Raw genomic sequence first — 144179 nt, 5'->3', positions numbered from 1 at the left:
TGGAATTATAGCTAAACTCACTAAACTAGATATAAATCCCTATGTTACAAGATGGGTTGCCAACTGGCTCACTGACAGAACCCACACTTTAAAAGTTGCAGACTCCAAATCTGACCTCAGAGCAGTGACAAGTGGAGTACCACAGGGTTCTGTCCTGGGACCGCTCCTGTTTGGTATCTACTTCTCTGAAGTACAGGCTAACACAGAAGATCTCTGGCTAACGAAGTTCGCAGATGACTGCAAACTAGGATCCATAGTCAACCCCAAATGATGTGGACATTCTACAGAAGGGTCTCGCTGAGGCAGATACCTGGTGTCAGAGCCATGGCCTCAAGCTCAATACCAAAAAGTGCAGTGTCATCTCATTTGGTAAAAACTCTGTACTTATAAACTACCACATAGGCAGCAATCTACTTAACACTGAATGTGTGATAAAAGAGCTTGGAACCCAAGTGGACAGTAGTCTCTCCTTTGATAATCACATCGCCACAGTAGTCAGGAAGTCCTTCTACATGGCACACCTCATCATAAAAGGGTTTTCAGCCAGGAAAAAAGAGGTCATTGTTCCTCTCTACTCGACACTCATTAGACCCATTATAGAGTACAATGCCCCTTTTGGAATGTACCTCACAAGACATCTGCAGCAGCTGGAAAGGCCACAGAAGTACCTCACAAAGAAGATTACTGGCCTCAAACAAATGCCCTACACTGACCATCTCAAAAAACTCCAGCTTTACTCCGTAGCATATCGCCTACTCCGAGGTGATCTCTGCCTAACATATAAAGCTATGTCAAACCCAGAGCTGTTGGACATGCTACACCTAAAGAAATCCCTATCCCTCCGAGCTACACGCTCTAGGGACCTAAACCTTGTCACCACAATAAACAGGACATGCTGGAGGGATAGATTCCTATCCCAGAGACTTCCCATACTCTGGAACAGGCTACCCATCTATGTCAAGCAAAGTTCCTCATTAGCACTCTTCAAGAAAAATCTTGATGAGTGGATGGGAAATAGGAAATACACCCCGGGGATCACTTCTGTGTCTCTGCTTGACAGTGGCACAGGAAAATAACTTTCTTGGGTGGTGTAAGCCAGGGAACCTTGTTGGCTAGGCTTACGTAGGCCCTTGGGCCGATAGCCTAGTACCTACCTATGAACCTATGAACACTGAAAATGCATGCTAAGCATGATATTCCAATAGTATCCACTGACGTCAGTATTTCTGGCCAAGCTAAAAAAATACTTGAAAGTGTAGAAAAATGGGTAGTGAAAGTATGTACTGCAGAGGTGCTGCAAGGCCCAATATGCACAAGATACCACAAGGCTGGAGGCAGGGAGCCTATCCTGCAACAGTGACTCTACTGTTTGTGTACCTAAGGTAATGGAGAGGTAGTACACAGCTCCACTATATACATTAAGAGGAGTATTTGAGCATCTGAGGTAATGTGAGGTACTACACAGCTGCATTATATACTATTTGTTTATCTAACATAATGGTGGGTAATCAGATAAGCACTTTCATCCACATTTGTGAACTTCATCAGATAAAAGATCAAGGTTAACAGCACACTTTTAAATACAACAACATTAATCATGATTGGATGAAAAGAGCAAAACTCACTTTCCACTTCCATCTTAAAGCTACATACAGCTTTACATAAAATGGTAAATGTAACGAAAATTTTATGATTTCACTGAGTGCTACTTATGCAATGAATACATTATCACTTTCATCGGTGGCATAGCACTGGTTGCTGCTAAATGTTAGGAATGGCCATGCAGACTGGATTGCACAGTCAGCTAGAAAGGCTTACTGGTGCATAAGAAATATATACCCCTGTATGATTTTATGTCCAGTAATGTTCATATCTATAGTTCACACCTTTCTTCCCAGGACTGTATATAGTAAAGCCAACTGTCTAGAGTCCCCTGTCCTACATCCATTACTGTTTAAAGTGCTTCTTATTTCATAATGACCTCTATTCATCTTCCATGATGTTTAAAGAAGTGTCTTTGTCCAGTAGCCCTCCCCTTTCAGCTCCCCTAACATTGCTGATGATTACATCCCAGGATAGCTGCCTCCCATTATGCAAATGATGCCACTTCACTGACATTCACTGGCACCCTAGACCTGCATCTAATGGAGTACAGTGATTCTTGAATGTTAGCACACAATCTGAATGTCACTGAGTCTTCATGAAGCCACAGATCTGGTGTAAAAGGAAAGTATGGAAGCATGCCAGGATGCTCTTCAGCAAGGATATGGGACTATATAGAGAGCAGGAAACTTCCTTTTCTAGAGTCCTAAACACCAGATGTGTATTCAAATGTCATGGCTATGAGAATAAGTGCCACTGATGTGCTTGGACCACTGCACCTGACTCTTCACCAGTGACATGCAGCCAGCCCCAGTGCTGTGCTCCTTGAACGCATAAATTAGTGACTGAGTTTATGGTTTTCTGATTTTCATTCTAGCATTCTATATTTTGTTTTACAGAGAAAATTAGACTAAATTCTTTATGAAGCTATTAAAGAGTATTGTCTGTGTTATACTTATGAGTCATAGTGTTCTACTACCAATACTGTTTTATAGCAGAAATCCAATTTCCACTATAAAATAACTCTTTATGAATACCACCCAATATTAAATACTTGCAAAACACTTTTCCAGCACATCCTACATCTCATCACAGACTACAGATACATAACTCCTTTTACTACTGACAGCACAGACTTTGGAAAACTGTGCACTACTACATTCATGAACAAGTACCATTTGCACTTATATTGTAGCAGTCAGCTTGCATGGCATCACACAGTACACATTTGGATTATCATGGCTGATGAAAGCTAAGCCTCCTGTTCATGAGAGATTTTATTTGAGGATACTGCATCAGGGAATGTGTCAGCTGTTCTAACACTAATACTCAGATTCCCAGTACTATGAGCACATTGTACTGAAAAACACTTTCAGCACATCTGAGTTTTTTTTTTTAACAATAATAAGCTAAGGAGGTGTGGGGGGTCTCCACCCACATGGTTAGTGCAAAACTGTGGGAACCATGCTGTTTGGCAAATGACACTGGACCTAAAACTGTGGGAGCCATGCTGTTTGGCAAATGACACTGGGTCTGAAACTATGCTGTTGGGCAAATGACACTGGGTCTGAAACTGTGGGAGCCATGCTGTTTGGCAAATTACACTGGGTCTGAAACTATGCTGTTGGGCAAATGACACTGGGCCTAAAACTGTGGGAGCCATGCTGTTTGGTAAATGACATTGGGTCTGAAACTATGCTGTTGGGCAAATGGCACTGGGTCTGAAATCGTGGGAGCCATGCTCCATTGTGAAAATCCATTCTTGCTGCTGGTTGTCTCTGTCATATCTATTGTGGTTTAAGTTAAGACAGATTTACCAATCCCTGAAGACTGTTGAGGGTTGACGTATCACTGACAAGAATGGGAATAGTGCAGATCTGTTTGAACTCCAATCCATTTCATGCTTCTCTTTCACCATTTTATTTTTTATAATTGTTGATAAGGTTCTAGGCATTTCTGATTGCTGCTAGTAAGCTGCTTGGTTTAGAGGCAGAAGAAAAAGAAGCAAAGCTGACTCAAAGAACCCACCAATAAAATGATTTATTAATACAAGTTTTAGCTCTTACAGTGGTGCCCTATTTGAGTGAAAACTTGATGCATAAATAAAAATCAATTATTTTCTTGAGCCTAATTTTGCTATTTTTGACTAGTCTTGTGTTGCTTAGACTCAAAATGTACCACTGAGTTGCCACTGGGCTGTTTTACAGGGAAATGACCCAGCACTCCTTCCACTGGGCTGTTTTACAGGGAAATGACCCAGCACTCCTTCCACTCTAATTTCAATTTCACAAGGCATGTGTGAAAAAAAAGCCTCTGATGGCTCAGTTTGAATTTACTCATTCAGATGTTTAGACCTGTTAGAATTATCCAGGTTCAAGAAACAAGTAATCTCCATGGTATCCATTAAGTCTCAAACAGCCCCCTGTACATGTATAGTGGGTCCAAAACAGTGTAAGAACTTCTCTGTGTGGAAGTTTTTCATTTCCTGTAGGTCTAGTTAATCACTATACATTAAAAAGAGACACACAAAAAAAAGGAAATGGGAGTAGAAGCAGCGAACTTAAAAATGTCCTAAATTAAAAAATAAAAACTTATTTTGAAATATTATTAATATTATACAGAATTATTAACTCTATTAGGTATTCAGAAGTTATCCAAGCAGAGCAGACAGTCTTGTTTCCAGTCAAAAATCATTTATTAAGTCTAGGTGCTTAATAAAGGATTTTTGACTGGAAATAGACTGTCTACACTTCTTGGAATACTTTTGAATACTTAATAGAGTTAATAATTGCATATAATATTAATAATATTTCAAAATAACTTTTTATTTTTTGATTTAGGGTCTTTTTAAGTTTGCAACTTCCACTACCATTTTCTGATTTTTTTCTGCCTTTTAATATACACTGATTAACTAGACATACAGAAACTGAAAATCTTACACACAGAGAAGTTTCTTACAGTTTTTTTGTAAGTTATCCAGGCTCAAATACAGTAAAGTCTGCTGCGGCAAGCAACTGGATGGGACATGGAAGGACATTTCCCATGGCTGTAACGTCCATTTAAGAACATAGTCATATAGTGTCCCATGAGCAGTTCCTTAATTAATTCCAATAAATGCCTGTGTAACTAAACATGAGGTAACAGTGAAGTAAATTTAAAAGCAGGCACATAGGAGCATTACTATCTGCAACATACAAAAATGGTCATGCCAGATCTTACCTATAATATTGGATGCATTATACAAGCATAGTTTCCTTTCCACCACTGCCCACAGACACCAACACTTTTCTGGGGACACATTCAAAAGTAATCATAAGTATGTATGTATGTGTAGTTCAAATATCAATGAGTTCATACAGACTAAGGGAAAGCAAGGTTCAGAGTTGTAATAGGTTAAGTAGGTCTTATAAGTGTCCAGACTAACATTGTGGTTTTCCATTACAAACACGGACACTGAGTGATTGCAATTATGGACTCTGACATAACTCTCAACCATTCTTCACCAAATTGTGGAACACTACATCTCACAATGTGGAATAAACAGGCAAAATATGGAACATTTAACAGCACTTTATAAACAACTGCAACTAGGAAATGTATAGGATGATTAAAATGTATTACTTATACTAAGAAGTTCTTTTGATGAATTAATAGGATTCAATATTATTTACCATGGATATTGGTTATCAGTTAAAAATATTTTAACACTGAATGTGTGACTGCTGGCCTAATGGATAAGGTGTTTACCTTTCAGACACAAAGCACAGGGTTTGATTCTCACTGTTAGAAAGCATGGCTAGGCATAAAAATGCCCTCTAGGGTCATTCGCTTAGTAATCACCTATGTTGAATAATATTTGCTGAACTGTACATTGCCAGCTTTAAGGGAGGGAGGCTGGCATAATGGTTAAGGTGTTTACTATACAGACACAAGGTGCAGGGTTTGATTCTGACATGGGGTGATGAGCTAGGCTTAAAATGACCCACAAGAGCAATTAACCTAGTACTAATGTATGACCCTATGAGCATAGTCCTTTTAAGGACTCAAAATGAGGAATGTCCTTCACAATGCGAGAGTATAACTCTGACCCATGTAAAGCAGTCAGGATTATAGGTTGCATCCCAACACAGCTTTCCACCAAGCAGAATACTTAATGACACATGGTTAAAAAAGAAAGAAATAATCCAGTCACAGCATCATGTTTAGCATTAAGTCAAACTGTCATCTCGTGCAGTACCTTTACCTGTCATCAAGAATGGAAAGAGTATATGCAACAAACTCACACATAGCCTTCATGAGCCCTCTCCAACAACCACCACACAGAATGTGACAGTACTACCTCACTGGCCTTCAAAAGTATGAAGATAATCTGCACCTGGAGGGTCTGACTCCTTGACATAAATGCTGCTGATTTGTGATTGGCATAAAAACTGCAATCACAGAAGTACAAGTTTAGAGACTCCAAAGCATAAAAATAGTTTTGTAGGGGGCCTTTATGCCTTGCACATGCAATCTAGGAGACTATGTTTCCCCAGTCCACTGCTACTTACAGATACAGAGATCACTGTACCTCAGAGTAAGGAGAATTCTATTTGCGGCCCCATTCTCAGTCTTGTATACCAACTGGACTACTCTCGGTTTTGTGGTTATATTTTGAGTGTTGATCACTAACGAGCTGCATTTCTGCTTGGCATGCAGAGGTTCCTGTTACAGTGACGGAATACCTTAACACCTTCCAATGTGGAGTACATTCACCTAGTTTGCCCTTTAGTCTGATTTCTGTCAGTACAAGATTTAAAGGGAAAGCAGTACTTAATAATCTCAGTATATGGTCAAAGAAACACGGGCTGGAAAAAATGGGATTGCAATTAAATCAGACAGTAGAATATAACACAAAATGCAAGTAAATTCCACAGAAACAAAACTGTAACAACTTAAAGATTTTAGAGGTAGAATACACTGAAATGAGTTAGAAAGTCCACAGAATTATCGTAGTCCTTTCAAAAGTCTGTTCATAGGTCATTTATTTCATGAGGAGTCTTGGTTCCAGGAAATTCATTCATTCTGATTTTGATTACCAACTCAGATTTAGGATCATGAGGAAGCCAGATCATATCCTGATAACATAATCACAGGAATGTACACACACAGACACACACACTTGCCTAGAGGTACTTTGAAAGACTGCTGATTCCCCTATATCTTTGATATACGAGAGGAAACTGAATGCCCAGGTGAAAACTCATGCTGGCATAGGGAGACTGTGCAATCTCAGCACTGAAGGATGAGAACCAAAATGGAGCATCAAATGCTATGAGGTAGTAATGCTAACTAACCGCTGTGTCAACCAGCTGCCAAGTGAATAAATGAATGTACAATCTGTCGGGCTGCAATTTTTAAAAGCCCAAAAGGCAATCACTGTAAATTTCACAGTCAGTCAAAACTTTTTTGTAACCTCAGGAATACCCTTTTCTGTGCAGTATTTCTGCAGTTCTTAATGAGATGGTTTGGCTAAGCATTCTCTTCTCTGGATTAATCTCTTATGTCTTAACAGTCTGTTATTTTCTTTGGGGCATTCATCCTCTTACTTTCTACATCAGTTCATTGCTTTTGCTTTGTAATGTTCTGCATTGGCCTTTTTTGGTAAAACTGATTTTTCTGATCTGCCACTAAGGTTTAACTTGGGATTCCTCTTCTCTGGCCTGCTTAATGCTGATGGATTAGAGAGATGGCTTTAGAAATGACTTCTTAAGAGGTGCACATCTTGCTGGTGCAACCTCTCTACTGAGATGAACTGACCTGTTTGTTGAGCAGACAACTGCTTCACTTTTTTGTGTCTCATTCCATGTGATGCTGGAAGATTAGATGATTGTAGAGGTCTATTCTCACCACAGAGAGTTCATCTGTATGACTTACTGATCAGGTTGGTGTAAAAACTCTCAAGGCACTTAATGAAAAGAGTGGAGAAACGTATGTATTTTGACCAGATTAGTTTTACTAGGCCAATTGCCTATTTTCAGGGGAGACCTGAGATGATATTCATTTTGACTAGGTAAAATTTGGCCATGGCACTTGGGAACTTCCCCCACTCTTCGGCATAGGGGGATGAAATTGAAGGTGGTGCATCCTGTTTATGTCTCTGTTCTAGGTGTGAAGGTGGCCCTGACAGACAGCAGTGCCATGGAAAATGTAGTCCAGTGTGCTGATAGCGCAAATGTTGGTGAAAGTATGAAAAAGGATATGGAGTTGGCAGAATTGCTGCCAAATGTAGAAACATATGAGGTGAATCAGAGTGAGTCCCTATTGGGGGAGAAAAACAAGAAAGGAACAGATCGATGTACAGGAGGAGATGTGGCCTAATTGGAGGGGCTTTTTCAACAGAGGTTGTTCATGGGTGAGATGGAGCAGCAGGATCAATCTATTATTACAACCCTTCTGTCCTGGAGGGTTGCGAGATGATTATTTGGAACAGTTGGTGAATCAAAGTGAGCTAGAAAACAGTGCAGCAGCATCATGAAGCAATATAATGGAGAGAATAGAAGAAGAAGGGAAAAGAGCCGAATCCAGTGAGAAAACTATGCAGATACAGTTAAAGAATGGGAAAGAAGAAAGGTAGAAAATAAAATGAAGAGAAGGTACACTCTCAGAATAAGCAGTAAAAAGGAAAAAGGGCTAGACAGGTATGAAGTGTGGGACACCTTAATTGCACCATTAGGTGTAACATCAAATGAGGTAAGAGCATTTATTCTAATTAATAATGGGACATTTTGTGATTTAATATTTGAGAATAGACAATACATGGAAAATTTTATAGGAAAATGTGAACAGAAAAGGAATGTGTATCCTGGACAGAATATATTATGCATTCATTTTTTAGACAAACAAATAAGAATAATAGTTCAGTTTAGAACTTAAGTTGAACCCACAGACCTAAAAATGACTTTATTAGCTATTCATAAGAAAGTATTGGATACTACGAAAGTTTATGATGAAAGAGGACTTTGGACTGGGGGACGGGAATGTGGATTTATATTAAAAATGGAAAATGACAATGTGTTATATATACCAAGTATTATTAATGTTCATGGTAATAGAGGTTTTGTGAGATACAGAGGGCAACCAAAGTCTTGTTATTTTTGTGGTAAATATGATCACTTATTTAATGAATGTGATAAGATAAAAATATTACTTGTGTGGTAATACAGGGCATAATGCAAAAAATGTGATTTAAAATGCAAGAGATGTGGTAATACAGGACATTCATGGCTAGAATGTGACCTATATATACAAGAAAATGAAAATATAAGTATACAGGATGAAGAGATGGAATAAATGCTTATACAAAAACAAGTACAACAAAAGGAAATTAAAGGAACACTCCACCCTCTCATACAGTTTAACTCAATTGTTAGGTTTCTTTTCTCCCTACAATATGGTTCCAGCATTGTGTATGCACCAGAAACCTGCTTGTAGTTTTTAAAACTTTTATTTCCTTGCATTGTCAAAGTAAGGAAAAGCCCACCTACTTTTTTTTAAACTCATCTACTCACATACTTTGCAGAGAAATTCATCTCCACCTGCATGACATATCATAGACACAGTTAAATCTGTAGTTTACTCTGTCAGGTACCGCTGTCAAACTTAGATGGGTAATTAATCATGCTAACATAAGGAACACAGTATAAATAAATATGAAATAGAAAAAAGAAGGGGGAACATGACAGAAATAATTGAAGAACTAGTAAAGCACATTTTACGTCTGCATCATTCATGAGAGAGAAAAATCCTCCCACTGAAGGCATTGGGGAGTAGCAGACAGACTAAGTTTAGAGGCCTACTAGTTGTCAGAGGTCATGCATAAAGCTAAAGAAAAAGAAACAGACTTAACCAGTGAAGAAGAATCGGAATGGTATAAAAGAAAATGTAAAAGGAATTCTATAGTGAAAAGAGTTTGGGAAAGGAAAAGAAAAGTTAAAAACATGATGTTTAGAGAAAATAAAAAAAGTAAAGGATAACAACTTTACTATAACTGTTTGCTAAAAGCTGAGAATATTATCTTTAAATGTAAACAGTTTGAAAAACATTAAGAGGAGAATTTGTATATTACAATGGCGTGCTAGAATAGAGGCTGAAGTGATAATATTAGAGGATATAAGATTATTAACAAAAGAAGAAAGAGCACAAACAGAAAAACTTTGGAATGGGAATGTTATCTGGAACACAGGTAAAGAAACATGTTTGGGAATATGTGTGTAATGTCAAAAAGACATTAACATATTACATGTTACAATAGCTGAACTGGGTAGAATAACAATATTAGACTTAAGATGGAAAAGTATGTATATCATGGGAGGTTACTAGGCTATTGGCCCTGAGGCCGTTATAAGCCTAGCCAAGAGTTTAGCCCATGTTTAGACAAATCAGCACCCAATGTCCCTGTCCAGCGGGGACATGGTTGGAATCCCAGGGGTATATTTTCTGTTTCCCATCCAGTTATCCAGGTTGTGCTTTCAAAAGGGGTAAAGATGTACTCTGCTTGATGTAGCGAGGGAGTCTACTCCATAGATGAGGGAGTCTCTGGGACACAAATCTATCTCGCCAACAAGTCTTATTGATGTCACAGACCAGATTGAGGCTGTGCATGTGAGTTACTCGAGTGGAGCTTGACTTGTGGATATGCAGCAGTCCCATCAAGGTGGGATCCATGATCACCTTGTATGCCAGACAGAGGTCACCTCTGAGGAGTCTGTATGAAACTGAGTAGAGGGATAGAGCTTTTAGCCTCTCTGTGTATGGTAGACGTTTGAGACCCTGGATTCTCCTGGTGAGGAACCTCTGTGGTCTCTCCAGCTGCAGCATGTGCTTTGTTAGGTACATGGTGAAAGGTGTGTTGTACTCAATAATGGGCCTTATAAGGGAAGAATACAGGGGTGTTATGACCTCCTTGTCCTGGATGAGATACCCTTATGTATGAGATGGGCCCTGTAGAAGGCTTTCTGTATCATGGAAGCAACATGGTGGTCAAACTTCAGATTGCTGTCAACCTGGTGCCCAAATCCATTATGACTGGTTGAGAGCTTAGGATGTTGTTATTATTGTGATAATTTGTGGGGACTTCACTCTCCCCAAAGGGGATGATGATATATTTTTTGGTATTCAGTTTGAGGTCATGTTTCTGGCACCAGTCATTTATCTGAATGAGACCCTCTTGGAGGATGTCCACATCACTAGGGGAATTGATGACAGTACCCAGCTTACAGTCATCTGCAAACTTGGTCAGCCATAGCCCACTGGTTTTGTCCTGCACTTCAGAAAAGTATATCCCAAATAACAGAGGCCCCAAGACCGAACCCTGGAGTATGCCGCTTGTTATGGGTCTACTGCTTGAGGTGGTTTCCCCTATTTTGACTATGTTGGTTGTATCAGTGAGCCAGTTTGCTACCCATCTGGTAATATATGGATTGATGCCTAGTTGAGAGAGTTTATCTATTATACCTGAGTGGGGAATAGTGTCAAAGGCTTTGGCCAGGCCAAGGTAGGTAGTGTGCACAATCTTCCCCTCGTCCATGGTTTTGGTGAATATCTCAAAGAAGTCAACCAAACTTAGCAGACATGACCTCCCCTTGATGAAGCCAAACTGTGTGGGATCAAGTGTTTGGAGGTTGCCAATGCCCTTGTTAATGAGGTCCATGATAATCCGTTCCATGGCCTTGCAGATCATGCTAGTTAGGCTGATGGGCCTATAATTTCCCAGATCAGTGGACGCTCCACCTTTATGTAAAGGGATAACAATGGCTGTCCTCCACTCAGTTGGGATGAAGCCAGTACTCAGGCTATGGTTGAATAGGGTGCCTAATGGTGCAGCAAGTTCCTGCCTGAGTTCATGTAGGATGCAGCCTGTGATGTTATCGGGTCCCATGGCGGCTGTATTTTTTGTCTTTGAGAGAGCAGTGATGACCTGTTCCCTAGATATAAAGGGAAGGGGGCAGGTACTGGAGATGTCTTGATTTACTGATTGAGGGGACAGAGGGGTAAAGTTTTTGCTGAATCTGTCAGCCAGCAAGTTTGCTATATCTACGGCATTTGTATAGGTGGTGTCCTTGACCACCATTTCTGAATAGATCTGGGTGCTCCCTTTGAGGTTGCAGACAAATGTGAAGAAGGCCTTATAATTGTCTCTAGAAGATGTGGCCAATTTGGACTCGAAGTTTGCTTTGGAGGATTTCACTAGTGCTCTTATTTACTTGTTCAGGCTCAAGAGGCATTGCTTCCAATTAAGCACCTGCTCCTTCTTGGTCTTGGACAGCAATTTTTCCCTTTTGTTATAGAGTTTATTTATTGCAGATGTCCACCAGACAGGTTTACTCTTCCTTGCTGAGGATGACTTAGTCCTGCCGGGTATTCCTGATTCCATGCATCTATATAAATGCTCGTATAGTGCTTTGGTGTAGTTTTGGATATTGGTGCCAGTTCCTACAGAGGGGGAGGGGGCTGTGAAGCTGTTTATACCATCCCTCAGGAGGCTGTAATCAGCTTTGGAGATATTTTTATTTCTGATCCTAGCTAGAGGGGAGTTGGGGGAGATGGTGATTTCGAAAGTGACTGCTTTGTGGTTGTATCTTACCAGAGAGGATGATACTATAAGGATGCTGCAGTGGTTACTCATGTTGGTTAATACCAAGTCCATAATATTATCACCCCTTGTGGGGGTATCGATTAGCTGTTCCAAGGCATTTGCATTGACAAAATCAAGGAATCTCTAGAAATTTGTGTTCTGGCATGAGTACTTCTTCCAGTCTATGTTTGGGAAGTTAAAGTCAACCAGGATCAGGGTAAAGGGTTGAGTCTTGATAGATTTGAACAGGTCCAAGTAGATGGATTGGGCATCTTGAGTCAGATTTGGGGGCCGGTAGCTAGCTATGATTTCAATAGGTGTATCCTGTGTGTCATCCTGTCTGACCAGCCTGGAGGTGTGTATGTCTTTGATGTATATTGGAACTCCACCTCCTTTGGCTTTACTGCCCACAATTTGGGGTCTGAATGTATGATAGGATGAGTAACCAGGTAAGGCTGGGGTGCTCTCGACAGCTTTGAGCCAGGTTTCTGTGACTGCACAGATGTCAGCATTTTCCAGGGTTAGGAATGCTTGCAATGAGTGCAGTTTCATGTTTAGACTCCTAGTGTTTAGCAGCATAACTTTTAATTTGTGTTTTGTTGAAATTTTTATGTTGGTAGTTTTAACCTCATCACTTTTCCTAAAAAGGGCATTATAGGGGAGGCAAGAGCCTTTGCCAGAAGCCTGAAGCCCAGGTGAGACAGAAGCAGGCCATCTCTGGCAAAGCATCATGGTCTGTCGATCATATCTTCTCAGCTTGTCAGGTACTGGATCCCCCTGGAATGACACCAGAAACTAAGCCAGTTGTTAAAGGCAATCATTTTCTGTTTGCATTGGGGAATCATTCTGGGTGACGGCAGAATGCTGCTTAAAGCTAGGGACATACCTGCCTGGGACACATAATAAGTGAGCTCAATCAAGTCTCTCTTCATGTAGTCCAGAGAGGTACATCTCAAGTCATTCATGCCAACATGGACTATGACAGAGTCATAACAGTACCTGTTATTGAGAGACTTGAGTGCGTGTGTGATATGTTATGATTATAGATATAGTGTTATATATAGAATCATAGCTTTATATCCATACATTACAAAAAAAGAAAGGGAAAACATTCAAAAGTATACTTAACTTAACTATGTATGTATAAATAAGAATATAATAATAGCAGGTGATTTTAATTATAACATAAAAAAGAATAATTGTGATGTTAAAATAGTTATGGAAATTATGAGGAGTGGTAAGTTAAAGTTTTGGGAAAATAAACATTGGACTTATGGAAAATGATATAAAAACTGAGATAGACTATTTTTTGTTGTCAGAAAGTTTAAAAGTTAAACAAAAAGGAATTAAGTATAATGGATTTTCTGTTCATATACTGATTTGGATAAAAATACAAGAAAATTAAGAATATATTAAGATAGGAAAAGGAATACAAAGAATGAATGAAAAGGAATTGGATTCAGTCGAAAGAAATAAACTGATTAGATTCTGGAAACAACATATAGACATGTAAGACTTTTATGAAAATTCGATGGTATGGTGGATATATTTTAAAGAAAAATATATAAAGTGTTCTTAGACCGTATAGATAAGGAAGGAAAAGAAATAAAATATAAGATGCTAAGTCAAGAGATATTTAAGCTGTATTAAGGAAAGAGAAAAAAATACAAAAAGGAAAAAGAATTGTATAAAATGAATCAGAATGAGGTCCATGATATGCTATACAAACAAAAATATTTATTACAAGGAAAAAAAGAAGAGGTAGTACCTTATTTGAGTAAAATAATGAAAGAAGGAAAGATAATAAAATTAAAGAATAAAGAAAGCAAATTAATTAAAGACCAAAAAGGAATATATGAAGTAATTAGAGGGCATGCATTAAATGTATTTAAGAAAGAGGTGAAGACAGACAACAGCTATGATGAGAAGAACAAAGAAAATAATGAATATAAAGAAAAAAGAATAAATATAATCAAATTAAATGACATTCTGAAAGATATTAATATAAATTCTGCAACAAGAATAGATTGAATTGAGTATAAGATGTATAAAGAAATGGAAGACTGGCAAAAAGGAATGTTTATCGAAGTAATGAATGAATGGTTAGAAACTGGAATTAAATATAAAGAAATAAGTACTGGAGTAATAAAATTTATATTAAAAAAGGGAACAAAGATGACATAAAAATTGGAAACCGATAACTTTAAATAACAGACCATAAAATATTTATGAGAATAGTTGTTAAAAGATTACAATGAATCTTTCGGCTTTTCCTGGTTAGGGGTCGCCACAGCGGAACTCCGGTCCACTAATGATTGGCAGTAGATTTTTACATGCTGGCTTGCCGGGCCTAACGCACAACCTTCAACGAAGGAATGCCCATTCACGCATGTTGCCACACAGAAGACGCTCTGAGAATCGAACGGGCAACGTCTAACTGTGAGGTGACAAGTATTTGATTAAAATATGTTTGGGAGAAAAGGAAAGGGTAGTCAATAATTACTATGGCTAATAAGAGAGGTAATTGATGACATTATCAATAAAAAAGTGGAGACAAAAGTCATAATAGGGGATATAAAAAAAACTTAAATAACATATAGCATGAATCATTATGGGTGATTTTGAAAACATACAATATAGGTGAGAAAATTGTAAGTATAATTAAATCTGTGTGAAAAAAGTTATGTGAAACTAAATGTGAACAGATCGATAGGAGAAGAAATAAAAATAGAATGTGGAATAAGACAGGGGTGTCCAGCTAGTAGTATAATGTTTTCATTGGTTATGAATATAATAGTGATTGAAATTAACAAAATGTCAAGAAATAGAGGGCACAGAATGATTAAAGAAATACAACTGCCAATAATGCACACTTACACAGATGATATAGTAATAATTATAAAGAATACACAATCGAGGGAAAGAATAAATGTTAAATTAGGTGTAATGCTGGGAAGAATCGGATTAGATATAAACGAGGAAAAAAGTAATGGATTTGGTTTTAAAGGTGAAATAGGAGGTATTGAATTTAATGATAGATATATGGATGTGCTAGGAATAAAATTTGGAAAAATTAATATATACAGGAACAATGGGACACAGTGATGAAAGAAATAAAATACATGTTTTTGTTCTGGAAAACATATAGGTTTTCATACAAAAGGAATGCATATTTAATAAATAGTATGGTATTAGGCAAAATAGTGTATGTAGCAAATGTTTATATGATACTGGCAAAATATATAGGTTTTGATACAAAAGGAATGCATATTTAATAAATAGTATGGTATTAGGCAAAATAGTGTATGTAGCAAATGTTTATATGATACTGGCAAAATATATAGGTTTTGATACAAAAGGAATGCATATTTAATAAATAGTACGGTATTAGGCAAAATAGTGTATGTAGCAAATGTTTATATGATACTGGCAAAATATGAAAGAGAAATGATGATGTCAATATTTTAATTCATCTGGGATTCTAGGCTGAACATGGTTAAAAGAAGAACATTATATATGAAAGAAGACTAGGGAGGTTTAGGTCTAATTAATCTCATTGTACACACAGTATCTTTAAGTTTATACAAAGTATTAAGAAGTAATATGAAGGAAGAAAATATAAAGATGTATGGGAAGGAATGCAAGTAAGGAAGAGAGGTAAAAGTATTAACAATGAAGAAATAAAAACATATCAGAATAAAATTGTGTTATGGAAACTAAAAAAGAATGTTACAGGAAGAAAATAGAAAGGAATGGTATATTAATATAATGGAAAACATATTTTGTTGATCCATGGAAAGAATTAGAAATGAATAAGAAAAAGCCTTATTAAGTAAATAAGAAAGCTATAAAAAGATAAAGGAATGCAATGATTTTTTATGGAGATTATCCATAAATAAATTGCCTGTAAAAGTGAATATGCAGTATAAGAGAAAACAAGATAGAAACTGTAATGTGTGGCAAATTAGAAACTGCCGAACATGTGTTTCTGAAATGTGACAGAATTAAGAATTTATGGAGAGAAAAATGTAAACATGATATGATTAAAAAGTATTTTAAATTTGGTACTTACGTATTAACGCAACCAGATTTTTAACCCCATGTAGTTCCTGATATTCTCGCAAAACAACTGTTTACTAAACTAAAAAGAGGTGTGTGAAGTCCAATTCACTTTTTGTAGCACTTTGGTTATGACAGAGGAACTGGACTAATGGCCAAAGCCCTCTTCCTTGGTAGCATCCTCCTTTACCCCACTAACTTCATGGAAAATAAGAAGAAGCAGCAGGGCAGAATAAAATTATGGCAGATTCCAAAGACGACAAGCGGGTCATTTGCAATAGCAGCATATCACCTTCTTCTTCTTCTTTTCTGGATGTCTTGTACGAGGCACAGCTTGTAAGCTATGGTTCTTACACAAAAAGAAGTAAGTATTCAGAAAACCGATAAAATCTAACATCAGTGGCTTGACTGGAGAAACTAGCTGCAGTGTTTTGAACATCTGATAGGAAGCAAAGACAATCAAGAGGATTTTCTAGTAGAAAAAATGGCAGTACTGCAAAATCATTTCGACATTCTTCATTTGAGTTTTTCTTTTTTTGATTACCCTCTCTATTTCATTGATCCCCAAAGTGAGACTAGCATTGGGGGAATGAAAGAAAGTTAGCAGATGCAAAACATTTTGCAGTACTGTCATTGTTTCTACTTGAAAATCTCCTCGATTGTCTTTTGCTTCCTATCAGATGTTTTGATGTATGTAAAAGGGCACAGACACTGGAGCTAGTTTCTCCAGTCAAGCCACCAGAGTCGGTGAAGAAGCCGCAGCAGAAGAAAATGGTGACTGCTTTCCCAAGCCCTCTGTTTACAACCCAGCCTTCCATTAAAACTTAAAAATGTCTGACCTTACTTGTAAAACACAAACAAGACAGACCTTACAGGGCAAACCCAAACATCCATTCTTCAATTTTATGTCAGTTATAGCAGCATGAAAATCTGGTTGCGATAATACGTAAGTACCTAAAATTTGAGCAGTTAAACATGGACATGATAGAATATGGTTACTATGGAATGTGAAGACAAGAAGAAGTAAAGAAAATGGACAGAATTATTTTTTTATGTTGCATGGACAATATGGAATGAGAGAGTCAATGAAATTAAATATAATGGGAAATGGACTTTCGCAATCATATTGGAAAAATATGGTTTTGGTTGTAGGTAAAAGAGCGGGGGCTGGATAAAAAGTGAAGTAAATACATGAAATATGTAAATATTTGTAAATAATGTAAATATGTAAATAGTAATTAATGTATGTGTGTGTATATATATATATATATATATATATATATATATATATATATATATATGTGTGTGTGTGTGTGTGTGTGTGTGTTAAACAGGAAAACCCTACTCATCATTGTCACTATTGGAACCATTTTTGCAGGATCACTTTCTGTTTCTGCAGAGGTAGCCTGGGGAAACAGGGAGGCAGACAGAGAGAGAAGGAGATGATGGAGTGGTGAGAGAAATGGAAGAGAAAGCAAATATTGAGACCAGAGAATGTGTGCTGGATTCTGAGGCGATGTTGGAAAGAAATCTGTTTGGTGGAGATGAGTCAGGAAATTACGGATGTGTAATTACAATACTCCGGTTGGGAGAGTTGAAGGATGATTTACTTAAAGAAACAGTGATGCAGAGTGAGCCAGAAAATGAAGGACATGTTTCCTGGGGGGCACTGTAGAGAGAGTACAAAAGGAGGATGCAAAGACAATCCTGAAGAATAGCAGTGAGATGGAAAAGAAAACATGTGCAGGGAAAGTACAAGAAGGCAAAAGCGGAGTAGCAGAAAAGAAGGCAGAAGAAAATGAAAAACAAAAGTGCATGGTAAGAATTCAACGTAAAGAAGACAAAAAAGTGGACAGGTACAAAGTGTGGGTTAATTTAATAGCTCCTTTGGGAGTAAGAGCACATGAGGTAAGTGTATTTACAAAGACACACTTTGTTACATTATATATGAGACTGTTTTTTCACTGGAAAATGTTCTTGGAGAATATGAAAAAAGAAAGACTGTAACCCATGGAATCTTTATGTGATAAAAGCATTTAATGGGGGGGGGGGGGCATTCATGGACAATTTCAAACACAGGTAGAAAGAGAGAGACTTTGAAAGGACATTTGAAAACTTTATGTGTATATATATATATATATATATATATATATATATATATATATATATATATATATATATATGCACACACACACCTTATATATATATATATATATATATATATATATATATATATATTTATATATATATATATATATATATATATATATATATATATATATATATATATATATATATATTTTATATATATATATATATATATATATATATATATATATATATATATATATATTTATATATATTTATATATATATATATATATATACACACACACACACACACACACACACACACACACACACACACACACACACATATGTGTTTATATATTTATATTTATGGATGGGAAATAGAAAATTCACCTCGGGGATCACTCCAGTGACTCTACTCGACTCTACTCAACAGAGGAACTGGGAACTAAGGTTGGGTGGCACAATGCCAGGGTAATCCAATAGCTTAGCTTTTAAAGGCTCCAAGGCCATTAGCCTAGTACTCACCTATGAACCTATGTAAAGAAATACTGGATACTGCAAAATATTATGACAAAAGTGGCTTATAGACTGGTGACTGGGTATATAATATTGTGTTAAAAATAGAAAGAGAAAAATTATACATATATCAAGCATGATGAATGTGGAGAGGAATAGGGTTTTTGTAAAATATTGGGGCAACCCAAACATATTTTTGTGTGGAAAAGGACATGTAATAAGTAACTGTGACAAAAGAACTGCCACATTTGTGGGGAAATTAGACATGATGCAAAAATATGTGAATTGAAATTTTATAAATCTAACAAAATTGGACATTTATAGATGAATTTTAAAAATGAAAATTAGAGTAAGGAAAAAAAAGAAATAGAAGAAAATAAAGAGAAAAAACATTAGAAGAAATAGAAGAAACATTGGATGAGATAAAAATAATACAGAGGACACAGAAGAATGTTCTGAAATAAGTGATGAAGAAGAAATTGGGAGGCATTAAAAAAGAAAAACAATTCTGTTGATAAAAGGGTAAAAAACACAAAAAGAAAATTTAAAGTGATAAGTAGAAAAGAAGAAAAGAAAGGAAATTGATGAAAAAGAATATATACTACTAATGCTTGGGAGTTGGTATAATGATTAAGGTGCTTGACTTACAGACACAAGGTGCAGTGTTTGATTTTCACCTTTGGAAAGGAAATTGACTAAGCTGCTTAAAATGGCCTATTATGAAAGCTAGCCCAGTAAAAAAAAATTGAATATTTTTTTGTAAATGTGAATAGTATTAAGAATATAGTAAGAAAAATAGGGAGTTTGGAGTGGTGTAATATATGTAATATAGCTGTAATTACATTAGAGGACAATATTTTAATGAAGAAAGATTACAGATAAACTATGGGGAGGAAATATAATCTAGAATTTGGGAAATTAGAGATGTTCTGGAATATTTTGTAGAAATACAATAAAGATATTAAATGTTACTATCAAAAATGGGAAGATTATTGTAGATTTAAAATGGAAAGAACAAGTAAATAGAAATATAACATTACAGGCTTATACTAATTGTAAAGCAAGGGAAAGGTTATTTCATCAGATTTTAGACTATGTAGTAATAAATATGAATATTATAAAAACAGGAGACTTTAATTGTGATTTAAGAGGCAAGCGTAAAAAGAAGGGAAATAATATAAGAACAATGTTAGAAGTTATAAGATGTGGTAAGTTAAATCTTTGGGACAAAAGTTCATGGACTTACAAAAGGGACAATTACATATAGAATTGAAATGGATTACTTTATATTATCAGAGGGTTTAGTTATTGGGGAAGGGGAAGTAGTTGAAACAGGATTTCTGATCATCGTGCAATATGGCTAGAGATAAAGGAAAACAAGGAATATATAAAAATAGACAAAGGAGTATAAAGGATAAATGAGAAACCATGGAATAAAGAAGGAAAGAGATTAATACTACTGTTACTTAAAGTTCATATTACTGTGAGAACATTTAATAAAATTTGATTTGAATGGTGGATGATAGGTCACAGTGGTGCAGTAGTTAGCATTGTCGCCTCACTAGCAAGAGGTTCTCTGGTTCGATTCTTGGCTGCAGGGCCTTCTGTATGGAGTCTGTATGTCCTCCCTGTGGTCGAGTGAGTTTTAAAGACATGCACGTATGTGCTTGCGTGCATGTGCCTTCTATGAAGGTTGGGCACCGGGCTGGCAACTCAACACTATAAAAACTCCACTGCCTATCTATCTGTGGACCGGCAATACACTGTTGTGATCCCTAACTGGGAAAAGCCAAAAGACATTGCTTTTTTTTTGGTCTGAATGGTGGATGATATTAAAGGGAAATTATAAAAATCTAACAAAAAAAAGTATATGATAGTGTGCAGGTAAATTGGGCCTTCAAAAGTAGAATCAATCCAGAGAAAAATAAAAGAAGGCACCAAACCACAGCTGATAAAAATCATACATATTTATTATAAAACGAACAGGTGAGTGCTTTCACAGCCAAAGTAACTCTTACATTCATTTCTATTTAAATACATTCCATCCAATCATTTCTCTAGCTCAATTAACCATATAATATTCCAATTAAAACTTAAAGCAACAATTTAAAGTACTGTAAAGGGAGATACATAGTCATCTGGTAAGGGGTCTATTAGCCAATATGGGTATAATGGACATTTTATCATTCAGTATTTTACCCAGAGTAGCACACATTCTAATAATCCACTCTAATTCTTTTGTTTCCACCTTATTTTTCACTGAACCCCCTCTAGTTCCCAGCCATACTTGCTCATAATCATGAACCTGCAGCTATGTGATGTATCTGTTTCCATTACATGCTTTGCTAGCACACCGGTCTCTGCTTTCCTTTGGATATCATATGCATGTTCTTTTATTCGATCACGTAATCTACGTGTAGTCATTCCTATATAGAATGATTTGCACGAAACACAGTAAGCTAAATATATTAAATTTGTAGCATTACAATTAGCTACCAACTTAAAAGACAGAGTTTTACCAGTGTCCGGGTGTAAAAACATCCCACTGTTATCTAATGAATGACAATAGTTACATTTTTTGCATGGGAATGTGCCATAATTAACATCTAATACCTCTTTATAAGATGTACTTTGGTGCCTGAGGCCACATAGTAACCTCTTCATGGATTTCTTGTTCTTATAAGCGTATCTAGGTTTACCTCCCACTATGTTCTTAACTCGATCATCAGCACATAAGATGTTCCAATTTCTATCAAATATTCCTTGTAAAAGTTTCACATTACTAGAATAGGTCATGGGGATTCTCATACTTCTATTAATGTGGACCTCTTGTTCCTGACTGTTATTATGGGGCTCAGAGAAGTAAGGCTTACCTTCTTTTTCTCTGGACAAAAGTACTGTGTGAGTTGTTGGCTGATTCTCCTTTTCAGTATATCCTCTCTCCAAAAATTCCCCTTCAAGATTTTGGATCTCATCATAAAATGTTTCACGATTAGCTCTTAATCTAGATCTTCTGAGTGCCTGCCCCTTGACAACATTTTTAAAAGTGTGCTGCGGGTGCATACTATGGCTATGTACATAGGTATTTCTCGAACATTATTTTCTATATATTTCTGTAGTCAGATCTCCTGTTTCCTTCTTGGAGATTTTAACATCCAGAAAATCTGTAGAGTTAGGGGAGCTCTTTACAGTAAATTTCAAAAAACTAGTGCTTTGACTGATTTTGTCCAAGAAAAGATTTAACTCCGTTTCTCCTCCTTCCCACAGCATAAAGAGGTCATCCACAAATCTGCAGTAAAAGTGTATATGTCCATGCATATATTGTGGTATTCCCAGGTAGCCATCACTAGGTTGGTGTAGCTATTGGCACATGGCATTGATTATTGATGAGGATTATTAGAATGCGTGCTACTATGGGTAAAGGACTGAATGATAAAATGTCCATCAAACCCATATTAGGTAACAGACCCCTTACCAGATGACTATGTATCTGCCTTGACAGTACTTTAAATTGCTGATTTAAGCTTTACTTGGAATGTTATATGGTTAACTCAGTGGAGAAATTATTGGATGGAATGGATTTTAATAGAAATGAATGTAACAGTTATTTGTCTGATGAAGCAGCTTTTGTTGCGAAAGTGCTCACCTGCTTGTTTTATAATAAATCTGTATGATTTTATCAGCTGTGGTTTGGTGCCTTCTTTTATTTTTCTCTGGAAAATTATAAAAATGTTTTTTACAGTGGCAATATGATGTGAGAAAAGTAGAGAAAGAAAAAATATAAAAGAATATATAACGATGCATTGGACATTTAGAACATGATAGAAAGTACTTTGATAAGGAAAAAGAACTATAGAAAAGAAATCAAGAGAATTGCTATGTAAGCAAAGATACATTTTACAAGGAAAAGAGTACCGAGTTACTTAAGCAGATTAGTAAAAGTTAGTAGAGTAATGACAGAAATAAAAAAGGTAGAAGAAATGAAAATTACTCAGGAAAGGACTATGAATAGTGTAGTACAAGAAATGTTTAAAGAGAAAGAAAAAAATAAGGTAGTGACAAATATATGGAAATTAAAAAAGTGAACAGAAAAAGAGAATAGTGTTGGAAAAGGAGATTTCTTTAAATGAGCTGAAGTATTAGGACAAGTAACTAAGGAAGTAAATATAGATTTGGCTGCAGGGCTAGCTACATTAGGGTATGAGATGTCCAAAATGTACACTATGCACACTAACATGCATCCCTCACAATACGCATGCACTTCTTATAAACAAGAAATGTTCTGAGATATATTCAAACGTATACCTTTAGGGTTCAGGTATATAGAAAATACTGCACGTGCTGTCTCTCACATGGACTGCAGCCCTGCGTCATGCTTCAACTGCAGAGGCTGCTGGTAGAAACTAATATACATTTCTGGAAGGCCTGTGTGGCATTCCCTACTTGTTATGTAACTAATGCATGCATATGCATAGTCTCATTTTCCATGGAAGGCACTGTTAAAGTGCAAGAGTGAGTAACTTGTTCAAAGAGGCACAGCAATGTTATGTGGTTGTGGTGAAGTTTGAACATCTGCTTCTCCTGTTCTTCACTCGTTGCTTAAACAACTAGATCACCATGCTGACAAGACATTTGTAAAGGATCAGTTTCAGAAAAGAGCCACATCAGCGTTATTAGAAATGACAGTGCTGGTGTCTGGCTCTAGGTAACATACTGACTTCTTTTGTCAGTGATCACAATTCTCAGTCTGGTTCTGCTGAAGATATTATGACTGTAACACGGCCTGTCAGAATGAATAACTCCTGCACTGTAGTAGAGTAGAACATACTTTTCCTGTCACTCTAAGCATGCTAATAATTAATTTCATTTTCACTACATTGCATTTCTATTCTTTATTTTTTCCTTTCTTCCTTGCTCTTGTCGATATTCCAGTACCAGTACCCCCACAACCATGTCATCCTGTGCCTTGCAGAAGCATTTTTTAAAGGCTTTCATTGTTCTCCTGATAAGGATGTCATTTTGTTTGGCTTCCTAAAACCAAATCTGTTTATGGTTCTGAGATGCATTCACTTCGGAAAAGAATGGATGGTACAGGAACATACACTACTGTTGCAGGGGCAGGATGACCTTCTGTAATTCGACATGAGTTCAGTGACGAACTTAGGGAGCAGAATGACTGAACCAACATGCCTGCCTTTAGTTAATCAACAATCCTGCAGCTGACTGACAGGTACCCCCCCAAGTGTATGTGGGATACTGCTGAAGTAGTAGGAGTGTTTGGGCTACAGCAGACCTACTGATAAGGACGGGCATAAAGTAACAAAGGCAATTATTGAAAGATTATTCCGCAGCCTCTTTTACGAATGTTTTATTTTGCATTGTTTTCACATTGATTCTTACTTTGATTTTGGATTGTACTGTAACTGCATACAGCTGAAGAGGCTATTGTAATCAAGTCCATATACCTGCTCAGATACAATAAATGAATATCTAAAGTCAAGAAATGCAACAATTTCAGGAACTTAAAGGCCAGTGCACACTTGGGCTCAAACAAGAACCTATGAGCGTATCCTAGTAATAAGCAAGAAGGATTACAGGAGCGCCTTGTTTAAACACTCTCTGTCCTGTCAGGATTAAAAAAAATATATATATATATTTTATCCTGGAAAAGATGAGAGAGGTGGTTTATGGCAGTCTAGGTTGGAGGCAATGGATTTATTTTTGTAAATTAAATTGAATGCTACTGTTATGCCAGGGTTTAATGATAAACTTTCTATTAACAGTATTTTGACTTTAAAAGCTAGTCGGTTATGTTTCCTGTTTTTATGGATTTAGGCATTTTTAAATGTATTAATGTATTTTAATTTTATTGTTTCATATATTTTTTAATGTTATAGTTTATTTTATGAATGGGTAAGTACTTTTTAATAATTGTTTGTTAGGGGAATGTTTTTATGTATCATTAATTTATGTTTGGAGATGACTGGTTGATGAGTTGTGATAACTCTGGTCTTTTTTAATAAAATCAGATTCTGATGAAGTTCTCTTAGGAATGAAAGTGCTTAATCTGGAATAAAGTGTTGTGTATGACCGATTTGGAACAAAGTTTTTGTATGATCTGATACCTGGGTGCGAGAACAGCATATTGTGCTTTTTTAAGTTCTAAATTATTTAATTATACTTTCTTAAGTGCTGAAATGTTTATTTGGGGATATCCTAAATATGGCCTGTAATTTAACTACTTTTATAAGGGGGAATAATATACTGCATGCCACTGTACGCAGAAATGGCACTACTCTGTAGTAAAACAATGTAGTCGGAGCATCCCTTCAAAAGGGAGGTATTATTTCTGGATATCAGATAATACATTTGGTGCCATAGCTGACCGGAGACAGCAGGGCAGCTGTAGCCCCAGTAAGTGAAAGAAATGAACTGTTACAAAGACCATTTTCATGTAAAGACCATTCCAAATTGTCAGTATCAAAGAAAGAAAGAATGGACGACTAAAGGCTTATCATATACTAATAAGGCTTAAATAAATAATTTATAGAAATCTTCTGAAGCACTTTGCTTCCTGGAACTAGACAGATTAATGACAGATACTCTACAAAACTGATAAAACACAACAACACAGTGAGGAAGACTGGAACCCCAAGAGCAATAAGAGGAAGGTCTTCAACAAGCAAACATGTTTGGGTATTCAAGCTTAAAGAGGCAGCTGGACAGCAATAGATGCACCTCTAATGTTGGATTGTTAAATCTGTCTTCTGGCTTTAAGAAAGGCAAGTCACCACATGTTCTGAACAAATAGCGTGCTCTACACTCTCACTGAGGCCAACACAGTCCACCTTGCACAAACCCTTTGTGTCATGCATGAGTGAAATGGGATCCTCTTCTGGGGCAGAATTAAAGAGCTTGTACCACTATACTGCTCCTGCACTACCCCCAGAGTTCAGACTAGTGGAGTTTAGAAAGATTAATTCTCTCTCTTTGGAGTATGGATCTAATGAGTCTGTGCAAGAACCATATCCTGGATGGGGATGATTAGGAGGTGGAGGACTAAGGTGACTTATTTTCTCCAATAAGTAACCTATTATTTGGGGAAGTGCTTTGACTAATTCAAGAATGGAACTAACTACTGGTAGCTGATATGTTCACCTCACAGAAATGCATTCAGGAGCTTTCTAGGGATCTAGACCTGGCATGCTTCCTTACTTATAGACATGTACAAGGGGAAGTATGAATACATGTTGATAGTTGACACCAGTCTTAGGTAAGATGGACAGGGTCTCTTAGTCACCTATGTACTTTGCCATGAAATTACATTCCCACAAGTCAGGCATCATCATAATGGTGGCAGTTCTGAAGTACAACCTTGACCTTTCAATTTCACCAGGAAGGAATTTACAGTTGGTAGGAAGCAAAGCTGTGTCGTATTGGTAAGGAACAAGTCCAAGATTTGGTCCAGAGTGTTTCTATTGATGAAGTCCAGAAATTTCTGGGCACACATGTTTCAGAACATATAAATCTCCCAGCTGAGGACTGTTGTCATTGGTCTTGAACCAAGTCTCTCTGATGATGTATAGATTTATGCTTTCTAGGGTAAGGAATGTTTGTAGGGAGTGCAGCTTTTTTTTGTTATGGCTCCTCCCATGAGCAGCAAGGCCTTTATGTTATCTTGAGTTGGTTTTCTTATGTTGGAAGCCTTAGGAGGCTGACAGTGGCTAAAAGAGTAATATGAAGGTGGACAAGAATTTAGCCAAGATACAAAAGCCTTGGAGGATAGATTTCATTTCTGGCAAAGCAGTTTGTCTGTCTACCGTCTCCTCTCAGGCTTATATATATATATATATATATATATATATATATATATATATATATATATATATATATATATATATATATGATTGTACCCCCCCTTGAATGACAGCAGAAGGTAAGCCATTGTTGAAGTCAATAACTTCTTATTTGTATTGCATCATCATTCTTGGTGATGGTAGAATGCTATTGAAGGCTAGGTTCATACCTGCCATGGACATATATTCTGATAGTTCCATTATATGCCTTTTCATATAGTCCAGGGAGTTACATCTCAAGTCATTTACACCCACATGTACCGTTACTATAACTAGCCCTTTACAAAAATATAATCCTACAGAACCCCTAAGATGGTTGATGCCTAGCATTCATCAATATCTGTCAGCCTTTTGTTTTCCAGCTTGATACCTCCACTGGGATGAGCAGTTCCTCCCATGAACTTTAGTTTTGCTTTTGAAAGAATTCACTCCAAGCTGTTGAAGCTGTTGCACTCCATTTATTTGCCCTATATGACAGGTCCAGTCAGTTCATCAACCTTATTTCAGCTTCTGCAAGGACAAGTTACTTTGCATAAGACCCCCCCCCCTTTATTCTGAAAGTGACCTTTGCCAAAAATGTTATTTCTGCCTCAGTCTAACTCAGGTAAATGAATCCTAACATATCAAGGTTACAGTCAGTCAACTCTGTTATTACACCGCATGAACAGTGGTATTACTTAACAGCTGGAAATTTTTTGGTTCCTTTGCCATGAGAAGAGAGGAAAAGAAATAATCTAATTGCACCTGCCTGTGTGGCTAACTATACAGCATTGTTTTATGATGAGTACTGGAAATCTCCTGGGTTACTCCCTATAGCCTAGTAAACTGGGATAGCATCAGTTTCATAACCTTCTTTAAGAAAGTTTCAACATATTCCACTCAGCATACTTTTAAGAAATACTAAACACTGGAAGACTCAGAACTTACCTTTTTGCCATTAAGTCTATGAACACTATATACTATATACTGCATAAGCTATCACGTAGTATGTCACTCTGAAGAACTGCTTAAGGCTCTGTCCTTTGGGTATTGCTGCTGCCAGAGTACATCAAAATCATATTCAGTTGTTAAGTGAGGCACTCAATATAACCTTTGATCTCTAAGTGATAGTCTGCCACAGAAAGGTTTTCTTTCCATTTACTTAGTTACTTAGATCCAGTGGTGTAGCTGGGGGAGGGGGGGATCCACCCTCGGTGACACTTTTGGGACTGTCAACTTTAATACTTTTAATTTAAAAAAAACTGTTCAAGGGCGTTCTTCTTTAAGAATGGTCCTGTAGCATCATGTCTGTGCGAGCATTGTTCTTCCTGTCCGCCCGCAATTTTAAAATACAAGAGAGCTTTTTTAATTGCTGCTTACATTTGTTTTGCTTATTCCTGCCTGAGTGTTGTTTGTGTAATGCCTGAAGCTGTGTGTGTGTGTGTGTGTGTGTGTGTGTGTGTGTGTGTGTGTGTGTGTGTGTGTGTGTGTGTGTGTGTAAAATGTCAAAATGCCCCAGTTAGGTATACCTGGTGGTTAGTGTTACTCAGGCTCAAACCCTGTACCTTAGGTTCAAGGAACAAGAGCTTGAATTGTCTATCCATGCCACCACTTGTGATTCAAGCTCTCAACTGTCCAGATTTTCACAGAATCTCTGGAATGTTTGGTTCATACTTTTGGTCTGTTCCTCTTAAAATAAGGCTTTTTCCAACTTTCTTTTGCTGCAAAGTTGAGAGATTTTGTTGGGTGTCAAATGGATTTTACAAGGAGCTGAGAGTTTCAGGGGAAGAGAAGTTTAGTGCTGCATATGCTAAGTCTGTTTGCATTGTTAGTAACACAACAGATGGTATATTTGCTTCTGATGCAGAAGGCTATAGGTTCTACTCCCGTGGTATGTAGATGGATTACTGATACTGCATTGTGTTGTACTTTAAAGGGAGTGGATGCTGCAGTCCTGTGAATGTCCTCTTTGGAGGAGATACCTAGTAATCATGAACCTGTTATTAGTTTGCCATCCATTCCCTTTTGCAATATTACTAGCTTATCATTTTTAATGCAACATAGGCATTCTATTCTTCAAGGGCAACAGGCAGTGTTTTTGTAGATGAAACAATGAAATACAAAGTTGTTTGCTAGCAGCAACCTCTTCATTATTTACAGATCTCTTTAATGTGGAATTATTTAGATGACTTTTACTTCTGCAGAGATTGTGCATATTTACGGATATTGGTGGATTTTAATGACTGAAGTTTGAGTAGATGTTTATGATGGAAATGTTCTCAACAGGGCAGTTTTGTCATTATTGGTGCATACATTTTGTTCCATTGTTTAATGGAAAATGTTCAAAACTATGAAGTTAAAACACGCTGTAACAGGTGTGCTGTACTATACAAGCAATATAATTTAACACAATCAATAAGGTGAATCAAAGAACACGTGTGTTTGCATGGTTGTAAATATGTGTCCAAGGGGCCTATCATATGAAAACAGCCCAGAGATACACTTTATCCTCCACTGGCCAGATGCATTTTCTTTGAAGGTGGGTTTCAATGAATGTGAGTTTCAAGGGTAGAGAAGTTTTAATGCTAAGTCTGTTTTCATTGTGAGACTGTATTGATTTGTTTAGCAGATATATGTGTCTGTGCTATAAAATTTAAAATGAAAGTTTTAAATGAAATCCAAATAATCATTGCAGAAGTAAAGCATAAAGCAATATGCACATTACAGTCTTTATGGTAAATGGGGAGAAATAGCCAAGTGACGGGAAACTGGAAAACCTACAATGTGGGGGGGGGGGCATTTGACGATGATTTTGTGAGGGGGGAGGGGAGTCAAACTCAAAGACATCCCCAGGTGGTACAAACTCTAGCTACATTATTGCTTAGATCTTTATAAAATGTATGGTTTCTCCACATTTCACTTAGATAAATGTATCTTGGTGGAGATCTCATGATGACTGTTTACTGCCATATTTCAGGACAGTTATTCTGTTACTAGTGTCTGAGGACAAGCAAGAAATGCAGAAGTCAGAGAGGACATCTCAGATCAGGTGGCTAAAGATGCAGAAAATGGGAAGTTAAAGGACATCTGGAAGGAGGATTCCACGGGAGCAGCTTATGCAGCATAGGGATATAGTACCAGAGTATTCCTGTGGCCAAAATGCTGTTTCCCAGATAAAACATTGTGGTGACTATCACATATAACAACACTATTTGCGAGCCAGGTACATGTAAACCACTGCTGCAATGTCTTATAATACAAAAAGTGATCAGTTTTCTTTAACTCTTACCAAGGCAACTAACAACATCTGCCATAATGCATTTCTTTTGGCTCTGACATACTTATAATCAACATATGAATGTAGGAGGATGGGGACAACAAGCAGGCCACCTTTACGGATACAGATGATTTTTTTCTATTATTCTGACCTTCTCTTAACAGGGGGGAAATCCCAGACCATGACAGCAGAGGTGGGGAAAGGAAGCGGATAAAGATGAGGTCTAGGCCAAGCATAAAGTTATATAACATCCATAAAAAGTCTGTCTGTAAACAATAGATATCCAGTAAAAATAAAGGTTGTTTCCTGAGCTGTAGCTGGCTCATTTGTGCCCGGTGCAGTGTCTCTGGTCTAGCATTCTTGAATGCGAGGTTAGGGAGCAAACAAATATGGTGCTCCTGAGAAAGTCCTAACTCCTAACACCCCACCCTCTCATTCCCCTATCCTCTGCATAAGAGCAAAAAAAGTCATTTCTTGAACTTGGCACTTTTTTCCTTCTCTTCTAAGGAGGAGTGCCCAGTCTCTACTGCCCTCAAGCTCTGTATACACACAAAAAAGTATGGTCTCTGATCTTCCAGTTGTGACTGAGACACCTTGCACTCAGGATGGCTGCCTCCTTTGCCTCATACTAGCTACACTACTGTTTTTTTCTCTCTCCCTCTGTAATACAATTCAGTCAAATCTTTGTAGCACTTACCTTGAAAATATTAAATATTCAATTAGAAGCACATATGTGCATGTGCGCGTACACACACACACACACACACACACAAAATACATATAGTATAGGTTTGTGTTCAGAAGGCTTAGGACGATGGAGAGGCCTTAGCTCAGATAAGCAAAGATGCACATGCAAATTGTATACACACACACACACACACACACACACACACACACACACACACACACACACACACACACACACACACACACACACACACACACACACACACATCTATATAGCTATCATCAGTCTCCGTAGTGCAACATATAACATACTTTCCTTTGGTGCTCAAACATCAGAAAGCTGTGGGTTCTATTTCCACAACAGGTAGTTGGATTAATTTTCCAATACTGACACTGCAGTCCAGCATAAGGGGGGAGGGCAGCACTCCACAGTGCACCATCCTTCTAATGAGATGATAAACTGAGGCCTCATCTGCCTGAGATGGCAATAGCTCAGGTGGATGTAAGAGATCCCATGGCACTCATCAAAAAGAGTTGGGAAGTTCCCCACTGCCCTAGCCAAATTTCCCCTAGTCTGTATGAATATCATCTAGGACTCACAGAAAGAGGTCCTTGGTCTTTTGGTACTACCCTAGTCAACAAAATTTAAATAAAATAAATATGTATATGGTCGCCCTCCCATGCCCACCTTACTAATGCATGCTAACCTTAAATGCAACCCTACACCTTACCTTAGAAAAACCCTTTTGGTAACATGACCACTACACAAAGCATTGAGACACACACCACAAACATCAGTAGGCATGCACAACATAACATCTATCCCCTTACTTAGCCCTTACTCAAACCCTAACCTGCAAATATACACACATACATACACAAACACACACATATATACATCTCTCTCTCTCTCTCTATATATATATATATATATATATATATATATATATATATATACGTATATATAAATACACACACATAAACTCACATAGATGACTCCGTTATAGGCTACCTCTGCTGAGTTCTCCAAATCCTCTCTGCAAATATCAAGTCCATTTAAAAGAAATCCTTTCTTGAGGAGGTGTCAGTTGCCATGCTGCAAGATTTGACTCTGTAATGAGTTGAAGAATACAGACCACCGCTCCCTAGAAAGGCATTGCTATTTATTTATTTATTTGCATTTGTTTACTGAGAGGGTCCGAATGGGTCTTCAAAATAACTCCTTTTTGGAGAAGGCCCGAGGAGAAAAGCTCCTTACAACAATATGAAATACACAGGCATAGATAAACGGTGTCTACAAAATACAGAGTTTAAAAAATATTAACAAATTTCCAACACACACAAAATGCAAGCAGATTTATATACAAAATAACAGCAGGGTAGATTTTATGAATAATGTCAGAGACATTTATACACAACAGATTACGATCTTTCAGAAATTCTGACATATTTATATACAGTGCAGATTCAGAAAACATCTCATCAGGGTGGAATGAAGAGATATTTCAAAAGGTATAAGATCGTTTAGTTAATATTGTTGAGTATTTTGTACAACTGAAAGAGATTCAGGTAGACATGTGTATAATAGTGGATTACTGTATGAAAATAGACAGCAAGCTGATATGGAGAAAAAGCGAGTGAATACAGGGTGGGCAGGTCCTGCAAAGTGGTAAATGGCAATGCAGCTTATTTCCAACAAGAGTACAAGTGAGAGTAGGAGAATGGAAAAAGACTTACAGTAGATTTGGTCAGTGTAAGTTTTACCAAGTGTGGAACAGCAGCAAAGCCAAGACTCCAGAAGGTATTGCTTGAGCTGGAATTTGTAGGAAAAGGATTAATGAAGACTGCTTTATTGATGCTTGTGTGAGCTGACATAGAGGTAGAAGTGTAGGCCTGGGGGGTTTGTTAGTAGAGAAGTAACCGGACTGTATGAAATATGAACAGACGTGGGTGGTTATACTATATACTTGTCCTATGGAGGGGGTTGTTTGGGTAATATGGCTAGGGTGCAGGAGGTGGTTAATTAAGGACCAAAGGAGTTTAGAGTTGCTTTGAGTAACTATGGAGGTCTGTGCAGCATGTTTTCTTGTCCTGTTTAATTTTGAATTTAGCTTGGCTTCTGAACTGCTTAAAGATTTGGAGGTTAGAATCAGTTTTTTTTTAACCTTTGTCTCTCTGCATCATGAGCACTTTAGTTTGCTTGGATAGTCAAGGAGCTCACCTGCTTTTGGTTTGTTTAGCTTTGACAGGGATATGCAAGTTCAGGGCATTTAGGAAAGTTGTATTACATAAGGCTACTGCTTCATCCAGTGGGATGGTGTACAATGACTTCCAGTTGAATAGTTTTAGGTTACAGATAACAGTATCTGTTAAAATTAGATTGATTTCTTACTGATTATAATGATGATGTTTATGTATGCTAGAATGATCACTGATAAGACCGGTATGTGTGTGGCTGCTTAAGAGAGGAAGGTGGGAGCACTTAAAGTAATAGTACTAAGGGAGTTAGTCAGAATCCCGTCTACACTGGAATTATGTTTTGTATTGTATTTGGATTGTATCTGGTAGGATTAGAAATGAGCTGCATGAGGCTGAATAGCAGTATCATTGTTTAAAGTTTGCTAGCCAATGCTAAAATCATCAGGTATGATAGTTTCTTGTTAGATCATAGATGAGACTCAGGTAAGAACTCTTCGGCAGCTGAGATATTGTTACTTGGGGTTAATAAATACCTAATATACACATGTTTTTGTGGTTAACAGCCTGAGTGTGGACAACAGGATTTTATCATTAGAGATTGGGGGAAAGCTGGTGGGATGGTAAGAGAGAGCGAGCTCCAATGTGGTTTGATAGGCTATGACTACTCTGTTCCCTTTTCTCTTTTTCCTGTGCAGTCTGGTGGTAGAATTTCATCATTCTTTACATCTTTGTTTTATCTAAGATTCAGGTACTTCTACAATATCTGGGGTATGGTGGTAATGCAAGCATCAAATTCAGGTATAGAGGTGAAGAACAGTTGGTTTTGTTTGGTTTGGGAGCTTACTTGAGAAAAGGTTATTGGAGGTTGTCAGAGAGTTTTGTGTTTAGTATGGTGGGCTAGAGTTTGGATAGATCTTAATTTGCACTAAGGATGAAATTAAGAAAATGAACATTTATTTTTAGTTTTATGATTTAGAGTTGTTTATGGAGCATGGAGTTTATATCAAGTTGAGCTCTCTTGAATAACAGAATGAAGGTAGTATTGAATAGGTTTGTAGCTACAGGGAAATGGAAGTGAGTGATGATACAGCAATCTGATAGTGTGCCAGGGATGGTGGGTGTGTGATATAAAGGTATGTTGTAGAGATGCGGGGTGTGCTAATAGACACAGGGGTATAGGTATGAGAAAGTGAAAGCTGAGTATTGATTATAGAGAGACATGACCAAGCACTACACAAATAAGAGAGAAGAAAAGAGGCAGATGTACTGGAGTTAGTACAGGTTTGTAGAGAAGATGTAGTCAGTGGAGTATTAGTGCCAAGAAGGAAAAGGAGGAATAAATATGTATGTGGATATTATAGAATAGAGCAGATCTGCATTTGGCTATGAGACTATAGTGTAGAGAAAGGTATTAGGATACGAAAATTTGAAAACTCAACTCATCAAATATCCTTGCAGGCAGTCAGTATCTGGCTACATGCAGATCTCTTCAGCACTAACCTGGATGGACAACCTGAGCAAGGTGAAGCTGCTGAGCTTCATCATACTCCTATTCTGTTTTTTGAATGCCTAGGTGCACTCGGCTAAATTGGTGTGTACATTTACACATTTTGTGCATCATTCAGCATAGATCTTGCACAGAACTGACATCTATGAATCACTATACTATAGAAGAATCTTTTTAGAGCAGTGCACCAGGATACTTGAAGACTGATTTAGCATAGGTCATGCCCAAGAATTACTGCATTCACACACAGCTCTGAAAATCCTCCTTGTTCAGCTCATTAGAGATGTGCAACTGAGTAACAAGATGTCCATGAATTGGGTACTCCTTATATAGTACATAATATCAGTTGTGCAGCTTCGGGTACTAAACAAGGTGTCTATGAATCAAGTACCTCTTACATACTACATAATACCACTTGTGCACCTTTGGGTACTGCACAAGCTGTCTATGAATCGGGTACTACTTAAGTGGTAAATATACCACTTGTGCAGTTTTGGGTACTACATAAGTTGTCTGTGAATTGGATAATCCTTACATGGTACATAATACTCCTTGTGTAGCTTTGGGCACTACAAAAGCTGTCTGTGAATCAGGTAGTCCTTACATAATACCACTTGTACAGCTTTGGATACTACACAAGCTGTCATTGAATCAGGTACTCCTAACATAGTACATAATTCCACTTGTGCTACTTTAGGTATTACACAAGCTGTATGAATCAGGTACTCCTTATGTAGTACATAATACCACTTACGCAACTTTGAGTACTACACAAGCTGTATGCATCAGGTACTTCTTACATAGTACATAATACCACTTTTGTAGCTTTTGGTATTACACAATCTGTCTATGAGTGAGGTACACCTTACATTGTATATAATACTACTTCACAGTTTTGGGTACTACACAAGCTGTCTATGAATCAGATACTCCTTACATAGTACATAATACCACTTGTGCAACTTTGGGTACTACAGAAACTCTCTATGAGTCAAGTACTTCTTATGTAGTATACAATACCACTTGTGCAGCTTTGGGTACTACACAAGCTGTCTATGAATCAGGTACTTCTTACGTAATATATAATACCACTTGTATAAATAGGGTAATACTCAACCTGTCTATGAATCTGGTACTGCTTACGTGGTACATAATACCACTTGTGTAGCTTTGGTTACTACACATGCAGTCTGTGAGTCAGGTACTCCTTATCTAGTACATAATACTACTTGTGCAGCATTGGATACTACACAAGTAGTGTGTGAATCAGGTACTCCTTACAATGTACATAATACCACTTTGGGTACTATATAAGGTGTCAGTGAATCAGGTACTCCTTTTGCTACAAAAGGTGTCTGTGAATCAGATACTCCTTATGTAGTACAAAATGCCACTTCTGCAACTTTGGGTATTATACAAGCCATCTGTGAATCAGGTACTTCTTGCATAGTGCACTTGTGCAGCTATGGGTACTACAGAATTTCTCTATGAGACAAGTGCTCCTTATGTCTTATGTAGTACATACCACCACTACTTGTGCAAGCTGTCTATGATTCAGGTACTCCTTATGTAGTACATAATACCACTTGTATAGGTAGGGTACTACACAACCTGTCTATGAATCTGGTACCCCTTACATGGTACATAATACTACTTGTGCAGCTTTGGTTACTACACATGCAGTCTGTGAATCAGGTACTCCATATGCAGTACATAATACCACTTATGCAGCATTGGGTACTACAAAATCAGTCTGTGAATCAGGTACTCGTTATATAGTACATAATATCACTTATGCAGCTTTGGGTACTACACAATGTGTTGCTGAATCAAGTATGCCTTATGTAGTAAATAGTACCTCTTGTGCAGCTTTGGGTATTACAAAAGGTGACTGTGAGTCAGGTACTCCTTATGTAGTACAAAATACCACTTGTGCAGCTTTGGGTATTACACAAGCCATCTGTGAATCAGGTACTCCTTACCTAGTACAAAATAGCACTTGTGCAGCCTTGGGTACTACATAAGCTGTCTGTGAATCACGTACTTCTTATGTAATACAAAAATGCCACTTGTGCAGCTCTGAGTACTGCTCAACTTGTCATTGAATTAGGCACTCCTTACATAGTACATAATACCACTTGTGCAGCTTTGGGTATGACACAAGTTGTCTGTGAATCAGGTACTCCTTACATAATACCACTTGTATAAGTAGGGTACTACACAACCTGTCTATAAATCTGGTACCCCTTACATGGTACATAACACCACTTCTGCAGTTTTGGGTACTACCAATGCAGTCTGTGAGTCAGATACTCCTTATGTAGTACAAAATACCACTTGTGCAGCTTTTGGTATTACACAAGCCATCTGTAATCAGGTACTCCTTGTCTACTACATAACAGCACTTGTGCAGCTTTAGGTGCTACATAATCTGTCTGTGAATCACGTACTTCTTACATAATACAAAAATACTACTCGTGCAGCTTTGAGTAGTACTCAACTTGTCATGGAATTAGGTACTCCTTACATAGTACATACTACCACTTGTGCAGCTTTGGGTACTACACAAGTTGTCTATGAATCAGGTACTCCTTACATAATACCACTTGTATATGTAGGGTACTACACAACCTGTCTATAAATCTGGTACCCCTTACATGGTACAAAATACCACTTGTGCAGATTTGGGTACTACACATGCAGTCTGTGAATCAGGTATTCCTTATGTAGTACATAATACCACTTGTGCAGGTTTGGGTACTATACAATGAGTCAGTGAATCAGGTACTCCTTTTACTACAAAAGGTGTCAGTAAATCAGGTACTCCTTATGTAGAACAAAATACCACTTCTGCAGCTTTGGGTATTACACAAGCCATCTGTGAATCAGGTACATCTTGCATAGTACATAATACCACTTGTGCAGCTTTGGGTACTACAGAATCACTCTCTGAGCCAAGTGCTCCTTATGTAGTACATAATACCACTTATATAGGTAGGGTACTACAAAACCTGTCTATGAATCTTGTACCCCTTACATGGTACATAATACCACTTGTGCAGCTTTGGTTACTACACATGTAGTCTGTGAATCAGGTACTCCTTATGTAGTACATAATACTACCTGTGCAGCATTGGGTACTACATAAGTAGTTTGTGAATCAGGTACTCCTTACGTAGTACATAATGCCACTTGTGCAGCTTTGGATACTACAAAAGGTGACTGTGAGTCAGGTACTCCTTATGTAGTACAAACTACCACTTGTGCAGCTTTGGGTATTACACAAGCCATCTGTGAATCGGGTACTCCTTGCATACTACATAATAGCACTTGTGCAGATTTGGGTGCTGCACAAGCTGTCTGTGAATCACTTACTCCTTATGTAATACAAAAATACCACTTGTACATCTTTGGGTACAAGTGGTATTGCTGTCTGTGAATCACTTACTACTTATGTAATACAACATTACCATTTGTACATCTTTGGGTATTACTCAACTTGTCATTGAATCAGGTACTTCTTACATAATACATAATACCACTTGTGCAGCTTTGGGTACTACACAAGCAGTCTATGAATCAGATACTTCTTATGTAGTACATAATACAACTTGCATATCTTTGGGTACTACACAAGGTGTCTGTGAATTAGGTACTCCTTAACTAGTACAAAATAACACTTTTGCAGCTTTGGGTACTGCACAAGGTGTCTGTGAATCCGGCACTCCTTACGTAGTACATAATACCACTTGTGCATCTTTTCGTATTACATAAGCTGTCTGTGAATTGGGTACTACTTATGTAGTACATAACACCACTTGTGCATCTTTGGGTACTAATCAAGCTGTCTAAGAATCAGGTATCTCTTACATAGCACATAATACCACTACTGCAGCTTTGGGTACTACAGAAGTTGTCTGTGAATCGGGTACTCCTTACATAGTACATAATAACCTTGTGCAGGTTTGACTTCTACACAACCTGTCTGTGACTCTGGTTCTCCTTATGTAGTACATAATACCACTTCTATATTAAAAAGTCGACCGCTTACTTCATCGAATACCTAAACGTCGACCCGTCGTCATCAAACTGCATAAACACCGAATGCTCTAAACCGTGAAATTGAAAAAGTCGAACTCTTATACTTGTCCCACCCCACCACCCGCTACATACTACTGATGCAAACAAACTAAATAAACCACATACATACACTAACCAAAACCATACACTAAATCTTACATATACCACCATGTATGTACTTAACTTAACCTGCACCCTATCCCTAAGGTCCGTAACTACCACACACTTACCTTAAAAAGCTAAACACAAACAAACTAAATAATCCACACACATACACTTAACAAAACCCTACACTAAATCTAACATACATTACCATCTATGCACTTACCTTAACCCGCACCCAAACCCTAAGGTCCGTAACTATCACACACTTATCTTATGAAGCTATACCGCAGAAGGCCAACCATGACGATTCGATGTTTCCGCTTTCGCTCTTCTGGATGATTGATGTTTTTGCGGTTCAATGAAGACGGGTTGACGTTTAGGAGTTTGGGTAAGTAAGCGGTCGACTTTCTAATATAGACCCCATAATACCACCTTTGCAGCTTTGGGTACTACACAAGCTGTCTGTGACTCAGGTAGTCCTTACATAGTACATAATAGAACATGCAGCTTTCTGATAGTATGTCAAGGATGGTGGGGTGTGTGATATAAAGGTATGTTGTAGAGATGTGGGGTGTGCTAGTAGACACAGGAGTATAGGTATAAGAAAGTGAAAGCTGAGTATTGATAATAGAAAGACATATCCAAGAACTAGTTAAATAAGAGAGAAGAAAAGAGGCAGAGGTACTGGAGTTAGTACAAATTTATAGAGAAGATGTAGTCAGTGGAGTATTAGTGCCAAGTAGGCAAAGGAGGAATAAATATGTATGTGGGTATTATAGAATAGAGCAGATCTGCATTTGGCTATGAGACTATAGTGTAGAGAAAGGTATTAGAATATGAAAATTTGAAAACTCGACTCATCAAATATCCTTGCAGGCAGTCAGTATCTGACTACATGCAGATCTCTTCAGCACTAACCTGGATGGACAACCTGAGCAAGGTGAAGCTGGTGAGCTTCATCATACTCCTATTCTGTGTTTTGAATGCCTAGGTGCACTTGGCTAAATTGCTGTGTACATTTACACATTTTGTGCACCATTCAGCATAGATCTTGCACAGAACTGACATCTATGAATCACTATACTACAGAAGAATCTTTTTAGAGCAATGCACCAGGATACTTGAAGAATGATTTAGCATAGGTCATGCCCAAGAATTACTGCATTTACACGCAGTTCTGAAAATCCTTCCTGTTCAGCTCATTAGAGATGTGCAACTGAGTAACAAGATGTCCATGAATTGGGTACTCCTTATATAGTACATAATACCACTTCTGCAGCTTCAGGTATTAAACAAGGTGTCTATGAATCAAGTACCCCTTATGTGCTACATAGTACCACTTGTGCACCTTTGGGTACTGCACAAGCTGTCTATGAATTGGGTACTACTTAAGTAGTAAATATACCACTTGTGCAGTTTTGGGTACGACATAAGTTGTCTATGAAGTGGATACTCCTTACATGGTACATAATACTCCTTGTGTAGTTTTGGGCACTACAAAAGCTGTCTGTGAATCAAGTACTCCCACTTGTACAGCTTTGGGTACTACACAAGCTGTCATTGAATCAGGTACTCCTTGCATAGTACATGATACCACTTGTGCCACTTTAGGTATTACACAAGCTGTACGAGTCAGGTACTCCCTATGTAGTACATAATACCACTTGTGTATCTTTGGGTACTACACAAGGTGTCTGTGAATTAGGCACTCCTTAACTAGTACACAAGAACACTTCTGCAGCTTTGGGTACTGCACAAGGTGTCTGTGAATCAGGTACTCCTTATGTAGTACATAATACCACTTGTGCAATGTTGAGTACTACACAAGGACTGTGTGAATCAGGTACTCCTTGCATAGTACATAATACCACTTTTGCAGCTTTGGGTACTACACAAGGTGTCGGTGAATCAGGTACTCCTTTTACTACAAAAGGTGTCTGTGAATCAGGTACTCCTTATGTAGTACAAAATGCCACTTCTACAGCTTTGGGTATTACACAAGCCACCTGTGAATCAGGTACTTTTTGCATAGTACATAATACCACTTGTGCAGCTTTGGGTACTGCAGAATTGGGTCTGATGAAGTTAACACTTATTTAATGAAAGTGCTCACATTTTGTTTTTCTTGTGGATTTTTATCATTAAATACACCTTTGGTTTATCATCACCTGAGTGATTTGTGCCTGTGAAACTCTGCCTGCCAGCATTTTTATTTATTTAGTTTGTTTTCCTGCTTCTGTTTTTTTATAGTACATAATGCCACTTGTGCAACTTTAGGTATTACACAAGCTGTATGAGTCAGGTACTCCTTATGTAGTACATAATACCACTTGCACAACTTTGGGTACTACAGAAGCTGTATGAATCAGGTACTTCTTACACAGTACATAATACCACTTTTACAGCTTTTGGTACTACACATTCTGTCTATGAGTGAGGTACACCTTACATTGTATATAATACTACTTCACAGCTTTGCGTACTACACAAGCTCTCTATGAATCAGATAATCCTTACGTAGTACATAATGCCATTTCTGCAGCTTTGGGTACTACAGAAACTCTTTATGAGACAAGTACTTCTTATGTAGTATATAATACTAGTTGTGCAGTTTTGGGTACTACACAAGCTGTCTACGAATCAGGTACTCCTTATGTAATACATAATACCACTTTTATAAGTTGGGTACTACTCAATCTGTCTATGAATCTGGTACCCCTTAATTGGTACATAATACCACTTGTGTAGCTTTGGGTACTACACAAGCCATCTGTGAATCAGGTACTTCTTGCATAGTACATAATACCACTTGTGCAGCTTTGGGTACTACACATGCAGTCTGTGAATCAGGTAATCATTATGCACTGCAAAATGCCACTTCTGCAGCTTTCGGTATTACACAAGCCATATGTGAATCAGGTACTTCTTGCATAGTACACAATACCACTTCTGCAGCTTTGGGTAGTACAGAATCTCTATATGAGTCAAGTGCTCCTTATGTAGTACATAATATCACTTGTGCAGCTTTGGGTACTACACAAGCTGTCTATGAGTCAGGTACTCCTTATGTAGTACATAATACCACTTGTATAGGTAGGGTACTACACAACCTGTCTTTGAATCTGGTACCCCTTACATGTACATAACAACACTTGTGCAGCTTTGGTTACTACACATGCACTTTGTAAATCAGGTACTCCTTATGTAGTACATAATATCACTTGTACAGCTAGGGTACTACACAACCTGTCTATGAATCTGGTACCCCTTACATGGTACATAATAGCACTTGTGCAGCACTGGGTACTACACAAGCAGTCTGTGAATCAGGTATTACTTACATAGTACATATCACTTGTGCAGATTTGGGTAATACGCTGAATGAGGTACTCCTTACATAGTACATAATACCACTTGTGCAGCTTTGGGTACTACAAAAGGTGACTGTGAGTCAGGTACTCTTTATGCAGTACAAAATAGCACTTGTGCAGATTTTGGTATCACACAAGCCATCTGTGAATCAGGTACTCCTTGCCTAGTACATAATAGCAGTTGTGCAGCTTTGGGTACTACATAACCTACCTGTGAATCATGTACTTCTTATGTAATAGAAAAATACCACTTGTGCAGCTTTGAGTACTACTCAACTTGTCATTGAATTAGGTACTCCTTACATAGTACATAATACTACTTGTGCAGCTTTGGGTATTATATAAGCCATCTGTGAATCAGGTACTCCTTGCCTAGTACATAATACCACTTGTGCAGCTTTTGGTACTACACAAGTTGTCTATGAATCAGATACTCCTTACATAATACCACTTGTATAAGTAGGGTACTACACAACCTGTCTATGAATATGGTGCCCCTTACATGGTACATAATACCACTTGTGCAGTTTTGTGTACTACACATACAGTCTGTGAGTCAGGTACTCCTTATGTAGTTCATATGACCACATGTTCAGTGTTGAGTACTACACAAACATTGCATGAACCGGGTACTCCTTGCTTAGTACAAAATACCACTTGTGCAGGTTTGGGTACTACACAAGGTGTCGGTGAATCAGGTACTGTTTTTGCTACAAAAGGTGTCTGTGAATGAGGTATTCCTTATGTAGTACAGAATGCCACTTCTGCAGCTTTGGGTATTACACAAGCCATCTGTGAATCAGGTACTTCTTGCATAGTACATAATACCACTTGTGCAGCTTTGGGTACTACACAAGCTGTCTATGAATCCGGTACTCCTTATGTAGTACATAATACTACTTGTATAAGTAGGGTACTACAGAACCTGTCTATGGATATTGTACCCATTACATGGTACATAATACCACTTGTGCAGCTTTGGTTACTACACATGCAGTCTGTGATTCAGGTACTCCTGACGTAGTACATAATACCACTTGCGCAGCTTTGGGTACTACAAAAGGTGATTGTGAGTCAGTTACTCCTTATGAAGTACAAAATACCACTTGTGCAGCTTTGGGTATTACACAAGACATTGTGAATCAAGTAATCCTTGCATAGTACATAATAGCACTTCTGCAAGTTTGGGTTCTACACAAGCTTTTCTGTGAATCATCACGTAACACATAAATACCACTTGCGCATCTTTGGGTACTATACAAGGTATCTGTAAATTAGGTACTCCTTAACTAGTACAAAATAACACTTCTGCAGCTTTGGGTGCTGCACAAGGTGTCTGTGAATCCAGTACTCCTTACGTAGTACATAATATCACTTGTCCATCTTTTGGTATTACATAAGCTGTCTGTGAATTGGGTGCTACTTATGTAGTACATAACACCACTTGTGCAGCTTTGGGTACTAAACAAGCTGTCTATGAATCAGGTATCTCTTACATAGCACATAATACTACTACTGCAGCTTTGGGTATTACACAAGTTGTCTGCAAATTGGGCACTCCTTACATAGTACATAATGCCCTTGTGCAGGTTTGACTTCTACACAACCTGTATGTGACTCTGGTTCTCCTTATGTAGTACATAATACCACTTGTGCAGCTTTGGGTACTACACAAGCTGTCTGTGACTCAGGTAGTCCTTGCATAGTACATAACAGGACATGCTGCTTTCTGATAGTATGCCAGGGATGCTGGTTTTGTGATATAAAGGTATGTTGTAGAGATGCGTGGTGTGCTAATAGACACTGGGGTATAGGTATGAGAAAGTGAAAGCTGAGCATTGATAATAGAGAGACGTATTCAAGCACTAGTCAAATAAGAGAGAAGAAAAGAGGCAGAGGTACTGGAGTTAGTACAGGTGTGTAGAGAAGATGTAGTCAGTGGAGTATTAGTGCCAAGTAGGAAAAGGAGGAATAAATATGTATGTGGGTATTACAGAATAGAGCAGATCTGCATTTGGTTATGAGACTATAGTGTAGAGAAAGGTATTAGGATATGAAAATTTGAAAACTTGACTCATCAAATATCATTGCAAGCAGTCAGTATCTGGCTACATGCAGATCTCTTCAGCACTAACCTGGATGGACAACCTGAGCAAGGTGAAGCTGGTGAGCTTCATCATACTCCTATTCTGTTTTTTGAATGCCTAGGTGCACTCGGCTAAATTGCTGTGTACATTTACACATTTTGTGCACCATTCAGCATAGAACTTGCACAGAACTGACATCTATGAATCACTATACTACAGAAGAATCTTTTTAGAGCAGTGCACCAGGATATCTGAAGAACGATTTAGCATAGGTCATGCCCAAGAATTACTGCATTTACATGCAGCTCTGAAAATCCTTCCTGTTCAGCTCATTAGAGATGTGCAACTGAGTAGCAAGATGTCCATGAACTGGGTACTTCTTATATAGTACATAATACCACTTGTGCAGCTTTGGGTACTAAACAAGGTGTCTATGAATCAAGTACCTTTTATGTACTACATAATACCACTTGTGCACCTTTGGGTACTGCACAAGCTGTCTATGAATCGGGTACTACTTAAGTAGTAAATATACCACGTGTGCAGTTTTGGGTACTACATAAGTTGTCTGTGAATTGGATACTCCTTACATGGTACATACTACTCCTTGTGTAGCTTTGGACACTACAAAAGCTGTCTGTGAATCAGGTACTCCTTACATAATACTATTTGTACAGCTTTGGATACTACACAAGTTGTCATTGAATCAGGTCCTCCTTGTATAGTACGTAATATCACTTGTGCAACTTTGGGTACTACACAAGCTGTATGAATCAGGTACTTCTTACATAGTACATAATACCACTTTTGCAGCTTTTGGTACTACACAATCTGTCTATGAGTGAGGTACACCTTACATTGTATATAATACTACTTCGCAGCTTTGGGTACTACGCAGGCTTTCAGTACTACACAAGGTGTCGGTGAATCAGGTACTCCTTTTACTACAAACTATGTCTGTGAATCACATACTCCTTATGTAGTACAAAATGCCACTTCTGCAGCTTTGGGTATTACACAAATGTACACAGGTACTTCTTGCATAGTACAAAATACCACTTGTGCAGCTTTGGGTACAACAGAATCGCTCATTGAGTCAAGTACTCCTTATGAAGTACATAATACCACTTGTGCAGCTTTGGGTACTACACAAGCTCTCTATGAATCAGGTACTCCTTATGTTGCACATAATACCACTTGTATAAGCAGGGTACTACAGATCCTGTCTATGAATCTTGTACCCCTTATATGGTACATAATACCATTTGCGCAGCTTTGGTTACTACACATGCAGTCTGTGAATCAGGTACTCCTTATGTAGTACATAATATCACCTTTGTAGCATTGGGTACTGCACAAGTAGTCTATGAATTAGGTACTCCTTACGCAGTACATAATACCCTTGTGCAGCTCACAATCTGGCTGTGACTCTGGTTATCCTTATGTAGTACATAATACCACTTGTGTAGCTTTGGATACTACACAAGCTGTGACTGAGGTAGTCCTTACATATTACATAATAGGACATGCAACTTTGGGTACTACACAAGCTCCCAGTGAATCAGGCACTCCTTACTTAGTACATAATACCACTTGTGCAGCTTTTGGTACTACAGGAGCTATCTGTGAATTGGGTACTCCTTACAAAATACATAATTCCACTTGTGCAACTCTGGGTAATAAACAAGCTGTCTATGAATCAGCTACCTCTTACATAGTACATAGTACCACTAGTACTGCTTTGGGTACTTCACAAACTGTCAGTGAATTGGGTACTACTCACACATTACATAATGCCAGTAGTGCAGCTTTGGGTACTACACAAGCTGTCTATTAGTGAGGTACTCCTTAAATAGTATGTAATAACACTTGTGCAGCTTTGGGCACTACACAAGCTGTCTGTGACTCAGATACTTCTTATGTAGTACATAATGCAATGTACAGCTTTGGGTGCTACAGACGTTGCCTGTGAATGAGGTACTCATTATGTGGTACATAAAACCACTTGTGCAGGCTTAGGTAGTACACAAGCTGTCTATGAATCAGGTACACCTTACATTGTACATAATACCACTTGTGCAGCTTTGGGTACTACACAACGTGTCTGTGAATCAGCTACTCCTTACATAGTACCTAATACCACCTGTGCAGCTTTGGGTATTACAAAAGCCATCTATGACCCAGGTACTCCTTATGTAATACATAATACCACTTGTGCAGCTTTGGGTTCTACACAAGCTGTCAGTGTATCAGGTATTCCTTATGTAGTATAGAATACCACTTGTGCATCTTTGGTTACTACAGAACCTATCTATGAGTCAGGTGTTCCTTACATAGAACATAATAGCACTTGCTCAGGTTTGGGTGCTACACACACAGTCTGTGAATTAGGTACTCCTTGTGCAGAACATAATACCACTTGTGGAGCTTTAGGTACTACAAAAGATGCATGCAAATGAGCTAATCCTTACGTAGAACAGAATACCACTTGTGCAGCTTTGGGTTCTACACAACCTGTCTGTGACTCAGGTACACCTAAGTAGTACATAATACAATGTGCAGTTTTGGGTACTACACAAGCTGTCAGTGAAACAGATGCTCCTTATATAGTACAACTTACCAGCTGTGCAGCTTTGGGCACTACACAAGCTATGAATCAGATACTCTTTACATAGTATATACCACCACTTTTGCAGATTTTGGTACTGCACAATCTGTCTATGAGTGAGGTACACTTTACATTGCAGCTATCTGTCAATCGATATACTACCTACGCAATATGTAATACCACTTGTGCAGCTTTGGGTACTACACAAGCCATCGCTGAATCAGGTACTCTTTACATAGCACATATCACCACTTGTGCAGGTTTGGGCACTACACAAGCTGTCTATGAATCAGATACTCCATGCATAGTACTTATTTATTTTATTTATTTATTTTATTTTACATTTGTTTACTGGGCTAGTCCAACTGGATACATGTCCATTTTCAGTAGAGGCCCGGGGAGTTAAGCTCCAAGTTAGGACAATTAAATTAACACAATACCATCAAGGATACATGAGCTAGATAAAAACTATTAACAGTATGTATAACAGATTATCACAGTAAAATGTACAGTACAGAATACAGGCATAACAAAGGATGCAAGTACAATCTAAATTTACAGTGCAGAATACAGGCATAATAAAGGAATGTAAATACAATCAAGGTAGTCAAGAGATAATTAGTAACATAGTTTAAAAAGGAAGGAGTTGCTTTTAATGAGTAGACAGGTTAGGAAGAGTAGAGTATATAGAGACACTTAGACTAGTCAGGTTTAGAGCATGGGCATAACCAGTGTGTATTGAGGAATACTTTCAATTTGTTTTTGAAACAGGATAGTGAGGGAAGTGTGGAGAGTTCATTTGGAAGGAGGTTCCAGGCTTTTCCAACTATATTAGAAAAAAGGGAGTCACCAGCTTTATTGTTTGTTTTAGTAGTATGTACTAGAAGTTTCTGAGAAGACCTTAAGGATTCCAGGTTTTTATAGGGAGGGATTAGTGTGGAGAGAATAGGTGTTTTGGAAGGTTTGTGAAGAGTGTTGTGGGTTATGGTTAGCTGATGGAATTTAATTAGATTTTGTAGTTTGAGCCATCCTAGCTGCTTTAAATTGAGGCAGTGATGGGTTTTAAATGGGTTTCCTGTTGCAAATCTGGCAATATTATTGTAGGACATTTCCAATTTGTTAAGATTATTTTTAGATAGGTTAGTAAAAATAGATGAGGCATAAAGAAGAGAAGAGATTAGATGAGTGTGTGCTATTGTGGTTTGAGCTGAAGGTAGGAGAAATGATTTTATCCTATAGAGAGAGCCTAGCTTTTTGTTGAAAGTTTTTATAGTATTGTTAATATGGATGTCAAAGTTCGGATTATTGTCAATGGTGACTCCTAATAGTTTGGTGGGTGGTTCAGGGGATATAATGGTTTTATTGGTAGAGTTAACTGAGAAATCCAATGGAGGGGATTTCTTAGTAGGAGAGAAAAGGAGGAGTTTAGTCTTTTGGGGGTTTAGGAGAAGGCATCTATGTGTGAACCATTGCTCAACTGTGTTAAATACTTGCTGGGTAAGATAGAGAAGTTCAGAAGGGGAGAGGGCTGAGCATATCAGTGTAGAGTTATCCGCATATTGTATGCATGTAGCTTGTGGGATGGCAAGGTGAAGGTCATTGATGAATATGGAAAAAAGTAGAGGTCCAAGGATGGACCCTTGAGGGACTCCGAGATTGACGGGTAGGTGAGTAGAGAGAGATTTGTGCCATAGTACGGCCTGTTGTCTTTTATCCAGGTAGGACTGGAACCACTTTATGGAGGATGTATCAAGTGAAAGGGATTTCAGTATAGTGATGAGAATTTGGTGATTTACCATGTCAAAAGCTTTAGACAGGTCAATCAATAGAGCAGAAGAGAGTTTGTTAAGGTTGCAGTTGTTGTTGATACAATCTGTGAAGGAAAGAAGGGCAGTAGTAGTGCTATGTGAGGGTCAAAAACCATGTTGACAGTTGGCTAGTAGGTTATTATGTATTAGATGGTCAAGTAATTGTCTGTGAATGCATTTTTCCATGATCTTTGCCAGAGGTGAGAGGAGGGCAATGGGGTGGTAATTGGAGAGTTCAGTGGATTGACCTCCTTTGTGGAGGGGGATAATATGGGATATTTTCCATAGACTGGGGATATAACTTTCAGTAATAGTTCTATTAAACAGGATAGAAATGGGATAGGCAATAGCTTTGGTGGATTGTTGTAGGAATTCAGCAGGTAGTTGGTCTGCTGAGGGGGAGCATGGTTTCAGTTTCTGTAGAAGGGTTTGAATATATGATGTTGGGATGGGTTGAAAATGAAAAGTAGGGGGTAAGGTTGATTCTTTGGAAGGTAGAGTGAAATTGTTAGGTGATAGTTGACTAGCTAATGTTTGTATAGCATCAGTAAAAAAGGTGTTAAAAGCATTAGCTATATTCATTGGTGTTTTGTGTTCAGTATTTTGAGGGTTTGGAATAGTGGATTGCCCTGGGTGGAGTAGTTGGTTGATACTAGACCAAAATTTCTGTGGTTTGTTTTGATTGGCTTGTTGGGGTTGGAGGTAGTAGTTTTTTTTGGTCAGATATTATAGCTTTCTTAGTTTCATTTCTTAATTGTCTAAATGTTTGTTGGTCTATAGGTTTTTTTGTTTTCCTCCATTTTGCCCAATGTTTGCTTCAAACATTGATTTTATGTTTGGTTTCCTTAGAAAGCCAGGGAGCATGTTTGGTTTTAGTTCTAACTAGTCTGGTTGGGGCATGGTGGTTGAGGATGGCAAGGAAGTTGGAGTTAAACTAACTAATGGCTTCATCTAAAGGTAGGTTTTGTAGGGGTGACCAGTTGCATGCTCTTAGTTCCATCTGGAAAGTTCAGGGTTAAAGTACTTTTAAGACCTGATGTTTTTAATGGATGTTAGGGAGGGAAAGTTAATTTTATGTCTGATGATATAGGTAAGAGAGTGGTCACTTAAATCATCAGGGAGGGTTCCTGAGTCATAGATTTGAGGATGATGGTTAATGAGGATCCAGTCTAGTAAGGTTGATTTCTTGTTAGTTTTATTTGTCCTGGTAGGGGAGGTAATGGTTTGGGAATACCCATATAGGTTAATGTGGTTTGAGGGGAGGCTGCTGCAGAAGCAGGTCCAGTCAATATTTGTGTCACCTAGGATAATGTTTTCTTGAGGCAGGTTTTGGGAAAGCCAGCACAGTATATTTTCCATGGTTGCTATGTTATTACCAGGAGGTAGATATATACAGATGACATAGATGGATTTGGAATTGTTAAGAAGAAGTTTGGAGATCAGAATTTCTGCATTGGTGTCAATAGGTGGTTTGCAGTTATGAGTAGTTAATTGTAAGCTAGGTTTATATAGGATAGCAATCCTTCCACCTTTCTTAGATGTTCGGTCTAGTCTTAGGATATTATATCCAGGTTGGATGATTTCATTGTCTTTGGTTGAAGGTTTTAGCCAAGTTTCTGTTAAGCAGAGAATATCAAAGGAATAGATTTCAGTTAGAGCTTGGAGTTGAGTTATTTTATTATTTATACTGCGTATGTTAAGATGAGCAATTAAGAGGGAGTTAGATGGTCTAGAAAGGGCTTGGGTAGGTGGTTCTTTGAGGTTGAGGAGAGAGATGGGAGTTGTTGGGGGGCCTGGGTTAGGGTGGATGTCACTATCCTTTATAGAGAGTAACAGGCTTAGATAGTATGGGTTTTTGAATCTGCTGTATAGAGATAGATATTTTTGGGGGGTTAGATTGTTGTACTTTGTGTGTAGAGTTCTATGATACTTAGGAAGTGTGTAATTAGATGTGGATGTTATATTAGCATGAATAAAAAGTAAAGGTGAGTATGGAGAGTTGGTTTCTTTTTTGGGATAGTTTAGGTTTGGGTCTAGTGGGTTCTCAAATGAGGTGAAAAGATGAGTAAGGATTAAAGGAGGTAATAGTGAGAGTGTGAATAAGAATGTGACACAGGATGGGATGGATTGAGTATTCATTATTTGGATAGATATTGGTTCTTTGTAGGTAGAAGATAGAAAAATATTGGGTGGAGATGAGAGAGTGAGTTGGGTATGGTGAGATAGGAGGAGAGTAGTGAGAGGGTAATATTTGTGGAGTTAGGTAATAGGAGAGTTTGTAGGGAGAAAGGATAGAGGGAAGAGTGATTGAGAAGAGGAAATAATGTGATCACGAGGTATTATTAGAGAGTACAAGTGACAGGAAGAGGTGTGGTTAGGAGGTTATGGAAAGAGGAAGGGGTGTGGTTGGAGATTGACAGGAACAGGAAGAGGTGTTAGTACTTAATACCACATGTGCAGCTTTGGGTAGTACACAGCCTGTCTATGAATCAGGTACTTCTTCCTTAATACATAATACCACTTGAGCAACTTTGGGTACTTCACATGCTGTCTGTGAATGAGGTATTCCTTACATAGTACAGAATACCACTTGTGCAGCTTTGGGTACTACAGAACCTGTATATGAGTCAGGTACCCCTTACATAGGACATAATGCCACTTGTGCAGGTTTGGGTAGTACACAAGCAGTCTGCGAATGAGGTATTCCTTACATAGTACAGAATACCACTTGTACAGCTTTAGGTACTACACAAGCTGTCTGTGACTCAGGTAACCCTCACATAGTACATAATACAATGTGCAGTTTTGGGTACTGCACAAGCTGTCAATGAATCAGGTACTCCATATGTAGTACAACTTACCACATGTGCAGCTTTGGGTACCACAAAGCTGCTTGTGAATCAATGTACTCCCTATGTAATAATGTAATACCACTTGTGCAGCTGTGGGTACTACACAAGCTGTCTGTGAATTGAGCACTCCTTACATAGCACATAATACTACTTGTGCAGCTTTGAGTACTACAAAAGCTGTCCTTGACTTGGGTACTGCTTACGTAATACATAATACCACTTGAGCAGCTCTGTTTTTTACACAAGCTGTCTATGAATCAGATACTCTATAAGTAGTATTTAATACCACTTGTGCAGCTTTGGGTTGTACGCAGGCTGTCGATGAAGCAGGTACTCAGTACTTAATACATAATACCATTTGTGCAACTTTGGGTACTACACAAGCTGTCTGTGAGTCAGGTACTCCTTATGTAGTACATAATACCACATGTGCAGCTTTGGGTACTGCATAAGCTGTGTGAATCAGGTACTGCTTATGCAGTACATAATACCACTTGTGCAGCTCTGGGTACTACACAAGCTGTCTGTGATTCAGGTACTCTTTACTTAGTGCATAATATGATTTGTGCAATTTTGGGTACTACACAAGCTCTCTATGAATCAGGTACTCCATAAAAAGTACATAATACCACTTGTGCGGCTTTGGGTACTACAGAACATGTTTATGAGTCAGGCACCCCTTACATAGAACATACTACTACTTGTGCAGCACTGGGTACTACACATGCAGGGTGTGAATACCACTTGTGCAGCCTTGGGTACTGTTAAATAAAATCAAGAGATCAATACACAGGAGGTTCAAGTTCAAAAGTTTACTAGTGTACACCAGGAGGCAAAAAACGTACAAGTACAGAATTTTGTCTGACATGAAACAGGATGTACACAATTTTATAGTCTTTACATTCAAGCTGTGCCCACCTTACTGACGTGGTATGTCACAGGGCATCTACATCACTTTAGCTTACAATGTTCTATTCATTGATTAATGCTGATTCTGTATATTTTAAAAAAGTTTTCCTCTGGTAACAATACGGCCTTGCTATCTACCTGGTCAGACATAATGTCTTTCTGTAAAGTTACTTCTTCAAGGTTTCACATCAGTTCGAATACAATAGCAGATTCAGTCTTTTAATACACTTTTTTGTACCCTGTAACACTTTCCCAACAGCTGCATGTTATCTTAGTAACACATACACAAGGCCAAATCATCCCAGCAGGAAAGAGCAGAAAATTTCATTATTTCACATATTTAATTTCCTGACCCAGCAGATAATCACCTGTGAAAAGCATAAACATTAAGACTTGCTAAGCTAGCAACTGCCAGTGTCAGAGGTCAACTTGCTACAAGCCACACTGCAGTTTCAAAACTACTTGCAATTACACATGAATTCATCCATTTTGTTATATCATTAATAGAATAAAATGCATTACATACTACTTTGCTTTTAAACTAGCATTTCACATATATTCAAATGCATATTTTTCTAACATTTTCCCTCCTATTAATTCTTTTTATTCTATTTTGAAGTATGCATAATGTCATTTCATCTCCTAACCTCTTCCATTAAGGATTTTCAGCTAGGTGAGTCATTTTGGTCTATACTTCAGAAAAAGTTTTTGTCTGAGATCAATTTTTCAATCTCAATATCTTGGTACAAAGTTTCAGTAACAGATACATTAATAAAATCTTTGATTAATCTTTTCATGCAGGGAATTCCACAACAAACACATGCTCCTATTAGGAGTAAACCCACACAAATAGCAATCAGAATATTCATTAGGATGGAACCCCATCCCCCCAAATAGATTCTGGAAAAAGTCCGTCAGTGGGTTTGGGCCTGGTTCAGTCATGGCTGATACTTGCTGAATTACCTCTAGGTGGTTGTTTATTTCATGCCTGTTGTCCGGAATGTACGCACAGCATTCTTCTTTGATAAGCGCGCACGTACCACCTCTCGCTGCTAGGGTGAAGTCAAGAGCCATTCGATTTTGTAGCACAACAGTTCTCATTGCATTCAGTTCATCAGTCACCAGTTCTAGGGCAGAGAAAGTTGCATTACTCATTACTTCGAGAAGTTTCTACAGTTTCCTCAATTCCCAGATTGATTTGACTGCTCCATATGCTGGGAATATTCCTGTCCAAGATATAACACTGTCACTCAAGTCCATATGAGTCAATTTGCTTTTGTCTTTTACGTTATTATGGTCTTTCCAGCCAGCTTCGATCCGTCCTACTGGATTTACAGGTTTCTCGACTGGACCTTCAGGTTTTCAGGCTGTTTCTCTCACGTTTCGTATCTTACCCAAAGGCAATTCTGCAGTATGTCTTATAGCCGGAACCAGATAACCCAAAAAACAACTGCCAGACCAATTCTCAGGTAGCCATTTATATGCTTTTTTCCCACAAATAAAATAACAATTTTCTACTTTAGTACTAATACACATTAACCCTGCATGAAACATTTTCTGGTCTATAACTGACAATTGTTTAAATAAAACAGGATTTTTGTGAATTTCATTCATGGTTCTTTTCAGTGAGTTCAAATATGAGTCATAATTAGTATTGCAAAGAGTATTGCCATTACTAGTCTTAATATAACACCGATAAGATATTGTTATATTACAATTGCTCCAGCCCACCTGGAGAGTGTCATTTTTATAGAAACAACCCTTTTGTGTGACAGGTAAAAATAAAGTTATTTTGTCCTGTGATCTCACAGTTCCTGTATCAAAAAGTAAATTCTCCCAAGTCTCATTTATTGAAGTCCAAAAAATGAGAACAGTCACCACGAACAAATCACTCATATAGACAAGTCCCAAGGCAATCACAATTCAAACTAAATATATCCACGATAAAGATGTAAAAAATCATTTATTTGGAACATAGGATGAGCGCTTTCGCATAGTTAGACTATGCTTCATCAGATGCCCGTAAGTAAGACCGATTCGTAAGTCTCATTTATTCCCAGAGGGACAGCGGACATTATCAGTCCTCCATATGCTGTTGGTATAGCTGTACAGACCCAGCAATTTGAAATGTTCATAGTCTCTGCATATACACGCTTCATGGCTAGGTATGTGTTAAAATTTGGATGCCAGTCTATAGATGTTTCGTCACGCCTCCCCACTTTCACTTGTGTGGTTGAGTGTAGGAAAAACCACAACAAGAGGAAAATTGTCACAATTATAGTCAATAAATGTATACTCAACAAAATGATTATGCAACATCTCTGGGGTTGATCTATATTTCTATTCGCTTTGTTCTTGGCCATTTTGCCCTTGTATATCAGTCACAAGGTTTTTATCAAGTTGAAAGTTCTTTACCAGTTTGCAGTGTGTTAAATGGATCCAGGACGTCCTCTCAGCCACTCTGACTGCAGTAGGCGTTGCCAACAGCACCTGGTACGATCCTTCCCACTTTGGACTCGCCCAATTCTTCCTCTTCGTCACTTTTAGCCACACCCACGTTCCGGGAGCCAAAACTGCTTCTGGTCTGTTCCTTATCTGAAAAAGAGTTAAACTGTAAAACAGATTTATTTGTTAACAGTTTCCTCATATAACTAGCTAATGAACTGTCAGCCTCTTGCTCTGCAGGCATGAGAGCTTTCCACTGAGGCACATAATATGCTCTCCCAAAAACCATTTTGAAGGGAGTCAAACCCTTCACATTTGGAACCGTTCTCATACTCAGCAGCGCTAAAGGCAAACAGTATATCCAATTCTTCTGAGTTTCGTCAACTAACTTCCTAAGTTTATTTTTAAGGGTTCCATTGTACCTTTCCACCAGTCCTGCTGACTGTGGGTGGTAGGCACAATGGTTTTTCAAGGAGATTCCAAAAAATCTTCCAAGTTGTTGGATTGTCTGATTGACAAAATGTGTGCCATTGTCACTATAAATCCTTTCCGGAATGCCAAATCTAGCGATTACTTCTTTTATCAGGGCTTTCGCCACTGTTGCTGCATCCGGATTTTTAGTTGGAAAAGCTTCTACCCATTTAGAAAACATATCTACAATGACTAAACAATATTTTTTCCCTTTGCACTTATTCAGTTCTATGAAATCCATACAAATAGTATGGAACGGATATGGTGGTATAGGAAAATTTCCTAGTTTAGGTTTAAATGCCACTTGTGCATGGTGCTTGTTACAAGTATGACAAGCTGCACAAAATTTTTTTGTGTAGTTTGTGAATCCGTATGTTTGGAATATTCGGTTTACTAACTGTACCATCCCTCCTGTTGAGACATGGCACTGCCCATGGCTCAACAAAGCTGCATATCTAAATAAATTAGACGGCAATATCGTTTTTTTCTCTTTGGAAATGTACAGTCCATTTTCAAGAATTGCCTCGTTTTCCCATTTTTGTTTTTCTGCTTTTGTAGTAAGCGTCTGCATTGTTTTCAACATGTCTAAATCTAAAATCTCAGAGGGTTGTAATTCCTCATTCAAAAGTAAAGTTTCTGAGTCTGAGGCCGCTTGCTTTGCAGCTGCATCAGCTCTCGCATTTCCTTTCGAAATCCTATCCTGTTGCTTTGTATGAGCTACACATTTGCAAATAGTTACTTTAGTAGGTAACTGGATAGATTCTAATAATTCCAAAATAAATTGTGCATGATTAATTGGTTTTCCACTAGATGTTATCATTCCCCTATTTTTCCATTGTTGCGCAAATACATGTACTGTAGAGAAAGCATACTGACTATCAGTATATATGTTTACACATATGTCTTTTGCTAAAGTACATGCCCGTGTCAAAGCTATCAATTCTGCTGCTTGTGCAGACAAGTTATGTGGTAAGGGTTGGGCTTCTAAAATTTCAGTGTCTGTAACTACTGCATACCCCACTAGATTCTTTCCTGTAGGGCCCCTTTCTGCATGAGCCGTCCACGTAATATGTCACCTCGGCATCATCCAAGGGCATATCTGTGAGATCTCGTCTAGGCAAGGCTAACTGTTCAATTTCCTGCAGGCAGCTGTGCGGTGTGCCATCCGCTGGAGTTGGGAGTAATGTTGATAATTTAATGTTGTACATCGTTCAATTGTCATATGAGGTTGGCTCAGCAGTATAGTCATACATGAAAGATGTCTAGCAGGGGAGAGATATGCTACTTTTTCTTGCAGTAAAATTATTGCGACTGCATGAGGCACTCTCAATGTGAGAGGGTGGAATAATACCACTGAGGCCGAAGCCTGTACTGCCATTGCAGCTGCAACTACTGCTTGTACACAGTGAGGCAAAGATCGCGCCACTGGGTCTAACTGCGATGAATAATAGGCTATGGGGCGTTGCTTATCCCCATGTTGTTGCATCACCACTGACGTCATATATCCTTGCTTGCAATCTATGGTCTGAAAGAACCATTTGTGATAATTTGGGAGTCCTAAAACTAATGAAGAAGCTATCAACTGCTTCAACCTGCAGAAAGCCGTTTCTGCTTCGGGTGTCCATTGCAACAAATCTTGTGCTGTCATTGGCATTTTATATATTAAGTCAGTCAGTGGAGCAGATTCCAAAGCAGAGTTTGGTATCCAACTCCGACAAAAATTAGTGGTCCCCAAGAAGGACATCATTTCCTTATTGGTTGTTGGTTTGGGTGCTTGTAAAATTGCTGTTTTTCTATCGTCGTCTAATATCCTACCTTCATTGGATAGCACATATCCTAGGTATCTAACTTGCTTTTTCCAGAGTTGTAACTTACTTTTGTTCACTTTGTGTCCTTGTGTTGCTAAGAATTTCAATAGCGCTACAGTATCTTCCCTGCATTGCTGCTGGGTGGGGGATGCTAGCAAGATGTCATCTACGTAAAGTAGAATTTGACTACCTCCTGGTGGGGTAAACCCTGCCAGGTTGCTAGCCATTTCTTGTGCAAATATTGTTGGGCTCTCACAATATCCCTGTGGTAGTCGAGTATAGGTATACCTTTTATCCTGAAATGTAAACGCAAACCAGTATTGACTATCAGGATGTATAGGTATTGAAAAGAAAGCATTACTGATATCTACCACAGAGAAATATTTCTGTTGCGGTTTCAAGTCATTTAACAAAGTATGTGGGTCTGGCACCGTGGGTGCTCTGGGTATCACTGCATTGTTTACAGCTTGTAAATCTTGAACCATCCGCCATTCCCCGTTTCCTTTTTTAACAGGAAATAGGGGTGTATTACATGGTGAATCAGGAGATTCTACCAGTACTCCTTCCCTGAGTAATGCTGCTATTATAGGCTTGATTCCTATTTCTGCATCTTTCCTCAAGGGGTATTGTCTTTTCTATGGCCTAAATGCCGATTTTTGTGTAATTGTAACTGGTCCTGCTGTTCGAATAAGTCCTACATCTGACTTGCCTGTTGACCAAAGAGCCATTGGTATCTCACATAAGGCTTTCTCTTCTTCTTCTAATAAAAATGCTAATCAGCTGTCCTCGCTAGATTGCAAGTGTACAGCTGGATGTGTCTGCATCAACCAATTCAACTTTTGTTTCTGTATTCCCTGTTCTGACAATTCCAAGTCAGTCTTTTCCTCCCACCTTGTTATCTTTTCTCCTAAGTCTGCCCATTTTACGTTTTTATTCTTTGTCAAGCTGACATGTGGCAATCGATTTGATCTATACAATGCAATGAATTCTTGAGGTAATGAACAGTTAACCACACTGTTCCCCTCAGTATCCCAATACAAAGTATGTAATACTAATCTAGTTGCATGATTTCTGAATAATTCTTGCTCATATTCTCTATCAGGTCCTGGTGTATTACAGTAGTATAGAGTACAGTGTAACAAATGCTGTCGATCAGTGTCAAGGGAGGGGGCTTTACTGATGGCTATGCTCATCAGTTCCTCGGTTACTGCCCCTGGACCAGTCGTAACTAGGTCCTGGCTGTACCAGTAAAAACTTTCACCCTCCGATCACACTAGAAAGGTATCCATTTGTCTCTGTGCCTCCATACCCTGTACAGTTGGAACTACTGCTATGCCAAATATCTGCATAAGGTCCCTACCCAATAGGTTCACTGGACACTTTGCAGAAACAACAATCTTACTTCTTTGGGTCATACCTGAAACAGGGTCAGTTATTGCTATATCATGCAAAAGTGGTTCCCTGTATAGCTGTCCATTCGCAGCTTTCACTAGTATATAATCAGGTGATTCAGAATGTTCTCATAACTTGGAGGGGTATATCAAAGTCCGTGACGCTCCTGAGTCACACAGGAATTTGACTTCCCTTCCCTCCACCAGAAGTGTAACTTCCGGTTTCGTATCTGCTAAGTAGAGCTCTAGGCTTAATAATGCTAAATCCAAAATTTCACTTTCTTCATCCTCTATATCTACTTGCACTTCCTCTATTCCTTCTATCACATTTACATTTGTTTTCTGTTTATTAACTTCTCCTGATGATTTCTGACTTTTGCATGATGTATCTTCACTATCATATAGTCAGTCCTCATCTCCCTTGTCTTCTGTGATTACCTTTTTGTTCTGTTTACAATCCCTCGCTAGATGTCCCTTCTTTCCACACTTAAAGCATTCACCTCTCTTTTTCCTTTCCTCAAAATCTTCCGACCGTTTGTCAGACTGTTTATTTCCATGGGCATTTTTCTTTCCCTTTTTACCTGACTGTAACACAAATACTTCAGCTCCATCTTCAACAGTGAAGACTTGCGCCTTCTTTTTCTTCTTGCTATTAAAATGTCTTTCAGCATGTCTAGCATATTCAAGTAAGGCTTGTAGCCTACCTGTTCAATGGTCTGTCATATGCTTCGTAATGAAGCTACTGATTGGTGCAATGCAACCTTTTAAAAATGCATTTTTCAATTGTTGCTCATACGGGGAATCATTCACTTGATTTTCAGGAACTGTCATTCTGCTATGATTATTAAAACATTCTAATAATCTAGCATAGTACCCATCTATTGTCTCATTTTCCTGTTGTATGCATTGGTTAATGCAAGTCCAGTCTGCTCTAGGTTTCCATTTCTCAGAGATTCGGTCTGTAAGACCTTTCACTCTATTGTCTAATTCTGCGTCACTATGTGGGAGTGGTTTAAGCTCTGCATTACGAGAATTCCAGGTGCCACAAATCATGTGCCAATCTGGACCTATAATTTGTCTTACTACTTTTTCTACTTCTTCCCCATTCAAGTGGTAACTCAACCTCATGCCTTGCAAATCTTCTAAAAATTTCGTAAAATTAACTTTCAGATGGGGGATTCCCTCAGTAGCTTTCCGGATATCCTCCGGTGTCCATGGTCTGTATACTAAGAGTGTTGGGTCCTGCCCTGCCTGTCCTGCCTGAGGATTTGGGACCTCTATAAGTGGACATATTTCTTCCTCACTCTCATCCTGTAGGTTTCTCTCTATTTGATATGATTCTGCGTCCACATGTATTTTATGTGCTCGGGACCTAGTCTCAATAGGATCTCTAATAAATGATTGTGGTCTCGCTGAAACTTCAGGATAACGCGGAGGCGGACCAGCCTGTCCACTCGCTTCATATCCTGAAAAAGGCAATGGAGGGGGCAGGGGAGGAGGAGCTGTTGCTATTACTATGTTATTATCTTCTTTGTCTAAGAATAATGTTTTTGAATTTTTAATCTTCTGTTCCCTATGGTTTGCTTCCTCAATCCACCTGTGTGCCTGAGGAATGCCTAATTGGCGTTGCTTTTTTGCCTGACCACCCGCATCAGATTTAAGTTGCTTAAGGAGTTTAACCAGTGAAGTTTTATCTAATTTGCCATCAGATTCATATTTGTTAACCCACTTCGTATAATACCTAACATTATCAGAACGTTGTGATTGCATATATTTTGCGTCTTCGGTTAGGGGCGGATCTCGCGATGTTTTAGTGCACTGATTTCCCATGTCAAAAAGAAAATGTTACGTAACCCTTCTTATCACGTGATATCAAGATTTCAGTTCCTTTTCACAGTTTATCTAGAATAACTGCCTACCTTATTCTGTTACCCTGATCTATGACCAAATATACAGTAATTCCTTTTGTCCCTGATCTGCATAACAAATCTTGACAACAATATTTACTGTAACCTAGTCCCTGATCTAAAACAGAAAAAAGGCAAAATCTTCCTACCTGAGCCTCCGGTATTGAGCCGTCCAGGATCTGCTCTTCGGCCACAGATCAGAAAGTGGCCAGCCTCTTTAAACGACAATTCAGTCGGAGGTCTTTTCACCCAAGAAGAACCGTTTCGGTAACTTCTCCTGCGCAGTATTCGACCACCGGTAGACTCTGATCTGCAGCTGTCTGAGGGATTTCCAGCTAAAGAAGGACCAAACTGTTAAATAAAATCAAGAGATCAATACACAGGAGGTTCAGGTTCAAAAGTTTACTAGTGTACACCAGGAGGCAAAAAACGTACAAGTACAGAATTTTGTCTGACATGAAACAGGAAGTACACAATTTTATAGTCTTTACATTCAAGCTGTGCCCACCTTACTGACGTGATATGTCACAGGGCATCTACATCACTTTAGCTTACAATGTTCTATTCATTGATTAATGCTGATGCTGTATATTTTAAAAAAGTTTTCCTCTGGTAACAATACGGCCTTGCTATCCACCTGGTCAGACATGTCTTTCTGTAAAGTTACTTCTTCAAGGTTTTACATCAGTTTGAATACAATAGCAGATTCAGTCTTTTAATACACTTCTTTGTTCCCTGTAACACTTTCCCAACAGCTGCATGTTATCTTAGTAACACATACACAAGGCCAAATCATCCCAGCAGGAAAGAGCAGAAGATTTCATTATTTCACATATTTAATTTCCTGACCCAGCAGATAATCACCTGTGAAAAGCATAAACATTAAGACTTGCTAAGCTAGCAACTGCCAGGGTCAGAGGTCAACTTGCTACAAGCCACACTGCAGTTTCAAAACTACTTGCAATTACACATGAATTCATCCATTTTGTTATATCATTAATAGAATAAAATGCATTGCATACTACTTTGCTTTTAAACTAGCATTTCACATATATTCAAATGCATATTTTTCTAACAGGTACTATAGAAGCAGTCTGTGAATCAGGTATGCCTTACGTAGTACATAATACCACTTGTGCAGTTTTGGGTACACACAAGATGTCTGTGCTCAGGCACTCCTTATGTAGTAGATAATACGACGTGCAGGTTTGGGTACTACACAAGCTGTCTGTAAATCAGGTACTCCATACATAGTACATAATACCACTTTTGCAGATTTGGGTACTACACAAGTTGTTTGTGAATTGAGTACTCCTTATGTAGTACCCACTTGTGCAACTTTGAGTACTACATAAGGTGTCTGTGAATCAGGCACTCCTTACATAGTACATTATACCACTTGTGTGGGTTTGGGTACTATATAGAGTTTCGATGAATCAGGTACTCCTTACATAGTACAAAATACCACTTGTGCAGCTTTGGATATTACACAAGCCATCTGTGAATCAAGTACTCCTTGTGTAGTACATAATACCACTTGTGCAGCTTTAGGTACTACACAAACTATCTATGAGTGAGGTACTCCTTACATTGTACGTAATACCACTTGCACTACTTTGGGTACTACGCAAGATGTCTGTGAATCAGGTACTACTTACGTAATACATAATACCACTTATGAAGCTTTGGGTACTACACAAGGTGTCTATGAGTCAAATACTCCTTATGTATTATATAATACCACTTGTGCAGGTTTGGGTACTATACAACTGTGTATGAGTCAGGTACTCTTTACGTAATACATATTACCACTTTTGGGTACTGCACAAGCTGTCTATGAATCAGGCACTCCATACGTACTACGTAATACCACTTATGCAGCTTTGGGTGGTAAACAAGATGTCTATGAATCAGGTACTACTTACGTAGTACATAATACCACTTGTGTAGCTTTGGGTACTACACAAGGTGTCTATGCATTTTAGGGTGAGTTAGGTTGTAAAAATTAACTCTATCGAACTTGAAATTTAATTTGTTTTACTAAACGAGATTGACAACTATCTGAAGTTACCAGAGATTTTCAAATTACACATCACATGGTCCAGAAGATTCAATTTCCTTGTATGGAAGCAGATTAACTATTTAAAATGGTAGAAAAGTAATAAATCAGTGAGCTCATATTACATGTTAAACCTGAGTTCTATATGCCTGAGTTGGTGGTAGGTCAGGTGAATATGTAAGATCCCATGGCACTTATTGAAAAGAGTAAGAGAAGCTGCCAAGTGTGCTAGCCAAATTTCTCCTGGTCAGTATGAATACCACCTCAGGTCTCTCCCCTGAAAAAAGGCCTTTGGTCTAGTGGGACTGACCTGGTCAATAAAGTTTTAAGAAGGTAGATGAATAAGTAAATTAATGAATAAATGAATGAATTCAGAGGCATGGTGTGTTAAGAGTTTGCCATGTTGTATTAAACTTCCCCTAGCATAATGCTAGATATCTTTTTATGACCATTCATTTTCTCACATTATTAAGAAAATCATACAATTTAGCAGTGTTCATTAATGAAGTTCTATAACACACGATGTGCAAAGTTTTAAAGACAGAGATAATATATAAATCAATGGCTAGTATTTCATTGTCCATATTGTGCAAGATAAATAATCTGTCAACGGGGGTGTGTACAATGATATTTGTCAGGTTGTGTCAGGTCATCTTCTTTCTGATCTGGCTAGTAGCAGAGATCCCCTGTTATATAAGAAAAACTTATTTATAAGAGAAACACATATGCTGATAGGGCAGAGTAATCAGAATGCCCATTGTAGACAGGGCATTACCTACAGGAAGAGTCTTGTTACCACAACAGCCCAATGCACAACAAAACAGCACAGCTCAAAGCACAACATTCAAGTACAAGTAGCACACCCTGTATAAATAACAGAAACTTTTTCCAGTACACATAAAGGCCCAACAAATGACTCATGGGAAACTAATAGGAGTGACAGGACAAGAAAGGGAAGATGCACAGATACAATAGCAAGGTTTTCAAGAAACCAGTGGCTTTACTCAGTTATGGCTAAATCCTGCATTTTTCTTGCCTGAATGTGAGCTATTTTAAAAATATTTTACATATAGCACGGGATACAGCAGGACCTCTACTGTTATTCTTTAGGTGGGTAGTGGGGAACTTGACATACTCAGAAAGTATGTTTGCCAATTTTATTTTTAATATCACGTGCTAGCTGAGGATATTTATACTGTTTAGACATTTGCATTTGAAACAAAAGGGCCAGAAGAGAAAAACTGGTCATCTAGCAATATCTGTACACGAGATACATCCTGTCTGTTTCCCCTTCTCAACCTAGGTGGCTGTCTCAGAGGGCAAAGTCTGTTATGACCTCAGAATAAAATAGAATGGAAGCTCCAGAATTTTAATTTTATATGCCTGTGAAGGTAATGGAAGTAGTAAGCGTAGAGATTACTGCCAAGGTCACTCCTTAGTGTGCTGTTTTATGGAAAGTCCCTCTAAATGCACGTACTTGAGACAACCATAACATAGTGCTTGAGATTTGTTGAGAGTAATGGCATACAGTTTGAGATGACAGACACACCAACACAAATATCTTTATGTAGTAACCTCAAGCACTTGACTGTCTCATCGCCTACAATTTTTGACTCATGACTACACTGCAGTGGTCACCTAGATTATTAGTGCCAAAGCAAATCATAAATTAGGAATCTTTAACATAGCTAAACAAAAGTGCAGACCTTATCACAATCAGCTAGATATTATGGTCCCTAGCCTCACATATATGCTTAATATTTTGCAAACCTTCCATCAACATGAGAAAACAAATTGGTAAAATGCAATTATAAATAGCAAAGTTTGCTGCAGGATACAGTGCTATCACATGACTGCCTACTACTAACCAATAGAATTCATGCAGTATGATAAATACTTTCATCTTGGCATGGCACATAAACTACTGCATTCTGAAACATGTCTACCCTGATACTCTATCATGCCTGCTTAGATGAGAAGTAATAACATCCAAAGCCAAAAATTGATTAGGGGATCTGCTTTACATAACAGGGAAATTTTAGCAACATCCCTAAAACCTCAGACAAATAACCCTTTAAACGATCTTTCAAAAATGAATCATGACAAGAAAAGCAGTGGTATGTAGATGTATAATTAATTTAAAAAAAGAAGCATAGTGTATTGCTTTCCATGCCATCTTTCATACCTCAAAAATATGCCATACATTTTTTCTCTTTTTCCCACTAGCTATTATATTCATGTCATCTAATTACTGCGTCATATACCAATTATAAATGTTAATGTTATAATTTTCAGTCATCTGTTTGCTTAGCCTTTACTCTACAATTCCAACTGCAAGTGGGGTTTATTGCTATACAATCTAAAGACAACTTTTGTTATTCTGTATTTTCTCTTTATTAATCATCCTATTAAACAACTCACTGCTCTAATGAAACTACATATCTTCTCAGGCTATTGGGGAATAATCCTGCTATATAATTGCTAAATTAACACCAAAGGCGAGATAACCCATTATTATTGACCTGAGGTATGCCAGAGAGAGACGGCATCAGAGGCACTGGCAAGTATTAGGTAATGAAGACTCCCGTCTGTAAGAAACACATGTAAATATAATGTAAATAATGAGGACATTATCTATTCTCAACCCTGTAACTGTATGCACTTTAGTGAAATTTTACTTTGGAATTATTTTAGAGCATATCAGACGATGAATATGCCCTGAAACATGCATTATTTTTCACTTGAACCTTTTCTCCACAAGACTGCTTGGAAAACAAAGTACCCAGCAGTGCTTTCATGGCTAACAACTGACTATAAATAAGTAAGTAATTGAATACATTAATAAATAAATAAGTAGGTAGTCATCTTTCAACATCAGTCACCCTCCCATCACAAGTAAAGCCTGTTTTTGCAATACAGCTCATGGTATTTTAAAAATATTACTTGGCAAAACACAGTAAGAACTTAACAGCCTCGTACTGAGCAGTACTTAGGAAACTTAAATCAGCAGCATTACAGGCACTTTATGTATTTTTATGACTTTCAAATAAAAATTTCTAGTACAACACTTCAAACAACATTTTCCAATTAAGTTTTGAGCTTCAAAGCAACTTTAAAATGAGAAATGCATTTTCAAACTTTTAAACTCTGTCTCTCCTTGTCTATATCTATATCTATACATATACTTTTATCTATGTCTGACTGTATATCTATATCTATATCTATATATATATATATATATATATATATATATATATATCTATATATATATATATATATATATATATATATATATATATATATATATATATATATATATATATCAACAAGCCAACATACTGCAGGCACTTGACTTTATGTTTAATGCGATTTATTTACAGTGACAAAATGTGAAATTTCTTTATTTAAATTGAAAAAGTTAAGTTTTCACTCAGTTCTGGCAAATAACTCATAGTTCATAAAGGCCAGTACTGCAGCCTACCTACAAGGTTTTTGAGCAGGTACAGGTCTAAATGTTGCAACCACTTCAATATAGCCCCAGCACTTCAGTTCCCATCTATTCTGTAGTTCTTCACAGAGTTCTTTTCCAGGCTTCTATGGGTTCTAGAAACAGCAGTTACCTGGAGTCACTACACCAGGACTCAGGCACTCTTCACAAGAGGAAACAGTTTGAATTCTAATGCTTTCAGTCTTTCCTTTTAACAAGGTATCTTACTCAGGTGATCTTCTTAACGAGCTTCCCAATACTTCAGCTTACAGAGGTACCATATTTCATCTAGTATACATGCCTGTATCAAGCTTTTTAACATATTACATAGGGTATGCACATTACATGCACATATAATGTGTATGTATATTTACATCTTTGTGCGTATGCGTATCTATTTCTCTCTCTCTTTCTATATATATATATATATATATATATATATATATATATATATCAAATTTTAAACCTTTGTATGTTTTGAAAGTGACTATTACAGTTTTATACTTTAAGTTCTGGCTGTGGTTTACGTTTCTCCAATTCTGAAAAAGGTTTCTGTGTTAATGCTATCTATCTATCTAGCTAGCTATATGTGTGTGTAGGTCACTTGATCAACAACGCACTTTGGCATACTAATGAAAAGCAGGCAGCTTTTTGTTTGTGCAAGATCTTAGAACAGCAGGGATTGGGGTATTTATTTATTCCCCACTATAGTGTGATCTCACATTTGGTGTATATAATTAGCAGGAGTTGGTATATATAATTAATGGGGTGGCCACAGTGGTGCAGTGGTTAGTGTTGCCGCCTCACACCAAGAGGTTCTCTGGTTCGATCCTCGGCTGGGGTGCCTTCTGTGCGGAGTCTGCATGTCCTCCCTGTGGTCGCGTGGGTTTCCTCCGGGTGCTCTGCTTTCCTCCCACATCCCAAAGACATGCTGTAGTTGGATTGGACACTCTAAATTGGCCTTAAGTGTGAGTGTGTGCATGTGTGTGCCTTCTGTGGAAGGTTGGGTGCTGGGCTGGCAACTGTAAAACTCCACTGCCAATCATGAGTAGACAGGTGATCCGCTGTGGCGACCCCTAACCAGGAAAAGCTGAAAAAAGAAGAAGAAGATATATATAATTAACAAGGGTTTTTAGGGGAGCGGGGTGGCTTGCCAAGCAGCAAAAATTTTTTTTGTGGCAGATGATTTAAATGTCTATCTTATATGATTGATATTTAGTGGTTCGATTTTTTTGTTCATTTGATAAAATACATACATATACACACACACACCCACTAATTTTACAAGGCTAGATTACAGGCAGAATTAGGATTAGCATTTGACCCTCTATAACACCTTACACATGTTTGCTAACCCCATCCTCTCAACCTCTTAGCACAAGAACTGTGGACAAAGCCAAAAATCATGCGATGATAAAAGCCTAAAATTAGGGACAAATTTTAAATATCGGTGTTATAAACTTAGAAAGTTGATAGAATAACACATTTTGCATTAGTGTGCATTATTTGAAGGAGAAAGAGCACTCATTCATCACAGCCTGTATATCGTCTTGCATAATACCTTCTGCTTCCTTTAGTGAGTATTCATTACACTGAGCGCATTTCAATTTTTATATATATATATATATATATATACATATAGATGTAGTAGAAAATTATAATGAAATCATAGTAAAAACAGAAATTACACTTAGAAATCATGTGTATAATCAATATATTTCCTCTCATGAAAAATGAATTTCATTTTTTTGGAAACTGTAAGTCAGTGTTCCTGCATATAAGCTGCTACATAAATTAAACTTAAAAAGATGGACACTTATTTTGCTTCCCATGCTATATTCTTTTTTATCTGTATATATTTCAGAGTCAGGGTACTTGGGACTGCATTCTCCACTATCTTGCTCTTCTCCCTCACTCTGTCATGCTATTTTCTCAGGTACCCGCTTCCATCTCTACAGAGACTGTAGAATTCATTGATATGTAGTCAGTAATGTTTTATTTTTCTGTCTTATACTATACTTAAAAAATGACAAGGCTATAACCTTGATGATAATCACCCTACTTTGTGGAGCTAAAAATGCCTCCAGGTGGTCTCTGGTCAGTGTTTAATATAGCAATAACACACGCCTGGGTGTGGGTAATGCTGGATTTACCCATGGTTGGTGTGGTTTGGTCACAAGGACGAAGCCCGAGTGGCCAAACAAAGACAACCGTGGTTAAATCCAGCATTACCCACACCCAGGCGTCAGATTATTATATACAATGACATTATTTAAGAAAAAAAATACTTACTTTTCTTAAATAATGGCATTGTATAATGCCTCCTTGCTGCCCTTCTGCAGCTGTCTGGTATTCTGCGGCAGCTCTGATGTACTGCGCATGTGTATGCTTATGCAGTACATCAGAGCTGTGGGTGGAAGCAACGGAGAAAGCAAGATCTCCATTGCTTTTTACAAAGGAGTTTAACATAGCGAGACAGCTTTAAAAAAAGCAACGAAAAATCTCCATAGCTTTTTTAAAAGCTGTCTCACTATGTTAAACCCATTTAACATAGCGAGACAGCTTTAAAAAAAGCAACGGAGAAAGGAAGATCTCCGTTACTTTTTTTTAAAGCTGTCTCGCTATGTTAAACTCCTATAACATAGCGAGACAGTGTCTAAAAAGCAACAGAGATCTTGCGTTCTCCATTGCTGCAAAAAGAGACTTATACTAATTGAAAATGTCTGGGCGACCGGACCTTTTGCCATTAGTATAAGTCTGATTCACAACGTGCACGCTGACCAATCAGCATGCACGTTTTGGAATATTAATGGGGGGGTTGTTGTATAATGTAAATTTCTTACCAAATATGTATGCATGAATAAGTTCTCAGGCCTGTACTACTGCTGCTGCATCTTTGGGAGTCAGCATAAGCTGTTGTTAATTGCACTGTCTTACACGTGAAACACAACATAACTGTCTCTGAGCTTAACCCTTGCTTTGAAAGTTCTAGTGCTTTTTATTGTCTCTTAGATCATTTATATAGTTAATCGACTTTTCATTAACTCCTTCAATGATGCTGTAATAGTACAAAACTTTCATAAACCCTGTGCTGTAGTTTATCATATCCAGCAGGTTTCTTAATTCCCTACCATTTTTTGGTGGTGACATGATATATTGTTTTTTTTTATTTATATAGTCCCTGGTGACATACCATTGCTTGAACATATGAAAATGTAGGCCTTACACACACACACACACACTGATCATATACTCTCTTTTCTCCTTTCAAAGTTTGTTTATTTTTTTCTTGGTCTACTAAGTATCACTCTTAGTGTGATCTTGCTTTTGTTGTGTTCTGTGATCATGGTAATGTCTGTCATTCCTTGCACCTTGTTTGGCCTGCTGCATTGCATGCTGGAATATCTCTGATATAGAGAAAACACCAAAAAATCTGGATCTTGGATCTCATGAGCCTTACAGATATGGAAAGCTAGTAAAGATTTATGTAGCTCTAAATTTTCAAATGTTTATATTTGCTATTAGCTTAGGTGCTTGCTTAGTTGGCTAACTGACACCGCTTGGTTTTAATCAGTTCCTTATTCTTATATGCTTATTGTAGAAAATGCGTGAATTTGCTTGATTTAGATATATTGATGTTGGCCTGCATCATGGTAGAAAGGGGTCAATGAAATAGTTTTCTATATACATAACAGTCAAACAGATTGATAGACATACAGACAGACAAAGAGTGTAACTCAAGCTGACTGCGACCTGACCTAAAATCGGTCTTACTCATACCTTTGCTCCATTTAGCTCTCTGATTAGATCATCTGTATTGGAATCAGCTGTCTCTAACCTCTTGTCTTTGTCTGTCATTCTCTCTTTCTGTATGGCTTTATTGAATATCCTTTTTAAATGCATATTCTCACACATCTCTTGTCTTCTCCAGCTTTCATGGTGAACTATAGGTGAGACTCAAAAAGATGGACTGGGCATCTTTCCTATTATGTCCATTTTCTTCTGGTTCTCTATCTCTTCCATATTCTTTGCAAAATGGAGGGATAGTCTTTTATGTGGTTGAGATACAGGGGATGCGTTTGTGACTATGTGCAATTCATCTAGTAATCCTTTAGTTTCCGTATGTCTTCAGAATACCTTCTGTACTCATTTAACAAGCTATCAAAACGTTTCCTTTCATTTGATAGTGTTGATAATGATTTTATTTCTACATTTTGTCTCTGCTTCTGTCTCAAGACAATCGAGTCATTGCTGAGTTGTATGCACAAATATTGAAAATAGTTTTATTTCCGTCTGGCTATGGGTATAATATTTGTAGACATCACTTGTCATTACAGTTGCAGAAACTCTGAAATCTACCAGCAATCTTATTGCACTGTCTTTAGTATTATTTTTGCTCTTGTGCTACTTTCACTACCGCTTACATTTTATAAAGACGTGTGTTCAACTTTCACATTATCAATGTTTTCTGTCCCATTTTTCCACTTTACACAATGCTGCAAAGACATTTTACACTTTGCTGGGCACCGTCCTCTGTGTGATAATAATCCTTGGAAGTACCTGTAGCGCAATCCCCCATGTTCTGCATTATTAGCTGCATTCACCCACCTTCGTTACTTTATTCTTTACAGCTTCAGCTGGTTAGTTTATTTATGTTATTTAATGAAGACAGAAAATCACAGGCACTGTACATACAAAAGGAAAACTGATAAATGATGAAAAGTAAAGTGCGCTACACATAAAATGACCATCATAGCAAACAATTATAAAACAGTAAGAGACGTCATCTAAAACCACTAGTTTAAAAATGTTAAGTAGTAAAAGAAGAAGAAATTGTGCTCCCTGTTGAGTCATAGTAGTGTCGCTCCGAAAGAGATCTTGAATGCCCTAATCAGGAAAGGTAGATGATTTTAAAGGACTGTGGTGAAATAATAAAAGAAAACACTGCCAGAAGTCTTATGCTGGGCCTTCTGAATAGTCAGCAGACCTTCATTTGATGATCTGAGCTGTCAGGCAGGGATATAATGGTAAAGCAGATTTTTCTTACAAACAAGACGCATATCCTATAGGTCACCAAAGGTGAGTATAAGAAACTGGATGCCATCAGTAGTCAGCACAAATCCTACAGCACAGGAATGATATGCCATGCCCAGGGAGTACAAAATCAAAAACCTGGCTGCAGAAATTTGCATCTACAGGTAGGCCAGATCACCACCTGAATGTCACAGATAAACGGAATTGCATTAATCCAGGTAAAAGCACACTAGAGCATGAATCACCATTGCACTGGTACAATGTTGAAATACAGCACCTGATCCAGGTTATATTTTTAGGAGGAAGTGAAAAGTTCTGACAGCACACGACACCCATGAAAAAAAGTCCAGCTGATTCCATCTGTATGTAATCAATGGGGAGATCTGAGGAAGCTGAGACAGATGGATGGATAGATGGACTTTGGCAATCAATGAAATGGCTTCACTCTTAGCTGGAAAGAGTGATGTCTGAACATCCATCGAATGACTGTCTCCAAGCAGTCACCTAAGGCTGAAAAATCTGAAGAAAAGGCGAGATATAGTTGAACATCATCGACATAAGACTTATGAGAAATGCCTCTCCTTAACATGACCTCCGTAAGCAACAACATATGGACAACACATATACAGAACACAGTCGACAACATGGGAGACAAAACTGAATCCCGTGGCACACAACACTTCTTTCAAGCTCTCTATTTCTTAACATTTTTTGTTTTACTTCATTTTGACTTCTAAACTTGAATCGGTGATATTCTCAGGGACCCTGAAATACCAAGGATTTTTTCTAGTATCATATCTTCTCTGTATGCAAAGAAGAATGTAGCCCTGACTGTGACCCAGATGACCCAAGTTTGAGTAGCAACTCAGGCACTGGAACAGCCAGGCAAGGGAGGATTGGAATGAGCAGCTTACAGGTCAACTATACAGAGGAGAGGGAGGTGGGGCTGTTCCTGGATATTGTATGTGCTCCAATGTAAGCTTAGACTTGCAGATAAGCAGATACTATAACTGGGATGACATGGGATGCAGATTCTAAAGCCAGTGATGGCAGCCTTGGTCTGTGTGTATGAAGGAACAAGCATGCACTGATACAAAGTCACTGGAAGCCCCTGCACTAATGCAGGTGCTCACATCACCACCACCAGGGTGGTTTAGGACACATACAGAAACACCTCGTAGCCTATGCTCCAAATGAACTAGGTGACTAGGAGGAAGTAGCAACATGTAGTGCCCTGGTCTGGGGGTAATTAAAGTCCATTATCTTTTATTTATTTATTTAATGTTTATTGACCGGGTAAGTGGACTGGTTCAAGGACCCTTTTCAGCCATTAGCTGGGCCATTCAGCAGTAACAAAATACAAAATTGTACAAACAGATTATATATTACAGTTACAAAACTGAAGAAACAGATTACAGAAAATGCAACACATACCTACCTCAGATGATAAAAACATAGGAAGTAATCAACAAAAAGAAAATAACTTTCTGTAGAAACAGCACACCTAAGTAAAATATTCAGTAGCATTAAGCTTATTTAAATAAACTGCATATTAAGGTATATCAGACAAAACAACATTTGTAAAAGATAATACTAGTAATTAAAAATCAAGTGAAGCAATGATAATCCACCAGTAGCAAAAAAACATGTCACGAGAACACTCTCCACAGGAAAAAAATATTTTGTGTTGACGTTCAGTGTTTTGGTTCCTTTGATCAGGAACTTCATTAAAGCAATGAAGTGTGTCGTAGTTTAAAACTTAATATTTACTCATGTTTTTTAATCACATGACATAGACATAACAAAGATAGGGTAAGACACCACCACTCTAAAAAAAAACTAAATTACTAAATAATACCATCAAAAAGCATAAAAACATTCTAAACAAAACACCATCTCATACTTTAACTGATTTAGAAATTAAAATGCTATTTATAGATATAACATCATTCAGATCAAGGAATCTTGAAGCATTCAATAAAATCTGCCAATAATATTCCCTGACTTATAATCTGTTCTTCTAGTCACCTCTTTTCTTATTTGGTGTAACTCTCGCCAAGATAAAAAAAAAAAGAAAAACATTTTTTTTAAATACCTACATTTTAAAGAGTGTGTACACAGAGCATTGGTGATATCCTCCTTTTTAACAGCATAAACATGCTCATAAGTTTGTGTTCTCATGGTTCGGTCAGTATTGTCTACATGGAAGCGTGAGCACGATAAACAACTAGCGAAATAGACCACTTCAGTAGTGCCACAGTTATATTTGTCTGTACATGACAAAGCCTTGGGGTAACAGGAGACTATGACATTGGCCCCATCCAAAATAAATGCATCAAAAGCATCTTCCACACTTGGTCATAGCCCTAGCTGTAATAACATAATCCAAAAATTCTTTGTCATCATTCTCCAAAATACATTTAAGAGTTTTCTACATTTATGAACAATGCTGGGTTCATTTCCAATTTTCTCTGTTAAAGATGTGGGACCAAAAACAGTGTTTCAGTTCCTTGTTATGGCTTTTTTATCTCACTCCATCTCCTAAAGATAATACCATGGATCTGTAGCAACCCTCCTGTTCTTTTTTATTGTTAAAAAAGGAAATCCTGTCAGCATTCCTAATAAGGGGTACAAAGTTATTGTCCCCTCTGTTAAGGACCTCCTTCATAACATCAGCCAATAAAATATCTGCATATCCTCTAATCCCAAACACAGTGCAAAGCTTCTCACATTCATCTTTAAGCTAATCTTTACGTGACAACATTTGTATAAGTCTTATTACTTGTCATTTACCTGGCCTCTTTACTGCCACATCGGGTGACAACTAGCAAAATACAGATAACTGCTTGAAAAGGTCTCCTTCCTGTGTATACTAAATTCAAATGTCTTTGACACCCTGTCCTTAAAAATATTAACATCTAAAAAGTTAATACCCTCCAAATGAGTTTCAGTAACAAACTTAAAAACTCAACAAAATTGTTGATGTAATTGAAAAACTCTTCATATCTATGTATCCAGACCAAAGAATAAAAATATCATTCAGGTATCTAAAATATAGAGCTATTTTTGAACATTTGCTGTTGAATACATACAGCCTTTTCCAACACTACATTCCAATGTTGGCAAAAAAAGTGTTGAGGGGGCTCTCCTTCTCAATACTTTTTACTTGTAGGCAACAACCCCCTTCAAAATATACAAAATTGTTCTTTAATGCAACCTCCATACATTTTCCTGAAATCATATCATCAGAGCGGGATATGTTATTGGTAGTAGCTAAAACATCATAAAATCAGGCATTGTGGGGGATCACAAGGAATAAATCCTTTACATCAACAGTGGCCAAAATGCATTCATTATGATATTCATTACCAGTCAATATGACAAAAAAGTCCCAAGAATCCTCTTAAACATGTGACTTGCCATAAAAAATGTTTTAATTTACAATGAAAATATTTGGCTAAGGGTTCAGTCTTGGAACCTCCAAAAGATACTACTGGGTGCAGTGGTGATCAAAAATATCTTTCTGCACCTTTGGTATCACAAAAATAGATGAAACAACAGGATTTTCCACAGTTAAATAAGTCATTTGGTAATTCATAGTGAACAAACAAGTCCGTATGCCAAAAAACAATTCTGTTATAAACAATTCTAATCTCATTTTTCAAAATCAGTCTAAAGAATGTTCCATTTTTCAAGAACTGCATCATCTTGGTAGAATAATCAAAAGAGCTCATTAACGCCATCCATTCCCCCCTTATCGGGTTTCATAATACTAACTAATTTGTCTCTAGATAAATCATGCAACAGTTTGTGTTCAGACAGAGACAAATTGTAAAACTTTCTACAGCCCTGTTGGAGCAGTATGTTCCTAATTTTGTACTCACATTTCTGTTCAAATATAAAAATAAGAGGTATGCGGAATGGTTGAAGGTACTAGACCATTTCCAGGATGTTCCATCCAACACTTCCAAAGTTGTCTGAGCACATTATACCCAGATTCAAGTTTGTAGTGTATAACTTCATTTCAGTAATAACATCAGCAAGATTTAACTTGCCCACTGGAACCAAAGTGAAACCTTTTAAAAAGAGACTGTCAAAGGTGTGGTCAACTGGTAAATTGCTAAAAGTGTATATTTTTAATCCAGTTATATCAAATACAATACGATCAGGAATACCACCTCGTGCCAAGTTTTGCCCTTGCACTTCTTGTTCTATTGTTGGTTGTGTCTCTTGTTGTTCTACTGTTTCTTGTTCCAGTATTGGTAGCCTTGGTCTCATTGAGAGCTCTGTCCCCTTCCAGATATGGCCTTTAAAAGGACTTGGGAGAGTGTTCTTAATAAAGTATACACTAAACAACACTGGAAAGAGATATGTTTGTGTCAGAAAAGTATGTATTAGTAATATGCTTAGTGCATTTAAGGCTTGAAAAGGGTTAACACATTTATTTTATTTCACACTGCATAAATCTGTACGAATTGCAGATGCTTTCTAACCTTGTATTGTCTTGAAATATGCTCAGCTATTGCTTATGCTTTGGAAATTTACAGGAAAGCAAATAAGTTCTGCTTGTGTCAGGAAAATAAAGAATAGAACAATATTAATGTTATGAGACTTAGACAAGGAGTTCCACTTGTGCTGTGAGAAAACACACAGCTGCAGAAGCTATAGATAATTAGAACAAAGACTGCTTGAAAATATGAACTGCAATCAGCATTTGCTTGTGTCTAAGTTAGAAAAGTACCTTGAAATGTAACACATGTATTAGAACTACACAATAGAAGCTTGTAACGGGCTAGGGCCCACCAAGTGCAGGTTGTTTTTGTCAAAATGTTTTTCATAAATCCAGTCATGTCAGCAGGAAATCTGAGTAACATCTGCTATAGAACAATACTGAAAGTTGTGTTTGATTACGTCAGCCATAGAAGGCAATGTCTTGTAGAACAGTATAAGAATAGCATGCTTCCTGTTAGTAGTTAGGCAAAATCCTGTATTTGCATGTTTTTGTCTCCTTGCAGCAAGTTATTAAATGTACCTTAACTGAACCTTACGTGTATTGGTCTTTGAAGTTTTTTCCTTTGACAGATTGGTCCTTCGGACCGGAAATCCTCACTTCGCCTCGGATCAGACAGGCCAGGTGGCTTGAAACCATACGAGGAAGAAACCACATCGGTTCTTCTTATTTGAAAAGCCCTCCGACTGAATTGTCGTACAAAAGAGGCCAGCCACTTTCTGATCTGCAACTGAAGGGTGGGTTTTTCACGAACCAGGTGATCAATCACGAGGGCTCAGGTAAGGTGAATCTACTTTTTTTTCTGTTTTAGATCAGGGACAAGATTTGTATTGTTTTTGTCAGGACTGTATTTTTACAAGTCAGGGACAGAAAAGATTACTGTCTTGTCATAGATCAGGGAAACAGAGCAGGTAGGCAGTCATTCTGAAGAGACTATAACAAAATCCATGGTACCACATTAAAAATAAGGAGTTATGTAACGATTAAAAAGGGTAGAACAAAATGGGTAATAATTGCACAAAAAGACCCCAAAATCCACCGTTAACCGAAGATGCAAAATACATGCAGTCACAGCATGCTGATAATATTAAATACTACTCAAAATGGGTTAATAAGTATGAATTTGATGGTAAATTAGAAAAATCCTCGCTTGTTAAACTTGTCAAACAGCTTAAAACCGATTCCAGAGGTCGGGTAAAAAAGCAGCGCCAATTAGGAATTCCTCAGGCACACAGGTGGATTGAGGAAGTAAACCGTAGGGAACAAAAGAATAATGATTCAAAAGCAATGTTTTTAGATAAGGAGGTCAATAATTTAGTAATAGCATTGGCTCCTCCGCCTCCCTTACCAGAATATGAAGCACGTGAACAGGTTAGTCCACCCCCACGATATCCTGCTGTCACTGTAAATAGAGACACAACAAAAGCAAAACCGTTTATTAGAGATCCCTTCAAGACCAGGGCTCGAACATGGGCAGGTAACTCAAAAGGGGACATTGAATTATATCACATGGGTAGGAATTCATGATCTATGAGTGAAGAAGAAATATGCCCACTTATAGAAGTGCCTAATCCTCAGGCAGGGCAAGAAGGTCAGGACCCAACTATTCTAGTATATAGACCCTGGACTCTGGAAGACATCCGGAAAGCCACTGAGGGAATTCCCCATCCAAAGGTTAATTTTAGAAAGTTCTTTGAAGATTTACAAGGAATGAGGCTAAGTTATAATTTAAATGGAGAAGAGGTAGAAAAAGTAGTCAGACAAATTGTTGGACCAGATTGGCACATGATTAGTGGCAACTGGAATCCCCATGATGCTGCGCTCAGGCCCCTCCCACATAGCAGTGCAAAGCTAGACAACAGAGTAAAAGGTCTTACAGACCGAATCTCTGAGAAATGGAAGCCTAGGGCAGACTGGACTTGCATTAATCAATGCATCCAACAAGAAGGTGAAACTATTGACAGATATTATGCCAGACTGTTAGAATGTTTTAATAACCATTGTGGAATGCAGGTTCCTGAAGATCAGACACAAGATTCCCCATATGAGCAGCAGTTAAAGAATGCATTTTTGAAAGGCAGCATTGCACCCATAAGCAGTTTTATTACAAAGCACATGGTAGATCACCGTACAAGCAGGTTACAGTAATTACTTGAATATGCTAGGCATGCCAAAAGGCACTTTAATAGCAAAAAGAAAAAGAAAGCCCAAGTATTTTCTGTAGAAGATGGAGCAGAAGTTTATGTAATACAGTCTGGGAAAAAGGGCAAGAGAAATGCCCAGGGAAACAAACAATCTGATCAGCGATCAGAGGACTTTGAAGGGCGAAAGAAAAGGGGTGAATGTTTTAAATGCGGTAAAAAGGGACACTTGGCAAGGGATTGCAAGAAAAACAAGAGGGCAACCATGGAGGAAGACAAGGAGGGTGAGGACTGACTATATGATAGTCAAGAATCACTAGAAGGGGATAGCAGAGAAAGGACAACTGAGAATGTGATAGGAGGAGTAGAAGATGTGACAGAAGAAATAGAGGAAGTGCAGGAAGTTATGGATAATGAAGAAAATTAAATATTGGATTTAGCTTTATTGAGCTTAGAGCTCTATTTAGCGGACACAAAACCAGAAGTTACACTCCTGGTAGAAGGGAGGGAAGTCAAATTCTTGTGTGACTCAGGGGTGTCACGGACCCTGATACATCCCTCCAGACTGCCAGAAAATTCAGAGTCACCTGATTACATACTAGTGAAAGCAGCTAATGGACAGCTGTATAAGGAGCCCCTCTCCCATAATATTGTAATGACTGATCCTGTTTCAGGACTGACCCAGAAAAGCAAAATTGTTGTTTCTGAAAAATGCCCAGTAAACCTCTTGGGCAGAGACCTTATGCAGCTATTTGGTATAGCAGTAGTTCCGACTATGCAGAGTATGGAAGCACAGTGACAAATTGATACCTTTGCAGTGCAATCGGAGGGTGAAATGTTTTATTGGTACAGCCAGGACTTGGTTACGACTGGTCCAGGGGCAGTGACTGAAGAGTTGATGAACATAGCCATCAGCAAGTTCCCCTCACTTGACATTGATAAACAACATGTGTTGCACTGTACTCTGTATTGTTGTAACACACCAGGACCTGATAAGGAATATGAGCAAGAATTGTTTAGAAATCATGCAAACAGATTGATATTACGTAATCTGTACTGGGACATGGAAGGGAACAGTGTAGCCAGCTGTTCATTGCCCCAGGAGTTCTTTGCACTCTATAAATCTAATCGATTACCACATGTTAGCTTAACTAAGGACAAGAATGTAAAATGGATAGACTTAGGAGAAAAAGTCACAAAATGGGAAAAGCAGACAGAGTTAGAACTGTCAGAACAGGGAATACAAATGCAGAAGTTGAATTGGATAACTCAGACCCACCCAGCCGTACACTTGCAGTCTAGCAAGGACAGCTGATTAGCACTCCTATTAAAGGAGGAAGAGAATGCCTTACAGAATATACCAGAAACTCTTTGGTCAACAGGAAAGTCAGATGTAGGACTTATTCGTGCAGCGGGACCAGTTACTATAACGCCAAAGTCAGCATTTAGACCACAGAAAAGACAGTATCCCTTAAGAAAAGATGCAGAGGTAGGAATCAAACCTATTTTAGCAGCTTTACTTAAGGAAGGGGTGCTGGTGGAATCTCCTGATTCACCATGTAACACACCCTTATTTCCTATTAAGAAAGCGAATGGAGAGTGGCGTATGGTCCAAGATTTACAAGCTGTAAATGACGCAGTAATTCTAAGGGCACCTACAGTGCCAGACCCACACACTCTGTTGAATGATTTAAAACCTCAACAGAAATATTTTTCTGTGGTAGATATCAGCAATGCGTTTTTTTCGATACCGATACATCGTGACAGCCAATATTGGTTTGCATTCACATTTCAGGGGAAAAGGTATACATATACACGACTACCACAAGGATATTGTGAAAGTCCGACAATATTCTCACAAGAAATGGCAAGCTACTTGGTGGGATTTACCCCAACAAGAGGCAGTCAGATTTTACTTTATGTTGATGATATCCTGCTGGTGGCCTCCACCCAGCAAGATTGCAAAGAAGATACCATAGCACTATTACAATTTTTAGCCACTGAGGGACATAAAGTAAACAAAAATAAACTGCAGCTTTGGAGAAAACAAGTTAAATACCTAGGATATGTAATATCCAAAGAGGGTAGGAAATTAGATGAGGACAGAAAAATAGAGATTTTACAAGCACCAAAACCCACTACCAAGAAGGAAATGATGTCCTTCCTGGGTACGAATAATTTTTGCCGGAGCTGGATTCCAAACTACGCCTTGGAATCTGCACCGCTAACTAACCTGATATATAAAAAGCCTATGGCAGCACAGGATTTGTTACAATGGACACCAGAAGCAGAATCTGCTTTCTGCAAACTGAAACAGTTAATAGCGTCCTCATTAGTTTTGGGCTTACCAAACTATCATAAACGTTTTTTCCAAACTGTAGATTGTAAGCAAGGTTATATGACATCAGTGTTAACCCAGCAGCATGGGGACAAGCAACACCCTATTGCTTATTATTCATCACAACTAGACCCAGTGGCGCAGTCTTTACCCCATTGTGTACAAGCAGTAGTTGCAGCTGCAATGGCAGTACAGGCTTTGGCCACAGTATTTTTGTTCCACCCTCTCACATTGAGAGTGCCTCATGCAGTCGCGATTATTTTACTGCAAGAGAAGGTAGCATATCTTTCCCCTACTAGGCATCTTTCCTGCATGACTATATTGTTGAGCCAACCTCATATGACAATTGAATGATGCATGACTTTGAACCCTTCTACCTTGCTCCCAACCCCTGCAGATGGCACACTACACAGCTGCCTGCAGGTGATTGAGCAAACGACACTGCCTAGAAAAGATCTCACGGATGTCCCCTTGGATGATGCCGAGGTGACATACTACGTGGATGGCTCGTGTAAAAGGGGTCCTGCAGGACAGAACCTAGTAGGATATGCAGTAGTTTCTGATAGTGAGATTATAGAAGCGAAACCCTTACCACACAATTTATCTGCACAGGCAGCAGAATTGATTGCCTTGACATGGGCATGTACCTTAGCAAAGGGTAAATGTGTGAACATTTTTACTGACAGCCAGTACGCTTTCTATACTGTACATGTTTTTGCGCAACAGTGGAAAAATCAAGGAATGATAACATCTACTGGCAAACCAATCAATCATGCACAATTTATTTTAGATCTTTTAGAATCTATTCAGTTACCTCAGAAAGTAGCGATTTGTAAATGCACAGCTCATACCAAGCAACAGGATAGGATTTCAAAAGGTAATGCGAGAGCTGATACAGCTGCAAAGCAGGCAGCTTCAGAAATATTTCTTTTGAATGAGGAATTACAACCCTCTGAGATTTTAGACTTAGAAATGTTAAAGACAATGCAGACACTTACTACGCAGGCTGAAAAACAAAGATGGGTAAAACGAGGAGCAATTCTCGAAAAGGGGCTGTCCATCTCTAAGGGGGGAAACCAATATTACCATCTAATTTGTTTAGATATGCAGCTTTGTTGAGCCATGGGCAATGCCAAGTCTCAACAGGGGGGATGGTACAGCTGATGAACCGAGTGTTCATGACATATGGATTCTTAAACTACTCTAAAAAATTTTGTTTAATGTGCCACGTTTGTAATAAACATCATGCACAAGGGGCATTAAAGCCCAAGCAAGGGAGTTTCCCTACACCACCATATCCGTTTCATACTATCTGTATGGATTTCATAGAATTGAACAAATGTGAAAATAAGAAGTATTGTCTTGTCATTGTAGATATGTTTTCCAGATGGGTGGAAGCCTTTCCAACTAAAAATCCAGATGCGGCTACCGTAGCAAAAATTCTCATTAAAGAAATCATTCCTAGATTTGGCATTCCAGAAAGGATCTACAGTGACAACGGTACACACTTTGTAAACCAAACCATACAACAGTTAAGTAAACATTTTGGTATTTCTTTAAAAAATCATTGTACATATCACCCGCAATCTGCAGGATTAGTAGAGAGGCATAATGAGATTTTAAAGAGTAAGCTAAGGAAGTTAATAGTAGAAACACAGAGAAATTGGGTATACTCTCTTCCCCTGGCACTGTTGAGCATGAGAACTGTTCCGAATGCAAAAGGATTGACTCCTTTTGAAAAACTATTTGGAAGGGCTTATTATATACCTCAGTGGAAACCTCTCATGCCTGCAGACCAGGAAGCCGACTGTACACTAGCAGAGTATATGAGAAATTTGTTGAATTCTAAACATGTGTTGCAGTCAAATTCTGTTTCAGATAAAGAACAAACCAGACCATCAGAAGTGGCAGTGGCACCAGGTACTTGGATCTGGGTGAAAACAATAAAGAAGAAGAACTGGGCGTCACCAAAGTGGGAAGGTCCATATCAAGTGCTTCTGTCGACACCCACTGCAGTCAAGATCACAGAGCGTGCCTCGTGGATCCACCTGATGCACTGCAAACTAGTTAAGAACTTTGAACTGGACAAAAATCTTGTCACATGTCAAGAGCAAAAATGATAGAATCCAGAACAAACAGGAATGCAAAACAACCATTTCCTCAGAAGTATTGCATAATCATCCTGTTAACTGTACTAGTGACAATAATCTTTTTGTTGTGGCCATTCCTTTTTCCAGCCACACAAACTGAACTGAATAAACATAAAGCGTTACTCATAGACTGGCACCCAAACTTCAACACTTACCAGGCAATTAAATATGTGTAGCTGAGACTTTCACTGTTTCGAATTGCTGGATTTGCACAACTTTGCTGACAGCATAGGGGGGATTATTAATGACTGCAGTCCCCCTAGGGGTCAACGAGACCTGAGAAAACTTGATTTATGATACCTCAACCATTACATCACAAGATAAAATAGCATTGCACTTGTCTGTTCCACAAAAGGGAACTGTGTGTTTTTATAAAAATGATACTGTTCAGGTGGGTTGGAGCAATTGCAATGTGACTGTTCCTTATAAATGTTACACTAAAGCTAACAATGCAGGTTCTTATTGCAATACAAACTATGATTCATTTCTTGAATTGATGCACAAAACAATTGATGAAGTAAAACATAATTCTGTTCTTTATAAACAACTGTCTATAATTGATAGAAAAATGTTTCATGCAGGGCAAGTGTATATTCATAGCAAAGTTACTACTAAAGTAGAGGACTGTTATTTCATGTGTGGCAGAAAGGCATACAAGTGGTTACCTGAGAATTGGTCCGGCAGTTGTTTTTTGGGCTACCTGGTTCCGGCCATATGACACACTGCAGTTTTACCTCGAATAAAATTCGGAATGTCCAAGAGGTCGTCAAGAAACCTGAAAATCCAGTGGGGCAAATCGATGCGTGCTGGAGAAACCATCATTCTATAGGCGATAAACTGACACACATGGACTTGAGTGACAGTGTTATATCGTGGGCAAGCATATCACCAGCATATGGAGCAGTGAAATCAATCTGGGAGCTGAGAAAACTGTCTAAACGTCTCAAAGTAATGAGCAATGCAAATTTTTCCGCTCTCGAATTGGTGACTGATGAACTGAATGCCATGAGAACTGTAGTGCTCCAAAACCGCATGGCTCTCGACTTCACCCTAGCGGCGAGAGGCGGTACTTGCTCTTTAATCCAGGAGGAGTGCTGTTCATATATTCCTGACCATAAACACAAGATAGACAATCATCTTGAGGTAATTCAGCAAGTGTCGGCCATGACCAAACCAGTACCTAACCCACTGATGGACTTTTTCCAGAAATGGTTTGGGGGATGGGGTACCATCCTAATGAACATCCTGATTGCCATTTGTGTAGGAATGCTCCTATTGGGAGTATGTGTTTGCTGTGGCATCCCCTGGATGAAAAGACTGATTAAAGACTTTATAGACATGTCAGTTTCTGAAACCTTATATCAAAGTGCTGAGTTTAAAGAACTATTGAAAAACTGAAATGTTTTAATAAGTTTAAACTGAATGACTCTCTTAACTGCAAATCCTGAGTAGGAAGAGGTTAGGAGAAGAAAAAACTGTTTATGCTTATTGTGAAAGTAGAATAAAAGTATTAAAAGGGGGGAAATGTCAGAAACATATGTATTAGTGTATGTATTAGTAATATGCTTAGTGCATTTAAGGCCTGAAAAGGGTTAACACATTTATTCTATTTCACACTGCATAAATCTGTACGAATTGCAGAAGCTTTCTAATCTTGTATTGTCTTGAAATATGCTCAGCTATTGCTTATGCTTTGGAAATTTACAGGAAAGCAGATAAGTTCTGCTTGTGTCAGGAAAATAATGAATAGAATAATATTAATGTTATGAGACTTAGACAAGGAGTTCCACTTGTGCTGTGAGAAAACACACAGATGCAGAAGCTATAGATAATCAGAACAAAGACTGCTTGAAAATACAAACTGCAATCAGCATTTGCTTGTGTCTAAGTTAGAAAAGTACCTTGAAATGTAACACATGTATTAGAACTACACAATAGAAACTTGTAACGGGCTAGGGCCCACCAAGGCCAAGTTGTTTTTCTCAAAATGTTTTTCATAAATCCAGTCATGTCAGCAGAAAATCTGAGTAACATCTGCTGTAGAACAATACTGAAAGTTGTGTTTGATTACGTCAGCCATAGAAGGCAATGTCTTGTAGAATAGTATAAGAATAACATACTTCCTGTTAGTAGTTAGGCAAAATCCTGTATTTGCATGTTTTTGTCTCCTTGCAGCAAGTTATTAAATGTACCTTAACTGAACCTTACGTGTATTGGTCTTTGAAGTTTTTTCCTTTGACAGTTTGACTCCAAAGCAAGTTACTAAAGCAAGAGAATTTAGAATTTTTGGCTAGAAATGTCTCCACAAATATTTCTACATACCACATAGAATAGAGAAAATGTTCACTATATCAGATGGGAAATGCTGGACATGTGATACAGAAGGAACATGGGAGCATATCTTTAGAAATGTGAAGCATTATAGCATTATAAATGGGAGTTACATGAATGTATAAATCAAACCATCTCTAAACAGCTTTTCAGACCTTCTCTGAGACTGTCTGAAAGCTGTTTTTCATGGTTTAGGCCTTGACTAGGCTTTCAAAACATGTAAATAAATATAAATATGAAGATGTACTTCCTCTGTTCACATTTGATTGTTTGTGTGTCACTCACATAAGTACGAGAGAAAAATGAAACTTCAAACCTTTGGCCACTTCTCATCTGTAGCTTAGTGGTTACTGCAATATGCTGGCAATGTGGAGACTCTGGAACTGAGTCCTAATTGAAATATGAAGTTAATTAGTACTGTGCTCCTGTGTTTTGGCTTGTAATGAAGTTTATGCAATTCCTGGCTTGGGGATTTCTTGGAGCACTCTTCTCTTCCTCCTCTTTACATTTGTGTGTGGTGTGTGTCTGTGTTGCTTTAGTCGTTTGAAGCCACTCATGTAGCCACACCTCTCAACCTCTAAGCCCAAGAAATCTGGACAAAGCCAACAATAATGGGGGGTGGGGGGTGGTGGCAAAGGCCCCAAATCAGGGAGAGATTTTAAACATTGCTTTTATAAACTTAGAGAGTTGCTTGAATAACAGGATTTGTGTTAGCATGCATTTTCTGAAGGATGTGAAGTCTGAAACTCAGATGTGTATCATTATTTAGTTACTTCAGTCCTTGATGATTTGATAGGAAAACTAAAATTTTATGAGGAAAAGACCAAAAGATATGAGGTTAAAATCTGGACAGATGATAGGTATGCATGATGTGGCTTATTTAAATTCTCTGTGGATATGGCCAACTGAAAACTCCTTACTTGAAATGAACAGAAACAATGTGACACAATGTGTTTTATCAGGTTTGTTGAAACACATCCAAAGTTGTTCATTTATAAAGTGTTTATTCCACTGATGGAAGCCCCCCATCTGTTATGATTTATTTTTCTTGAGCTTTTTCCCATTATTATTGGAATTAATTTTTTAAATCAGGTTTGTTGGTGCACATCCAAAGTTGCTCATTATAAAATGTTTATTTCACTGAGGGGATTTGGCAAGGCACTGCAGTAGCTAGTTATTTACCTGAAAAAATTCCATCTGTTGGAGACCATTGAAAAAGACTCAGAAGTTGTTCAAGAGCATTTATTCAGTATATAAAATTATCTGAGTGGATGGGTGCACAGGGAAGAAAGCATTGGAAGCAGAGCTGGGATCATGGTTAAATGGGGCCCTAGGCAGGCTAATGGGCCAGGTCCCTCCTCTCTGTAGCCATACCAATATCCCATTACTTGCCATAAAACACTGTGAGTGTGCACACTATTTTCTTTTTTACTTTTATATTGATCACACGGATCTGGGTTTAATTTAGAACTATTACTAAAACTTATACAAAACACTTGACAACCATATGATGAACAAAACAAAACACTCCAACATTGAAAACAGACAAGGCGAGAAACAGTAAACGTCTCTTCTTTTGGAGCTCACTTTTATTAAAAAAATACATTTGGCAATTGATTAGACTACATGAGATCTGCTGGGATTCATAGTCAAATAAGATATAAAGAATCTGTAATTAGCACCTATCCAAACGGTGTAGAAGCAAATGCATTTCACACCCATGTGCCTGCAAAAAGACAACTTCAATAAGAAATGCACTCATAGTTGATAGTTTAATATTAAACATGAATGCTTCATGCTCTCCAGTCTGTTCCCAGAGAAGTAAAAATCACACTGTCAGCAGTGAAAAAACAAGGAAACCAATGATCGGACCCAAAGAACATGGCTAATATGGTGCTGCTCTTGTTTCCTACAGTCATTTTCTTCCTGTATGACCCAAACTGCTCTGACATTAGGTTCATAGGTCAGTACTAGGCTAGATGACCTTGGAGGCCATTTTAAGCCTAGCCAGTTTTCCTTTTTGAGCTTGAAATAACCTATCCTATTTGGTTATAGTTTGGCCTTACCCATTCCATGGTCAATAATTATATATTACTCTTAATAAGAATAATTGGGACCATACTACAGATTATTTCAGGGGGCCCATGCATGGGATAAAGCATTTAGGAGCTGGATCTGTCCATTGTATAGGGGGCACTCTTGGGGTAAATTTTCTGTTTCCCATCATTGATCCAAGCTGAGCTTGAAAATGGACAGGGATGAACTTTGTTTTATATGTATGGGGATTCTGTTCAACATCAGCGGTATCCTCTACAAAATATATCTGTCCCTTCAAACTGTTCTGTTGATGTTGCAGAAGAGGTTTAGATTCCTAGACTGAGTATTTCTAATGTCATTTGACTTGCTGGTGTGCAGTAAATCCATCAGTAATGGCTCAGAGGATGCCTTGTATGTCAGATACAGGTCACCTCTTAGCACTCGGTAGGCTACCAAGTATAGTGATAGGGCTCTGAGTCAGTCTATGCAGGACATGTTGTTTAGGCCTTGTATCCTTTTAGTGAGGAATCTCTGTGGATGTTCTAGTTGTTGCATGGGTCTGAACAGATACATGTCAAAGGGGACATTATACCGAATGATTGGCCTAATGAGAGCTGAGTAAAGGGGAGACAATGACATCCCTGGATCTAGATAAAATCCCTTTGTTTATAAGTTGGGCAATATAGAAGGAATTTCTTACAACAACTGACAGATGTTGGTCAAAGGTTAGGTCACTCTCCACATAATTTCTCAAATCCCAAACAAGTGAGTCAACTCTTAGGGGTGTATTACTAATGTGATAGTTCCCTTGGGTAGATGACTTTCCAAACGATACAATATTACATGTTTTGGCATTTAGTTTCAGACATTGATTTGACACCAGTTATTTATTTGAGACAAACCTTCCTGCAGGATGGCTGAGTCATTTGTGGATTCAATGACTGCTCCTAGCTTACAGTCATCTGCAAACTTAGCCAGCCACAGCCCTTTGGTATTGGCTTTTATTTCAGAAAAGTAGATGCCAAACATGAGAGGTCCCTGCACACAGCTGATGACAAAAATGAGAGGTTCTTGCAAACAGCACTGGAGGACTTTACTGGTAACTGTTCTCCTTGTGATGGTAAATTTCCCCTATTTTCAGAAAGCATCCTGTGAGCCAGATGGCAATTAAGCAGGATGGCAAAGGTATTTATTCCCAGCATTTTTAGCCTTTCTACTATGCCTGAATAGGGAACTGTGTCAAAGGCTTTGGCCAGGTTGAGGTATGAGGTGTGTACCATTTTGCCTTCATCCATTGCTTTGGTGACTTTTAAAAAAAAAGTCCACAAAGTTGACTAAGCAAGAACTGCCCTTGATGAATTCAAACTGAGATGGGTCCAGTGTTTGGAGGTCCCTTATGTCCTGATTGATTAATTCCATGATAAGTTTTTCCATGGGTTTGCATATGAGAATGGTCAGACTTATGAGTCTGTGGAAGGTCCTCCATTATGCAGGGAAATGATTGTAGTTGTTCTCCATTAGCTTGGTACAAAACCTCTATGGAGGCAGAGATTGAACAGTGTTGTTAAGAATTTGGCTAAATTGTGCTTCACGCTATTTAAGATGCATCCAGGAATATTGTTAGGACCCACCAATGCACTAGTTTTAGCTTTTGATAGCACTTTTAGGACTTGGTCTTGTGTGATAGCTGGAGGTGGGCCAATTCCAGGTATATCTTGAGGGACGGACAGAGTTTGAGAGAGTGGTAAAGTTAGAGCTAAATTTATTGGCCAGTAGGGTAGCTATATGTTCAGCCTCAGTGTAGGTGACACAATCATCTCTGGTATTGCTGCATTGTGTTTTGAGATTATGAACATAACTAAAAAAATCTTTGTGGCTGTCTTAGGCTTGGTTAGCTATTTTAGCCTCAAACTTACCTTTGGTGGATTTTATTAAGCTGCTGAGTTGCTTGTTTATTACAGTGACAAGAGCTCTAATATTCTGGGAATTACTGTTCTTACTTTTGGTTGAAATTCTTTTCTTTCCATTATAAAGCTTGTTGATATTATGGTTACACCCTGTGGGTTTATTTCTGGGATTTGCCCTGCACTTGTTTCTACGTGATACAGCTGCATCTATGATCTATTACATGTTGTTATACTGTGGTGCTGTACATTTTTGCATACTCAGTGGAGTTAACTGGGTTTGGTGGGGATTTGAAGCTCGCAAATATATTTAAGAGTAGGTCGTTTGTCTTAAAGAAATTTCTAAAGGTACCTCTGATTTCAGTTTTATTTCAAAGGAGACTGCTTTATGGTCAGACTTAACAAGTGATAAAGATATGCAAGGGATGGTGCAGGATGCTTCCATTAGTAACGACAATATCCAGATGTTATTCCTCCTAGTGGGTGCTCTGACTAATTGCTTCCAATGCATTTCTATTAATAAAATCCAGGAATCTCTCTGCTTGTGTACTAGTGGTGGTGTAGATTTTCCAGTCTATGCTTGGATAGTTTAGATCACCTAGGAAAATGGCATTGGGTTAAATACTAAGTCATTCTGGTTCCTGTAGATAGGCATTGTGGCTTTCTTTTGTCATAGAGGGAGTTCTATAGCTAGTTAATATATGACACGGGACCTTTTGGATAGTTATTTGGACATGAAGAAGCTCTAGTGCATCATGCTGCTTTACCAGCCTTGATGTGTGTCGTTTCAGGATGTAGACTAAGACACCTCCACCTTTTTGCCCCCTCCTGTGCAATAGTTGGTCTAAATGTGTGGAAGACATTATAACCCTGTTCAGCTGGAGTACTCTCGGTTATTTTAAGCCATGTCTCAGTCACTATATAGATGTCAACGTCTTCCAGGGAAGGCGCACACACACAGACATTCGCACACACTCACACCTGTTTGCTTGTGATGAAATGAATGAGCAAATACATAAATAATGACAGAGAAGAGGATTGCAGTGATGTGCGGCAGAAGCTGGGGCTTGCTCCATCAGTATAAATGGTTGAGTCACGCAGTATGTACTAGTCGATCACCAAGTAGTACATGGCACTGTAGCTGGAAGCAGGGACATACACAAACCAGGAGCATGCATCACAGGATAGGCATTTGGCATCCCTCTTTTATCAGTGTGCATGCTAAATCTGTAAAAGGAAAGGTTAGAGTAGTTCCATAGCTTGGGCACAGTTAGTTCTTCCCTTAAATGTGTGTGGCTCTTGTCTTGGATTAAAGCCAGACCTTCCAGCTGCTAAAGTGAGGATTGCCCTGATGTGGTGCACTAAGGGATGGGACTGAACTCCCTTCATGGCTGTCTGGATGACACATCTCTTGGTCAGCCTAATGTCAGCTCAAGACCTGTGGTGACCAGTTGATGAATGGCAAGCAGGTAGGGGGAAAGACACAAGGAAAAAAAACTGTGTACTTTGTGGAACGAGAAAAACAAGCATGTACGTAACACTGATAAAGACTGATGTCTCACAATCGGCAATGAGTTAGTGAACCACAATGGACTGTACATAACACTGATAAAGACTGATGTCTCACAATGGGTCTACTTTAGAAAACCGACACGCCAGTTCGCCGACACACAAACTACCGACCGAGACCAGATAACCGACAACACACAAAACCGACAACGCAAAACACCGAACACCATTACACAGACACACCGAACGTAAACAACACATTACACTACATAGCATAGCCACTAGCCCTAACCCAAACCCTAACCCTAAGGTCCGACACTATCGCACACTCACCCTACCTGCACCCTAACCCTAACTCACTTAACCCACCCCTAACCCCAAGGTCCGACACTATCGCACACTCACCCTACCTGCACCCTAACCCTAACTCACTTAACCCACCCCTACACCTAAAGACTGTCACTATCGCACACTTCACCTACCTGCACCCTAACCCTAACTCACTTAACCCACCCAAAAACATAAAGCCCGTCACTATCGCACACTCACCCTACCCGCACTCTAAACCTAACTCACTTAACCCATCCCTAAACTACAGTCCCTCACTATCACACACTTACCTTACCCGAACCCTAACTCCGACACTAACACACACACACCTTTCCCACACCCTAACCCAAAATCCCACAATATCGCACACTTACCTGACCGCTCCTAACTCCGTCACTGTCGCACACTTACCGAGTCGCGCTCACACATTACCCTTGTCGGTCTTCCCGCTGTCGGCAAATCACCCTTTCGGTAAACGTACCTGTCGGTCGTTTGGTCTTCGTCTTCCACGTGTCGGGGAATCGTCGGTTCGGTCAACTAAAGGGGACCCCTCACAATTGGCAGTGAGTCAGTGAACCACAATGGACTGACCATTCACTTCAGGTAACAAAAAGAAGAATTGAGTGTGGAATAATGCATCCTTATAGCTGGGTTTTTTCTAACAGTTATGGCAGAAGATTGTAGTCACATGCCATTAAAGATATCTTTGGATATCAGGGCCACTGACCTCCAAAGAGGCTAACTCCATAATAATATTGATTAGCATCCATTCTGCTTGTTGTTAAAACAGAGTTCATTTCTGTATCTATATTTAGCTGTTTGCTTGTTAAGAATAATTCAATGGAATTCTTAAACTAGGATACTAGCAAAGTTTTCCCAGCACTGTATTCCTGCTTGGTTCTGAAAAGCATTTTTTTCAGAGTCTCGCAACTGAATAATACATTCTGCTACTTAAAAACGTATTTATTTTGTTTTGCTGACAAGGATGTCCAGCTGGGTAGGATCTATTTTCATTCAGGATAACAGTCAAACTTTTATTGTACAAAATGTGATTTAAGACTGTAACTATTATATCGTAAGCAAGCAGATGTGAAATGCAGGCAGTAATAGGTAAGACATGACAAAATGAGGAAATAATCATGGACTTTTTTTACTGCAGTTAGGGGAGAAGCAGCAAGCAAATGTTGAGAATATATTAAATCATGTCCCTGATTATTGATAAGACGAATAACTGTGACACAGTTCCTCGCTCACAACTGATAAAGAATGCAAACAGCCTACAAAACTGCTGCTCTTCTCCAGAAAAGTGTATCTGCAGAGGGGCAACCTCCTGTTCATGCCATGTGGTTGGCTTTGTCTTTCAACCCAGCCCCCCCCCCCCCATTTTTATCTAAAAACTCAACTATCAGACAACAGTGAAGGGAAGGAGAAATTCCTCCGTAAAGTACACAATGTCTTTTGCAAAAAACAAATCATGCCACAGAACTACCTGACCTGCAAAGGGAAAAGCTTTTAGGAAAAGCAACAGCAAGTTAGAGCCCAGCAAAATTGTTCTTAAAGCAGGGCAGGGAAGCCTACTTAAACATCACACAAATCTCTATTACAAGCTGTAATACATACTAAAAGAAGACCTACTGTTAGGAGTAATTCATAGCAAATCTACAGAGGTAAAAGAAAATCCAGAGAGCATGGATGCAACAGTGGGTTAGAAGAGTGACAGACAGTGTAGTGAAATTGCTCACCAGCGAACATATACATATATCTATCTATATATATATATATATATATATATATATATATATATATATATATATATATGCATATACTTATTTGCCATTATATTATTTATGTTTATAAATGTAAAAGATACATGATAATGTAATAGATACATGACAAGGAATATGAAAAGTTAAGATTTTATTTTTACAGTTATAACAGATAACTGAGAAGGAATATGAAAGGTTAACATTTTATTTTTACTATTCTAACAGATAACTGAGAAGGAATATGAAAAGTTAAGATTTTATTTTTACAACTGTAACAGATAACTGAGAAGGAATATGAAAAGTTAAGATTTAATTTTTCAATTGTAACAGATAACTGAGAAGGAATATGAAAAGTTAAGATTTTATTTTTACAATTATAACAGATATCTGAGAAGGAATATGAAAAGTTAAGGTTTTATTTTTACAATTATAACAGATAACTGAGAAGGAATATGAAAAGTTAAGATTTAATTTTTCAATAGTAACAGATAACTGAGAAGGAATATGAAAAGTTAAGGTTTTATTTTTACAATTATAACAGATAACTGAGAAGGAATATGAAAAGTTAGATGAATCAACAGGAACAGAGAAGAAATAGTAACATACATGATACAGCTGATTTTAAGTAACAGTGATCCCTGCCCTCAGTTAGGAACCCCCTGCTCAAGTTTTCTCCCTGTCACAGCAGGTTATTTTACTATGTTTCTTTTAAAACTTACCAAAGCAGTAAAGCAGTGTGTAACACCTTTTGTAGCTCAATTTGATGGATAATAACAACTGTGAGGAATGTAGAATGATCAGGACCAGCACTACTACTTCCATGTTAACAGACAATCTTCTAGCCATACTGAAAAATAAATTCAGGTTCTCAGGACACAGGATGAAATTAATAATGTGGCTGACTGTCAAGAAATTAGCTTCATGATTTCAGAAGCTCGCAGAGTCCTTGACTCAATACACTCAGATGGGATTCCTTACACTCCGAATCAGTTAATTTCAAATGGGAAGATAATTCACTCTGCTAAAACCAATGTCCAAATTTGAATTTCTTAATTATGATGGGGACACTGTTGATTAGTCTAACAGTACTGTACGTCCTCTGACTCCATTTCTTCTGGTAGAGAAACCTCTGACTTTGTCCTCCTGAAGCCACCTCATTTTCTTTGAATTGCTGGGCTTCCTGATTCCACTAATTTATCTTCTTTGTTCCTACTGTGAGTCTCCTAAATAAGCTGTTCTGAGACCTTATGATCCTATTAATAACCAACTTTATTAACGAGGCTCTACGTTCCTTGACTTTATTAGTTCCAATGGACTTTCCCAAGTCTAGTAATCCTGTCCCCCTGTCCCATTAATTCTACTGGGTGCTCTGTGATTTGGTTAATGATACCAATGTTCCTGAAACTGCTATTTCTTCACGTACGTGTGTGTGTGTGTGTGTGTGTGTGTGTGTGTGTGTGTGTGTGGCAACTCTTTTTATTCTAATTACTAGGGGTCCACCAAAACTGGAATGCTACCCAGTTAAAATTCTTGATTTGGTAGCTCACTTTTTTTGGCTGTCTTTCCTGGTTATAAACAATTAAAAACTTATTTAGCCAGTTGCTTACCTGTAGACAACATCTTAAATGCCATATAATGTCTGTGCGAATAATCAATGGAGGGTCTCTTGCTCATGAATTGTACTGATGGATTGTTGAAGCTGAAAGAGTATTATTTTTTATTGTTCCATGCTGCATTAATTGTGGTAGTTTCTGTCTGCAGTGTGTGCGCTATCATGTCAAATCATTTTTCTGAGGGGGCTAATGCATTGTATACCAATCTGTTGAGATATTTTTGGCTACTGTTGATTCTATGCTGTATTTTTGTTTATGCATATATGTAATTGTGGGTTATAAATATTGTCAGCATTGTGTTTATGGGAGTATGCATATGTATTACACTGAGTATGCATGTATATGAGGAAAATAACATAGGCCAGGATTCCAAGACAGGCTGCCTGCAACTGGTAAGGCTGTAGCAAAAAGAGCCTTTTTTGCTTGATTGCAGAAACCAGTGATTCAGAGACACATTAGCCTCAAAGAAGAAAAAAAAAACTCATTATTAGCTAATCTGCATGTCACTGAATCACTATGCGATTACTGCAAGAGCTATCAAGCCCTTTTCTGCTGCCCTTGCACTGATGGTGAATACCCCTTTATTCATTTCTTTCTGCACACATGGACACACTACCGTACCTCTTAGCTGTCTCTCAGTTTGCAGAACGTCTCAAATCTGTCACTGTCTCTTGTAAATTATGAACGATTACAAGAATTTAATAATACTAGATGTTAGCTTCATTCTTCAAATTGTTCAGTGAATGCAAGACCTGTTGCTGTATTAACTTTTAAGTGGATTAGAGTAATATTTATCAAAACTCCCTTTGTCTTGTGTTCCCCGGTTTTGTGTGGAAGTCTTCAGCAAGGTTTGCATACATGACGGACCATTACAGTGAGTCAGTATTGACAGACATTAGAGTTTCATACTTCTTTATGCTAATATGTCTTCTTTGCTACAAAACCTAAATTCTATTGTCTTAAGTCGATTAGAGTAATATTAAGGTGCCTCTAGTTTCTAATGTTCTCCAGCATTGCAGTATACGTTCGTTAATCAAGGGGCATTTATGTACGGCAGACACACTTTCCGGCCCCACACCAACACACATCCACCCATGTGTGCACGCACACACACACACACACACACACACACACACACAAAACATACATTGAACACATACCCTCCTGACTGAATTGCATGCACACACACACCTATCCTACCTCTCACCCTCTGACCTATCTAATCCATCTACTACACACACACACACACACACACACACACACGCACACACACGCACACGCGCACACACACATCACTGAAACCTCTATATACATCCACACATACAGCCACACACCCTGCAACCCTCCAACAACCCTCCAACATTACCTATCTGATAAAACTCCCCAGCATTTACCTCTTACAGTAATGAGTGACTAACTTGACTGGAAGTTAGGGTTTACACAGCCGAACAGTTCTATAAATCACCCAACTACATAAAATACATAGAGCAGGCATTGCTGGGTGGGGGATGACGACACATGGCTAAATATCATATGTCACTCCACCAAAATGTCTCAGTACCATTTGCAGTAGCCAAGAGAGACAGCCCGGTGTATTGCTACACCTTTCTGAGGTAAGCACTGCAGTATGGCTCTAAGAATCAGAAATGGCTACCAACACTGGTAAAAAGGGCTTACACCTGGTGGTAAAACTTCTGAATCCTGGGCATTGTGCACTGGCTTGTTAAGTCTTTGTTTACCTCATATACACATAATTACATGAATTGCTGTTGGGTGTCGCAGGCTGAGCAAACCAAGGACCTGTTCAGGTCTTTTCTGGACTGTAAAACGCTATCTTACTGAGCACAAGCTGATCAAGTTAAACACTAATGACATGTCACTAAACAGGTAAGTTGAAACATAAACATCTTGACTTGTCTGCTAAGTAAATGACACCCTATAAACATGGAAAATCACCATTTTCATGGGGGAGGAGGTAAGCTAACTAAAAGGTCATTCTGTCTTGGAGAATGGAAAACAGACTGTTTTCTATATGTAGAACTGTTCCCCTAATCCATAAGAGTGTGTGTTCAATCAAGACCTGAACTCTGCACAGTCAAAAAATGAAATCCAACTACACAGGTGTCAGCAAGTTGTTCCCCAAACAAATGACTACATATGTTTGTCCAGGTGAACCTTATTAGTACTGTACATGGATGAGAATGATAGTGAAGTGACTGGACCCCTGTATGAGTGGTTCCACAGTATGGCACTGAGGTCTGGAAAACTAATGTAGCTGCATGTTTGGCTCTGCTTTTTGACAGAGAAGTCTACTTACATGAGAACCACCTAAAGTAAGAGACATATATGTCCCGAGGAAGAAGAAAAGGGGGTCACTAGAGACATAACAACAATTTAATGTGCTAATGTAGATTAGAGGGTGTGTTGGATTATGGATATAACAGGCAGAAGGTAAATGTGGATATAATGTTGAGGGTGGAGGACATCAGTGCAACTTGCTGGTAAAATGCATATTGGAGGCCCTAAACGATAATACGCTGAAGGATCACAAAATATTAATGGCAGTCCTGTGTAAAGATTTAAGAGAGGAGGAAGGGAGAGAGGAATAAAGAATAACAAAGGTAGTACAGAAGGTGTGAGGAACAGTAAAGAGTACTAGAGCTGGTAGAAAGAGAAAGAGTGGAAATAGCATGGTGAGGCTAGGACATGTAGAAGTAGGCAGAAGGAACTGTGAAAGAGTCAAAGATGGCAACAGTAATGCAGATCTCAGATATTATGCATTTAACAAAAATATGTTATTTGTTATTAACTGTCATCTTGTATTATTCCTTAGCCAGTGAAACCTTTTTAAGCACAACCCTACTGGTGAAGTTAGAATGAGTAACTATGCTTAAAAACTGCAGATATGTTAAGATTGATCATAGTAGTTTAATGTTCAAAAGGCAGTGTTAATAAGTAATATTCTGAATCATACAGAAACCTCCACTGTTTAGCTGCAGTACAGTGGGGCACAGCTTAAAATGGCCAAAGAAAATATCAAATCTTTCATGGCTTTTCTCTTTTCTGCTTCTCTGATGTCCAAGAATGGGGCTCGTTAATGTGCCTTCCATTTTCAGGCCTTCATGCAACTGTACATATACTCCAGGCTATGAGACAGATGTGTGTGTGTGTGTGTGTGTGTGTGTGTTGGGGGGGCAGGTTGTTGCTATTCACTGAAGAGGACTAATAATGGATAAAAATAAGATCCAAGGTACTTTGCAAGTTTTTTGTCTGGGAATGCCTTATTTGTACCTTGTATGCGAGTTGTTAAAGTAAGAACTTGGGTACATCCACAAGGTGATATGTTACCTGCCTTAAACTGAAATTTCCAGTATTATATCCAGATCTTTTTTCCTCCTGTTCCTATTTTGGAGGAAGATTGTTATTTTCAGGCCTGATTTGCCAGTGTATATCACTGATTAAAAAAGTCATCCCCACTGAAACTGTTGGCCCACAGAATAAATGACTGGTTGCCACAACCAGCTGTAAGCAGGAGTAAGAGAAGGCTCTAATGTCAGCAGAGAACAGGCTAAAGACCTAGAGGTTGACTGCAGAGAACGCATGACAGTTCAAAGGGTTACTCAGAGCTCTAGCACATCAAGAAGAACAGGAAGTAGGTGGAATTGAAGAAGAAAGTTAGCACCTCAAAACAGCATGTGTGAAGACTACAGAACAGATATGTGACTGTGACAGGTATGGAAATAGGTATATAAGGAAAGCTGGTGATGGAATGCAGAAGTCCAGGAAGTCATACAAAGGAAGAAGGAATGCAGGAAAAAGTGAGAGTTAGAAAAGACAGATCAGGCTAGGAAGCAATACTGGTTGGCTGACAATGAGGCTAAGAGAGGAGTTGCAATGGCAAAGAACAAGACATCAGAAGCACTGTACCAGCTTCTGGAAAGTGGCACAGTAGATGATACAAAGAAACTGTATCAGGTTGCAAAGCAAAGACAGAAAGATGAAGAAAATAATCAGACACCTTTCATAAGGGGTGTCAGCAGCAGCCTGCTTACTGGTCCACAGGACATCAAAGGCAGATGGAAGGAGGCCCTCCAGTAACTTCTGAACGAAGAAAAAGCACAGAAGCTGTACTGCCCCAGACACAGCCTATGATCAGAGAAGAGGAGGCGCCCACCATAGAAGTAATAACAGCACTAAGGAAAATGAAGTCAGGGAAAGCAGCATGCTCACATGAGGTCACAGCAGATAGGATCAAGGTGTTGGCAGAGAAAGGGGTGAAATGACTCCTGAGGGTACTCAAAGCACTTTGGAGAGAAAGACATATTCCAGATGACTGCAGAATAAGTATACTATTGCCAATGTTCAAGAACAAAGGGGATATTCACAACTGTGGGCAGTACAGGGGTATTAAACCCCTGTCACATATTGCATGAATGTTCTGGAGATGGTAATAGATAAATGAATACACAGACTACTAGAAAGTAATATGGGAGATGAGCAATTCAGATTTAGATCAGGATGCAGCACGACCAACCCAATATTTGCAGTGAATCATGAGGAGGGTGTCCAATGGGGCATTCTTAGACTTGGAGAAAGCATTTGACAAGGACCCAAGAAAGCTGATTTGGCCAGTCCTGCAGGGTTCAACGTCCCATAAACATTGGTAGAATTAGTGCAAGCTATGTACAAGGACCCAATGACTCAAGTATGAACAGTGTTTGGTCTCAGAGGGGTTCCCAGTGGGAGTGGGTGTGCATTAGGGTTCAGCTCTGAGCTGACTGCTGCTCATACTGGTGATGGACTACATTAGCAAACAGGCTGGAGGGAAAAGATCAACAAAATTGCTGTATCCAGACAATGTGGCATTACAAACTCTGAGTAAGAACCTCAACAAAGGATAGGGGAATGGGATGCAAAACTGATGGCACATGTGATGAAACAGTGTAGAGATAAGGCAGTGGTAATGGCAGCAGATGGGGAAAGAAGAAGAAGCTGAGCACTGAGATAGAATGGAAAACAGTGGAACAGGTTTACAGTGTCAGTACCTGGGAGGGGTGATTGAGTTAAAAGGAAGTCTGAATGAGGAGCTCAAAGCTTAAATCAGAGAGGCTGTAGCCACCTGGTGCAGAGTGTCAGGTGGTGTGTATGACAGAAGAATGCCAAAGAAGCTGAGAAGTAATGTGTACAAAACAGTGGTGTAACCAGTACTGCATGGTACAGAAACCTGGGAATTAAAGGCAGTAGTTGAGGAAGCTAGAGATGATGGAAATGAAGTGCCTGAGATGGGTGGTAGGATGCACACTGTGGGGCAGATGAAGAAATGAGGGCATAAGAGCAGAAGCTAAATTAGCTCCAATTGCAGAAAAGGTCAAAGAGAACAGATTTCCGTGGTTCAGGCACATGTACAGAAAAGCAAAAGACAATCTGGTGAAGAAGATTTAGGACAGACAGGAAGAAGGCAAGAGGAAATGAGGGTGCATAGCACAGAGGTGGATGGACTGTGTAAGGAAGGCCTGAGACAGTCAGGCATGAGTGTTAAAGAAGGTAGGAGTGTTGCACTGAATAGAGAGAGATGGGGATAATTGACACGACACCTGACCCCATGTAGAAAATGGAAAAAAAGAATTGATTGATGATGATGCTTTACCCATGCATATGATGTTCCTTTTTTTGGAGGTGTGCCACTATTTTCAGGCTTGATTTATCCCTAAACATAATTTTCTAAATCCTCCTCATCACACATAGTTTTTGAAAACATTAAATGACCAGCAGACTAGTGAGATCAATAATGTGAAGAAAATGAACAGATATCTTACATCTCCCTTTTTCAGAAACAAAATAAATGACCTTGTATTGTAGAATTTTGCAATACATATCACTAAAGGCCACCGATTTTTACACTATCTCTTTGATAATGTGCTTATATTTTCCCATCATTTAGTCACTGTTTTTTAAAATGTTTTTCTGAGTAGTAACCCACATTCCTAATAGAAGCTGGAAGAGCTATTTAACATTCAAGCTATTTAACATTCAAATTTTATGTTAATTAGATGTCTGTATTTTTGGGTGGATGTACCTACTTTTCATAGGCATTTATTCCTATTTTCAATGACTGCAGGTTGAGAGGAATGATTATATCTTGCCAGCAACATATTTCCCTACCCTCATTTTTCTTTACGTAAAAATACTTTTTTTTCTTGTTTTAACTTTTAATTGTGCTCAGCCTTTAATTATGTCAGTTAAACTCTACTGCAATTTGTGATAGCAATGCATATCCTGCAAATGAAACTTCGTATTAATGGCCTTAGATGACCTCCAAAACTGTCTAATATATTAAAAGTATAACTGTCCAGATTATACCTCTCCACTTTCACTCATCATGATGTGCATCACACAGTTTAGTTACAAACAAACTTGTTCTAGACAGAGAAGGTAGTTTAGCAAAATGCTAAATGACATTTTAAAGCACAAATTAATAGTTATTAGCGACAATATGCAGTTCACAAACATTATAAACATTGCTGCACAGGATTCCACTGTGTTTTGTGCTTCCAGTTTCAAGTCATCTGATTGCTCATCACATATTCTGCCAATTTGTCACACATTTTGCTTAAGAAAGGTTGAAGGGAATGGTCCAGATGGGTCTGTCATTACAGAATTAAAACTGCCAATTAAGCTCATAATGCCTGCTCGTAACTCCTTTGCACAGTGGGAAAGAAATGCTCTCTTGAGTGAGACATTACGGTGCTCTGTGCAGCACCAAGCAATGTAACATTCATCTTTCATGCTGTGCCAACAAGGCCATTGAGGCACTCATGACATTTTAAGCAAGTCAGCTAAACAGATGCTGTAGAAGTTCTGCTTTAGGAGGCCAGTATATGACCAGCTGAAAAAATATTCACTTCAGGTTTCAGTTACAGATTTAATTTAATTTTAATTAATTTATTTGTTAACTGAGTAACTGAACTGGTCCTTCTTGGACTTTTTCAAGTTTGTAGAGATAGATCATTTTGAGATCAGCATCTGGCTCTGAGTTATTCACAAAGTGAGCTACGTCTGTAAAAAAATGCAGTATAATGTCTGAGGTTTTAGAAAAAGACAGCTTAGTTCCTGGCTGTTTACTTTCAAAAGGTTTCTTTCTTTCTTTCTTCCTTCCTTCATGCATTTATTTATTAATTCTTAAGAGTGTTAGTGGGTTAGTCCACGTTTCCTTCTCTTCCATAACCTGGGTCACAGGGGAAAGGGAAGCTATAACAGAGATATAATTTAATATATTTGTTTACCTTCTATTAACCAAGCTAGCCTTACTGAGTGGTGTCCATTTTCAGAAACAACCTGGGGGGAAAAGACAAAGACATTTACAGAACATGATATTATAGTGGTATAACTGTATGAAAATCTGAACATGACCACTCATCCAGCATGGTGTTTATTTTCAAAGTGGGGAGACCCTGAATTATAAGAGAAAATCAAGACAGACTGAAAAGAACATGTGGACTCCACATAAGACAGTAATTTAATGTCAGGAATGATGCTTTATTTCTGTAATACACCTGATAAAAACATCTATTTCAAAACGCAGTAAGGAATAGTGTGGTACTTCAGAGAACTATTATGATACTTGTTTTTGTAAATGCCATTGAGGAATCAGTGGCAGATATCATGCCAAAATGCATACAGGACAATGTAGAGAAGTAAGTACAAATGCTGCCTGTAGGAGGCAGCACATGCTTCATATACCACCTCCATGACAGAGTCCTTGAAACGAGTAAAGGTAAAATAGCCAGTGTAGGAATAAAACATAGTTCAAAACGGATTTACTTACAAAAAACTTTTCATAATTTTTCATTTATACTGAACTGCTGATTTCATAACAGAAAAAGGACTACATTTTTGCTGCTTTTAGTTAGGAAACATTCTTGTCTTTTTCAGAGCACCTTTAGTGTGGAAAATAAGGGCTCCTTCAATATGACAGTGATTTCTCCTTGAGAATCATTTTGAATTTCTATAATGAAGGTTACTATTTTATGTCTATGCATGCTTGAGTGCGTGTTTCATGTTTGTCGCAAAACATGCAACAGCCTATCACATGCTGCAATACTTTTGAGCGGGCATGTTAAATGATTGTTTATTTGCGAACTGTGAGTTGTTTCACGGTGGTACTGCCATTATTAAATTTATCTATTTAAGAGAATATTCCATGTATACTGGAAATATTAATCAGCTGGTGTAGAGGTAAGAGTAGTGAGCTTTAGTTCATGTGATATATGGTTTGATTCCCTCACCCCTCATTTGCCGCCTTTGTGACCTTGAGCAAGTCCTTTAAGCAGACATTGCTCCTGGGTCACACCTGAAAAGGAACTGTGCCCAATGTGCCTACCTGGTTATCAAATAGGATTATTATTATTATAACCCATAAATACAATTACTTTCCATCCTTACTACATTCTACAAAGTAAGAATATCTAGATTCAAGTTAATCATATACACACATGCACACACACACCCACACACACACACACACACACACACACACACACACACACACACACACACACCATCCATCTCAACCTCTTAGAGCAAGAAACCTGAACATAGGGCAAAAATTAGGGACAATTTTTAAATATTGCTCTTACAAACTTAGAAAGTTGATAACAGGCTTTGCATTACCATGACTTCTCTGAAGGATTTGAAGTCTGAAACTCAAATGTCTGTCATTATTTTCTAACTTAAACCTTGAATGGTTTGCCAGTAATTTGCCAGAAAACCACAATTTTATGAAAACAGCCCAAACATATGAAGCCAAAATCTAGACAATCTGCGAACCATAGAATAGAAGTGACCATCACGATGTGTTAAGTGGTAAGGATTTTATGATTCATGAGCTATTTAGTATACTGCAGCTCTGTTTGCTTTATCAAGATGTTCGTACCGGTTTTGCTCAAAGTAGTCAATAAAAACATTTTAAAAAGACAACTTATTAATTGTATGCACTGTAACAGCTAATTATAGCTAGCACAAAGAGTATTAATTATGGAAGCCAGCCATGATCCAGGGCTGCTTCCCTTATGAGATTTACCTTGTGTTAAGTATGCTGCCATACCGCAGTGAACAAGATAAACATGCATTCATTCTGCATGCAAAATACCACTAGATGGAGCTGTTGATCTCAGTGGAGCTGTCTTTTTTAACCCTCTCATCCCCCCCCCCCCCCAAAAAAAAAACTTTTCATGACAACTTGACTAACTCTTTCGCCCGCTAATTCCCTCACTAGCTTAGGTGCTAGCTTAGCTTTCAATGTTCGAAAGATAATCTCCTTTTTCCCTTCATACATTTACCATCAGACTGGAGCTGGAAGTCTTGCAGGCAGTTATTTGTACTGTAGCAAGAACAATGCTGAGATTGTCTGTGCTGCAGGAATTATATGCTTATGGAGGAAAGGGTGCTTCCTCCAAAGAAATATCGAATATACTTTAAATCACAAAGACAGGCATTAATACAAGAACCCTTGTCTTGAAAAGTACTAAATAAAATGAAAATGAAGGTATTACCTTATTAAGGATGAATGTGTGAACAGCAGAAAATTAGCTTTCACTGTAGATTTCATCATGTATGCATTCAAAAGAAGTCTGTGGTCAGTAAGCAAATGCCATAATATGTGAACTACATGTGTGTTGTCTATGTGACAATGGTGTTACTCGTGTTTTTTTCACTTGCTCATTTATTCCTCATTGGAGAATACATTATAAATAGGAGCTATAAAGAAAACTGATAAAAGAATGACAAGTGCAATTAACCACATCTACTTCTTTATTTAGATGCCTATCTATTTGTGTTTTGATGGCAGCATTGTCTGAATGGCTAAACCCACTAACAGAAGAGGCCTGGAAGAGACTTTTTGCAGCAAATGCCTGGAGACCAGTTCTTAGCAAAGCTGAAGTGAGAAAGACTGATTCTGTAATTGAAGACAAAGATAGCATTAGTCATCAAAATAGCCACCTTACATAGCTGTGATGTCCTGTGTATTAAAGTACTCAACATTGTAAAACATTGGGAATTGCAAGCAGAACCAGATCAGTGTGGAACAGGGACGCTAAGGCAGTTGCAGTGGTTCAATACCATCCATCAGAACATTTGCTTGAACTCTATTTGAATTTAAAAATGAATCCAAAGTGTAATTTAAAATCAGATTTTTATGTTTGAGGTAAACCTGCTGTTATGCATGCCCATGCTAGGAACTTTGTTTCCTTCATAAGTTGGTACTAGGCTATCTGCCCTAGGGCCTATACAAGCCTAGCCATAACAATTCCCTGGATATTTCTTCCCACAATATTTACTTCTCTGGACCCTTGTCTAGCAGGGCGACTGATATGATCCCTGGGGTGAATTTCCTATCTCCCATCCAATCATCAAGGTTCCTTTTGAACAGGGCCAAGGAGGCGCTCTGCTTGACATGTATGGGCAGTCTATTCCAGAGTATGGGGAGTCTCTGGGTCAGGAACCTATCCCTCCAGCATATTTTGATCATTGTGATGACAAGGTTTAGATCCCTGGAGTGTGTGACTCTGAGGGACTGGGATTTCTTTAAGTGGAGCATGTCCAACAGCTCAGGGTTCGAAATAGCCTTGTACGTTAAGCAGAAATCGCCTCTGAGTAGACGATATGCCACAGAGTATAGCTGGAGTTTTTTTAGACGGTCAGCATATGGTATATGCTTTAGGCCTGTGATTCTTTTAGTGAGGTATTTCTGTGACCTTTCCAACTGTTGCAGATGTCTTGTGAGGTACATACCAAATGGGGCATTATACTCTATAATGGGTCTAATGAGGGATGAGTACAGTGGGACAATGACCTCCTTTTTTCTGAATGAGAAGCCCTTAGTAATGAGGTGTGCCACATAGAAGGGTTTCCTGACTGTTGTGGTGATGTGGTTATTGAAAGTGAGACCACTGTCCACCTGTGTCCCTAAGTCTCTCATTACACTTTCGATGTTTAGTGTACTGCCACCTATGTGGTAATTCATGTTTTTTTCCAAAGGGGATAACTATACATTTCTTGTCATTAAGCTTGAGCGCATGGCTCTGGCACCAGGCATCTGTTTCTGTAAGGCCCTTTTGTAGAATATCCACATCATTTGGGGATTCAATAATAGCTCCCAGTTTGCAGTCATCTGCGAACTTTGTTAGGCAGAGTCGCTTAGTGTTGGCCAGTACTTCAGAGAAGTAGATGCCAAACAAGAGTGGTCCCAGGACTGAACCCTGAGGTACTCCACTTGTCACTTGTCTGGAGCTGGATTTGGAGTCAGCTACTTTTACAGTCTGGGTTCTGTCAGTAAGCCAGTTGGCAACCCATCGAGTGACGTACTGATTTATGCCCAGCTTAGTAAGTTTATCTACGATTCCAGAGTGGTGATGGTATCGAAGGCCTTGGCGAGGTCCAGATAGGATGTTTGGACCGCCTTACCCTCGTCCACAGCTCTGGAGACTGACTCAGATTCAGAAGACAAGATCGGCCCTTCACAAACCCAAACTGGGTGGGGTCCAGTGTTTGAAGGTTGCCAATGTCTTTGTTTATAAGTTCCATGATAATGCGTTCCATGCCCTTGCAGATCAGGCTCGTCAGACTGATGGGACGTTAGTTCCCAGGATCCAAGGCGGATCCCCCCTTGTGGAGTGGGATAACTGTAGCTGTGCGCCACTCAGTCGGCATGAAGCCTGAGGTGAGGCTATGATTAAACATGACACTTAGGTGAGGTGCCAGTTCATTTTGTAGTTCATGTAGTACACAGCCTGGGATGTCGTCTGGTCCCATGGATGCTATATTCTTAGCTTTGGAGAGTTAGTTTCTACCTGTGTGGCCATGATTACCGAAATTTGGCAATCTTTTGGTATTGAGATGGGCCCTTTAGGGGGTGAGAGGGGGGTGAAGTTGGCACTAAATCGATCTGCCAGGATATTGGCAATATCCTTGGGATCAGTATATTTAATGCCATTCTGTTGTAGCTCAGAGCAGATCTGAGCATTGCCATTTAGATTCTTGACATAACTATAGAATGCCTTGTGGTTGTCTTTGGAATCTCTCAATTTTATTTTCGTAACTAGCTTTTGAGGATTTTATGAGGGATCTCAACTTCTTACTGAGGCTGGTGAGGGAGGTTTTTGCATCCTGGGATTTTCCTCTTTTCTGCAACAGTTTCTTCCTTCTGTTGTATAGTTTGTTTATAGCAGGGGACCACCAGATTGGCTTCCTTTTTTTGGAGAAGAGCATCTTGGTTCTATTTGGGATGGCACGATTCATGCACGAGTGGATGTGCTCGTACAGTGCCTTAGTGTAGGATTCTGCAGTCGAACTTTCACCTTCTTACTTAATACAATCCTCTCCAGGGTTTCTTTATTGTATCGAAAGGGGAATTTCCCAATACATGAAAAAAAACATCAAAGAAAAATCATTTCTGAAGTCAGCAACATTCTCACTGTTGATAGTTGCACTTGCAATATACTACACAGAGCAACTGCGTTAATGATAAAAAGAAATTCCAAGCACATTTAAACAAGTGCTGCCAATACAATTGCATGCAGATTAAAGAAAAGGCCAATGCTGGTTATACTGTAGGTGCTGGACAGTGGTTCTGGCAATCATTAGAGACTGAAAGAGTAGCATTTTACAAACCTTTCAATATACTCTGCCTTAATAATAATGACCTGGGCATTTCAAAACCTATAGACAGTTGGAGAAGCTAAACCAGGGAGTCCTTTTGAACTATCTAATGAGCATAAAACGATTTACACATATTCTTGCATCAGATGTAAGTAGTAAATTCACAGTTAGGAATAACAGCCTTACCATGTTGTTTGTCAGAATACAGTTTCTATCGCAGAAAACTGATTATTTTGTGATTAGTTTTGTTGGTAAAGATGGTCTTTTGTTTCCTTTTTTTTTATCTATAACCTCCCAGTGTTTATCTCAACATGGAAATAGAAACAGCCTCCATTTCTTGCACCCAGATAACTGGCCATCTAATGTAGTATACAATATACTAAACCTCCATGCTAGCTGCAGCAACAGGAAAGCCCATTTTCTCCCTTTAAAAATGTATTAACTAGATATTTTAAGATGGATGCCTTAGACTGAAAATGAACACGCCCAATGCATTAGTGTTGAAGTCACAACATGTGCAAGTGACTGATAACTGAAAAAAAGGGGCATTTTGTTTTCCCATAATGCTTCATTACTGTTTGCAAAGCACTGACAAATTTCTTCCCTGACAACCTACTGGGTTTGTGGCCATATAGAAAACCTGTTGCTGTATGATAAAGTAAAGCTCAAAAGGCACATAACATGTGGCATTCTTTGAAAAATAAATTGTACCATCAGCAAAACACAGAGCACTTTTGGTAGGGAAAAAAAGGTAACCAATAGGAAGTGTGAAACAACACTTTTAAGCATTTGGGACCAGTACCAGACAAGGTGGTTTTATCTGCTTCCCATAATAGGGTGAACATACATGAGCACATCTGTAAACCCTGCTTCCACCCTCATTATGCCCCTGTGTTTCTCCCTGCATCATTGTATGGTTTGGTTATTGTTTCCTCTGCACTAAGTGACATGCATTCGAAAACAAAGGCCATCACACTGCAAAATTTGTAGAGTGAATATTCCATGGAGCACCACAATCTATGGTCTTCATAGTCTGTTATATCTAAGGCTGAGGATGACTCTCGATTACCCTCAGCTGTATACTACCCATGATTTCCTGTTTTAGGAACGCTTTCTAAAGCTATCTGGTTAATAAATGGCCACAGTGCTTCTAGGAAACTCAGATCATCTTAGCCTGGGCTGCTGATTCATCCCCTTCATTCAGTCTGATCTCAAATACCCATTTTTCTCAGGTAGCCTTTAATACCCGGATAAGAAAAGTATTCTTTGGACAAGCGCACTGCACGTGTTCTTCCAGAATGGGTTATGGATAAATAGTTCATTATAACAGAGCTAAGTATTCGTCTAGACTTCGATATTTTTGCTGCTGCAGCTACATCTTGGGGTTCTCTTTATCTTTTAACTTTCTGTAAACACGTACATTTACCTGTATGCATCGTTTTTTCTAAACATAACACTGTGTCAGTGTAACAGTTACTTGCTATATAGTTCTCTGGATACTTTTAGATCTCTTCTGTAAAACAGACTTCATTGTTTTATAAGAGTTTTAAGTTAATAGAATGCAAATGATACTTTAGACTGATGACCAAGTTATAATCCACTAGACACAAGTACTCATTTTTAGGGGTGATGTAAGAGCTATGGTCTCATGTGATTCAGTAAGACAGTAGAGGTTGTGAGGATCAAAATCATATCTACGGGATATATATTACTAACAGTTTCTTCATTTAGACAGTAATGTCTATATTTTGTTTTACACACTATGGCTTTTGGGTTTCATTTTTAACTCTCAAATTGAAGAAATGTTCCCCTGTTACTGATAACTTTACCAGGGATAAGATTAAATGGCTATAGCTAAATGTAAGACCTTTGTGCTTCATTGTGCTTAATGAAGGAGCACACAAGTAACACGCATTACACATAACATGCTAGAATTAATGTATCACAAGTGTAAACAAATGTGACCAAGTGATGTGCTAAAAAGTCAGCCAGTTAGTGCAGAAGACTATAGCTCTGAGCTATTAATAAGCTCCTTTCTGTACCAAGGGAACAGGGTTTGCTTTTTGCCTGCTGTATAACTCTGTGCAAGTCAGGTAACCAGATAGGGTTCCTAGGTCACCCCTGAAAGATATCAGTTGTGTCTAGTGGGTTTATCTGGTCAACAAATAAATAAATACAATAAATTAATTAAGACTGATAAAGAAAAATCAGTGTCAGCAAAGTGCCACTAGGCCATTAAAGTATATCTAGCCAAGGACCTCAAAACTGTTTGCGGTGGTGGCATACAAGTATACATTAAGTGCTAAAAATAATAATTAATTATACTGCTGTAATGCTACATAACCTAACACTGCAAATAGTATGACAGCAGTCCTTCCAACACAGGGTAAGACAAGATAAACACTGGAAATGATAAATAAAATGGAGTGATATTCTTCAGGGTGTGACACTGGAGCTCCCTGAACAGATAAGGGGTATTCAGGAAGACTTTGTCCAAAATGGAACTGCATCATAGTTACAGATATACATTCTGGCTAGGCTTAGGCTTAAGGCCACAAACTGCACATATTTGCTAACTCAGACAACTAAAGGCTGGATGGCCAACAGTATGCCAACACAAGGGGCTGCCCAGCATCAGCATCCAGTATATGATCAGTGCTAATGGCTTAGTTACAAGCCTCAACATCCACTACCCCAGCAGTGTACATATGCATACATCAGATAGACTAGTCACCTTGGATGTGCATTGATTATGCAGTGGACACCTGTCAAGCTTGTCATGGTGAATGGCAAATACTGACAGTCCAAACACACACGACCATGTGCATCATGCAATAGCAATTCATATGACTTTATTTATTCATTTCACAAGAAATGCTGGATAATCCCTGTAATCACAGCTAATGGCACCCATAGGAAATTCAGAAGCAATATAGAAAGAAGCCTACAACCTTGACAAGGCCAAAATCTGAAATATTATGCATGGATATATAGGTAAGTGGCATGGTACTTCCAGTACCTGGATTCTTCAGCATGACACTTCTAACAAAGCTATGCATATTACCTCAGTGTGTACCATGCTGCACAACATGTTATTCTACAACTTACTGCCCAAAATGGGAAAGAAATACTATGCACCCCCAACCAGGGCAGCACAGTGGAGAAGACAGCAGCCAAGGCAGACCACTCAAACCACGTTACCAACCAAGCCCTGAAATATTTGGCTGTAAATGCAGGTATATAGGTACAAAGGTACCCCCCCCCCGATAATTCTTGACAGTAAAATTATGTGTGAAATGCAGGTGCAGCCTGATAATAAGGCACACAGCCTGTATTGTTTTTTTTAAACAAAAAAAATCTTTATTAAATTATCACGTATGACATAGACAATCTTACATTTGTATAAATGAAAAACAAACCACATAATACAATTTTAGTTGCAAACATTATTTATCACAGACTCCAGTTGAGACAACTGCAGTTGCAAACATCATACATCACTTGTAATATATCCAGTCATTGTCAATTAAGTATTACATAGTTCATTCAAATCCTGCCTTCTTTTAAACCTCATTCCTCCTCTGCATATAATGTTCCCACAATTCCCATTTTTTTTCCTATGTATTTTGTTCCTTCCCTTTTATTCCAGGTGCTTTATCTCTGTTACTAGATTCACTACTTTTACTAAAGTTGGTTTAGACTTTGATTTTCATTTTCTAGTAATTGCTTTTTGGCAGCCACCATAATTAGACTTATCAAGGCCTTACTAAGTCTAGGCAGTTCCGATTCTGTATCATCGCTCAAAAAGACCATTTCTCTAGTTACACCAATTTGCTCACCCAGTATCTGTGACAGAGCAGTCTGCAGGGAATTTATAAAGTCTGCGAACCCACCACACTCCCATAAAATATGTTCCCAGTTACCGCACCCAGGCTATACTGACGTGTGTGTGTGTGTGTATGCTCCAACAACAAGATACAGTAGACACTGCTAAAATATATGCAAGGCAGCAGGCATGCATTGTTAGGACTGTTGCACAGGAAAATGAGCACACTACTTAGCCTGGAGCAGGGAAAAGAACACAACAAATCTTAGCTCTCAGCTGTTCCTGATTTTGACTAGGATTTTTGTCATGTCCCTTGTATTTTTTAATGGTAAATCACCGAGGTTTACATTCAGTCAATGCTGCCGGATGTTAGAACTTCATACTTCTTATTTTTAGAAAATGCAAGCTGATAAAAAACCTGTTGTCATATTAACTTTCTACTTGAATTAGAGTAACATTTAAAAATTGTTACTGATTTTGGGTGTTTGTTCAATATTATTTTTGGCTTTGTCCTAGATTCTTGAACAAAGAAGTTGAGAACTCCAAGATTACACAAACTTTGAGAAAATGATGAAACTACAACATTCATCTTCTTACTCTTCTCTGATGCCATCTTTCATGACAACATGACTTTTATCTTTGAAATTCAGTGTCGATCAAATATGTGTCCACAAACAGTAGGGCTTCTGTAACAGTTTTTCCCTTCTGTGATCCAATACTGGACCTGTGGGGAACAGAACTGTGAGTGTGCCTAGATCTGTACAGGCTGCAGTATATTTTCTAGCACATTCATTATACAAGTGTAACAATCAAGCACTATAAACTTTACTGTGCACCTGTGACACCAACCTTCGTGTCCCCACTAGAAATAAGAATATCACCTCTACCAGCCACAGATGAGGAAGCAAGGACCTCCTGCAGCATGCATGATGAGACAGGATTTTTCCGACCAGACTGCAGTTTTTTATCCTTGTTTGCTGGTCTTTCTTGCATAACCAGTAACTCTTACCTGTTTGCCTCTGATGGTACTGTTGAATAACATACCTGCTTCACCAACTGCATTAACATTTTTCAAAATGACCAAGCACAACCTCTGCTTGGCTGAATTTGCTCCAAAACACCCAAGCAGTTTAATAACGTCCCAGAGATGTGTCCAAGTTTTCTGGAAATACTCCAAAAATTTAGGTAGCTGCTGTACCATGGAAGAGGCTTTATTAGATCAAACAAAATTATAAATCAGCATTAAAATCAACTGTAAAACAAAAACTGGATGAGCAGTTTCAGTATAAAACCTTCTTCAAATCCATGTTTTAATTGTGGGAAGCATTCAATTATATACAAGTCTTAACCAATCCACATTAATTTAGGGAGCCTCCGCCCTTTCAGCACAGGTTTAAGGGGAATCACTCCATTACACAGCAACAAACCAATATAAAATAAAGTAAATGACATGGCACCAATCAGTAACTATGTAAAAGTCATAAAAACTCTAGCCCTTCAGCAGCAGCCTTCAAAGGAAGTATATGCCTGATATCTGACTATTGGTATCTATTAGCGATGAAATGTTTGATTGTGTCTACTCTGGCTGGCTGGGCTACATCAGGCTTCTGTGACATTGGATATGATGTTTCTAGGTAGCAACAGATTAAAAGACATAACAAAATTACCACTCTAGCATTAAATTTCTGTGAGACAGTGGCTGCAAGGTCATACAGACTATATGAGAATGTTTTTAGAGCTCCAGAGACTGTCCTCTTTGTGGGCTGGTGTGACTGAGTAATGTTAGACTGCTCACCCTTTCTTTTTTATTTTTCCCTGATCATCAGAGTTCTCAGCTCAGCTCCATATTGAGTCTGCCCCAGCTCCTTTTACAGGTTTTCTAATTAGTTTCAAGAACTTTAGGCAGAGCATCACTATGGGGGGATATGATGAATTGTCTAAACTGTAGCCTATGGTGTACATAACATATGCCTTGCTACACCGCTGCCTGTGCAAACAAGGCCTCTACTAGCACCCTATTCACCTCATCTGTGAAATTATCTTGTCTGTGGCAGTAAGTATCAGACATATTGAAAGGAAAGTGATGTGGAGAAACAATGATCAACTATATGTGTCCTGTAGTGCATAGTTGGCAAGCTATCTCCCCAGCAGATGGACTTTCAGACCATAAATGAAAACACTGGAAAAATAAAGAAATTGGCCAATACATCTGGAGAGCAATGCAGTTTCCATTCAAAAATATCTAAGTATGAAATATTACATATATTGTACCAACACTGCCCTCAAAGAACAGGACGGTGACATACTGACCTACATGAAATACATTAGCCAGGTTGTGTGCCCCCTAGGAATACACAGAAATCTAGTTTGACTACACACCCTAATAGCAGTTATAACTGCAGTTCAAAGTAGGAATGAGTTTTAATGATAATTCAATCCAGCCATTCAGTGGTGTTGAGTCATATCTGACATTGATATTGACCCCATGAGCAGCCACAGGCATTCATAGAGTTTGCTAGGTAAGTAGGAAAAAATAGTAGATGTCCAATGTGTGCATGCTCACACTCATACACACTCACACACACACACACTCATACACACTCACACTCACACACACTCATACACACTCACACTCACTCACACACACACACTCACATACACTCACACTCACACACACTCACGCTCACACACAAGCACCTATGGATAATTTTGAGTCACCTCACTGCCAACAACATGTCTTTGGGATGTAGGAAGAAACCAGTATATCAGGAGAAAACCCAGCAACCACAAGGAGAACATGCAGGCTCCACAAAGAAAGCACCTCAACTGAGACATGAACAGGATGAATATTTGCTGTGTGGAGACAATGTTACTCACTGTGTTACTGTACGGCCCGGCTACTTAAACCACACAACCAATAATGTTTAATACGTAACCCATAACAGAAATAAAGAAATAATAGAATAGTGGAACTAGGTAGGTCACCCCCAAAACTGGCCATAAATGTTACATGAAGAAGCATGCCATTGCATAATACAACAAAACACGACTTCCCTTCTGAATACTGTGCAAGCAGATGCAAGACATTTGTGCAACATGAAAATATAGGTTATTTCTGCATCAGATGATGACATAACAGAGATATTCAAGTATGTAAAGCTTATTGGTGATACACTGCTGTGGGTGTTATTTTACATATCAAAATTATGCAGCGCAGATTGTTGTAAGAGCAGTATTCTACCATTTTTTGCATCCCTAAAGTCTACCTGCCTACAAACATGGCCAGGAAAGTGAAAGAGCATCCAGCTGGTGAAACCTGGAGATCATCTTACTTGGTCATCTTACTGACAGCCATACCCTTGCTTACATAACATGGTGAGGCTGTTCTTTGTTATGGACGTGCAGAAGGAGGTGAGTGAGGAGCTTACCAATGCCACAGGAATTTTTCAATTATGGTAGAAATGTTGCTATTACTGGAAAGATCCTCTGGGAATGTAGAAGGAACATCTCAAGGAAATTTCACAGCAAGTTTGAACCATGACCTCCAGACAAATAGGTGATTGCATAATTGTTCTTGCTTACTGTATATCATAGTTTGCGTGGCAGAAATAAGTAGCAGCTCCCAATGCATAGAAATAGAACTATGTTTAGAAGTACTGTAATGAAAGTAAAACTAGATACCGCAGCCTGTGCAAATAAAATATATTTGATATTATAGTGTTGACAAATACTCAAAATAAAAATGTCAGCAGTGTTTGCTGTCATACTGACACATGCATCTTCTCACCCGAATAAAGTCTCAAGCTATGCAAAATGGCAGTGATGTAAACATGTCTATTCAATACACACATCATGTTGGCTGACCTTTGGTAAACATATGAGTGTAGGATGCTAAATAGTAAAGCTGTATGCCTACATATGTGTAGCAGATGCCTGCAGTCACACCATACAGATGTTCCTAGGCCTATAAAGAAGCTAAATCCTAAAGCATAGTAAGTGATGATGGTATTTTCACTGCACTATTCACTGTAAGGGTTGCACTCTGTCATTTCAGGCATTGAATGTTCATGTAGCTCAGAGACATGTACAAATCACACAACAACCTACAAAATGGCTACAACAACAACAACACTGTCTGTGACCTGTGCATACATGCCTGGCCTGTGATCATAGATCAATACAGATACACTGTTACTGAGCTGTGTAATGTTTAATATGCTGCACACACACACACTTAAGAAAGATGTGTATATAGTAGCTGTCAAGCAGTTTGTGTAAGACTCAACTAAATGAGCCATTTTCAGAAAACTATACGAGTTTGCTACTGTGTGAAGGACCTATAATGTCTGACACAATAATGCACTGCATACAGAAAGATCACATTGCCTGATAACTTGCTGTTATTGTATACTTTTTGTGGTGGATAAGTAAAACAGCTAACTCATACTGGCCATAGTTCACTCCTGGTGCAGTCAGCAATACATGTTGTTTATTATCTCTGCCTTCTTGTATGGCACATATGTACAAACAGTAAATATTCTAACGGCCGGTTTGTACATCTTGCCATTCTGTACCTTCACTGAGTTTCCACAGATAAATGAATGGAGACTCCTTCCATACAGATTTATTTATTAATTTATTTCACTTTTGTTTACCAGGAAAGTCCGACTGGGTGAAGACCCATTTTCAGCGGAGGTCCGGAGAAAAAAGGTCCACATGTAACACAGAAAATACATAAAAACGTGTTGTAACAGCTGAATAATTATACAAAATAATCAATATCTATTTCTGACAATATAAATATTGAGGAAGACAATTCTCTCAGAGATACAGCATGCATGGATTTTAAAATTAGTAATCTAGGTAAATTTAGACAAGTTTAAATGAGCTTGTAGTATTGCTAATAGTCAGAAAAGGATTATCATGAGCAAGCAATTTTACAGGCACTTAGCCTGGACTAGTACAGGTACATAGCCAAGAGTCAGTAAGGAAGCTTTTAAGGGAATTTTTGAACTGATTGGTATTGATAGTGGTTCTAATGGTATGAGGAAGTGAATTCCAGGCTTTTGCTACATGGTGGGAGTATAGGAAGGCACCAGCAGTGTTGGTAAATTTGGTCACCTGTAGTAGTGATTTATTTGTTGAGCGCAGGCTGTGGTTAGTAGAATAGGGCTGCAGGCAGAATTAGTAGAGTTTGTTTTTTTCAGCCTGATACAGTAGTTTGTGTGCCATGGTTAGTTGATTGTAGGATAGTAGTTGTGATAGTTCTAGCCAGGACAGTTTTTAAGCACTGGCAATGGTGTGTCTGATGTGAACACTCAGTGACAAATTTTGCTATTTTGTTATTGCATATTTCAAGTTTCTTTAAGTTTGTCTTTTTAATATTGACAAGAACTGGGGAGGCATACAGCAGTGCAGCAGGTGGGTTCTGGCAATAGCTATCCTAGAAGTATCAGTTAGATATTTTTGTTTTTTTATAAAATACCCATTTTTGTGTACCTTCTTAATTGTTTGTGATATATGTAGGCTGAATCTTAGGTTATTTTCAATTGTGATGCCTAGTAATTTTGTATCCAGTTTAGGAGTGATTTTTTTGTCACTGACAGCAGTAATATTGAAGGTGGCAGGGTCTAGTAGGTTGGGAGATCATGGGTTTAGTTTTTTTGGACAACTGCACAGCCAGAAACAATCAATCACATCAGTTGACCACATACGGCAGAGTTTAACCTGTTAACTGATTTGAACATATAAGTTTAATTGAAAAGCTTATATCTATGCCAGGCTGAGGGAGGATCAGTAAATACAGGACAATATCTACAGGAAAAGCAGGCTTAGGAAAAGAGGGGAGATTAGCAAGTGGACAGTAGTTTTTGGAGGTAAAACGCAGCTTTGAGGGGGGTCCAGTAGTGTGTGCTCCCTAGGTAAGTTACTAATCAATTATTGCCACACAAGGAGAGTGATATGAAATAGTCATACATACACTGCAGAATGTTGCCTTTACAGAGGGGGTCAGATGCTGTATTCATATCCTGGATTCTGCTATGGTACAGATACTCTGCACTGTGTCCTTGTGAAACTGCACAGGAAAATGCAATGTTAGTTCCAGCACATTTTCACAGCTCTGCACATGTACATATCAGCAGGGTGACATATATACAGGTCTAGTGTGGATATGTCTCTATTTATACACATGCACTATGTTCCAAAGCTGTCTATGTGTGGGTGTGTACATGCACACTCATGCCAGAAATTTCACATAACATACATTACATATGGGGCTTCATAATTTTCTGTTAAAATAGTCGCTGAAAACGTTATGTTATCCTATTAGTACAGAAGACAGACTTGGAAAATATGCATGGTGCCATACCACTGGCTGATGGCAACATATTAGACTTAGTAGTATCAGAGCTCTGGGGACATGGCATATTGAAGCAGCATGCACATGGTTATCATTACCACACTGTCAAAATGCTGCTTCCTGGTCAGCTGTTTAACTCTCTGACACATCCATCAGTACTTTACATGCTAGTAGTATTCATACATATGTTCTCAGCAATCACTTTAACTCAAAATATGTGACTTTCATGTTACAGCAGTGGATAGGCTGATAAACCAATGCCATGAGGTAAGCAGTACTACTGAGGAGTGTATCACTGCACAGGGTAGCAATGCACTGTTGTCAGACTTGGGTGTAAGCACAACAGCACATAGATTAAATTGTGTATGTATGATCATGTTTGACAGACTCAGGTGTTGGTGTAAGGAACCTGACAGTTTTGAAAAAGGCTCAGACATCAGCAAGATAAGTGAAGCTTTGAAATGCAGATGTCAGTATTGTTTATAGAAAGTACAACTGTTTCATTGTGTACTTAATATGCTAAAAAAGCCTCAGAGCTGGTTGACTTCAAACTATTTAGTGAATGGGAAGTAATCAATGAAGTGCCTGATGACATCACAGTAGTACCTGCTGCATTCAGAAAAGCACTGTTAAATCAAATCATGGCAGCAGTGAAATAATACAAAGATATGCAACCCTGACACTGCACAATTTAAACAACATTAATATAAATCAATAAACTGACTTTACTCAGTAATAAATAAATATACAATAACATTACATTTTGTGTCATGGCATGCATGCATGCACATCTGATGCTGTGGCATGCACAAAATATATCGGTCTTGCAACATCTCAGCCCTCCGCTCACACGGAAACATGCAATAAATTGCTTTGAAAGAAAATGAATATACATGTCTACCAACAATGCCATGTTACAGACAGACTTTAAGTTGTTGTAACAACATACAATGATGTATGTAGGTATAACATAAGTGATGAATAAACTATCCCATTAAATGTGCATGTTGTGGGAACAGCCATGCATGGCAACAACTGACACAACAGGCAACAGAGTCACACCACCAACAGAATGAACCCACGTATATTATTTTGACCAATCATATGGCTTTACAGAAGAAACTGTATTATAGGACTGTGCACTAAGGGAAGTTAGAAAGGTCTGTTACTGTTATACGCACTACATTTTTCTACACCTTTTGGTTTTCTATTGTGTGCTGAGTATCTGTGTTCCAACTATACTGGGACCATTATCCATGTAGCCATCAGAGAGACTATTCATTTTCTATTTGCCTTCCCATGCATGCCCAGTAGTGTTTAAGGCAAAAACATGCAGTAGCAGTAGTAGTAGTAGTGGGCTGTGACTCAATTTTGTGAGTGATATAAGCCTGAAGGTGACCCTGATCCCCTTAGAAGCAGATACTTTTGTAATTTTCTGTACCATGGAGAATTAACATTACTGGCACCCAAGACATGTCCTCCTCTCCCACCCTATGACAGGTGAACAGGTACTGCCCCCTTATACCTCTCATTCCCCCCATAAGATTTTCCATCACCTGGACCTCTATTTGATCCTGAGAGATAGCACTACACACCATAATATTATGATGTGAACTGTTATATGGAAGTCCCAGGCTACTAAGAGAAGGAATATATGCAAAGTTTTTCAGCTCAGGGACATTTACACATATAGGCTTGACAAAAATGCAGCAACATGTTTAGGTAAGTCATATATCAAAGCAGACAAGCAGACAGCCAATAAACATGGAAGAAGGCTGCGAGGCAGGCTCTCTCTGCACTTCAGTAGGAATGTCAACCCAGTCAGCCTTCAGACTCAGCTTCTAGTTCTTATTTTTCATCTGTTCAAACTGGAAAGCCTATTTATTTAAAAAAGAAATTCAAGAAATCTCCACTCCCCTACAAAAAAATGGAATCCTACCAAGGTTGTGCCACCTGTTGAAAAGGTGACTCAGAATCGGATTACACAGCTTCTTTTCCTGCTTTGTTAGATTTTTGTTCAAAATTAACTATAAAAGAATCTCAACAGTCTTAAGGAGATTCTGTCAAAGTTCCTTGTACTCTAGCAATAGAATTCACTACTCCTTCAGGACCATTTTCTCAGGTCCCTTTAGTTGATTCTAGCCCTGAAACTACTCATTCTCTAAGGCTGTCACCAATTTATCCAGGAACAAATTATGATAAGCCGTCTGAAGCCATCTGACAGCTTGCAGCAAGGATTGTTTAAACTGCATTCCCTACCCACTAGAATGTACAGCAACCAGGGTACTTCTCATAACTTTCTACAGAAACCATCTTCTCCAAAGCACCATCACTGGTTCTAGTATGTCTTCCTCCAAATGAACTTTTTTCCAGAATGACACCATAGCTGTTTTTTCCCTTAGTGATATATTATCTGGTATCAGTCATGGTGACATCTGTTTATAGAGTGCTAGCACTCCTAGCATTGGTAGCCTTCATCTTTCCATCATACATTGAATTGACATTGGCTTTTGCATGCACCAGGTTCTTAAATATAACTGCACTCAAGTTTCTGATGATAGTAATCTTGGCGCCCTTTTTTGGCATGGGTAACATTGGCATTAGGTCTTGTTCAGCCTTATTCTGTTCAAAGGTGAGTTGCTATAGTGCCATTATGCCAGTTGGTACTATCTATACAACTTATCCCACAGTGGTAAGTTCTACAGGTCATACTATTGTCCCAGCTCAGGGTCCACCCCAAAGTTCCTCCATTAGTGTGCCTGCTCAACAGTACTACGGAGTGAGCCATCTGAAACAAGCCTCCCGAAAAAGCTACAGGAACTCCCAGGTCAAATCTAAACATTTAGACCAATAAAGGACCATCACACAAAAAGCTTTCATGAAGAGGAGGAGGAAGCCAGCTCCTGTCTTCTGCCAATGACCCTACATTTGGTGAATTTATAAAGATGATACAGTGGGGTGGGAGGCTGGCCCTCTGACTTTCCTCACTTCTGCCAGTATACCACAAATTTTATGAGGAACAGACCAAAAATACCTGGAGTAAATCTGGACATTCTGTAAAATTCTGGACAGTTGAGAGGCATGAAGGTTAGTCTGTTTTCAAAGAGATTTATCAGATGAAATGCAATGTTTGACAGAAGCTGACAGATAGTTCACTGAAGGACAAGACTGAAAATCAGGTAACTACTTCCTCTAACATAAGCAGTTAGTTATGGTCTGTGTAGCTTATAACATGGGAGAAGGAACTGCTAGAGCAACAGGACTTGAAATTTCTATATGTCAGCACTCCTGACTGTATTTAACCAAGTTCGGCTTGGGCACCAATATGATTTTCCTGAATACTTCCTCTAAAGTATCCCTCCTGTTCAGAATGGCATTATCTGAGCACCTTAAAAAGTGAGAGGGGAGGAACAGACATTTATAGGTTTGGGTGTAAAATTCCACCTTTGTTAGGAAACCAAGGAGATGGCACCAAATGTGGTCTTGGTGTGGTCCATAGCAGCAGCAGGGGATGGTGAGAACAGGCAGACCCCACAGTCTTATTTCCAGCAAAGTCATGGAAGCACTGGTTCAGGTCCTTGGCATTCACTACTGGGTTACAGTGAACCCCATGGTGGATGGAGCCAACCTAATTCCTTGGCTAATGGCTCCAGTCGGGAAGCAGACAGGGGGTGGTTTTCCCTGCCAACTCCAAGGACAAGTGAATAAGTGTAATAATACCATGGCTATACAATACCTTTTCACTCCCTTTCCTTAATTTCATTACCCATCATAAATATCACACCCCATTAGAAACAGCTGGCAAGGAGGAAGGTGGTAAAAGAGCCATCCAAGTGGTCCCACCAGATGCCAAAGAAAACAAAAACCTCAGGCCCATTCTAAGGCTCAATGGTATAAATGATTTCAGCTCCAAAGAAAACAAAGAAGCAGTCTATTGTTCATTCGTTGGTGGCCAGGTTTTGACTGCTCTGAATTTGTTTGCCTCTCTGCTGTGGGCATTGCTTACTAATTGTCCTAGTCTCTCTCACTTTTACCTTTGCATGGCTGATATTTATACTAGTCTCTCCTACGCTTGTGGAGCATGTCACAAAATACTCTAAATAGTTTAAAAGTTAATTTGCTTACATAACTGACCACTTCATTACAATCTACTTCTTTCTAATTTGAACACTGGATAATGCAGAAAACCATGACACTCTGCCAAGCAGTCTCACACATATTTAAAAAAGAGGTTGTAGTTGATGCAAACAAAAATTGTTTTAGTCAGTGCAGTTTTACCGGAAAAATGTTCCATTTGTTTCCCTAAATTGTAGGCAATAATTACTGCATTGCTTGCCTTTCACTGCACTGCAACAAACTGCTTACACATGAAATTCTGCCAGTTTCTACTATATACTGGGAAGACAGCAGGTAACCTGATTTTCCCCATGCACCCCACAGTGGCTTTATTACCTACTGCAGTACATCCACACTTACCTACCATTTTTTCTTTATGTTGTATATAATATTTTCTTTTACCAAAATTCATTTCAATATCTACATTTTGAATATTACCAGATAAATTAAAACATATATTTTTTGGTATGTTAAATTATCATTACTGTATAAATTTGGACACCAAATGCCACCTCCCCCACCATTTCCTACAGTTTTGGTGGGTGTGAGTGCACATGAAGGAAATATATGGATGACTAGGAAGTTAAGGGGATAGATTAATTGTTTCTTGTGACATCATACAGGCAGAGGTTGATGAGGTTTCAGTATGACATAATATACTGTGCGAATAGTTTTCAGAATGAACTTTTCAAGTGTAGTTGTAGGGTTTATAAATTCTCAATGGGTTGAAGCAGCACAGATTTTGTGCCACCCCTTTCCCTCATACATAGTCACCAAAGACCAGTAGAGCTTAGCGTCATTACTGAAGAAGTATTCTCCTCTGTCTGTATATCTATTACATGCCATATATATGCCTAGCTGGTTGCAGTTGTGGTCTGTCTGTTAACTACTGTTTTGTAGTTGGTTCAGTAGGCAGATGGATCCAATAGACCATTTTCAGCCAACAAATGGGTTGTTATTATGTCACAACCAAAAACAGATAGTGAGAATTCAACACAGAGATACAGTAAAGACAGTATATGTTAGTGCAGTATAAAAAAGCTAAAAGTTCACATCAAGTCTTCAGTGACATCAAAATACAGCTCTTTGTATAATAACAACATGTAACAGACATTCTTTGGAGCATACTATGCACTATCAGTCTGTACAAATACTTACATTTCAGTTATGCCGTCTTCATATGTCCAAATTCCTTAATAAAATCTGAATAAATAGGAGAAAATAACAAGGAAACATGTTAGTATTGTCAGTAGTGCTGAATGATAGCCATGTAATAAATAAGCAATGATATCCATGTAATAAATAAGCAATGATACCCATGTAATAAATAAGCAGATACACAGTACACAGATAAGGTAAATCAGAAAAATGATGCCAACGGGCATTCACTGCACAGCTATGCAGACATGTACACAAATAATTCATATTGATTAAAATTATAAATGTGAAACAGTTGAAATTCTAGTGAGGAAGACAGCTGTAGGAATGTACCTGATGGCCTATGAGATTGATTTCACAACTTTGTAATAACTTTTGTTATTACAGAGCTGCTTTTCAATGAGATGGGCCTCATAAATGAGAAAAACAAAACTTTGTTAGTTGACCTGTGCTTCTGGAAATATAGCTTACACGATGATACAAAGTGGATAGCAGCATACCAGTTATTGCTAGCTACAGTTCAATTGTAGCTGTGGCCCTGGACACTCCCCAGGCATAGTGATCTGAAATGCTGATCATTGTAAGGTCATCAGAAATAGGTCTGAACTGCATAAATTAGGAAAAGATCAAAGGTCAGTGCCCAGAAAAGCAATCAATGGCATGGATAGGAATTGATTCTTGTAATGGATGGATCGTTTCTAGGTTTCATTGTAAAATGAGCTATCCAAGTATCACTCCTGCAACTTTCGCACTTTCCTGAAAGGTTGGGAAGAATGAAGTTGCAAAAAACATTTGACTGTAGCATGTGTGCAAGGAACTTAAGCTATACATACTAATGTTTTAAATTCACATTTGTCTTCATGATTTTTAACACATCAGTGAAGTGTTTTTCTGACAAAAATGCATGAAATATATATAGATATTCCAAATAATGATTTATTCTGTTATGTCATGTCATGCTACAAATACTACACTGAATACACTGAATGCCATCAATAAATAATTTCTCATAACAAACAGTTAATATTTATTAAGTCTGAGATTTTGTTGGCCTGTCAGCTTTCCACTTGTAAAAATGTAATTAATTTCATCAGGTCTGATACATATGCATACAAAAGAAACATTAACATGTTTTTATGTACTGCTGTCATATTCTATACCTGTACATTATTTTATCTATTATCCTACTCATCCAAACATTTAACAAGAAATGTACAGGGAATTCAAACAGACATTTCCAGATGCACTCTGTTGAACTGTACAATAACGAATTTGCATAAATATTACAAAGTTGTTGTATCTTATGGCTTTTCCCAGTTAGGGGTCGCCACAGCGGAATTCCGGTCCGCTAATGATTGGCAGTAGATTTTTACGTACCGAGTTGCCAGCCCTGACACACAACCTTCAACGAAGGTACGCCCATTCACGCATGTCTCCACACAGAAGACGCTTTAGCTGAGTATCGAACAGGGCAACGTCTTACTGTGAGGCGACAACGCTACTGCAGCACCACCACTGCAGCAATATAAATATTACAAAGTATACTATACAAACAAGATACAAGGACAATGCAGAAACAAAGAATCACATTAAAAATAAGAGCATATGACTGTAATGAAAACTTTAATAAGTGCAACATGTCAAATGTGATTTAGAAAGAGAAGCAAGTTTGGTATGCCTAGAACAAATAGGTACAGGAGAAAAAGATGGTGTGAATGCATGTAGAAAACATTGTGATAAAAAGGCAGGAAAAGATAAGGGAGTGAACTAGAAAAGTTTATAGAACTGAATAAAAAGATGTTCCAAATGAAGAAAGCAGTGTATTAGTAAGAGCAAACACAGACATGCAAGCTTACAAACACACACACACACACACACACACACACACACACACACACACACACACACACACATACACACACACACACACACACACACACACACACACACACACACACACACACACACACACACACACACACACACACACACACACAAAATGCAGAGAAGCAATGGAGACCAGGAAAATGAAAGGTGGGGTAGAGTGATGAAAATAGTGTGAGCTCAATGGGTTCACACATGAAGCCTTACAATACCCTCCTCTATAATAAAACAGCAGTCAGCAATCAGGCATGTATTATAGTGCTGTATGTTTTAATTCCATTGCATAAAAACATAAAAACTAAAGTAAATTCTATAACACTATAACTTGGCTATATACACATCTTTCCAGAATCCAGAAATTACTTAGAAACAGAAAACAGGGAAGGGTTATAGACCCGAGACGGGTCCTGCATAAAACCCCATAATACCATAATAAACACATAATGGCAGATTGCTACTACTCCATAGTGAAAAACTCTGTAGAGTATTCTTGAAGAAGATGATGCTGGAAAGGATTTGAAACCTGAGAGATTATGTAAATGGATCCTGAGATAAGAAAGAGAGACAAAGAAAATTCCTAGGTGTAATCGTTCTTCACAAGGGGAACCAAAACAAGTAAGGGTTGGACAGAGACAGAGAGATGTGAGCTATATTTGGACTGGATCCTTATTTTACTAGTCTGACTATGTTAACCAGAATTCTGTGACTATGCATCTAAGAAGTCTGAATAAACCAAACCCTCTGCACTGTCATGAAAGAAGGATTTAACTTTAGAAAAGGCATCGCTTTAATTTTGCTTGTTAAAAGCATGAGACATCTGAGAATGCAAGAGTCATTAGTTAGAAACTCAAGTATTCTCTGAATTGAACATCATTATAAAGTTTTGTTTGGTGAAGTCTGCTGAAAAAAAAGCTAATTTATGCCATTGACATTTTCTGGTGTTCTTCTCCAAGAACTACTCTATAGATTTGTTTCCAGAATATCTATTTCTGTCTCTGCTTGATAAAAGGTGGCGAATGCACTTGTCTAGAACTAAAGATTTATCAGTACAAATTCATACATGGTAGCTGTAGCAGGCAGAAAGGATCTTAAAGGTGCTATAATTGTAAGAGCTGTGAGTTTCAGTTACTCACTGTGTACTGAAATGGGAGTAGGCACTCATTCCCTCAAAGAAAGAAAGAATGAATGAAAGAAAAACACTTTATCACAAGTATTGCTGGGTATAAGCACTAATGAGCACCTATGCTGTTGTTAGACTGGAAAGGCCATATGGTAGTAAGTTCCATACAAAACTTTGATGACAGCTACAGACACTTGGTAAAGTAAATAAGGAAAAGTGGTTGTACAGATACTCACCAAAAGTGTGCCTAGGAAAATTGTGCAGTCCTGGAACTTAATGAAATTGTTGAGCTCTTTTCAAAAAAGGTAAAACTTTGTTATGCTATTGTTACCCGCACAGAAAAGAAGATTACTGAAATGGGTTTAAAATTTGCTGCATGGGTAAAACCACATTGTACCACTGTGACATTGTGAGTTTTGTGAGAAACACTTGACATGCACTAATAAGACACTCTCGTAAGGTTTTTCAGCTTTGCATGTACATGTCAGGATACTGACTGAGAATGATAACTCTAGTTATGGGTAGATCATGATAAATTCTTCAGTCATGAGCGCTCCTGCAAGTATGGCAGTGCAAGGCTCAACCCAGTAAGCATCCAGAAAACACAGCCAGCACTCGGAGAGTTAGGAAATCCAGTGTTTAATTCGTAAATTGAAGAAGGCTTTGGTTCTAATGCCGAAACCAGTTTGTCTTGCTATTATTTTTTGAATGAAACGCTGGATTTTCTAACTCTCCAAGTGCTGGCTGTGTTTTCTGGATGGATCACGATAAACAGAATGAGCTATAATTTTAAAGCAGGAATAAATTCAAAGAAATGTAATATGCATAAAAAAGTGGTCAAAAAAACCCGAAGCAAAGGGTAATGCCTGAAAATGTGGAATTTCCAAGACCAGTTAGGGTACTGTCAATATATATAGACAATGAATAGTAAAATTGCAACAGATGACTTATAAAATGAAAATAAAATGACAGAGCATGTTGAAAAGTTGCTGGTTAAACAGCTTGGCCAGCAGAACAGCTGCTGAAGAAAATAGACTAATAAATTCTTGCTTTGTAAAAAAAAAAAAAAAAAAAAAAAAAACTCATTCTGAACAAGTTGCAGCAGTGAAACAAAATAGTAAACATGAAAATTTTAAGGAAAATGAGCAAGTTAGAAGCTAAAAAAAAACAATAGCTGAAATGCAGCTTGAGAAGGAAAATGCTAGTCATTTAGATTCATGTTTTGATGAGGAAGCAGCGCATCTATGTAAGAAGTGGAAAGTGAAAACAAACAGGTAACAACTGTAGAAGTATTAGGTCACAGTGAAGACAGTGCCACAGTAAATTCCAAACTGAAGAATATTACTGCAGGGCCTAAGTTCTAAGTTTGAGAACAGAAAGCAAAACAGCAGGGAATTTAAGTTTAAATTTGATCCAACATGGTCGTGGTGGTGCTGCGGTAGCATTGTCGCCTCACAGCAAGACGTTGTCCCGTTTGATTCTCAGCTAGAGCGTCTTCTGTGGAGACATGCGTGAATGGGTGTACCTTCATTGAAGGTTGTGCATTAGGGCCGGCAACTCAGCATGTAAAAATCAACTGCCAATCATTAGCGGACCAGAGTTCCGTTGTGGCGACCCCTAACCGGGAAAAGCCGAAAGTCACAACATGGTCACATATAACTTCTGTTATCCAAATTCTAGAGTGAGGTCAGGCCAGACAAACTGATGGTTAAGGCATGATACAGAAGGCATTTGATGATGGACATCTTGCCCAAGATGAGTCCTATCAAGAAGATCCTAAACTTTATATGATGAATAAATCTGTAATAGAGCAAATAGAGAGGCCAAGTAAATATGGAATCCAAATGATTAACTTTGGGAATGAGCTACCGAAAGTCATACTCAGTTTAACAGTGAAAATCACATTCTTGGACAGTACTAAAAGAGATGTTAGGCCAAATGATTTAGGAACTAACTGGGTAGAAAATTTGCTGCAAACAGAGAAGGGTCAGATCAATATTTTACTTGACCAGAAAAGAGGAATAAAAATATATTACAACCTTAGTCTTACTCTATATATTCCACCTCATTCACACTTTTGGTTCTCCTAATCCAAGAATCACATCTGAGTTGTTCGGAATTAAAAGATAGTCATTAGATGGGTCTATGTCACATCAGTGAATGCTAAAAATAGCTAACGCTGATATATCAAACTTCAAATTCCGAAAGCTGAAAACAGCAAAGGAATGGATCAGCAAATTTATTCCCAGGGAAAAAAATACTAGGCCGTTCTCCGGGCTTTGCTGTTTTCTCCACTGTGGTGCAATCTTGGAGTTGGTATATTTATGTTGGGGGGTGTGGGGGGGGGGTGTGACGGGTGGCAAAGCCCCCCACTTCATTTTGACTGTGTGCTTTTTTTTTTGATCAGCGAATTTTTTCCCTGGGAAAAAATTTGCTGATCCGTTCCTTTGCTGTTTTCAGATTTCAGACATTTGAGTTTGACATAAAAGCTTTCGCTGTTTTTAGCATTCACTGTTATGATATAGACCCTCATTAGACACCACTAGGAAAAATTCCTATACCATTTTTCACTAGGAAAGAAATAATTCCCAAGGATAAAAGAAGAAATAGTATTGCATGAGGAAATTGGGGAAGTTGCAGAGCTGCTTATTCAAATGCCATGATGTCTGAATGCAAACTGGAGATGTAAACCATGAAAATGGAGATGCCATGGTGATTGAAGGTTGTGGAGGCACTTGATTAAGATCAGGGAGCACTGTAACTGATGAAGAATAGTGTGGTGACACTGTAACTGATGAAGAATAGTGTGGTGACACTCTAACTGATGAAGAATAGTGTGGTGACACTCTAACTGATGAAGAATAGTGTGGTGACACTGTAACTGATGAAGAATAGTGGGGTGACACTGTAACTGATGAAGAATAGTGTGGTGACACTCTGATGAAGAATAGTTTGGTGACACTAACTGATGAAGAATAGTGTGGTGACACTGTAACTGATGAAGAATAGTGTGGTGACACTGTAACTGATGAAGAATAGTGTGGTGACGCTGTAACTGATGAAGAATAGTGTGGTGACGCTGTAACTGATGAAGAATAGTGTGGTGACACTCTAACTGATGAAGAATAGTGTGGTGACACTGTAACTGATGAAGAATAGTGTGGTGACACTGTAACTGATGAAGAATAGTGTGGTGACAGAGAACCAGAACATGGCAAATGGAGAATTGTTTTCTTTGGAGTATGGGACTGAACCAAACTCTGCATCATCAGTCTTGTAGGCTGAGATAATGAAATGTACTTTATTGTATTCCCTCATGCAGAAAGATAATGGAACAAGGGAATTTAGTTTATGTACCATGAATAAACATGTCAAAATTCAAATATATACAAGGAATAAATGGGATCCTGATAAAATCTGTATAATTAAGGAAGTATTGGTGAAGCTATGTGGTTTTGTATGCCATGTGTTGCCTGCCCTTACTGCAATGTCTGTAGAGGCTGACTCTGAAGTGGACTTTAAATATCTAAGTTCATTACAACTTTTCTGGGAACTATGCTAACTTAACAGTCAAGAGTCAATTTTACAATCATTGGTTAAAAGAGTGACATTAGTGTTGAAAAATTAAGATGCAGACAATAATAACCAGGTTAGAACTGCAGAGGAAGGGACAGAATACAAGTTTGTACAATGGTCAAGCAAAAGAATATTAAAATCCAGGTCAAGAGGTCATTTTAGCTGTGATTGTAACCAAGTAAAGTGCTTGTTTGGTTAAGAGATTGGGCACAGTAGTAGAACACGTTCGAAGGAGATACAATGTAATTTTTTGTAAAGAGAATGGTCACAGTTTATTAACAACTGTCAAAAGACATTCTCTGAAGACACAGAAAACTATGAAGCAGAAAAGATTAAGCAGAAATATGCATCAAGCTGAAATAAAATGAAACAAATGAGCATCAGGAAAAAGAAGAAGGAAGCTACAGCAGTGGAAGAAGGAAAGTAAGATGACATCATTAAAGCAGAGCTGGAACGTCAAGTTAAAAAAAAAAGTAAAGAAGCTGATAAGGAACAAAGGCATGAGATGGGAAGGCAAAGAAATGTAGATTTATTTTACATACCTCATAAAAAAAACTATGAAAAAAAAGGAATTAGTGTGGCAGTAAGGAAGGGAAAATGGTGTTTCAAAAATTAATATCAGGCATTATGGAGAGTGAACAAAAACTCTTGTCCATCTACCTCCTTAACTGAATAAACCTTTTCAAACTTCAATACAGCAATTTTATTCCTCCCACAGGGAGGGTAACAAAGAGAGACAGAGTCTCCTAGATCTGCTAGCTAAAGTGATTTTATCTGGACTAATATTTTATACTCTGTTTCCTGTTAGTCCAGTCACCCAGGGTGACAGGACTAACAAGAAAAGGGAGTATAAATCCTGTCACCCTCTGGGTCATAACTGGGATACTAGACCTGACTCCAGCTTTCTGAATCAGCTTTGTTTTGCTTTATGGAGAGTGGGGGAAAAGGAAAGGAAAGGACAAAAATGGCTATGGAAATATCAAAGGAAAAGTGACATTGTAAAAAGAGCTTTATATACTATATGCCTGATAACATTCATATAAATTCATGGGTTGGTGCTGGACACCAGATCGGATAAGCCACCTGAAGGCTAGTCAATGCAGCTTCACTGTTATGCCTGTCTACTTGAACTCCACCCCTCCGTACATAAGGGACAGGGAGGCAAGGCCTGGGATGGCTTTTCAGTATCCCATCCATTTGTTAATGCTAAGGTAGACACCAGTGAGAAAATTTACAAAAATAGTTAGTTCCAGAGGTGAGGATATTTTGGAAGAGATCTCTGTCATGCCAGTATGTGTTATTTGTGTTACAATCTGGACTTAGGTCACTTGATCTTGTATTTGTCTTACTACTAGAACTGGTGGATGTGCAGTAGATCAAGCAACATAACTTTTATATGCTTTGGGTGACTTAGCGATCTCATGCCCAAGATTTGTTTTTGGTGAGGAACTGCAGCAGTTTCTCAGATTGGATTAGATGCTTGTACATGCACATGCTGATGTTGGGCGGTGGGGGGGGTTCTAACAGATAAGCTAAAGGAAAATAAAAAATATATAAGTGAACATGGAATGCAAAGAAGAATAAAATACCACTCCTGGGATGTCAAAGCATTTGGCTTTACTGACAATAACATGAGAGATTTCAGTTTAAGAATAAAGCATGGATAGTGTAGGTGCACTTTAAAAGGAAGCAGTGGACATCTCAATGGATAACTTGGTGCAGTGATGGGGTCTCCTCCACAGCTGACTTAGCAGGCAACAACAACCTGAAATGCTGGACAGTTTGCCCCTGAGAGAGCCAAATAACAAAAGCAGAATGCTTGGATCTAAAGAGAAACTGCACAGACAAAACAGGACTGATGAGATAACGCCTTTCCATATTACATAAGCATGATTAGTAGGATGATATTTTGTCCATTTATATCACAATCCTGTTTTCAGAATGGAGCTGTAACAACAGAACTGTGGCCTCTAATTTATTATCCCCTTGTGATTATTCCCAGTGTTGACCACTCGGTCACTTGCTGGGCTTTTCTAATGCAACTGTAGACATTTTTCTGACTTTTTATGCACATTAAGTACTGCTGCACTGGACATCTTTGGAACAGCTTCTCTCAGTGCCCGAAGCCCTTCTGAATGAGTACTTTTAAAAAGCTACACTTGATATTAGTGGCTGATGGATGAGGACTCAGCTTTATCTAACTCTTTCCACAGTTTAAGTGACTCAGTCATTCCGAGACAGGGATTGGAGAATAGAGCCTATTGAATAAACTACAGTTGAAAAAACTCACAGGTTAGTTCTGAGATGTTCTTCTTCTTCTTTCGGCTTTTCCCGGTTAGGGGTCACCACAGCGGAACTCCGGTCCGCTAATGATTGGCAGTAGATTTTTTTATGGGTGCCGAGGTGCCAGCTCGACTCCCAACCTTCAATGAAGGCATGCCCATTCTATGAATATCTTTTGAATGCCACTCGACTGCGGGTAGGACATGCAGACTCCACACAGAAGGCGCTCCAGCCGAGAATCGAATGGGAGAACCTCTTGCTGTGAGGCGACAATGCTACCACTGCACACTAGCTAAAAAGGTTTTTCCTTTAAAAACGCACTAATTATCTGTAGCACAGCAGAAAACAAGCACTAAACAATGGCCATTTTGGTACCTTTGTCATATGATCGTATGCATTAAAGTAATGGATATCTGAGAAAACAGGTGGTCAGTACTGGTTTAGCAACAGTATTCACATTAGAAGTTATAAAGACATACAGCACAGCTTGATAGAGTAAATTGTCATATATCACAAAGTACACTGTGCAATCAATAGTCCATAAACGCTCTCCTGAATCTATTTTATAAATACTACAGCACACATACAGACAGGACTACATAGCCTTAGACTAAATCATGATCACTGAGAATCTGGCAGTGCTGAGACTCCACTTTTTTCACCATATATTGGCTTGACTCTCTGTTATCATCCTCTTGCATTATTCTTTGGTGACTCTGTCCCTTTGCTAATCTCATTAAGGAGTGCCTGTTTCAGTACCTTGTGTTGCACCTGCTGGCCCCTGCTCAACAGCTTCTTATCCTGCCCTTTCATTAGTACAGCTTCTTTATTACTCCCCCTCCTAGCAGGTGAGTCATTAGTCCCATTGCAAACACTGCAGTGCTCACTGCTAGCTATTCTCTGTAGACAATCTTTGCTTTGCTCAGCTGCCACTCATTAGTAATCATTTAAAAGCTGACAACACCCCATCTCTGCATCAGGAGCACATATTATGTAACAATTATTTGGCGAAACTAGGAATACATTTAGAAAAAAATAGCTGGCATTTCAGGATATCAGAAACTTTAACCACACATTTCAAGGAGCATATGCTTGCCTTTAATGTTTTCCCCTGAATTTACTTTTTTGCAGATACTCATTTTGGAAGAGTGGGATTCTGATACCTGACTCACTGAGAAGCAGGGTAGTGCAGATATATAGGACTCATTAAATGCAGCAAATAGGATGATCGGATTGCTGTTTGCACTCATGAGATGGAAACAGCCAGATGTAGTAGGACAGATTGTGGGTGAACAGTTTCAGCTGTTTGATGGTGTCCTGCTGCATGTTGGTTATTACGTAGGGTACTGTTTTCTCACACCATTTTCCTTGTTTGAAAAGCAATAAAATGCACTAATATTTCTTCCAGTCCTGACTTCCTCCCATCCCCCCTTGTGTTAGAAACATTAGTTTTGAATCATGGATGCAGCCACCTTTCTAAATTCCTTTAAAACCACAAAAAAGTACTTATAAGCAATGTCCAACTAAATCAGTAATAGATTAAAAAGGACACCAAAAGAAAGTGAAGAGCAAGCTCAACAAATTAAGTTAACTCATTCCCTCCAGTACAGATCTTTTGAGTGTGTACTTTTAACTCCCAGTATTTGAGGCTTAAGCCTCTAAAAAATGAAGTTATCACCACGCAGTTCTAATAAAAACTCATTGACAGAGGTCAAATATCAATACAGTTGTGTTTGCCATCATGTATGCTTCAAGATAAAATATTCTGATACCTTGTATATAGTATGGTTTTGGAATTAATAATGCAAATATGAACAGGCAATATTTGATGCCTAGAGGCGGAATAGGAGGTAACTGCATAAATGCCTGGAGGTGCACTCGGCTGTATTAAGTTAAGCACTTTCATTCCTTTTAACTAAACAATGGAACTTCATCAGAACTAATACAACCATCAAACATTTGCCTACCAAATGTGATTTTTTACTGCCACTCTATAAAGTCAGTTTTGGATACTGTAGTTGGATACTGTGATCATCAAGTGGAACAATAAAGCATGTTTAATCTGGACTGAGAATCTAAAAAGAATGTATTTAAAATGTACTGAATCTGATCAGTATTTGCTCATACATTCACTATTTGCCCAGATTTTTAGACACCAGTTAAGTTTTCCTATTTTTTTATCCTTTTTTTCCTGAACAAAGCAATAACTTTTTGCAAATGCAGTCATGTGAATGAAAGGCAGAAGGAGTCACTAACATAGTATGCCACTGCTTACAAAAGGGGAAATATCAACCAACAGTCTATGGTTGAGAATGTGTACTTCTTATAATCACTGGTGTGCAATACACGCTATGATGCCATGTGCTTATGAACTGCACACGGGGCATATACATCAGCAGTAATATAGGTACTTGTCTAAAACTGTGAATCAAAGGTTGCAAAACAAAGGATATAAAAAAATGTCAGAGGAGTTCTTTAAGGCTACAGTAACCGTGTACGCCATAAACAACCCATTGCCAGTGACGTATAACCTATGGCCACTGTGCAGCACTACCCCACTGCAACGTTATGTACCTCAGACCTCCATGTAGTAAATCCATGTAAACGAGATCTTTTCACAAATGTCACCTTCAGTCACTGTCTTTATACAGATGATATACAACATTACCAATGCAATATGAATGAACAGCATATAATACCAGCCATAAATAAATACATGTAGTTACAAAACAGTAAAAGTATTTACTGGAGATAAGAAAAAGGTTGAACAGAAAATCCACTTGATAAATTTATAAAGGAAACATCTGGCTTGGTTCAAACAGTTTCATGGTAACGTACTGACACCTATCCACTCATCCTCAGTTCATGGTCGTGGCTACTGCTAGAGTAAGCAGCATAGCGTCTGCATGCCAGAGGATGGCAAACCTCTGTGGAGTCATAGGAAGACACACAACCAGAAAAGGATGGGCCGATGGGCTGCTGAGGTTTCCAAGCCAGGGGGGAGGAGTCAGGAATATTATATGAGGTTCATTGCTCCAGCATAGGCCTCATGGTTGAGGAAGACCATGCCGAAATTCCCTAGTGGGACAATATTTTTTGTTGCAGGATATTATAGTCCTTCCTACCATTAAGGAGGCCATCTATCAGTTGGTGCTTGAGTGTCCACATGGCAAACACTGGGCCTCCTTTTCCATCCTTCCTTAGCCACTTGCAGATGTTTTATGGTGCCCAGTTACAGGCTGCCATACCCTCCAGATACACTAGTCTGAAATGTAGAGGCCTCCTTGACTTCTGGACCTTGTTTTATACTGCCATGTCCAGCTTCTCTAATGGTTCTCAAAAGCCAAGAGCCACAATCCCCCTGATCATGATTTGTAAGGCATCAGTCAGGAATATAAAATGCATGCACAGAGCAAATGTCCACATCTCAGTAGTCAGCTAATGGCATATGCCAATAAGTTCATAATCATCATATGTATAATTAGGATAAGTCGCATCATGATTAATACCTTTAATCAGACACATGCCACAGATGCTCAATATCCCATCCAGTGTGATGATATTAATCACAAGCACTTTCTCATCATTACCATCAGTATGCCAACAACATCTCACGTGGCCAATCAATGTCACTAGCAAAAGAATACCTAAGGCATGCATTTTCTATGGGAGAAGATGACATACCTTTATGATTGCTAATTATTGCTCCATGTTTAAGCTAATAACAGGAGATATGGATGACACATGATAGTAATTGTGGGCATTTCTTTGTGAGTAACGTTATATAGGCCCCGTCACTTTCCACAGCCAAAGCTCCAATACTGTATACACATGAACCCTGCATACATATATAGCTGCTGTCATAAAAGAGGGTTGCCATCTCTATTTTCAGTGAACATTAGGTAGCAAGACCCTTGCATTATCATGGGATGATCATTAATGTGGGGATATCAGTACAGGAACAACAAACTGCACCCCTGGGAAATCATGTGAGGCTTCTGGCTTTGTGCAACACAGCTACCATTTTAATGTATAGTGAACTTTACCTGAGACAAAATTCTTCCCATAGGAGTTAACTGGTTGGCATCAAGTAATGGTGGTGCTATCATGAATGGCTTGTTCAGGTACTGTATGACATACTACTGAATGTAATGTTGACTAGAAAGTACCTACTGTAGACTGTATTGATGATTTCTGTGCAATACAATAATCTGCTGAAGAATAAAGCATACAAATATTAATGTTTAGGGATAGTCACAAACAGCCCCTATAAGTGCAGCTACATGGGCATACAAAAGTTGTTCAAAAAAGAGCTCACAGTACCTATGCCTGTGGTATTGCTGTTACTCATAAAAGTGATTAGCCTCTGTTGTCATGTGTTGCAATAGAAGGAATCTATCACACATTTAACGTATCTAGTCTATCAAAAGGCTGTATTGTGCCACAACTCATATAGTGCTGTGATCGCTCACTGTTGCTCCATCTTTATTAGTCTAAGTACATATTCTGATTTCTTCCAGGATAGATCAAACTATTTATGCCAACACTGCTCTCTATTACTGGGGCTGCCAGGGTCATCTGGTCTACCTATCCTATCCCTTCTCTGTTATCTGCTGTTGATATGCTCATAGTTTCATAGGTGTGTACTAGGCTAATGGCCCTGGAGCCTTTACAAGCCTAGCCCATAGGATTACCCTGGCATCATGCCACCCAACCTTAGTTCCCAGTGCTTCTGTCAAGTAGAGCCACTGGAGTGATCCCCAGGGTGAATTTTCTATTTCCCATCCACTCATCAAGATTTCTCTTGAAGAGGGTCAGTGAGGTGCTCTGTTTTGACATGTATAGGAAGTCTATTCCATAGCATGGGCAGTCTCTGGGCTATGAACCTGTCCCTCCAGCTTGTTCTGTTGATTGTGGTAATGAGCTTGAGGTCTCTGGACCATGTGGTGTGGATAGATTGGGATTTCTTTAGATGTAGCATTTCTAACAGAGCTGGGTCAGACATGGCTTTGTAAGCCAAGCAGAGATCGCCTCTAAGTAGGTGATATGAGACAGAGAATAGTTGGAGTTTTTTGAGATTGTCCATATAGAACAAGTGTTTAACGTCTAGGATCCTCTTAGTGAGGTACTTTTGCTGCCTTTCCAGTTGTTGCAGGTGTCTAGTGAGGTACATGCCAAATGGGACATTGTACTCGATGATTGGCCTAATGAGGGAAGAGTACAGGGAGACAATGACCTCTTTCTTCCTGGATACAAAACCCTTAGTAATGAGATGTGCCACATAGAAGACTTTCTCACCACAGTGGCAATGTGGTGGTCAAAAGAGAGACTGCTGTCAACCTGTGTTCCCAGATCTCTTATAACGTCTTCTGTTTGCAGTGGACTACCATTAATGTGGTAATTCATGGGAACCGGATTTTTCCCAAAGTGGATGACAACACATTTTTTGGCACTGAGCTTAAGGCCATGGTTCTGACACCAGTCATTGGTCTCAGTGAGGCCTTTCTGTAGGATGTCAACATCACTTGGGGAGTTAATAATTGCTCCCAACTTGCAATTGTCTACAAACTTTGTCAGCCAGAGTCCCTTCGTGTTGGCCTGGACTTCAGAGAATTAGATACCAAACAGGAGAGGACCCAGGACAAAACCCTGTGGGTCTCCACTTGTGACTGGTCAGCAGTCTGACTTGGAGTCAGCTACTTTCACACTGTGGGTTCTATCTGTAAGCCAGTTTACAACCCACCTAGTGATATAGGGGTTTATGCCTAGCTTAGTGAGGTTTTCTATGATTCCTGAGTGGGGAATGGTATAAAAGGCTTTGGCCAGATGAAGGTAGGCGGTATGAACCACCTTGCTTTCATCCACAGCTCTGGTGATTGAATCAAAGAAGTCAACCAGGTTGAGCAGGCATGATCTACCCTTTACAAAACCAAACTGTGTGGGACCCACAGTTTGGAGATTCCTTATATCCTTGTTTATTAGGTCCATGATGATGCGTTCCATAGCTTTGCATATCAAACTCGTTAGGCTAATCGGGTGATAGTTCTCAGGGTCTGTAGTCGCTCCTCCTTTGTGGAGAGGGATGACTGTAACAGTGCGCCATTCAATAGGGACAAAGCCTGAGATGAGGCTGTGATTGAACAGGGCACACAGGTGAGGTGCCAGTTCACTCTGTAGTTCATGTAGAATATAGCTGGGAATATTGACAGGTCCCATAGAAGCTCTATTCTTGGCCTTGGACAGTGCTGTTGTAACCTGTGCAGCAGTAATACTGGGTGCCTGGCAATCTACTGGTGTTGTGATTGGTCCATTGGTGGGGAAGAGAGTGGTAAAGTTGGCACTGACTCTGTCAGCCAGTATATTGGCAATATCTGTTGGCTCAATATAGGAGGTACCATTGTGCAGTACCTCAGAGCAAATCTGGGTATTGCCGTGGAGATTCTTTACATAACTATAGAAAGCCTTGTGGTTGTCTTTACCATCTGCTGCAATTCTGTTTTCATAGCTAGTTTTAGAGGATTTGATGAGGCATCTCAATTTTTTGCTGAGGCTGATAAGGGAGTTTTTCCAGTCTCAGGACTTCACCTTATTCTGCATCAGTTTCCTCCTTCTGTTGTAGAGTTTGTTTATGGCAGGGGACCACCAGATTGGCTTCCTTTTTTTGGAGGAGATCGTCTTGGTTCTATTGGGTATGGTGAAAGCCATGCATTTGAGTACGTGTTCATACAGTGCATTGGTGTATGATTCGGCAATCATGCAACTATTCTCCATTTGCATGGGTGCTGTGAAGTTAGCCACCTCTGTTTTTAGGAGCCCAAAGTTAGCTTTGGAGAAGGTTTTTGTGGTGGTTAACTTTGTGGGGTGGGTGGAGGAATGTGGATTTCCAAGGTAATTCGTTTGTGGCTGGATCTAACCAGGGAGGAGTTGACTATTGGTGTAGAGCAATGGTCGCCCATGTTAGTAATGACCAGATAAAGGATGCTGCTACCTCTAGTGGGGGTAAGAATGAGCTGGTCCAGGGCATTGGAATTAATGAATTCCAGGAAATGTTGGGCAAGTGTATTGGTACATGATAAGTTTTCCCAGTTAATGGAGGGGTAGTTGAAGTCACCCAGTATGAGAGTGTTAGGTTAGACCCTAATATTCTCCAGGGTGCTTAGGATTGTGGAGTGTGAGACTTGGGACATGGTTGGGGACCTGTAGTAGGCTACAACCTGAATCGCTGTCTTACCCAGTGTTAGCTGCACTTGAAGTATCTCTGATGTGTTATGTTGGGCTACCAGTCTGGAGGTGTGCGCATCCTTTATGAATATGAAAACACCACCGCCTTTGGAGCTTCGGTCCAAGTTCTGGTGCAGAAAGGTGTGGAATGAGTTATAGCCTGGTAGTGCAGGGGTACTTTCAGCTGTCTTGAACCAGGTCTCTGTTACAGTACAAATGGTGATGTTCTCCATTTTAAGGAGTGCTTCGAGCAAGTGCATTTTGAGCTTTAGACTTCTAGTGTTGAGCAGCATGACCCTCAGATTGCATTTGTTTGTAGCTCTTATGGTGGTAATTTGGTCTTTGGAACACCATCTAAAAAAGGCACTATAGGGGTGGCAACAGCCTTGGCCAGTATCTGGAAGCCAGGGGTGACAGAAGCAGGCCATCTCTGGCAAACCATTGAGGTCAGTCAATCATGTCATCCCCAGGCAGACAGATACTGGATCCCCTTAGAATGACACCAGAAATGTAGCCAATTGTTGAAATCGATCATTTTCTGATTGTACTGTGATATCACTCTGGGTGCTGGTAGGAGGCTGATCAGGGCTCGGGTCATACCCGCCTGGGCTACATAATCCGAGAGCTCCTCCATGCCCCTTTTCATGTAGTTCAGGGAGGTACGTCTCAGGTCATTCACACCCACATGTACAATGATAGGGTCATATTTGTACCTGTTGTTGAGGGACCTGAGTGCGTGTGTTATGTGGCAGATCCTGGCACCTAACAGGCAGTTGACTGTTACTTTCTCCTTATTCAACCTAGTGAGTGGGACATCAGTGTGCCTCACCATCGAGTCACCTATGACTAGTGTGTTGGGCATGCTGTTTTGCCTTAGGGGCTTTGGTTGAGTGGCACACGATTTAGGAGAGTTATGTGTCTCGTGATTAGTTTTGTGTTGTGTTGTGGTGGTCGAGTGCGTTTCTGCCTTGGAGGTCTCTGCTGTTTGGGTAGATTTTTATTGAGAGCCTCTGCGAAGGTGGGTGTGTGGTTTGTGTTTTTATGTGAAGGCAGTACTGGTGTGTGTTCTGGTGGGCTGTGTGTTCCATGTAGTGTGGTGTAAGTGTTGACCTTCCCCTCTTGACCAGCTATTCCGGTCTTGGCTGGAGAGTGCGTGGCTTCCATTTTGGATATATAAGTGCATCTCTCACTAGTCTCAGTGTTGGGAGGTAAGAGGAGAGGGTTGTCAGTGTACATGAGGCAGTTGCTACATTGCCTCAGGATGCCCAAGTTCACCAGGTTAAAAGGAGAAAGCAAAGGGAACTGACCTTTAGACATGTCTGGAGGGGTGGGCATTAATAATAAGTACTGGAGCTGTTTCCTTGTAGAACATTTAGTGCTGGTAGCACTTTTGTGTGCTACAATAACTGCCACAAGAAGTCTGGTAAAGTGCTAGACTAATAAGGTAGTAAAAGTGCAGGAGAGGAGAGAACTAGCAGATCTAAGAGAAAAATTGAAGAGCAGACTTTTTGGCACCACTGAGAAGTTTACAAACAGTCCTGGATACAGTAAATCTGTATCTGGACTAGACTAGTTACAGGAAAGGTGGTAAACAAGCGCAAACGCGGGCTTTTAAATTAGAAAGTTGAAAGAGATGGAAAAAATGCCCAATGGCCAATAAACTAAAATTTCTGGGCCAGAAACCACTCCTCTTGTGGTAGATGGGCTACCTAGTGCTTACCACTCCCACTGATAAGCTAGAAGGCTTCCATCCAACACAGGAAGGCTTGGTGGGGGCTCCATGGGCATGGAATCATAGAGCACGTGGGAGGGGAGCCCCCCCACTTTTGAATATCATCCATACCTCTGCCCCTTTCGTTTTCCACACCTCCTGGCTGTTTTTTGCAAGTGGTTTAGTTTGCTGCGATGACATGAGCACATTTCTGGCTGTTATTTGCAAGCAAGATATTTAGAAGCTGCTGCAGAATGGAGTTTGCTGCATCTGGACTGTAAGTTGCAATCAGGATATTCAGAAGCTGAACAGAGAGTCTCTATCAGAGTAAGTACACTAATTGCAGATTGGAGCAACAGGGAAAGTGTGTGTGTGTGTGTGTGTGTGCGTGTGCGTGTGTGCGTGCGTGCGTGTGCGTGTGCGCGTGCGTGTGCGTGTGTGTGTGTGTGTGTGTGTGTGTGTGTGTGTGTGTAAATGCCCCCAGCAGGATACATCTGGTGGCTACAGGTACTCAAGCTCAAACCCTTTTGTGGAGAGGGAGGGAACAGAGCAGACTAAAATGCTATAGAGGATGTCCTTCCCAAATGCTCTCTCTGCACACAGCAGAGGAGATGGGACTGGTAGGAGTGTCTGAAATCAAAATATGATCTCACTGTACTCAGTTGAGTGAGCAAATGAGATGGGCCCAGGAGGAGTATCCAAAAACAGATTTACAGTAGGTATGGGCAATTCCAAAGCCATCAAGATTAACACCACAACAGCAACAATAGGAAGGGGGGTGGGAGACTAACTGCATCTAGACAGAGAGCAAAATATTCAAATGAAACAAATATCTACAAATATCTAATCTTAAATAAGTGCAGAGAAAAGTATACTTAAATCATCTTTTGTCAGTTGATTAATGCAAGCGAATCTCAGCAGCCAACAACTCAGAAGATGAGCAGAAATGATTAAGAAATGTGACCAACACAGATTATAATGCAACCAGAAACTCTATGAGGCAGCTGGGCTTGTCCAAGCTGCACATCTTCATATTGAAGCAATATCCAACAAACAGTTTTGTCTTATGTTGGAGCCATGGGGGACAAAAGACTCCTTGAGCTACCATGTTTGAAATGATAATATCAAATGGGTTTGAATGTAGTAATGTGAGGATATCAGTACAGGAACAACAAACTGCACCCCTGGGAAATCATGTGAGGCTTCTCCATTTCAAAAACAGATCTAAGCCGAACGTAAAGTAAATCCTTTATTGTGTACTAAAATCCTGAATACCCTCAGGATTTCATTAGAACAAAGGGGTGCAGTTTGTTGTTTCTAGTTTAGGTATTGTGCCCAGGGACCTTTTTTAATTTGTTTTTGGTTGTACATTGGTCCTGCATCATGTGCTATGACTTCAGAAGAAGTATTTGAGTTTACCAGATGGTGCAGTGGTGCAGTGGTTAATGTTGTCGCCTCATAGCAAGAGGTTCTCTGGTTTGATTCTCAGCTGGGGTGCTTTCTGTGCAGAGTGTCCTTCCTGCATTTGTGTGGGTTTCCTCTGGGTGCTCTGGTTTCCTCCCATATTATAAACACATGCATCTGGAGCATTTCTCCCCGGGCCTCCACTGAAAATTAACTCATTCCATGTCAGACTTTCCCAGTCAACAAATGATAAATAAATGTTTCCAGTTAATTGGCAATAGCGTGTAGTGGCTGATCCAAGGCACTGTGATTGTTCATCGGTCATCGGTGAACCAAGCAAGTTAATTAAACTTTTAACACCCTTAACACAGCTTGTGGTCTCTGGTGTTAATACTAACTTGAACTGTGTGCCAAACTTGGCTTCAGGATTACCACACAGACAGTGGGCAGCTCAGGAAATGGCCAGCCACTCACAGTTGGTGAAAACAGCAGGAAAGGATCCATTAGTGAACAAAACTGGTATAAGCTATTCTTGTTTTCATTTGGACTACAGCAGCATGGACATTATTTATGAACCTGGACTTAATGGTGAGAATTTAGTTAATAATTTGACTCCTGAGACTTTTTTCAATTTTAATGAATGGATTAATCAGGTGCACACTTTTTCTGGGTCAGGGTCATCTCAGACTATTCACAATTTTCAAGAGTTGATTGTGGGAAAGAACATTGATCTTTCGGAAAAAAATGTTTACTAAACTTAAGGAGTCTACAAGTTAATAGCAGTTTTTTTGTGGAATGTATCACCCACAAACGTGTCCTCAAGGATTTGAGATGCAACAAATTCCCTAATGGGATAGCAGATGATATTGATTTTTATAATGAACTTGTTTCTTTATTTAACAAATAGGGTTTAGAATTACTTAGTGTTATAATAAAATCATCATCATCATCTTCTTTCGGCTGTTCCCGTTAGGGGTTGCCACAGTGGATCATCTGTTTCCATTTCTTCCTGTCCTCTGCATCATGCTCTTTCACACCAGCTGCCTGCATGTCCTCTCTCACCACATCCATAAACCTCATCTTAGGCCTTCCTCTTTTCCTCTTACCTGGCAGCTCCATCCTTAGCATTCTTTAGCCAATATACCCAGCATCCCTCCTCAGCACATGTCCAAACGTACGCAATCTCGCCTCTCTTGCTTTGTCTTCAAACTGTCCAACCTGAGCTGACCCTCTAATATACTGATTCCTAATCCTGTCCATCCTAGTCACACCCAGTGCAAATCTTAACATCTTTAACTCTGCCACATCCAGCTCTGACTCCTGCCTTTTCGACAATGCTACCGTCTCCAACCCATATAACATAGCTGGTCTCACTACCCTCTTGTAGACCTTCCCTTTCACTCTTACTGGTACCCGTCTGTCACAAATCACTCCTGACACTCTTCTCCATCCATTCCACCCTGCCTGTACTCTCTTCTTCACCTCTCTTCCACACTCACCATTACTCTGAACTGTTGATCCCAAGTACTTAAACTCATCCACCTTTACCAACTCTACTACCTGCATCCTCACCATTCCTCTACCCTCCCTCTCATTTACACACATATATTCTGTTTTAGCCCTGCTGACCTTCATTCTTCTCCTCTCTAAAGCATATCTCCACCTCTCCAGGGTCTCCTCAACCTGGTCTCTACTCTCACTACATATCACAATGTCATCTGCAAACATCATAGTCCACGGGGCCTCCTGTCTAATCTCATCTGTCAACCTGTCCATCACCACTGCAAATAAGAAAGGGCTCAGAGCTGATCCTTGATGTAATCCCACATCCACCTTAAACGTATCTGTCACTCCCACCGCAGTCCTCACCAATGTCACACTACCCTTGTACATATTCTGTACCACTCTGACATACTTCTCTGCCACTCCCGACTTCCTCATACAATACCACAACTCCTCTCTAGGCACCCTGTCATATGCTTTCTCTAAGTCCACAAAAACACAATGCAACTCCTTCTGACCTTCTCTGTATTTCTCCAACAACACTCTCAGAGCAAATATTGCATCTGTAGTGCTCTTTCCTGGCATGAAATCATACTGCTGATCACTAATCATCACCTCCCTTCTTAACCTAGCTTCCACTACTCTTTCCCATAACTTCAAGCTGTGACTGATCAGTTTTATCCCTCTGTAGTTACTGCAGCTCTGCACATCACCCTTATTCTTAAAGATAGGTACCAAAATACCTTTTCTCCACTCCTCAGCCATCCTCTGACTTTCCAAAATTTCATTAAACAATCTGGTTAAAAATTCCACTGCCATTTCTCCTAAGCACCTCCATGCTTCCACTGGTATGTCATCTGGGCCAACAGCCTTTCCATTCTTCATCCTCTTCATAGCTGTCCTTACTTCCTCCTTGCTAATCTGCTTCACTTCCTGATTCACTATCCCCACATCATCCAACCTTCTCTCTCTCTCATTCTCTTCATTCATCAGCCATTCAAAGTACTCTTTCCATCTACTCAACACACTCTCCTCACTTGTAAGTACGTTTCCCTCACTGTCCTTTATCACCCTTACCTGCTGCACATCTTTCCCAGCTCTGTCCCTCTGTCTAGCCAATCGGTACAGGTCCTTTTCTCCATCTTTAGTCTTTTCCTCAGTCATCACTTTACAGTCTCCAATCTCCTTCAGACTGACCCTCCTACATAGGATATAATCCACCTGTGTGCATCTTCCTCCACTCTTGTATGTCACCCTGTGCTCCTCCCTCTTCTTAAAATACGTATTCACCACAGCCATGTCCATCCTTTTCGCAAAATCCACAATCATCTGACCTTCTGCATTCCTCTCCTTAACACCATACCTACCCATCACTTCCTCATCCCCTCTGCTCACTTCACCAACATGCCCATTGAAGTCCGCTCCAATCACTAGTCTCTCACCCTTGGGTACACTCACCACCACTTCATCCAACTCACTCCAAAATTTTTCTTTCTCATCCATCAAGCACCCAACTTGTGGAGCATATGCACTAACAACATTCATCATTACACCATCAATTTCAAGCTTCATAAACATCACTCTATCAGACACTCTCTTCACCTCCAAAACACTCTTGGCATACTGTTCTGTTAGGATAACCCTACCCCATTTCTTCTGCCATCCACACCATGATAGAACAATTTGAACCCGCTTCCTATACACTTGGCCTTACTTCCCTTCCATCTGGTCTCTTGCACGCACAATATATCAACCTTCCTTCTCTCCATCATATCAGCTAGCTCTCTCCCTATACCAGTCATACTGCCAACATTCAAAGTTCCTACCCTCAGTACTACACTCCTAACCTTCCTCCTCTCTTCCTGCCTTCGGGCATGCCTTCCCCTCCTCTTCTTCTTCGGCCAACAGTAGCCCAATT

The sequence above is a fragment of the Protopterus annectens genome, chromosome 9.part0 (assembly GCF_019279795.1).
Source record: "Protopterus annectens isolate FY-2018-M chromosome 9.part0, PAN1.0, whole genome shotgun sequence".
Taxonomy (NCBI): domain Eukaryota; kingdom Metazoa; phylum Chordata; order Ceratodontiformes; family Protopteridae; genus Protopterus; species Protopterus annectens.
The sequence above is the reverse complement of the archived record's forward strand: the minus strand, read 5'-3'. Positions refer to the sequence as shown.